The sequence below is a fragment of the Euleptes europaea genome, chromosome 1 (genome assembly GCF_029931775.1).
Source record: "Euleptes europaea isolate rEulEur1 chromosome 1, rEulEur1.hap1, whole genome shotgun sequence".
NCBI lineage: Eukaryota > Metazoa > Chordata > Lepidosauria > Squamata > Sphaerodactylidae > Euleptes > Euleptes europaea.
The window spans coordinates 17,597,060-17,740,536 of record NC_079312.1 but is presented as its reverse complement, the minus strand read 5'-3'; the positions used below and the strand labels follow the sequence as shown (position 1 = coordinate 17,740,536).

The 143,477-nt window shown below is 47.9% G+C and overlaps 1 protein-coding gene across 1 annotated transcript; it reads left to right on the top strand.

The window, feature by feature from the left end:
• Positions 1-42,064: 42,064 nt before the first annotated feature.
• TNXB (tenascin XB) lies at positions 42,065-141,613 on the top strand. Its single transcript, XM_056844146.1, has 45 exons — positions 42,065-42,515; positions 44,200-44,874; positions 47,291-47,403; positions 48,473-48,626; positions 50,024-50,305; positions 52,550-53,242; positions 57,372-57,698; positions 58,763-59,053; positions 59,585-59,875; positions 61,468-61,761; positions 62,721-63,020; positions 65,800-66,102; positions 67,640-67,948; positions 70,641-70,940; positions 72,723-73,010; positions 75,544-75,831; positions 88,111-88,398; positions 89,866-90,153; positions 94,581-94,882; positions 94,981-95,008; positions 95,182-95,469; positions 96,494-96,781; positions 98,435-98,722; positions 100,030-100,314; positions 102,188-102,493; positions 103,468-103,731; positions 105,761-106,054; positions 108,187-108,513; positions 109,934-110,233; positions 112,900-113,193; positions 113,462-113,746; positions 114,977-115,270; positions 116,504-116,788; positions 121,549-121,866; positions 124,545-124,667; positions 124,830-124,973; positions 125,603-125,722; positions 126,803-126,946; positions 127,345-127,475; positions 131,903-132,035; positions 134,429-134,580; positions 137,482-137,578; positions 139,167-139,328; positions 139,750-139,913; positions 141,495-141,613. Exons 1-45 carry the CDS (start codon positions 42,065-42,067, stop codon positions 141,591-141,593), a joined length of 11,850 nt encoding a protein of 3,949 aa, XP_056700124.1. The 3' UTR covers positions 141,594-141,613.
• Positions 141,614-143,477: the final 1,864 nt, after the last annotated feature.

Sequence of the window (143,477 nt, the reverse complement as noted above, 5' to 3'; positions counted from 1 at the left end):
GGGGCCTGAGGAGAGTGGGGTTTGGAGAGGGGAGGGGCTTCAGTAGGGTATAATGCCACAGAGTCCACTTTCCAAATAAGCCATTTTCTCTGGATGAACTTTTTATGAAGGGATAGGATACCCACATTTAGTGCACGTGTTACCATGTTTCCGCTTCCTTGCGTCTACTGTTGCAATTCCATTGTCTGCATTATTTATGGTATATCCTGTTTTAGACTGGGTTTTTCAGACAGATTGGCCTGCACTGGCTTCTAATTTTGTAATCCTAGTCCGGTTGCATTCGCTGGAGGCCTTATGCTGCCAGATCGCATCATTTTCATACTTTATGTTCTGTCAGCAAGAAAGCCAGGCTCTAAGTGAGCCCAGTTTGAATGGGAATGAGGATGGGTTATAAATCTGAAAAATAAATTAATAACAATAACAATAACAATAATAACAACAACAACAGTAGTAGTAGTAGTAGTAGTAGTAGTAGTAGTAGTAGTAGTAGTAGTAGTAGTAGTAAAATAGGCATGACAGAATGGGCCCCCTAACCCTCAAGGCAAACCAGAGATGGATTTCCCCCACAATAAGTCACTGCTTTTCAATGGTCTGAGACTTACATAAGAATGTTTGTGAATATTCCATGATATCACGGCACAGTTAGGAGGGACGGTAACAGGGTGGCTGACAAGCTCTGCATGAACATAGCCCATTTTTAACCTATTACATAGCCCGCTGGCTCAGAGGAGTATCCGGGAAATCGCTCCACAGACTTTCTCTCCTCAAGGAAATCTCTGGCTCTGATCTTCGTCCCATAACGAAAATTTGTTCCTTTCTTGTGAAAAGAATGTAACGGGTCTTGTAGTAATAAAGCAATGGAATGAATCAGGAAGGGATCGCATGATAGAAGACACTGGCTTCCCTCCATTCTGCTGCTGAGCATTGTCTTTACTCTCCATCCAAACCTTCCTTCCCTCCCGGTTGTCTCTCGCTTTCCAATACGTGACCTCATCTTTTTCTCCAGGAAGAAAAAACACACACACGACAAACACCATCGGGGGCGGCAGGGTGGGACAGTCTGGGGGGAAAGGGGCCAAGGTTGAGTAAAGGGAAGATTTTGGGGGTGGACTCACAGTGTCTGAAACAAGTTGGAGTGATAGGCAGGAATGAGGTCCACCGAAGCTTTGGGAGAGGGGCGGAAAGGTTAGGAAAGAATGACCAGGTTAGTGATGAGTGGGTTAGACATGGGAGACCCAACTTCGAATCCCCACTAAGCCATGGAGTGCCCTGGATCACTTTGGGACAGTCCCTCTCTCAGCCTACTCCACAGGGTCTTTGTGAGAACAAAATGGTGAGGAACTGTACTCTCAGCTCCATGGAGGAGGAGGAGGAGGAGGAGGAGGAAGAAGAAGAAGAAGAAGAAGAAGAAGAAGAGTTGGTTTTTATATGCCGACTTTCTCTACCACTTAAGGAAGAATCAAACAGGCTTACAATCACCTTCCCTTCCCCTCCCCACAACAGACACCCTGTGAGGTAGGTGGGGCTGAGTTAGTGTGGAGGGACTCAGAGTAGAGCATCTGCCTGGCATGTAGAAGGTCCCAGGTTCAATCCCCGGTATCTCCAGTTAAAGGGACTAGGCAAGTAGATGATGTGAAAGACCTCTGCCTGAGACCCTGGAGCCGCTGCCGGTCTGAGTAGACAATACTGACTTTGATGGACCCAGGGTCTGATTCAGTATAAGGCAGCTTCATGTGTTCACGTGTTCAAGAAAAAGAAGAGTTGGTTTTTATATGCCGACTTTCTCTACCACTTAAGGAAGAATCAAACCGGCTTACAATCGCCTTCCCTTCCCCTCCCCACAACAGACACCCTGTGAGTTAGGTGGGGCTGAGAGAGTGTGACTAGCCCAAGGTGGTCACCCAGCTGGCTTCCTGTGGAGGAGTGGGGAAACCAACCCAGTTCACCAGATTAGCCTCCGCCGCTCATGTGGAGGAGTGGGGAATCAAATCCGGTTCTCCAGATCAGAGTCCACTGCTCCAAACCACCGCTCTTAACCACTACACCACAGTTGGAATAAATATGTGTTAGATTATAATAACAGAAACATGCAGCATTGAAGAAGTGTCTCTTCAGTGTGTGGTGATGGGGTGTGTGGTGTGGGGTGATGTCGGTATGGGATAGGGTCGCCAGGTCCATCTTCGCCACCGGCGGGAGGTTTTTGGGGCGGCGCCTGAGGAGGGTGGTGTTTGGGGAGGGGAGGGACTTCAGTGCCATAGAGCCCAATTGCCAGTGTCCATTTTCTCCGGGGGAACTGATCTCTATTGGCTGGAGATCAGTTGTAATAGCAGGAGATCTCCAGCTACTACCTGGAGGTTGGCAACCCTAGTATGGGAGCTGTGCTCTGCCGATGTGCCGGACTGGTCAATGGGCTCATCTGCTGTACCATCTTCTCCTCTTGTATTTTGGAGGATTCCCTTGCTATCCCAGAATTCACCAGGAACCAAGAACAGCAGGGATAGGCTTGTGGCTCAGTGGCAGAGCACCTGCTTGGCATATAGGAGGTCCCAGGTTCAATCCCTGGCATCTCCAGCTAAAACGACTGGGCCATGTAGTGCTGTGAAAGACCTCCTCCTGAAATTCTGGAGAGCCACGGCCAGTCGAAGCGTACAGTACTGGCCTTAATAAACCCAGGATCTGAGTCAGTATGAAGCCACATCTTGTGTGCAACGACAACATGGCCAGAAACAGTCACTCACTCCTATGCGTAATTCCATGACTCAAGATGATTCACACATTTCTGGTTTACCCCATTCTTAAGTTTCACACAAGGAACTCGGCATGTGCACAAATCTGTGTTTGGTGGCAGGTGACTTTAGCCATCGAGAAGAGCCACCTTGGCAAACTAACACACATGTTCAAAACTATCAATGTGCCCGTCCAGTGGCAGAGCAGGTGAGAGCACTGTGCATGCTTAAAGATGGAACCACAGGATGTGCTGATGGCTTCCAACTTGGAAGGCTATAAGAGGGGGGTGGACATGTTCATGGAGGACAGGGCTATCCATGGCTACTAGTTAAAATGGATACTAGTCATGCTGCATACCTATTCTCTCTAGTATCAGAGGAGCATGCCTATTGTTTTGGGTGCGGTGGAACACAGGCAGGATGGTGCTGCTGCAGTCGTCTTGTTTGTGGGCTTCCTAGAGGCCCCTGGTTGGCCATTGTGTGAACAGACTGCTGGACTTGATGGGCCTTGGTCTGATCCAGCAGGGCTTTTCTCATGTTCTTATGTATACATCTAGTACATGCCCATTAGAGGTATTGCATAGGGCACTTACATCATCTTGGAGGATTCAGTGCCCACTGCTATTTGTGGTGGTGGCTTCATAGGTAGTATCATGCACCAATGCAAAATCTCTAGGACACATGCAATCCACATCTGTGCCAAATTGTAGGCAGTGAGAACTGGGTAGTGTTAGACTTGGATGCAGATGACCTGAATTTGAATTCCCATTTGGGCTGCGGCACTTCCTGATGACCTTGGGGAAGATGCTTTCGCCTACCTTAAAGGACTGTTGTGAAGAGGAAAAATAGAATAACCCCCGTGTAAATATGCCATCCTGTTGATTGTATTGGCTCACTCTGTGTAATCTGCCTTGAGTCCAAGTGAGAAAAGCTGACTTTAAATGATATAAATAAATAAATAAATAATTTTAAATTCAAAATACAGATATTTGAAGAGCTTGGGAAATGCATTGGTTTTCCTGCAGAATATTGCTTCTAAATGTAGGTGTGAAGTCCATGTGCAAATGGTACTCCTATGCTTCAGAAGTCTACATATGAGCCAGTGCAGTATAATGGTTAGAGTATCCTTACTCACTTAGGTGATGTTAGATGAGTCACTCTCTCCCTCAGTCTAATTTACCCCATAGAGTTGCTGAGGGTAAATTGGGAAGAGGAGAATCAAGTGCACTTTAACCTCTTCACAGGAACAGCAAGATAAAAATATCGGTGCCAGAGATACACACGTATCTATTTTGTCAGATAGCTGAAAGCTTGCCTGTTATAAACCTTCCCCATTCATGATGAGAAACAGGGACTTCCTGGTTGTGGCACCAAGTCCCTAGAACATTCTTCCCCAGGAGACCTGGCAGGTTGAAGGCAAAGAGCTTTTTACTCAAACTAGTGTTTGGTTAAAAACTGCCATTTCCCTCCATTTGGGGATATGACATTCACTTCTATGGATTGTGCCGTGAGGCCAGGAAGCGACTGGTCCCAATCTCCCTTCCACTGGAGACTCATCCGTTGGCATGCCATATTTTTCTTTCTCTCTGATTTTCTCCATAACAATCTTATTCTACTTTACAGGAATGTTTTAAAGTCTATTATGGGAAACACTGAAAGCACTATACAAATGCTGGGGGTTGGGCATTGTAATGTGTGTGTGTGTGTGTGTGTGTGTGTATAGGTTCTTTATTATTATAGTCCACCACCAGTAGGTACATAAAGGAAACATTAAATACAGAAAGAATAAAATTTATATACAAATGATCTTGATAGACACAGGATAGTCCTAATAGACATCAGCTAAACATACACATATCTGTCATCAATGTAACACTTGGACATTCTCCTGGGCAAATGCTAGAGATTAAGTCATTTCCAGGGACTAAAATCTCTGCCACTCTTCAGGATTAAAGGCCTTTCTCAATTTTTCTATGATTACAGACCTGGGTGCAAAACCGGACAACCAGTCGTGTCATTTGGTGATTCTTAGATTCATAGAATCATTGAGTTGGAAGGGACCACCAGGGCATCTAGTCCAACCCCTTGCACAATGCCGGAAATTCACAACTACCTCCCCCACACAACCCCAGTGCCCAGAAGATGGCCAAGATGCCCCACCCCCCATGAACTGCCTAAGTTCATAGAATCAGGATTGCTGACAGATGGCCATCTCTGCTTAAAAACCTCCAGGGAAGGAGAGCTTACCACCTCTTATCTGACAGAAGATATTCAAGTCTAATTTGGTTGAATCTTCCGGAAAACCTTTCCAGCAACAGTCCAATAGTTTCACGTAATATCTATATATATATATATGTCTACTGCCCTGCGAGGTAGGCTCAGCTCTGAGAGAGAACCACGGGCCCAGGGTCACCCGAGTGGGTCTCATGACAGGTGGGGATTTGAACTCGGGTCTCCCCGGTCCTAGCCCAGCACTCAAACCACAGTGCTGGATGCTACCACAGCCTTATGAAGTAGATTTGGCTGTGAGTCTGTAGATCCCCCCCCCCAACTTTTAGTTTGATCCCTAGTTGTTCTTAGTGGCCATTTTTGCATGGTAATTAGCAGCCCATTCCAGGCTGAATTGCCCCACATATTTTTTTTTAGTTTTGCACGCTGAACCGTCATTCCGGAAGTGACTGCGAAGCCGGCGCATACCTGCTATGCATTAGTAAAGAGCCATTTAATGTGACCTGTGATGTTTGCCCCGAAGAACCCCCCTCAAGGAACTATGCAAAACAACAGAGGCCCGTTAGCTATGCACATGCTAATGGCTATGCAAACAGGAATAAAGGAGCAGGCGAGTGGGGGGTGGAATTTCTCCTTTTGCATAGGGTCCGTGAACAGGCATTTTTAAAGTCACATTTTAAAAAAGAGCTTTGAGCGAGCATCAAAATTGACCGTGCAAAAATGGCCAGTGACATCTTTCCCCCTCTCCAACCATTTGCAGCTGCTCAGATGAAACTGGGACTTGGAAAAAGTGGGATCAAATAATTTTAAATAAAGAATCCTTATTTTGCTGTGAGGATCCAGCTGCAACTGCGGGTGGCTATGAAGAACCCCATTCTGGAAAGGAGTTGGGTCACAGGGGACGCAGGATCCAGCCCTTGGTATCGCCGGTGAATCTCAGGTAGCAGATGCTAGGGCAGACCTTCCTCTGCCTGAGAACCTGGAGAGCTGCTGCCAATTGTAGGATACTGTGCTGGGCTAGAAAGACCAATAAGCAGCTTACTATTACGGGGCTCCCGCATTGCATGCAGAAGGTCCCAGGTTCAATCCTCGGCACCTCTAGCTCAAAGGGTCTCTGGAAGCAGGTAACAGGAGAGATTCTGGTCTGCCTGAGACCCTGGAGAGCTCCCGCCAGTCAGAGGAGATGGCCTCATATGTTCCCCTGATGACTGTTGCTTTGGAAGGGGCCGTAGCTCAGTGATAGAGCCTCTGCCTTGCATGCGGAGAGTCCCAGGTTCAATCCCCGCCTTCTCCGCTTACAGGCTCTCAGAGAAGCAGGTGTGGGAATGACCCTAGAGACCCCACTGCCAATCTTTAGCACAGTCCATAGGGAGAAAGGTGGACCAGTAGCCTGGCTTGGAATAAGTGAGATTCAGAGGAGAGCAGTTCTAAAACCAGCGGACTGTGGGTCAGTGGCAAGAGCACTCCCTTGGTATGAACCCATGAAGCCAGGGTGGAGTAGTGGTTAAGAGCGGTGGTTTGGAGCGGTGGACTCTGATCTGGAGAACCAGGTTTGATTCCCCCACTCCTCCACACGAGCAGCGGAGGCTAATCTGGTGAACTGAGTTTGTTTCCCTGCTCCTCCACATGAAGCCAGCTGAGTGACCTCGGGCTAGTCAGACTCTCTCAGCCCCACCTACCTCACAGGGTGTCTGTTGTGGGGAGGGGAAGGGAAGGTGATTGTAAGCCGGTTTGATTCTCCCTTACGTGGCAGAGAAAGTCGGCATATAAAAACCAACTCTTCTTCTTCTTCCTTATACTGAATCAGACCCTCGGTCCATCAAGGTCAGTATTGTCTACTCAGACCAGCAGCGGCTCTCCAGGGTCTCAGGCAAAGGTCTTTCACATCACCTACTTGCCTAGTCCCTTTAACAGGAGATGCCGGGGATTGAACCTGGGGCCTTCTGCATGCCAAGCAGATGCCCTACCACTGAGCCACAGCCCCTTCCCAGGAGGTCCCAGGTTCGATTCCCCCTTCCCCGGGAAGGGGCTCTAAGGCGCTGGGAAACCTGTGAGCCAGAGGGAGCAGACAATACTACATCAGACAACTCCAGCTGAGAGAAAGGTCCCGCAACTGTGTTCCAAGGGGTTACCGGCTAGGGGGATGCTCTGCCCCAGAGAGAAGAGGGGGGCAGCGGGCCAAAAGGGGGGGGGGAAGGCATGAGGGAGAGATTAAACAGCAAAGGGTTGTGTGGGGGGGGGAGGCTAGGGGGGGCAGTGCCAAGTTGGCTATCAGCGCTTCCCATTATGATCTCATGGTGTTTGTGTGTGTGTGCGCCTTGCTGCCAAAGCAGGGAGCAAAGGAGTGCATTTCTATGTGCGCGCTCGCCAGAGTGAGATGCGCACAGGCTTGCTCACACCCCAGAAGTGCTCGGAGCCAGGAGGTCCGACGGCCAAGGCGCTCTCCCCTCCTCTCTCCGGGGCAGGAGCCCGGAGGCGCTCACACGGCCAGGGAGCCCAGCAGCGAGAGGTGGGCGGCCAGTGGCTCCGCATCCCCCAACCTTTGCAGCGAGGGCACCCACTTTTGGCAAGTAAGGGGAGGCTGGCCTGGGCGGAGGGGAGGTGGGCTGGCCGGCGTCGGGCTCTTTGGGAGGAAACCCAAAGAAGGGGAAGGGGGATCGGAGCAGATGGAAGTCCCGGCAGGGGTGTTGTTTGATAGACGGCTGTATGGAGAAGGCGTTGGGCCGCTGGAGGATGAATGGGGAGGGGAAAGCCCGGGAGACCCCAAGGGGGGGGGGGAAAGAGAGTTTAAACGGGACGGCTCCCCTTTTTAAAGCGACTGGCTGTCGGTTCTCAGGGCAAAAAGACTGGCTGGAGGTCCTCGAGGCCAAAAAAAAAAAAAGAGCCTGCGGAACTCGCCGCCACAAGAAACAGACGGCCGCTCGCTTAGCTGGCTGGGAAAGGGGAAGGGGCGGCCGCGGAGGACGAGTCCCTTGAGGGCTGTTAGCGGCGGCAGCTGAGTGGAACCTCCGCGGGCGGGAGCAGTCTATCTCCGAATGCCGGTGGCCGGGGGGGGGGGTGAGCTGTTGCCCTCGGGCCTTACTGGGGAGGGTTTTTTAGAGGCGTCCGGCCGGCTGCTGTTGGAAAGAGGGCGTCGGGCTAGATGGGCGCTGGGGCCCCGATCCTGCCGGGCTCTTTCTACGTTTTTAAAGGAGAATGGCTTGAGATGGGCGGGGAGAGGGAGGGGGGGTGGGAATGCAAAAGGAAGAGAAGGCATGGTCGTGGTGGTGAGTGGATAGAGTACATAAGGAAAGCGAGATTAGAAAGGGGGGCTTGGGGCAAGTTTGGTTTAGGAAGGAAGGGGCAGGAGGGAGGGATGGGAGAAAGGGAGAAACTGGTCCTCCGGGGAGAGGGAAATCTACCTGCGGCGAAGGAAGATCCCTGGGGGAGAGAAAGAATGTAGGTGGGTGGAAGTCGGATCTATCAGCAAGGTAAATGACAGGTAATTAGATCGGGAAGATGAATGCGTGGGAAGTGATGAGCGGATCCTGCAGTGCAAGAGATCAGAGGGGCTCACAGTAAATAATCCGCAGGTGCCAGATTGGGATACATTCTTGACCCCCACCCACCCACCCTTTCTCCTTGGCGCTCAGGGCAAGGGTGGGGTCTCCCCTCTTCATCCTCACCATTCACCTATTTGGCCTTTTTGTTCTCCTCCCACCGAGGAGGCCTGGCACGGTTCTGTCCCCTGCTGCGCTGTACCCCCGCAACAACCCTGCGAGGTAGGTTGGGCTCTGAGAAAGAACCGCTGGCCCAAGGTCGCCCGAGTGGGTCTCATGGCAGGTGGGGATTTGAACTGGGGCCTCCCCGCTCCTAGCCCAGCGCGCGAACCGCTGTGCTGGCTGCTGCCACAGCCTTAGGAGGTAGATTTGTCTTATGTGGTAGCCTTGAGAGGTAGTTTAGGAGGCTGAACAGCAAATTAGGAAAAGGCAGAGTGGAGGTTTTTCGCCCAGATTCACTCCTACGCCAATTTTACATGCTAACCACTCCTCCACACTGTCCCTCTGTAGATTAAAAGGCTCTTCTGTCCAGAGGTGACCACATGCATCTCTAAGCCACATCAAATATGTAGAAATATTTAGGTGAAGACTGGTGAGAGGTGATGATGAATACATAATGAATGGATTTATTGAACACACCACCACCAGAGAAATCGCTCTGTACTTCTCCAGGGCACCTATAACTGCCACGGCCCTGGAGAATCTCAGACCCATTTTGTTACGGAGCGAGAGGGTCACGACAGCCGTGAATCCCCTCTGCTCTGCCAAAGACGGACAAGATAGCTTTCTTCATGTCACTGCACCCAATTGTTGGCCTGTGAAAAAAGCAGTGGGTATAGATGACAGGGGAGATTAGAAAATGCCCAGCTGCTCTCTTTCCCTTGCTCCCATTTGGGTGAAAAGTTGAGTTGAAGAGTTGGGTTTTTTTGTATGCCGACTTTCTCTGCCACTTAAGGAAGAATCAAACCGGCTTACAATCACCTTCCCTTTCCCCTCCCCACAACAGACACCCTGTGAGGTAGGTGAGGCTGAGAGAGCTGTGACTAGCCCAGGGTCACCCAGCTGGCTTCATGTGTAGGAGTGGGGAAGCAAATCCAGTTCACCAGATTAGCGTCTGCCCGTGCTGCTCTCTGTGTCTGTGACGGATCCAGCGCCCCGCTTGTCTCCAAGGGAAGGTTTAGGATGAATTTGGAGGCTTCTGGTCAGGAGAGACACGTGAGGGATTTCGGGAGTAGCAAAGAGAAGGTTTGGAGAAGGGCGGCGGGATATCCTGGGGGAGATTCCACACCTCTCTGGCAGTGAACAGGCTGATTCTATGACCTTAGGCAGTTCATGGGAGGGAGGGCATCTTGGCCATCTTTTGGGCATGGAGTAGGGGACACTGGGGGTGGTGGGGAGGTAGTTGTGAATTCCACGCATTGTGCAGGGGGTTGGACTAGGTGACCCTGGTGGTCCCTTCCAACTCTATGATTCTATGAAGGCAAATAATAATAATAATAGTAATGGCTTCGAGCTGGATGCCAGCAAGTGGTTCCTAAATAAATAAGAACATAAGAAAGGCCATGCTGGATCAGACCATCAAGTCCGGCCGTCTGTTCACACCATGGCCAACCAGGTGCCTCTAGGAAGCCCCCAAACAAGACAACTGCAGCAGCACCATCCTGCCTGTGTTCCACAGCACCTAAGATAACAGGCATGCTCCTCTGATTCTGGAGAGAGGAGGTGTGTATGTATTGTGTGTGTGTGTGTGTGTTAGTGGACCAGGTAGTTTGCCTTGGATGAGGCAGTGTCATAGAGAGCTATTGTCTTCATGATTGAGAGAGGGGGTGTGTGTCACCTTTATTTATTGTGGTTCTCTGGAGGCATCTGATTGGCTATTTGGAAGCAGGGCTGTGATAGGATCCAGAAATTCTCTTGCTTTGGAGGGGAGGTGTGTCAACAGCTGTGCTCGTGAAATAGAACCTCCAGGTTTAGAGACAGTGTACCTTTGAATACCAGAACAAACAACAGGGGAACGCTATAGATTTCGTGCCCAGTTAATGGGCTATCCTGCAGGTATCTGACTGGCCACTGTTGGAAACAGTGTGACAGGTTAGATGAAAACTTGGCTTGCCACATTTTACCCCCCCCCCAATCCGAGGAGCTTGGAGCAGTGAAGGGAAGGGGCTGTAGCTCAGTGATAGAGCCTTTCCTCGGCACACAGAAGGTCCCGGGTTCAATCCCCAGCATCTTCCACTAAAAGGATCAGGTAGGAGGTGTTGTGAAAAACCTCACCTGAGACACTGGAGAGCTGCTGCCAGTCTGAGCAGACAATACTGACCTTGATGGCCCGATGTGCTGATTTAGTATAAGGAGGCTTTATGTGTTCCGGCCACACACGACTCCTCTCCTTCATTTAGTTTTCGCAACAACCCTGTGAGGTAGGATACTTTAAAGGGTTGCTGAGTGAACTTCAGGACAAAAGGGAGGGGGAGGAGTTTAAATCTGGATCTCCCCAGCACTAATCCAACACTCTAGGCACCACTCTTTTCTAGTTGCCCAGCAGTACAGATCTCATGGAGGATCAGTTGGGTGTATTAGCTATGAAAACAAAATAGAGCCTCCCTGTAAAGAGGCAGTGTACCTTTAAACTCCAGTTGTTAAAGTCATAATGGGGGGAAAGGCACTAGACTTGCCTCAGCTGGAAAAGGATACTGAGTTGGTTGGTCTTATGCCAGCTGCTAGGGTGCAGGATTTTCACTGTTGGGAATCTTCTTTCAAGCCCCTGCTCAGCTATGAAGCTTCCTGGGTGACCCAGAACCCGTAGCTCAGTGTGGTGTAGTGGTTAAGAGAGGTGGTTTGGAGCGGTGGACTCTGATCTGGAGAACCGGGTTTGATTCCCCCACTCCTCCACATGAGTGGCAGAGGCTAATCGGGTGAAATGGATTTATTTCCCCCCACTCCTCCACATGAAGCCAGCTGGGTGACCTTGGGCTAGTCACAGCTCTCTTAGAGCTCTCTCCGCCCCACCCACCTCACAGGGTGTCTGTTGTGGGGAGGGGCAGGGAAGAAGATGGTAAGCCAGTTTGATTCTCCCTTAAGTGGTAGAAATATAAAAACCGACTCTTCTTCTTCTTCTGATCTTCTTCCCTTGATTGTTGTGAGCTAGAAGGGCAGACCCTCCAGCTCACAGTATCTATGAAACTGAAATAGAACATCCATGTTCAAAGGCAGTCTACTCCCTGGATAACAGCTGCTGGGGGGGGGGGCACAGCAAGGGGAAGGCTGTTCATGTCCTTGTGGGCTTCCATGAGACGTCTGGCTCGCTCCACCATGCTAGACAAACCGGCCTGATCCAATGGGGCTCATCTGACATTCTCCTGAATTCCACAGAGGGAAGATGGGATATGTTATAGGTGTGACTCATAACTAACAGGGAGTAGATCAATAGAGGCTTTTCAAGGGCATGCCGGATTGCCACTCCCTGAGGAGGGAAGGGAGGGTCCTTTCTGGTACAAGAGATCCTGTTTTATGGCTCAGCTCTGGAAGCAGGAACAGCATATTGAGATTGGCAAAAGTAAAGGAAGCTCTTGCCAAGTTTTGCCATCCAGTTTAAACAAGGATAAAGTAACTTAGGGATATGAGGATGAGCTTTCTAATTGGTTTTATTTTTTTATTATTTCTGCGTTTGGTATTCCTGATTTACACCCTGCCTTTCGCCCCAACGGGCCCCCCAAAACAGATTACGTTTTTTTTTCCATATCCTCCATTTTATTCACACAACTACCTTGTGAGGTAGGTTAGGATGAGAGTTTGTGACTGGCCAGAGGTCACTCACTGCACTTCCATGGCCGAGTGTGGATTTGAACCTGGATCTCTCTGGTCCTAGTCTCCCACTCGAACCACTGAGGGGAGTATAACTAAGGGACAAACTAGACAATATGGCAGCCCTAGGGATGCCCAGCCATTTTGTTTTTAGAGCTTGGAGAAGCAGGAGGAGAATTTTTTTTAAAGTTACATCAGTGACATCGCTATGTCACTTCTGGTGACATCACTATGTCACTTCCAGGGAAACCCAGAAGTGACGGAGGATAGCTCTAGGAATTGCCGGAAACAATATGGTTTTACCATAGAATTTCTGGTGCTTCCTAGAGCTACCTTCCATCACTTCTGGGTTTTTCCCAAAAGTGATGTTGCAACATTGCTTACATCATACCTCCATGTACCCCCAACACTATTTACCAGGCTCACCCTGGCAACCCTACTTCCCTCTGCACCCTTTTTATGACCTGAAACAGAGCTGGGGGGTGTTATTTGCCCGTACACCCCCTGATGTCATTTTAGTAAGACCAACATCACTGGGGGAAGGTAGGAGCTCCTCCTCCAGGGCTGTCAACCTCCATACCTGAATATTCCCCACTGTGGAATGGCCTGGCTAAGAAGGTCAGGAAGGCACCCATATTTTTATCGTTCTGCAGAATGGGTAAAATGGAATTGTTCAGGAGGGCGTTTTTGTCTTGTGAAATTTCAGGTGGTTTTTTTATTATATTATGGTGTTTTTCTTGCATGGTTCTTTAGTTTTATAACCTTGCTTTATGGGTATGTAGTGGTTGTAGCCAAAGGCTGTTATGATCAGTCACATAGACGTATGTGGGTACGTATTATACATTCCCCCCCCATGTGTTCCCTCATTTCGTTATCCAGTTTTTATCACTTTGTTGGTATGCTTGCTTTTAGAACACCGTTTGTCACATGCTGTTTCCGTTGACTTGCTTTTAATTGTGTGATCCCAACTGTAGGGCTGCCAACTCCAGGTCGGGAAATTCCTGGAGGATGGGACCCTGTGGAGGGAGGGGGTTGGGAAGGGGTGGGACCCCGAGGGGGGTTGGCCTACTGAGTTCACTTTGTCGTCCAAAACATCCATTTTCTCCAGGGAGGACTGGTCTCTGTGTCCTGGAGATCAGCTGTACTTCCAAGAGATCTCTGGGCCCCACCCAGAGGCTGGCAACCCAATGACCATCTTGAGCCTCCAGTGAGAAAGACAACCTACAAATGAAGTCAATAACTAAATAAATGTCGGAGCAGCTTAACTGACCAGGTTAACCATGTGGCCAGAGTCCGCTCCTGTGCCTTACTCTCAACTCACACTGTTACCGCACTAGGTATCCCCAGCGATGTATTAAGAGTTTGAAAATGTTATAAAAAATACTGTTTGCACTTTCTATGTATTCCCACCGATGTATTAAGAGTTTGAAACTGTTATAAAAAAATACTGTTCGCAGTTTGTTTGGCCCCTTTAGCTGTGAAGACGTCTTCCGACCAATTTTTAGCCATGGCATCCAAAAACCCTTTTAAAGCGCTGTTTTTTATAACATTTCCAAACTCTTGCTACATCGCTGGGAATGCCTAGTGCGGTAACAGTTTCAGTCTCCAGAGACAAGGAGGAATCTTGTGGCATCTTAAAAACTTAACAGATTTATTGTACTGGAAGCTTCCTTTGGGTGAGAGCCTAGAAGTCAGCAGTGATACCTTTCCCTGGCTCAGAGATCACCATGATCACTTGCTAAAATGGCTACAGATCTAGGTGCCCATAGGAGAAGGGTCGGGTGAAAAGGTTGGCTAGGAGCTAGTGGAGAATTTTTAATGTTTCACAAGGTGGTAGAATCAGAGCTGGCCTAGCCAAAGAAGCCACTGAGGGCTACCCATCTTCAAAGGGCATCTCCCTCTACCCTGTAAATGGCTCCTACTGGAGAGAGGGTTGCAGCCTGCACATTTAGGAGCCTGTCAGCTGTGTGACATTACAGTCCTTTGCCATCCAGGGTGTGGAAACTCTTGTAAAAGGAAGGGAATGTAGAAGTGACGGGCATTAAAAATGATACTCGGTATCCTGGGAATTCTTCATCATCTGATGTACCATTGTTTGGTTTCCTAGCGTATGGTAGACACAGGGTGGGGGGCGAAGACTGGAAAATTGTAATTCCTGAAGCAAGGACTTGTTTCAGTGGCTTTTTGGCCTAGAAGGTGTTTTCAAAACAGGGAGGTTATTTATTCATCGAACTACTGTTACCCTGTGTTTCTCTCCAACGGCGATCCAAAGCAGCTTACCAAAATACATTTTAAAAAAAGTACAATCAACTACATCCTGAACTGGAGTAGGAAAGTATTAGCAAACAAGAGAGTGCCTCTGAGCACATGCAGAGGGTGTTGTCCTGGCAGCCTGCCTCCAGGCATCTGAGATTAGGGTTGCCAACCTCCAGGTGAGGCATGGAGCTCTCCCAGAATTACAACTGATCGCCAGACTACACAGATCAGTTCCACTGCAGAAGGTGGCTGCTTTGGAGGGTGGACTCTATGGCATTATACCCTGATCGCTGAGCTCCCCCACCCCACCAGCCCCAAATCCTGCCCTGCCCAGACTCCAGCTCTAAAATCCCCAGGAATTTCCCAACACAGAGTGGGTCTTTCTTTTTCTCTCTTTGTTTTGCCATCTGACTTATGGCGACCCCAGAGCTGACTTATGGCGACCCCATAGGGTTTTCAAGGTGAGACGTTCAGAAGTTGTTTGCCATTGCCTGCCTTCGCATCACAATCCTGGTATTCCTTGGAGGCTTCCCATCCAAATACTAGCCAGGGCCAACTCTGCTTAGCTTCCGAGATCTGCCGAGATCAGGTTACCCTGGTCATATGAAATACCCAGGATCCATAACTGGTAGGGTTGCCATGTCCCTCTTTGCTACCGGCGGGAGGTTTTTGGGGTGGAGCCTGAAGAGGGTGAGGTTTGGGGATGGGAGGGACTTCAATGCCATAGAGCCCAATTGCCAAAGCGTCCATTTTCTCCAGGTGAACTGATCTCTATCGGCTGGAGATCAGTTGTAATAGCGGGAGATCTCCAACTAGTACCTGGAGGTTGGCAACCCTAATAACTGGTTCTCCACTTGTCCGTTTTAGAAGCAGAAAGCAGGCATGGAGAACCTGTTATGGACTGGGACTGCAGTAAGCTGGGGTCAGGGGCTGTGGCTCAGTGGTAGAGCATCTGTTTGGCATGCAGAAGTCTTCCAGTTAAAGGGACTAGGCAAGCAGGTGATGTGAAAGACCTCTGCCTGAGACCCTGGAGAGCCACTGCCAGTCTGAGTAGACAATACTGACTTTGATGGACCAAGGATCTGATTCAGTATAAGGCAGCTTCATGTGTTCATGTGTACTAGGGAAAGGGTGGCAGGATAACTCTCCCCCCCCCCTCCGTGCTGTTTTCCTAATTGGAAATGCCGACCTATTGGCGTACTATAAGCCCCGGAAGTGAAAAAAGACAGTTGCCCACACAGAAAATTGCCTATTTTGGGCCCTGCAGGGGAAACCTTCCTGAAACAAGTTAGTTTTCCTGAGAAGGTTAAAGTAGCTTGCGGGGGGATTGATTTTCATCCATCAAAGAGGGTGAAGGGTTAATTATTATAGCTAGGCTTGCCAACCTCCAGGTCCTCGCTGGAGATCTCCTGCTATTACAACTGCTCTCCAGCTGAAAGAGATCAGTTCACCTGGAGAAAATGGCCACTTTGGCAATTGGACTCTACGGCACTGAAGTCCGTCTCCTCCCACAAACCCCGCCCTCCTCAGGCTCCGGCCCAAAAACCTCCCGCGGGTGGTGAAGAGGGACCTGGCAACCCTAACCGGAGCCCCTCCCTTTCCAGTGCTGATTTCCCCCCACCCCTGGAGCTGAAACCTCAGTGGCTGCATTACATAGCATTTGAAAAGTCAGTCTAGAGCACTGGTTCCCAACCAGGGGTCCATGGACCCCCAGGGGTCCGCGAGAACTAAATTAAGGTCCGCGAAACAAAGTTATAAACCCATAATAAATTAATATTTTCAATTAAAAGTTCTCTATTATAAAAATATATATTCAAATATTATTCTAAGTTTAATGTTTAACTAACAGTTATGATTAAAGTTTATTTTCAAATTCTCTGAATTTTTATTTTGAACCTTGGGGTCCCTGCACCGAACAAAAAAGTCCTAGTGGTCCCTGGTCAAAAAAAGGTTGGGAACCACTGGTCTAGAGGGATCATTGAACCGTCCGTAGAAGGCAGTTCTATCCTTAGCGGTCCTGAGCGCCACCACCGTCCGCACCAGCTGCCTGTTTGTTTCCAGGCACCACCCAAAGCTCCCTTTCTCTCTTTTGGTCACTGGGCCAAAACATTTCTTTTCACTGAGGCTTGTAACTGCAGATTTCCAACTTTTTAAAAGCTCGTTTTATGGCCCGGCTTCTAGCCTGAGGAATGTTTTATGGGTATGATTTTAGGCTGCTGGCTGTTGTTTTATGCCCCTAGCTTGTTTTATGATAGATCGTTCTTGTGCTCTGTTTTTTTTTTAAAGAGTTTATTATATTGCCTTTACTTTGTAAGCCACATCCAATAAGTTTCTAGAGAGGCAGCATGTAAATCTTCTAAATGAAAAGTATTTACCATAAAGGAAGACAGTTCCCCCAAAAAAGTTACACACACAAGTGTTTTGTTTTTTTTAAATCACTGTACATAACTGTGACTTGTTGGCAAATTCAAGATAGCCCCCTCTTTTTTTTGATTTCACCTGTGGGAAGAAGGCCTAGTCTTTCTTTCAAGTAACTAGGGTAATAGGTAGTGTTGCCAACCTCCAGAAGCTTAGGAAATAATCAGCACCCAAACTCAATGAAATTCACAATACTCCTACTTTTATAGGTTCCACAACTTAACACACAGTATAAATACTATATTCCACTATCAATTAAATATCCACATCTACAAAAATATCTCTCAACTGTGGCAATGTCCGTGAGATCAAAGAGACCGCGAGTGTCAGTTCCAAAGCAGGTTGATATTAAGAGTTCAAAGAGGACGCTGGAGACAAATGCGCTCTCGTCGATGAAGATCCCGGCAGCGTCCTGCAAGTGCCTCAAGGCTGCTGGTACTCTTCACCTCCTGCAGGAGGAGGAGTCGGGAGACCGGGAGGTCCCGGCGCGGCCGAAACAAACACAGGGAACGTTCTATCCGGAAACGCTTTCGCCCGTCGGCTTCATCAGCCCAGCGTCAATGTTGTTTTCTGCAGACCTTAATGGCTGGAGAATTCGTTGTGAAACCTGCCATAGAAACCTAGGTATAGGTCTGCAGAAAATAACATTTGAACTCTTTGAGTTTGGGTGCTGTTTATTTCCTAACTACCGATATCACCGCACTTGGGTGTACTTTGATTGGTTGTAACCTCCAGGAGCTGGCTGGAGATCTCCCGCGATTACAACTGATCTCCAGGTGACAGCGATCCGTTCCCCGGGAGAAAATGGCCGCGTTGGCAATTGGACTCTATGGCATTGAAGCCCTTCCCCTCTTCAAACCCTGCCCTCCTCAGGCTCCACCCCCCCCCCAAAATCTCCAGGTATTTCCCAACCCAGAGCTGGCAACCTTGTATTAGGTGGGGGCATAGGGGTTGTCAATTGCCTGCTCACCATTCTGCTACTGACTGATTTGACAATGGGAGTAACAAATGGGGGGTGGCAGCAGGGTTACCAGGTCCCTCTTGGCAACCGGTGGGAGGTTTTAGTTGTGGCGCCTGATGAGGGCAGGGTTTGGGGAGGGGAGGTGGTGGTGCTGGTGCCACTGTGTCATTTTCGAGAGAAAACCCAGAGAGAAAACCCATTTTCGAGAGAAAACCCATAGCACATTGAAGTGCTCAAGGAACTCTACTGATCTCTATGGGTTTTTTTTTTTTTTTACCATAGATATTTGTGGGATTCCTAGATTGTTGTCGCAGGCTATGATATCACTTCCAGGTTCCTTCCTGGAAATGACATAACATCAGTGATGCTGTATTGCTAGGTCTCTGCCCAGACAAAAGCTCCAGGGGGTTGGTGGCCAATGAACTGGCTCTCTGGCTTTCCCCCGATCCTTATACCCAAGATTTCTTTTCAGCAGAGATGCCATACTTCAAAACGGAGACCTTTTATTTTGCCGGGCCATTCCAGAGCTCTACCATGGAGCTATGGCCCTAGTGACAGGCTAAAATCCTAGTGCAGTTTGTGCGTGCGTCTCACAGTTACACATGTACGGTTTTGAATTCCACGATGCATTGATATGGCTCGACCCCAGGCCATCTGACTTCTATTTGTAATTTGGGGATGGTCCCCGCAGACTACTGCAGAAGCCGCCAATTATTGTCGGTTGAATGTGTTTCCAAGCGCCAACTGGAACCTAAGGGCATATCGAAGCGATGCTGAGAGTAGTGGGACTTGGCTTCCGAGCAAACGCATATGGCGTCATGCGCAACTGGTTTCAGTCGTTCCTCTCTCCGAAGGAACTCCGTAGCCGTTGGCGGGGAGCAAGCAGAGAGGGAACGAGACAGAGAAAACTCTCCTCCGTGTCCTGGCCAAACTACAGTTCCCATTATTCTTTGGGGAAATCTATGGACCGGCTACAGAACTGTTATTAAGAAAGAACTGATTCGGAGAAGATGTGCTCTCTTGGCGTGGCCGTTCCACTTTCCACTTTCAGTGCTATGTACGGAAACCATTCAAGGTGCCCCGCGCAATTTGGCACAAATGGATTTTACAGTATTAGTTAACGAGTTATAGAAACTAGTTTTAATAATTTTACATTTTTGTGTTATTAAGGATAATAAATACTGTTTAGACACTTCTTCGGCAGTCGGGTGAAGGGTCACTTTCTTAGGTGGGTGGAGGGGAAGGGGTATCTCTTTGAATTATATAATCAAGCAAATATGAATGTAATACTTAAGATATACAGATACTCTTCTGTGTTTTTCTTTTTCTTTTTGTATTTTTTATGTTAATTTCATTGTATTTGATTTTTTTATGTTCTGTTATAAAAATTAATAAAAATTTTAAAAAAGGTGCCCCGCACAGACATATTTTTGATTCTGCACAAAAACCAACGTAGGGTTGCCAACCTCCGGGTACTAGCTGGAGATCTCCTGCTATTACAACTGATCTCCAGCTGATAGAGATCAGTTCACATGGAGAAAATGGCCGCTTTGGCAATTGGACACTATGGTATCGAAGTCCCTCCCCTCCCCAAACCGCACCCTCCTTAGGCTCCACCCCCAAAACCTCCCGCCGTTGGCAAAGAGGGACCTGACAACCCTAAGCCAACATGTTCCAGACAGTCTATAGAAGGGGAAAAAATAAACATGACTGGGGGAAAGGGAGAGCGCAGAGTCCTGTATTTTAATTCTCCCTGAGGCAGGGCATCACTGTGAGACCCACGTGGCTTCCTAAACTCCTCTGAGACATTTGTAGGGTTGCCAAGTCCCTCTTCGCCACCAGCGGGAGGTTTTTGGGATGGAGCCTGAGGAGGGCAGGGTTTGGGAGGGGAGGGACTTCAATGCCATAGAGTCCAATTGCCAAAGCTGCTATTTTCTCCAGGGGAACTGATCTCTATCACAACTGGAGATCAGTTGTAATAGCAGGAGATCTCCAGCTACTACCTGGAGGTTGGCAACCCTAATGACTGGGGGGAAGGGGGTGCGCAGAGTCCTGTATTCTAATTCTCCCTGGGGCAGGGCATCACTGTAAGACCCATGTGGCTTCCTAAACCCCTCTGAGACATTTGGGGTTCAGACAGGGACCAATTTTGAAAAAAAATGGGATCTAGATTTTGAGTGCGAGCCAGAACAGAGGGGAAGGAACTGAGCCGACGGGGAGGGTGATGGGACATAAGAGGCCCCTTGTGTGCGCCTTCGGTTCAGGGCATCGGTCCGACCCCTTCACTTCCCTCGGAAACGCGGCCTGAAAGAGCCTTTCTCTGCAGGGATTGCTATGTTTGGAACTCCTTCTCCGCTGGCCAGGGAAACCGCTTTGAAGGAGGGGTGTAATTACAGGGGAGGTTTGGGTGGGGGAAGAAGATACCTTCTCAGTATCAGAAGGCCAGGCCAGGGCACGGGCATGTCCATGTGCTTCAAGTGAATGAAGGCTCGATGTTGTTTTCAACGCCACGTTTCCGATCCCACCTCCCGAGAAGTGAAGCAATTCAAAAAGTGCGCATAAGCATATAGACAGAGGAGTTTTGCTTCATAATATGAGTTATTGTGGTGGATCAGACCAAGGAGACGTCTAGTGCTTAGGGTTGCCAGCTACGGGTTGGGAAATACCTGGATATTTTGGGGGGTGGAGTCTGAGGAGGGCGGGGTTTGGAGAGGGGAGGGACTACAATGCCATAGAGTCCAATTGCCAAAGCAGCCATTATCTCCAGGGGAACTGATTTACATCGCCTGGAGATCAATTGTAATAGCGGGAGATCTCCAGCCACCACCTGGAGGTTTAAATAATTGGGTTATTTAAATCTATACTAATGTAACCGTTTTGGAAAATCCAGCTATCCTATTGCCTTTGGGAGGGGGGCTTTCACTTCTCAGAAAATTACCTACCTTACAGGGTTGTTGTAGGAAGGGAGAATGTTGTTCTCTGCCCTGAGCATCTTAAAGGAAAGTTGGGATAAAAATGTAAATAAAAATGAGTAAAAATAAATGGATGGAGGGGAACTGACTGTGAATACAGTTACCAGGTGCCACGACCCATTTTTCAAACTGCCCCTGTAGCTGTGCCCTTAGATACAGATATTTACAGATCACATTTACCTCCATCCCATGATGACTAGCTTTACCAGTGGATTTCTGCACATCACATTCAAATAGGGTTGCCAACTTCCAGGTACTAGCTGGAGATCTCCTGCTATTACAGCTGATCTCCAGCCGATAGAGATCAGTTCCCCTGGAGAAAATGGCCACTTTGGCAATTGGACTCTCTGGCATTGAAGTCCCTCCCCTCCCCAAACCCCACCCTCCTCAGGCTCCACCCCAAAAACCTCCCGCCAGTGGCGAAGTTGTTCCTTGGAGTTCTGCACAAGTTTTCCGTCCATTAGAAATGACCTCGCAGCCAACCCTCGCAATGTCCGGGTCTTCTCATTCCTCTGTTAACCCGACTCTTCCCTCTCCCCTGAGCTCAGCCCGGCTGAAATCTCCGTGCAGAAGGCAAAGCACTGGACACAGGAGCTTGCTTTCTCTCACAGCCAATCACAAAGCAGTGGGTAATGAGGCGGGGATTCAAATACTTCTTGCTTCCTACTTCCTCGGAGCTCTTTCTGAACAAAAGAAAGGCTTTTTAAAACCGAGGCTTGGATTTCTCCCCCCTTCCTTTCAGATTGCTCCGTTTTTGGGGTTTTGTTGTTAAAATGCTTTTTTATGCAGCAATTGGGTTTGGGGGGGATTTTTTTGTCACGGTAAGCACTACAAGTAAGCCAATTACAAAGCAGCTTTTAAAGGGGCGGGGCCTTGATTTGAGCTTGGAGACTGCTGGTGCAGAGATTCCCAACAGGAAAGTGTGGACACAGCCAGCAACGAACCTCAGGTAAATGACCTTGGAAAGGGCCTTCCAATAAGATGCATTGGTTTTTCACGGTTATACCATTTAGGCCTTGATGTATGGGGGAGGGACACTTTGAAAGTCCCATATTGAAAAGACAACCGGGATAAAAGTATGTACAGACTGAGTAACCTCCAGAAAACCACACTGCTTCCAAAACGGGAAAAAAACAACGTTCCTAATACCTGACCAATCCCTTTGTCAGCCGTAGCCCCCATGAACCGCAAACTTTCCGCACGCAACCATCTGTGCCCCATCTTGACTTTAGGGGTGTCTCCATTACCCCCTACACTTCACCATCTCCACTTTGCGCTCCAAAAAACCATCCGACGTTTGCATAAACATGCTTGACCTTTGCGCAAAAAGGGGGAATCCCAGATCCAAATTAAACAAGCACAGTCTTAAGTCTCCTGTAAGCAGTTCTTTGGCTCGTTAAACAGAGTCCTCTTAACGAATGGCTCGTAAACAGCCGGCGCTAACGATAGCCTTCACAACTTCCAGGTACTAGCTGGAGATCTCCTGCTATTACAACTGATCTCCAGCCGACAGAGATCAGTTCACCTGGAGAAAACGGCTGCTTTGGCAATTAGACTCTATGGCATTGAAGAACACCCGCCCTTCCCCAAACCCCGCCCTCCTCAGGCCCCGCCCCAAAAACCTGCCATCAGTGGAGAAGAGGGACCAGGCAACCCTACAGTCAAACCCTGCTTAATGCGGAAATCAGTAGTGAGGCTTAATGGCGAGTAAACCCTTTCTAGGCTCTGCGTTTTCAATTTTCACAGAAAGGCAAAGCTTGGCCAGCGGCGGCCTGCTGCCGTCCCTATGCGTCTGTAATGGAAAAATGAAATAAAAGAATAACAGCCAGGGTGAAATTGTCGATGCGAAACACTGCTTAAGGGTAGAGGAGCAGAGGAGGCCTCTTGAAATCTGGCCGTTGTGTTAGAATCAGTTTGGGTTTGCGGAGGGTGGGGGTGTCCACTTATGGGTCCATCATTAACTTAGCAGATTCCAAATAGGAGACGGTGCCCCCCCGCCCACTCCAGGTAGGGAACCGGACCCCCAAATCCTATTCCCTTGTGCGTCTTCCTCTCCCTGCCCGCCCCCCTCCTACCCCCAGTTCGAGCCTGCAGCCGGCAACCCACTGGCGTGGAAAGGGTCTGGACCCAGTTCTCTATGTCGGCCGCCTTCCCCGCAGAGCGCTACGGCTTTGGGTGGGGGCTTTGTCCTTTTGCAAAAGAATTTAAAGCACAGTAAACACCGTTCAGAAGGGGATGAAGCTGGACTGTGCTGGAAGCCACTGGGAGGACAGCCAAACCACGGCCCAGGACCAGAGGCCTTCGTGCCCCTCCCCCCCGCCGTGCACTGTAGAATAGACCCCAAAATAAGGTTCTTTATTGTCCATCTGTAGTTACTTTCCAAAGACAAAGACAATCCCCTCCAGTTCTAGCCCTGCTTTTGTTTTTCAGCTTCAGATGGTTTTTTCCCCTGTTACTCTAATAACATAACTAGGGTTGCCAACCTCCAGGTGGCGGCTGGAGATCCCCTGCTATTACAACTGATCTCTAGTCGATAGAGATCAGCTGACCTGGAGAAAATGGCCGCTCTGGCAATCGGACTCTATGGCATTGAAGTCCCTCCCCTCTCCTAGCCCCGCCCTCCTCAGGCTCCGTCCCAAAAAACCTCCCGCCAAGGGGCAAACCTAAATATAACACAGGAACAGAAGAAAGATCCTGCTGGTTCAGAGGTTGCCAGATATGGGCTAGCAACCGGCAGGTGATATGGGTGGCGGGGACTTATGGAGGAGCAGGCGAGCAGCATCCCTCACACGATGAAGCCACTTCCAGAGCGACCTAGAAGTGATGTAATTGTCCTGGTTGAACCACACAGTTTGGGGCAGTTACTAGAGCATCAACGCACACAATGATGCCACTGCCCGGTTGCACCAGAAATAACATCATGGCACTGAGGATACTGATCACCCGCCCCTCCCAATTGTTCCTTCCATTTTCCTACTGCCACCCATTTACTCCAGGTGAACTGATCTCTGTCATCTGGAGATCAGTTGTTTTGGGAGATCTCTAGGCCCCATCTGGAGAGTCGCAACCCTAGTATGGTTCATAGCCATCTATGGGCTTATCCTCCATGGTTTTGCCTTGTTGTCATTTAATGTATTGAACTTTGTTTAGTTGCCCATTGTACGACTCCATTCGTTTTAAATTAACCCAGCATATCCCAGATGTATTAGATACAGTAGAGAGCCGAGTTAGATTTTTAATGGCAGACGTTAACTCTAAGATCACGCTTAGTGTGGCCTTTTTTTTATCATGTTAGCGTCTAAGCTAAGGAAGAAATTTGTTGAAAATTAGGCTCCGAAGCTGCCACAGAAAGAATATTTTAGGGGAACTATAGCATTTAAATCAGCAACAATATGCATATACACGATTGTAACATTTTAAAAAATTTATTCATGTAATTCTGGGTGCTGTGGGTTATATATTTTGTATGGTTTTAATCTGAACATTGTTAAGGTCTGTGACTAAAACATTAATAAAATTGAATTGTAGTTAGATACAGTTGAGGGCCGAGTTAGACTTTTAATGGCAGACATTAACTCTAAGATCATGCTTTGTGTGGCTTTTTTTTAATCATGTTAGTGTCTAAGTTAAGGAAGAAATTTGTTGAAAATTAGGCTCCAAAGTTGCCATAGAAAGAAAATTTTAGGGGAAGTATAAATCAGCAACAATATATATATACCCACTGTCTGTAACATTTAAAAAATTTTACTCGTGTAATTCTGGGTGTTGTGGGTATTGTGCTTTGAAAACGTGGCGGTGAATAGTCCAGAGACCTGTTTGAGGCAGTTACTGAACATTAATCATTTAACATTAAACATTTAACATTAAAACAATGCAAAACATTGCATTAAAACAATGCAAAACATCTTAATCCATCAATAATAAAAGCATTGGCAAAACTAGCAAATAAGAGCACCACAAAAGAGTCACAAAAAACAGCATTTCAGCAGGAATCATAAGACAGTGATGATAAAACCCAGGAGAGCAGACAGCTAAACTCAATGGGATAAAACTTCATGGAAAAGCCTGGGGGGAAAGAAATGTTTTAGCCTGGCATGAATGCAATCCCCCTTCCGGTCAAGTCACAGCTGACTCAATAGTGACCCAGTAGGGTTTCCAAGGCAAGAGATGTTCAGAGGTGGTTTGCCATTGCTTGACACCAGGTCACAACCCTGGTATTCCTTGGTGGTCTCCCATCCAAATACTAGCGAGGGCCAACTCTGCTTAGCTTCCGAGATCTGATGAGATCAGGCAAGCCTGGGGCTATTGTTGTGACCCCAATTGTCATAGAGTCCAATGAAGACAATAAGGAGGAGGTTGGATAAACTACAGCTCTTTATTTTGGCCCAAGCAATAGAACCGGGTGCACAGACTCCAAACCACAACAGAGTCAGGAGACTGCCACACCCGAGCAAGGGGCAAACAGTATGTTTTATACCATGAAGGCGGTTACATTCCATTAAAAGATACATCCAACCAAACAAGTCTTCAGCAGCATCACTGAGCATTAAGGGTACAAAGTCAGCACTTTCTCTTGCGCAGGCTCCTCTAATGAGTCCTTCGCTCTATCGAAGAACAAAGCAATCTATAGGAATCAGAGAGTTCTTCGTGTGCACGAACGGGGAAGGAGGAAGTCTCTGTCCTTGAGCAAAGGCAGTCTAATCGGGCTGTGTGTGTGTCTGTAATGTCTACGCTTCCACACAACAGAATGTGAGTGTGTGGGTACTGTGTCTGTTTCCAGACAGTGGAGTGTGTGTGTGTGTGTGTGTGCTTATGATTTCCACGGACACAACACTATCCAGGGCATGAAAGCAATAGGAGTCATTTAAACGCATGGCCATTACTACATCCCCTGGCAGTGAGTTCCGTAAGTTATTTAGGCCTTTAAAAAAAAGTGCTTTCTTTCACCCACTCTCAATCAATTTCACTGGCTTAGTTGTAGTAGTGTAAGAGAGTGAGGGGAAAAAAACCCTCTGTCAACTCTCCTCTCCCCAACCATCATGTTATAATTAATTTTATTAAATTTTTGGGTCCGTTTTGATTGCGCCAGAGATATCTCCTTGAAACCATATGGTTTTGCAGGCCTGACCTACGCGGACAACTCCGGACACATGTGCGGAACTGCACAGAGAGGCAAGTGCATGGTTCAGGTTCCTGGCACCGGTCACTGCCAGGGAAACATGTGGCGGGCACGTTAGGCTGGGCAGGGGATGGTGACTCAGATTTTCCAGGGCTTCTTTCTGCCGCTGCTGCTAACACCAGCAGCTGGTCCGCAAGATGAAAAATAATAACCAGACAAAAAGTAATATGCACAACAAGGGCTTTGTGGCGGCCGTTAGAAGAGGTAACTTGTAAAGAACAGACAGTGGGCCTTGGCGGATGCCCAGTTATGCCAATCCCTGACGCCGGGTCCTCGTTCACCTGGCTGGCCACTGGGTGAGCAGACTGGTGGACTTGATGGGCCTTGGTCTGATCCAGCGCGGCTCTTCTTATGTTCGTATGTTCATGCATGGTCTTCCTGGACAGGCTTGTCGGGCCTCGCCATCACATTGTGCGAAGCGAGACTGAACCTTAGGTCGTGCATAACCACATGCTGCTGTACACTGCAGGGGTAACTGTGATCTACCAATAGGGTTGCCAGGTTCCTCTTCGCTACTGGCGGGAGGTTTTGGGGGCAGAGCCTGAGGAGAGCGGGGTTTGGAGCGGGGAGGGACTTCAATGCCAGAGAGTCCAATTGCCAAAGCGGCCCAATTCTCCAAGTGAACTGATCTCTATCGGCTGGAGATCAGTTGTAATAGCAGATCTCGAGCTAGTACCTGGAGGTTAGGAAATCAGTACAGGGGCGACAAAAATGTACAATAACAATTACTATTAAGTGTAACCAATGTTTATCCTATGGTGTCTAAATACAACTATACATATAAACATACAGTGTTATATACAAGCATACAAAAATAACAAGCACAACCAAACAAGTCCACATAGATGGTGACACAGACACTAACAAAATTCACAAAAAAATGCAAGGTCTTTGGCAAGATGCTGCATTCTTCTATAAGTCCCATGCAGGTAAGTGTGCAAATCTAGCAGAAATACCAATTTTAGAGGAGTAACTTGATGGAGGATACGGCCGTTTCAAATTCTTATGGGTAGAATTCTTCATCAGTCCTTCATATAGATTCCTCTAATATTGCACATCTTAAAGATTAAATTTCAAAATACTGGATGCATGTTAGTTCCCATGAAGGGTAGTTATCATTAAGGCTGGAGATCAGTTGTAATAGCAGATCTCCAGCTAGTACCTGGAGGTTGGCAACCCTATCTACCAATCTTTGAGGGACGCTTACCTGTCATTACCATTTTTCTGATGGAAGAATCTCGAATAAGCTCCTGAGAGACCCTGTGGTTCTTTGGCACGTGGTGTCCTATTGGCTTACATTGGCCGTTGTAGAACAAGCTCCTTGTCCGTGAGAACATAAGAGCCCAATTGGTCCCGCTAAGGACATCTGGTGTCTTTAGCCAAAGGGCTGTGAGGCTGGAGGGTTGTGGGGTTGAGGGGAGAGGTTCTAAATTTAGATTGGGGTTGAGGGAGTGTGAAACAGGGAGAGGAGGAGGGCGAGGGAGATGCGGCTGGGTCCCAAAGCTGAGTCTGAGCCGATGTGAAGGCTATCGTTAGCGCTGGCTGTTTACGAGCCATTCGTTAAGAGGACTCTGTTTTCCGAGCCAAAGAACTGCTTACAGGAGACTTAAGACTGTGCTTGTTTAATTTGGATCTGGGATTCCCCCTTTTTGCTCAAAGGTCAAGCATGTTTATGCAAACATCGGATGGTTTTTTGGAACGCAAAGTGGAGATGGCGAAGTGTAGGGGGTAATGGAGACCCCCCTAAAGTCAAGATGGGGCACAGATGGTTGCGTGCGGAAAGTTTGCGGTTCATGGGGGCTACGGCTGACAAAGGGATTGGTCAGGTATTAGGAACGTTGTTTTTTTTCCGTTTTGGAAGCAGTGTGGTTTTCTGGAGGTTACTCAGTCTGTACATACTTTTATCCAGGTTGTCTTTTCAATATGGGCCTTTCAAAGTGTCCCTCCCCCATACATCAAGGCCTAAATGGTATAACCGTGAAAAACCAATGCATCTTATTGGAAGGCCCTTTCCAAGGTCATTTACCTGAGGTTCGTTGCTGGCTGTATCCAGACTTTCCTGTTGGGAATCTCTGCACCAGCAGTCTCCAAGCTCAAATCAAGGCCCCGCCCCTTTAAATGCTGCTTTGTAATTGGCTTACTTGTAGTGCTTACCCTGAGAGAAAATCCCCCCCAAGCCCAATTGCTGCATAAAAAAGCATTTTAACAACAAAACCCAAAAAACGGAGCAATCTGAAAGGAAGGGGGGAGAAATCCAAGCCTCGGTTTTAAAAAGCCTTTCTTTTGTTCAGAAAGAGCTCCGAGGAAGTAGGAAGCAAGAAGTATTTGGATCCCCGCCTCATTACCCACTGCTTTGTGATTGGCTGTGAGAAAAAGCAAGCTTCTGTGTCCAGTGCTTTGCCTTCTGCATGGAGATTTCATCCGGGCTGAGCTCAGGTTAAAGGGAAGAGTCGGGTTAACAGAGGAATGAGAAGACCCAGACATTGCGAGGGCTGGCCGCGAGGTCATTTCTAATGGACGGAAAACTTGTGCAGAACTCCAAGGAACAACTTCGCCACTGGCGGGAGGTTTTTGGGGTGGAGCCTGAGAAGGGGCGGGGTTTGGGTAGGGATCTTCAATGCCAGAGAGTCCAATTGCCAAAGTGGCCATTTTCTCCAGGGGAACTGATCTCTATCGGCTGAAGATCAGTAGTAACAGCAGGAGATCTCCAGCTACTACCTGGAGGTTGGCAACCCTAGGAACAACTAAGTCAGACAAGGGGTGAACATTAGTCCAAGTACCCATGCAGAAATGACCCAAGAGTCCCATTTGTGGGGTAGAGAGGTATCACCCCCCTGAATGTTTCAGACCAAATTGAGTTTTCCTGGGCACGTGCTGGTTCTATAGTCAGAGGTCCAAAGAAGAACAGTGGGACCCACATTCATACACATGCTTCCAGCATGTGATCCGCTGGACAAGGGACAAGAGGGGCTAGGGTTGCCAACCTCCATGTGGTGGCTGGAGATCTCCTGCTATTATGACTGATCTCCAGCCAATAGAGATCGGTTCCCATTGTGGCCATTGGACTCTGTGGCATTGAAGTCCCTCCGCTCCCCAAACCCTGCCCTCCTCAGGCTCCCCCCCAAAAAAAAAAACCTCCCGCCAGTGGCGAAGAGGGACTTGGCAACCCTAAGTGGGGCTTGGAGATCTATGAAAAAAATTAAACAATGTATAGATGTTTTTATTAGAAACAGGAATCAGTTATGTTCACTTCGATCAATTTTATACATATGGTAAAGGGTTATAAAGTACAAACAAAAAAACTCTGCAGGTAGTCATGTTTAATGTGCTGTTAAGAAAGAAAGTTGGATACTCAAGAAAGTGGGAAGCTAGATGTTGGAGTGTAGTGAAATAAGTAATGCTATAGTTTATAAGACAGTATAAAGGGACCTAAAAATCTTATACAACGGATCTTTTGTGTCTGATACCTTTATTATCCTAGCAGATATAGAAGATAGGTAATGGACAGTTCCTTTTGGAAGATTTGATATACTGTATGTATGTTGCGTAAGCATGTTGTGTTTGATTTTGTAATTTCTTTTCTCTTTAACAAATTTTAAATAAAAAAAACCAAAAAAATAAAAAAATGAGGGTCCCACAGGTTAAAGTCGGAGAATCACTCTCCCAATTTTGTTCAGTGTTACAAAGCACCTACTCCCAATCCTTGCTGGGATTTAGACCTTACCTGTGTTTTTCTGCTGATACTTAACTCCCCCACTTCCAGGATTTGCTGGAGGGGGAAAAGGACACGTTCAAAAGGAACTCGGCCGGGCCCCCATTCTTCAGAATGCTGGGTTATTGAGCAAAAGGGGTCAGGCCACCTTCTACAGAAATAGCTACCTTACAGTGGCCAAGTTTAAGGGCTCATTTAATTAGTATATGCAAACTAACCCAAAGAAACCCATGACACATAGGTTCCAGATGTGATCCCACAGCCTACCGTGCCTGGTTTTCATAACTTGCCTGGAAATTATACCGGAAGACTGGGAAGCCCCTTTCATCCCAGAACTGTCGATGGGTTGGCCCTCGTGCGAATTCTGACCAGAGCTCATCCAGAAAGGAAATCCACGGTGAGGATACAAGGCCTTTTATGCACGGCTGTTTCCCTCTCTGTCACCCCTCTGACGACTTTGGGTCTTGGTTTTGATTAAGCATACCGTTTATGACCATCAGGGGTCGCCCCTCTCCCCTGCCTCCCCCTGCGTTTTACCTGTGTTTTCAGAGACCTGTTTTAACTCGAATTTGAACACGTGGGCAAAATGCGGGGAAACTCGGGGGGAGAGCGAGGTGACCTCTGACGGTCAGAAACGGCATGCATAATCAATGCAAAGAGCCAAAGTTGGCAGAGGGGTGGCAGAGAGGGAAACGGCCATGCAGAAAAGGCCTACGTGATAGGGTTGCCAACCTCCAGGTAGCAACTGGAGATCTGCTATTACAACTGATCTCCAGCTGATAAAGATCAGTTTTCCTGGAGAAAATGGCCGCTTTGGCCATTGGACTCTATGGCGTTGAAGTCCCTCCCCTCCCCAAACCCCGCCGTCCTCAGGCTCCACCCCAGAAACCTTCCGCCGGTGGCGAAGAAGGACCTGGCAACCCTAAGTGACCCCTTCCCTCTGCCCCAGAGCTTCTGTCTTTTTTCTCCTGCAGAGAGAACTGAAGCTCAGGTGGAAGAGGATTTATTTTGGGGAAACAGAGAACAAACACCCTTTCTTCCCAGTTGCCAGAAGCAGACAATTAATTTTAAAAAATGGGTGGTGGCGGGGAGAGGGGGACTCTGCAACCTACCCAAAAAGCCAGAAGAAATGTTGAGGCATATATGAGATGGTTGTAGAGGGTTGCCATGGTGGTCTGTAGTAGAATTGCTAGATTGGGCTCCAGCTGCACCTTACAGGCCAACAATATTTTTGAGGTATAAGCTTTCACTTTAACTCTCGAAAGCTTATACCCCCCCCCCCAAGTCTTATTGGAATTAAAGGAGCTACTGGACTTGAATCTAACTCTCATAGGGGAGTTTTATACGTTAGAATTATTTTGTTATGCTTGCTGTATACTCATTAAAGAGTGTTTATTTAGTTAGTTTAGAATTTATTGGATTTACAATAATTTATTACATATTTACCTCAACGTTTTCTTGTTTTCTGACTTAATTAGCAACCCCACCCCCCAAAACTATGTGAGTTCCTGCTCACAGATTTCCCACATACTGTCGTGATGAGCTCTGAGCTGGTCCAAAATTCATTCCCCTCCCTATCGGAGAATTATGACAGCTCATCTTCCACACATCGGTGATTACAGAGACATATTTTCTCAATCTGACTGTACAACTTCCAGGGAGTCTACAAGAATTTGGCAGTGGGCAGCCAGGGAGGGCACATCTGGAATCCATGTGGTATGGATTTATTTAGTTGCATATGTTTATTTGTTTCCAAGTGTCCTAAATATAGCCACCACCAGTCAGCTTCTGAGCTCTAGGAGGATTGGAGGAGTGGTCGTAGAATCATAGAGTTGGAAGGGACCACCAGGGCCATCAAGTCCAACCCTTTGCACAATGCAGGAAATTCACAACTACCTCCCCACCCCACCCCTAGTGACCAGAAGATGGTAAAGATGCCCTCCTCATGCGGTGGGACCCTCCGGATGGTCACGAACACTTAGGCCTTTTATGCAGGGACGTTTCCCCGCGGCCACCCCCGCCGACTGCTTCCTTTTGATTAGGCATGCCTTTTTGTCCCGTCAGAGTTCGCCTCACTCTCCCCACGCATTTTGCCCGTGTTTTCCAGATGCTGTTTTAGTAGGGTTGCCAACCTCCAGGTACTTCAACACAAAGAGTACAGCGCTAAGCTCATACACACAGTGTATTATGCAATTCAAAACAAACAACAAGGAACAAAAGGCGCTGTCAGAACACCAAACAAATCATAGCGTTGGAAGGGGCCATGCAGGTCATCTAGTCCAACCCCTTGCTCAACGCAGGATTGTTAAGCCTGTCTTATTGTATCAATACCCAATAACAATAAAACAGTAGGAGGTTGAAGATTCAAAGCAGTTTGTTTTATTGGCCAATACACAAAACGCCTGGTGAAAATTGCCCAAAGCGCAGGACAATTCGCACACACATCAGAGGACTGCAAGCATGAATATAGACTTCGATAATGGGTGGTTACAGAGGCGTAATACACACGTAAGAACCCAAATGCCCAATACTCGGGACCCCCAAATTAGCATAACCTATTACAGAATTGAAGGCGGTTACAGAGAAAGTGATGGTCTCATGCTCACTAATAAGCAAGAAGACCCTTCAGTGTCAGGTGCTGCTCTGTTTGATCCTAAGTTACTGCAGTTCTTCTTATCTTGGACCCTGGCAGCTAAGGGAGTTTTCCTAGCTGGCCCTTATGAGTGGGGAGCCAGCTTATGAAAGCATACTAAGATCGTCTATAGCTTTTCTAATTAACTTCTACTAGAGGGTAAAATGTGGCCCCTTTAGGTTTGAGGCCTGCTAACATCTATAGGTGCTTGGTGTGACTTTATAATAGATGCCAACTCTTATACACTGAGTATGGCATATTCATAAGTGCAGATTATACTTTATTGATTACAAAGAATATATTTCAAATCAAAGAATACATATATAATGATATAGCATATAATGATTCAGGCATTTCAGGATCAGCCTACAGCATCCCTGACAAGTGTTTGTCCAGCCGCTGCTTGAAGACTGCCAGTGAGGGGGGAGCTCACCACCTTCCTAGGTAGCCGGTTCCACTGTCGAACAACTCTTTCTGTAAAAAATTTTTTCCTAATATCCAGCTGGTACCTTTCTGCCCTCAATTTAAACCCATTATTGCGAGTCCTGTCCTCTGCTGCCAACAGGGACAGCTCCCTGCCCTCCTCTAAGTGACAGCCCTTCAGATACTTAAAGAGAGCCATCATGTCCCCCCTCAACCTCCTCTTCTCCAGACTGAGCATTCCCAAGTCTCTCCGCCTTTCCTCGTAGGGCTTGGTCTCCAGGCCCCTGATCATCCTCACCCTAACGGTGAGGTGAAGCCACTTGATGGGAAAGGATTCCTTTCTAGTAAAAGCAAAGATTCTGTCCTTTCTGTCACCTCATTGTGATGTCATGCTACTTCCTGACACATGCTTGCAACTTGGGGGTACATATACAGCCACCTGGGAGAGAGTTAAATGTGTCTGGCAAAGATGAGGAGATGCAGAGAATAGGATTTAGCACAACTCCCTCCCTATGAAACGTGGCCGTCCAAATCCACTGTTGGGAGCTGTGTTTTTTCCTCAGAGACTCTCCCCGGCCATGTGCAAGATTTGGTTCCAGTACTTCCAAGGGTGTTTCCTTTCAGTGTCCCAGTGACCCTCTCTAGCTCCTAGTATCTATGGACTTCCACAACGCTTTATTTCTTTATATTTCTTTACCCGTTGTTTATATATACCTAAACTCTGCACGGGAGTCTGAATCTCTAGATCAGACAATACGTTCTCTGCACATGGTGGGGAGTGAGAGGGGAGAAAGATAACGTTTGCGCTCCCCGCCTCACCCAGTGATGCTGCCCCACCTCTAAACATCCACACTGAGTTGTAACAGAAGAACTGGGATATTTGTGCATAAAACCTAATATGTGTACCACCCATCCCATATGGTCTGATAAAACCCAGCAATCAGCCATGAAATCAGGGTCTCACGCATATTAGATTGTGCATGCACATTTCCACAGGAAACATTATACCTTCGTGTTGGATGCTTAGAACTGGTGCAACTGAGCAACCTCTCTCCCCCCGCCCCCATGTTCCCCACATCACACATAGGAGAATGATTTTCAGATTATATCTTTCTGGAGCTATGAGTGGAACCTACGCGCGACACATGGTTCTCCCAATACACACAATCACCATTTGTTCCTAATGGGGCAGCGTGTGGATTTTCTGCTTTGGTACACTCATACCAGACACCACATTAATCTTGGGTCTGGTACGTGCGTTCCAAAGCCAGAATAGATGTATGATTCTCCCATACATATGGTCAAATGTAATGACTGGGGAGGTGCTTCGGCTGAGTGGTAGAGTGTCTGCTTGGCATGCACAATATCCTAGGTGCAATCCCCGTAGGATCCCTCTTCGCCACCAGCAGGAGGTTTTTGGGGTGGAACCTGAAGAGGGCAGGGTTTGGGGAGGAGAGGGACTTTAATGCCATAGAGTCCAATTGCCAAAGTGGCCATTTTCTCCAGGTGAAGTGATCTCTATTGGCTGGAGATCAGTTCTGATAGCAGGAGATCTCCAGCTAGTACCTGGAGGTTGGCAACTAGACGGACCAGCAATCCGACTCAGTATAACAAGGCTGATCCACATGCCCCTACAGGAGCCCCATCTTCCTTGTGACTAGCTAATCAAATTATTTTTACAATAAGAGCTTCCTTAAGGTTGCCTAGCGTGTCCATGAATTTTGATTCAAGGGCTTTATAATTTGCCGCTCACTCCCTTAGGGTGAAGACAGATCTAATGTTTTCAGTGTGGTAGAAATGATTTGAAAGCACTTTTCAAGGCATTTGTATATGTGTGTGATTTTTTTTTCAAGAAGGCGAAGTCCTGTCTTCACCCTTAACCATGATGCTAATGGACTGGATGGTTACAAAGCCATATTGGAATAATATCCATACCAGGCCTTCCGAACGCAAATTCAGCCAAGGGACAATAACTAACTCCAGAATCAGGCACAGTCTTTGTTGGCTTTAGGCCCCAGATTAGGGTTGCCAACCTCCAGGTACTAAAGGGAATGAAAAGAAACACCAATGCTGCAAAATGTGTGTCACAACCCAAGAAGCAGCACAAGACCCCAATATTCAAAACTACAAAAATAATGGAATACTGTACCAATTTCCAAATGTATTGTTGAATAACAATATAAGCATTAATACATGCACTTCTACAAATTCAATATGACAATAAATATTCCAATGTCTAATACAATAAATGTTACTATCCTAAGCCACTAATTCAAACAACTTATTATAGATGACTAAGGTGGTATTATCTGCAACCCACACAAACAATTAATGTCTCCCATCAAAAATAAGTGGCTGCCAAGAATAATATTGTGCTCGCAATGTGCAAAGCTAATGTCCCTTGAAAAAAGCTCTCGTGCCCTATTAGGCTCTTTACCTTCATTCAATAGAAACGGCACGCACGGTGCACACTTAACTGTGAGAAGGAGTCTGTTGCGTTGTAACTAATCAGTGCATGTATTAATGCTTATATTGTTATTCAACAATACATTTGGAAATTGGTTTAGTATTCCATTATTTTTGTAGTTTTGAATATTGGGGTCTTGTGCTGCTTCTTGTAACCTCCAGGTACTAGCTGAAGATCTCCTGCTATTACAGCTGATCTCCCGCCGATAGAGATCAGATCACCTGGAGAAAATGGCTACTTTGGCAATTGGACTCCATGGCACTGACGTCCCTCCCCTCCCCAAACCCCGCCCTCCTCAGGCTCCACCCCAAAAACCTGCCGGTGGCGAAGAGAAACCTGGCAACCCTAGTGGCAACTAGAGACGGGGCCTTTTCTGTGGTGGCGCATCAGTTGTGATATCCTCTCTGCCCCGCTCTCCCTGGTGCCTTACTGCTAAGCTTTAGGTGCCAAACAAAAAACCTCTTTATTTGCTCAGGCACTCTTTCAATTGTTTGAAAGAGTGACTTTGAGTTAGTGTGCAGAGAATTCTACCTTGTGCTGAATTGTTTTCCCTTTTTTTTTTAATCTTGCTGGTTGCAATTTTGTGTCCTCGTGTAGAAAAAAGGAGAATGGAGTTTATTGCATCTTTTTTTAAAAAATCCAGCTGTTTTTAACTTCAATACTTACCTTTTTATTAGTCATTCGACGGCACCGTCTTTCTTCCGAGGATTGCTGTTCACGAGGCGATGCAAACGTTTCCGGGGAATGTGGCTGACGAGTTCTCTGCGTGGGAGAAAATGCCTCAGAGCACATGCAGAGTGCATTTCCCCTGCCTGCCGAGAAACCGCAGCCCTTGGAAGAGTCTCCTGGCACTGAGGACTTCCCGGCTGTTCTGTCCCAGCTCGAAAAGAGTCCCCTGGCACTGAGGCCTTCCCGGCTGTTCTGTCCCAGCTCGAAACACCACACTTAATCCCGTTTCGGGCTGGGCGTGTGGTAAGGCGACAGAATTGGCTACTGACAGGAATGCCGGGCTGATGAATCAGCCGGGGCACTCCTGTTTCCTCATGGGAAGGAAGGGGAGAGGAAGAATGTGTGCATTTCACTTATTAGGCGTACCTATCAATCAAAATCTGCGGTTTTTAGCAAAGGTAGCTGTTAAACACCAAGCAGCTATGGGAGGGGTGGGAAACGGGGGTCCCCGTCTGCCGAAGCATCTTGCGAGGGATTGGGGCCGGGCTGGTGGGTCACAGGTGGTGAGGAGAGAGGATAGGGTCGCCAGGTCCCTCTTTGCCACCGGCAGGAGGTTTTGGGGGTGGAGCCTGGGGAGGGCGGGGGTTTGGGGAGGGGAGGGGCTTCAATGCCATAGAGTCCAACGGCCAAAGCGGCCATTTTCTCCAGGGGAGCCGATCTCGATCGGCTGGGGAACCGATCTCGATCGGCTGGAGATCAGTTGTAATAGCAGGCGATCTCCAATAAGATTTCTTGCTACTTTTGTACTGAAGACTCCGTTGCAGATTTTCTAACCATTGGTACTGGCATGGAGGTGCCTATTTTGTATAGTACCTGGAGGTTGGCAACCCTAAGAGAGGAGGAGGCATCGTTCCTGGTTCTCTGAGAGCCTTATTTATATAGCATGGGGATAACAAGCGTTTTATTTGCTCCCCGTAAGTAATGGAGCAGCCTCTGGAGGAAACGAAGGGAAGTCCAGAAAGTTTATTGGGGGGGTGGAATTGGAGCACTTCAGGCCGGCAGCTGCAATAATAATGAATTTGTGCAGGCTTCCTCCAGAGCCTCAGATGTTTAAATCTCCAAGATTCCAGCAGTGCATTGACCTGAATTTTCTGTGCGTGTGTGTGTGTGGTGGGGAATAGGTTCCCTAAGGATACAGCAAGGTTAATTCAGGCTACGTTTTGTTCCCCCCCCCCTTATTGGGGCTCCTGTTCCTTTAATAGCCAGACAATAGGCAGAAATTCAACCAATAAAGCTCTTCCCCCCTCCCCATGGGACAGAGAAAACTTCAGTGCTGTCTCCCCACCAGTCCTCCTTAGATAGCTGTTCAAGTTATATAGGAGCCAGGCTCCTGACTTCTAGGAAAGTGAATAGGCGCTTCATTCCTTCAGCAAACCAGGATCCTCATTCATCTGGGGTGGCCACGTTTCCCACTCCTGCGGGACACCTCCAACCTCGGACACAGCTGTTCCCGCTGCTGTTTGGTGGAGCGGTGGGAGCAAAATTTGAGGGGAAATCGGGTTTCGGGCGGATGCTAGAGTTAGGGTTGCCGACCTCCAGGTACTAACTGGAGGTCTCCTGCTATTACAGCTGATCTCCAGCCGATAGAGATCAGTTCCCCTGGAGAAAACGGCCGCTTTGGCAGTTGGACTCTATGGCATTGAAGTCCCTCCCCAAACCCTGCCCTTCTCAGGCTCCGCCCCAAAAATCTCCCGCCGGTGGCGAAGAGGAACCTGACAACCTCACCTAGAGTGTCACCCAGATGAAGTGGCATCACTTCTGGGCGCAGTGGCGATAATAAGGACTCTGCCCCGCTGCCTCTGCTGGGTGTTGCCAACAGTGGGTTGGCAACTAGGGTTGTCAGGTCCCTCTTTGACACCGGCGGGAGGTTTTTGGGGTGGAGCCTGAGGAGGGCGGGGTTTGGGGAGGGACTTCAATGCCATAGAGTCCAATTGGCAAAGCAGCCATTTTCTCCAGGTGAACTGATCTCTGTCGGCTGGAGATCACTCGAAACAGCAGGAGATCTACAGCTAGTACCTGCAAGTTGGCAACCCTATTGGCAGCCCTGCGTGATACTCAGGCTTGGTTCACAACACATGCAGGGAAATGAAGTGGTTGACCTGCATCTCTTCAGACTGCAGGAGACGACCACCATTCTGGAAAGCTTCCTTATGTGAAATGCTCCCGACAAGTAGAAAAGTAGCACAGCTAGCAAATAACGGGGGGGTGAAACTCTTTCGTCCTGATGTTTTAGTTTTATATGTACAAGGAGTTCTTTTTAGGCAAAGGGACATTCAAAGCCACAATGCTCCTGCTGCAGTTTTAAGTGCCAGTGTGGTATAGCGGTTAGGAGTGGTAGACCCTAATCTGGAGAACCAGGTTTGATTCCCCACTCCTCCACATGAGTGGCGGACTCTAATCTGGTGAACCGCCTCGCTTACGGTTTATATTGTGTGGAGAGGAGGGGAAGGAGGTTGTAAACCAGTTTGATTCTCCTTAAAAGGTAGAGAAAATCGGCATACAAAACCCAACTCTTCTTCTTCTTCTAAGCAGCTAAGCTTATGCAAACGCCTTCCTGTGTGTACCAGGCCTGGCTAAAATTCTTGGCCTCCCTAATCTGGCCTGGCATTGTATGGTTAATCCATCAATGGCTTGCAGGCTGGGAAAAATCTTTGCTGGCTTTGCTTCCTGAGATCTTTGTAACTGGAGATTGAACCCTCTAGAGCAGTGGTTCCCAAAGTGGGCAGTACTACCCCCTGGGGGGCAGTGGGATTACCTAGGGGGGCACTAAGAGGCAAGGGGGCAGCAGGGGGCGCTAGAGGGAGGGCCCTTCAACTGTGTCGTTCACTAATTTACAATAGATCAAGCTATGGCACCATGCTGGCAAATCTGGTGGAAATTATCAGAATTTCCCCCCCGAATTCGAAGAGCTGGTACCACTGGATCAAGTTCATCAGTTTTCTTCAACTAAAAAGTTTAAATTTGATTTAATTTTTGAAATTTTATTGTTATTATCTTCTTTCGTGCGTCATGCAAACCCCTGTTTTGAATAATGCTTTTTATAGGGTAGGGTAGCGGGCACTGGGGTTGAGTCTGTGGAGCCAAAGGGGCGGTGGCCCAAAACGTTTTGGAACCACTGCTCGAGAGAGGGAACCCTCTTGCCTGCAAAGTAGGGATGCCAGCCTCCAGGTTGGACCTGGGAATCCCCCAGAATTACATCTCTTCTCTAGACTACGGAGATCAGTTCCCCTGGAGAAAACAGATGTCCTCCTCATGCTTTATCCCCAAATCTCCAAGGGTTTCCCAAACTATATCTGGCAACCCTCTTCCCATCCTCTAATGCTGCATGATGTGAAGTACCTTTTGGACGTCTTATAGTAACCTGATTTATACTTACCCTATGAGGGATATGAAAATGATTGTGTATGACTATACACTCTTTAGAAGCAATTCTCTGAAGGACTGAAGAAGGATTCTACACTATTGTGAATTTGAAACGGCCGTATCATATTGAAGATTGTGGCTTCTTATTCATCTGAAAATCGAACTTGAAGTTATACATTCTTGGTACTCTGCTGAGACCTTTGAAAGATTTTTTGCTCCTTTATTGTATATTTTGTACATACTATGTGTTGGTTATAGTGCGGTTACTTGTATTTGTACATTGTATGTTTATAGGGATCTCAGTAGCTTATATAAAAATTGCACCTTGTTTGTAAATGTTTTTCGCTCCTATACTGTTTTCCTAGCCTCCAGGTACTAGCTGGAGATCTCCTGCTATTACAAATGATCTCCAGCCGATAGAGGTGAGTTCACCTGGACAAATGGCCGCTTTGCCAATTGGACTCTTATTAGGGCTGCCAACCCTCCCCAAACCCCGTCCTCCTCAGGCTCCGCCCCAAAAGCCTCCGGTGGCAAAGAGGGACCTGGCAACCCTACTGGCAACCCTAATTATCTGCTGAAAGTTATAAGGACACGTTTGTGCTTCCTTTGGCCCGCTCTTATCTAATCCGTTTCCCCTTCTCTGCCAGCTGCCTCCTCAGCCTCTGACTCTCAGCCAGGGTTTCGGAGCGCCCTGCGGCTTTCTTTTCCGCTGCCGTTACTGTTTCCCAACCGCCTAGCCGCGGGGCGTGTTGTGGGATCACTCTCAGGCCTCTGTTTACATTCCTACTGTCCACATCAATGCGATAGGCGATCTCCTCATTGTGCATAATAATTCCCTCGGTGAAGTGTTGCAAAAGCGGGCTCGAAAACCAGATCATGGATCTGGTGCCCGTCCAGCCATGATGCATTAAGGAAGCCTCCGGGCGAATGTGTGAAATCAGAGAAAAGAGAGGTGAATTAACCAGGCCTGGATTTGGATGTGTCTGAACCTAGGGTTGCCAGGTCCCTCTTCCCCACCGGCGGGAGGTTTTTGGGACGGAGCCTGAGGAGGGTGGGGTTTGGGGAGGGGAGGGACTTCAATGCCATAGAGGCCAATTGCCCAAGCGGCCCTTTTCTCCAGGGGAACTGATCTCTATCGGCTGGGGATCAGTTGTAATAGCGGGAGATCTCCAAACACAACCTGGAGGTTGGCAACCCTATCGATAGCCTGGGCTAGCCCGATCTCACCAGAACTCGGAAGCTGAGCAGGGTCGGCCTTGGTTAGTATTTAGGTGGGAGACCACCAAGGAAGTCCAAGGTTGCTACACAGAGGCAAGCAATGGGGTAGAAGCAGATTATAAGATTGACAAAAAAGAAATAATCCACCTCCATGCATCTCTTGCAATGAAAACCTTACCAGGCTGCCATAAATTGGGTGTGACATGACCTCGCTTTCCATTCCAACCCCAGTCTTTCTTCTCCCCATAGCCATCTTGTTTCTAAACTAACAAGCACTTCAAAGTCCTAGCCCGGGGGTGTCAAACATAAAGACTGGGAGCCGGATGCATAGGGTTGCCAGGTCCCTCTTTGCTACCGGTGGGAGGTTTTTGGGGCGGAGCCTGAGGAGGGCGGGGTTTGGGGAGGGGAGGGACTTCAATGCCATAGAGTCCAACTGCCAAAGAGGCCATTTTCTCAAGGGGAACTGATCTCGATCGGCTGGAGATCAGTGGTAATAGCAGGAGATCTCCAGCTAGTACCTGGAGGTTGGCAACCCTATGGATGTAACCCTTTGAGAGCTCTAATCTGGCCTGCAAGCCAGCCTAGGCACCACCTCCCCAGTCCTGATCAGGGTTGGTAAGGCAGTCCAGTCTGCCCAAGTGACATTTATAGGGTTGCCAACCTCCAGGTAGTAGCTGGAGATCTCCTGCTGTTACTACTGATCTCCAGCCAATAGAGATCAGTTCACCTGGAGAAAATGACTGCTTTGGCAATTGGACTCTGTGGCATTGAAGTCCCTCCCTTCCCCAAACCCCACCCTCGTAGAATCATAGAGTTGGAAGGGACCACTAGGGTCATCAAGTCCAACCCCCTGCACAATGCAGGAAATTCACAACTACCTCCCTCCTGCACCTAGTGACCAGAAGATGGCCAAGATGCCCTCCCTCTCATCATCTGCCTAAGGCTCTCATCATCTCCTCAGGCTCCAACCCCAAAATCTCCCACTGGTGGCGAAGACGGACCTGGCAACACTAGACATTTATGTCATAGCCGGCCCTTGTAGGGTTGCCAACCTCCAGGTACTAGCTGGCGATCTCCTACTATTACAACTGATCTCCAGCCGATAGAGATCAGTTCACCTGGAGAAAATGGCCACTTTGGCAATTGGACTCTATGGCATTGACGTACCTCCCCAAACCACGCCCTCTTCAGGCTCCACCCCAAAAACCTCCTGCCGGTGGCAAAGAGGGACCTGGCAACCCTAGGCCCTTGTAATAAATGAGTTCGACGCCCCCGTTCTAGCCTTTTCTCTCAAGGAAAATGCTCAGATCCCTTGATCATTTTGGTTTCCCTTCCCCGCCTTTTCGTTGTTGTGCCCATGTTTCGAGCCACTGCTGCCTGCAACACTGACCTCCCCCCCGTCCCGTTTTTGTCCCCTGCTGCACAGGTCCTTGACCATGGGGAGGCCACCGAAAGCGATTTTGTTCCAGTTGCTCGTCCTCTGGCTGGCAGTCTCGTGGGAGGCTCGTGTGCCTCCTCCGGCGGCCATCCCTGCCAACGCCACCGTTTTCTCTCACATCTACACCATAAAGCTGGCAGGGGACAGCATGGAGGGTGAGGATGAGGATGCCGCCCGTGCGCCGCAGGAGGCCCGGGGTCCCCCTGGCTCCTCGCAAGGAGGCAGTCTCTACGAGCACACCCTGGAAGGGCCGGATCAGGAGCATGTGGTTTTCACCCACCGCATCAACCTGCCCCCGCAGGCTTGCGGGTGCCCAGCGGGCACGGAGGATACCCAGGAACTGCGGAGACGGCTGGAGGCCCTGGAGAATGAAGTGCGAGAACTTCGCGATACCTGCCAAGCCGGAGGCGGCTGCTGTTCGGCACCGGCTAGCATCCAGGCGAGCACAGGTAAGACCTTGGGGGCGGAAGAAAAGACATGCATACCTGATAGAGTTGTCAGGTCCCTCTTTGCCACCGGCGGGAGGTTTTTGGGGCGGAGCCTGAGGAGGGCGGGGTTTGGGCAGGGGAGGGACTTCAATGCCATAGAATCCAATTGCCAAAGCGGCCATTTTCTCCAGGGGACCTGATCTCTATCATCTGGAGATCAGTTGTAATAGCAGGAGATCTCCTGCCACTACCTGGAGGTTTATCAAAACAATTCACAGTGTGATGCTAATAGGCTATGCAAAAACAATCCACACAAGGCTCAGTTCTATGTGTGTGTTAAGTGCCGTCAAGTTGCTTCCGACTCATGGCGACTCTATGAATGAAAGTCCTCCAAAATGTCCTATCTTTGACAGTTCTATACATATATTCAAAAGGAGATAGTCAATAAAAAACGTGGTGCAAGCAATATCTATAGGTGAGCGACAGTCAAACAAGAGAACATTATACAAAAATATCAAAAGACAAGTCAAAGAACAATATATACAACAAATCTATGTCTAATGTTTCTCTTTGAGTCTTAAAGACTTGCCAGTATAATTTCAGTCTTTGTAAGAGCTGGTCCTGAAAGTAGAAAGAATTCCTACAGATTTTCCAAGAGTCCAAGTGGGGAATCAGATTTTTATATCCACTGGCTATGTGCTGCAGGTGTTTCAAACGGAGACCAAGCTGGCACTTATAGTAGAATGGAAACGTCTTCCAGGTAATAGGCACTTTCACCAATGATGGCTTCTTCAGCCTTGTTGTTTTCTTAATGCTACATAGTAGTCTGGTGGTTGAAGTTTGCCTGTGTAGTGGTAGCTTACGCTTTTCTGAGTTTTTCCCTGTGGGGGAGTTCTGCTCCTAGGATTGCTATGAATGGTGAAATCTGTGAATATTTATTATTTAAAACATTTTTATGCCGCCTTTCCACCCGATCAGGGTCTCCAAGGCTGTGAACCTTGAAAAACAGAAAACATCCGAAAAACAAAAAACAACATTTAAAATGATACAGTAATTCAATAAAAGCAAAGCACATAAGTATACAGCACCTAGGATCAAGGAAGAGGCCAATAACCATTATTGGGGTTATGCCCAATGAAACCTCTTTGAAAGTCTTCACCTACGGGCAGAAGACACCGATATAGGGAGACAGACGAATTCCAAAATTTTGGCGCCGCAGCCGAGAAACCGTTTTCTCAGATGGCAGGGGCGATTGAAGCAGGACTTCCAAAGGTGACCAGAGTGAAGGGTAGGGTTGCCAGCTCCAGACTGGGATATACCTGGAGATTTGGGGGGAAGAGCCTGAGGGGGTTTGAGGAGAGGAGGGATTTAAAAGGGTTATAATGCCACACAGTCTGCCTTCCAAAGCAGGTAACCTCCAGGTGGTGGCCGGAGATCTCCTGCTATTACAACTGATCTCCAGGCGACAGAAATCAGTTCCCCTGGAGAAAATGGCCACTTTGGCAATTGGACTCTATGGCATTGAAGTTCCTCCCCTCCTCAAACCCCGCCCTCCTCAGGCTCCGCCCCCAAAATCTCCAGGTATTTCCCAACCTGCACCTGGCAACAAACAATGCTTGGTTGAGAAGGGAAAGCTGACCCTGTGTTTCATCCTCCTCTTCCTTCTTTTCTCGCTTTTCCCCATTTCTCTCGTTCCCTCGCCCAGGTCAGACGGACACGCGCACCTTGTGTTCGCACCACGGCTCTTTCGATCTCTCTCGCTGCCTCTGCGAATGTGAACCGGGCTGGGGCGGCCCCACGTGTGCCCAGCCGGCTTGCCCGGGAGGGTGTGGTGGCATGCAGCGGGGCAAGTGCGTGGATGGGCGTTGCCAGTGCCGCCCTGGCTACTCCGGAGACCGATGCGAAGAGCCATCTCCCTGCCCGGACGACTGCAACGACCAAGGCCGCTGCGTGGATGGACGCTGCTCCTGCTTTCCGGGATACGTCGGCCCTTCGTGTGCCGATCCAGCCTGCCCCCAAGGCTGCCAGGGTCACGGACAATGCGTGTCAGGACGGTGCGTGTGTGACCCCGGCTACTCCGGGCCAGACTGTGGGACCCGCGCCTGCCCGAGCAACTGCAACCGACGTGGAGAGTGCCGGGATGGGCGCTGCGTGTGCGAAGCGGGCTTCACGGGCCCGGCCTGCGGCACCAAGTCTTGCCCCAAAGACTGTAACCACAGAGGGCGCTGCTTGAAGGGTGGGGTGTGCTCCTGCCACAAGGGGTACACTGGGCCAGACTGTGGGCAGTTGGCATGTCCAGAGGACTGCAGCGGGCACGGCGAGTGCCAGCAAGGGGTTTGCCAGTGCCATGACGGTTATTCTGGAGACGACTGCTCCATAGGTAAGCAGAGACATCTGTCACTGTGTGTGTTGTGTGTTAAGTGCCGTCAAGTCGTTTCCGACTCATGGCGACCCTATGAATCAATGTCCTCCAAAGTGTCCTATCTTTGACAGCCTTGCTCAGATCTTGCAAATTGAGGGCCGTGGCTTCCTTCATAGAATCAATCCATCTCTTGTTGGGTCTTCCTCTTTTCCTGCTGCCTTCAACTTTTCCTAGCATGATTGTCTTTTCCAGTGACTCTTGTCTTCTCATAATGTGTCCAAAGTACGACAGCCTCAGTTTAGTCATCTTAGCTTCTAGGGTCAGTTCAGGCTTGATTTGATCGAAAACCCACTGATTTGTTTTTTTGGCGGTCCAGGGTCATTACATCTGTCACTACATCTTCTGAAATCAATGTAGTCTAGCGGTTGACTGTTGTAATAAGACCCTAGAACAGGAGTCCCCAATATGATGCCTGTGGTTGCCATGGAGCCTGCCATCGCCTTTCCTGGTGTCCCCCAAGTAGGGCTGCCAACCTCCCGGTACTGGCTGGAGATCTCCCACTATTACAGCTGATCTCCAGGCGACAGTTCACATATACCCCAGTGAAGTTCCTCCCCAAACCTGGCCTCCTCAGGTCCCACCCCCAAAATCTCCAGGTATTCCCCAACCTGGAGCTGGCAACCCTACCTCCAAGTGCTTTTAGAAAATGGGCTGGGGCAAATGGGTCTTTTGATTGGCTGTGCAGATTAAAAGGCATTTTGCTAAACAGCAATAGAAAAGAGCAAGAGTCCAGTAACCCCTTAAAGACTAACAAAATTTCTGGCAGGTTATGAGCTTCCGTGAGCCACAGCTCTTTGTGTTTGTTCATCTCACTCAGAGCGGTCAGAGGACAGCTCCCAGGTTAAGGCAAAGAGAGGGGCATCCCGTTCACGAAGATAAAACTTATACACACTTAGAAGGATGTCGCGCCTGGCATGCTGAATCGCTCACTCCGACGCTAACTAGGGTTGCCAGCTGGCAACCAGCGTAAGCCTTTGAGAGACGGGTAGCAACAGCGTGCAAAGTTGTGACATAACTTCTGGTTTGTACTCAGAAGTGATGTCATGACAGTCTGGGAATTCATTCATCTCTGTGGGGGTTTTTTTTGTTTGTTTTTTGTTAACCACAGAATGGTCAAAATTCCTAGAGCGTTGTGACTTCCTTTCTAGGTACAAACCAGGAGTGACAACATGATGTTGCTCCCCGTTTCCACTGAAGTGAAGAGGACTGGTGGGGCCTGGAACCTGGGGTGCGGGGGGCTTGCCTATTGCCCCCAGGATGATGGCAACCCTACTCATAAAATGTAGCGGGCCATCAGGCTTGTTTAAATAAACCCTTCTCCACACCTCTTTCTCTCATATGGTAGCATGTGTAAAATAGAGGGGGGCGCTGCTGTAAGGTAAATTTTGTCGTGTGATAGTAGGACAATACAATCTCTGTAGCAAGATTTAAAAAGAATTAAAAGGAAGAACAAAGATGGTTTATTAAGTGTTACAGAAGTTAACTGCTTTAGCAGGCACAGGCTTCCAAACTCAGTCGAGGAATGGCCTGGCTGAGGCACTTATTCCCTAGTTACAGCTTCAGATTGGAATTTAAATTCACAATAATGTATGAGATTGCAGACTTTAAGCCTGAAGCCTCCATGAATGATATTCTGCCTGCTTTCTGGCTTCTTGGCCTGAGATTGAACTCCCTGCCCTTAAGCTTCAGTGCAGACCGGCATAAGAAGTGGTGACCTTAAATGAGAGGAAACCTCATTCTGATAAGGAAATGGGGGGAGAAGGGAGTGGGGGCTGATTATATCCTGGTGGATTTCTAGCCTTCTCTTTCAGCGATAAAAGCAACATGGCTTTTCTTCAGGAATTTGCTGTCTTTTGTTCACAGAATCATAGAGTTGGAAGGGACCACCAGGGTCATCTAGTCCAACCCCCCTGCACAATGCAGGAAATTCACAATTGGCTTCAGCTCAAGGAAAAGAAAAAAGAGGCATGTTGTCAGTCAGGTCTGACCTGACCATGAGGTTCTCTTGTACCAAAGTTCTGTCATCTGGAAACCAGTTGTAATTCCAGGACATCTCCTGGCCCCACCTGGAGGTTGGCAACCCTGGAGATTCCCAAATATATCTTTTCCACTCCAGATTGGACCCATGGTAGTTAGTATGAGAAGGAGGTTCAGCCTTTCCACCCCTTGTGTTATTACCCCAAACAGAAACGCTCAGAGGAGAAGCAATTTGGCCCATTCAGAAGACCAGTGGTGCCGCCTTAAATCTCAGGGTGGATCCGTGATCCTGCGAACTTCGTCTTGTGCTAACAGACCTCCTGACTAAGTGGATGCCAAAGAGGCACAAGGAAGTTTTCATTTCTAACTTTGACCTACCTGTTGTCGTCGTACACAGAAATCCCGTCCATTGGTGTCCGTGTGTCCAGTCGAGATGAAACCTCTTTCCGCCTAGAGTGGAGCCGCCCGGAGATATCTGTGGATGGATACGAGATTCATGTGGCACCCAAGGTAACTATACCTTTGGTTCTTGTGGGTTATCCGGGCTGTGTAACCATGGTCTTCCAAGACCACGGTTACACAGCCCAGATAACCCACAAGAACCAATGAACTCTGACCGTGAAAGCCTTCGACAATATTTTTAACTATACCTTGTTTGGAACAATGCGCTTCTGGTGGCAGGACGTGTGTGTGTGTGTGTGCATGGGCGTGGAGGTGTTTTGGGTCTCTTTGCTTCTCCTTCATCCAGTTGTCTCCTAGACAACAGTGCAGTTGCTTAAATCTATACGAGGCCTGAACTTTGGAACTCAGTGCTCAGTTCTGTCAAGGTTGTCATCGGGTGAAGGGAAGTAACATACCCTCCAATGCCCCCCTCCAAACTGTATCACCACCTAATTCTACCGCAGCAGGGTCTCTGCCAGAAAGGCTGAAGGGAGCCACAGAGAATTGTTTTTCTGCTCCATCTGTCCACCGTGTTGGGAAATTCCTGGAGGTTTGGGGGTGGAACCTGGGAAGGGCAGGGTCTGAGGAGGGACCTCAGTGGAGCATAATGCCACCAAGTCTATCCTCCAAAGTGGCCATTTTCTCTAGGGGAACTGATCTCTGTTGCTGGAGATCAGTTATGCATGCCTTTTCCAACCGTCGCTCTCCCCGCGCACCTTGCCCACATTTTCCAGATTCTGGGTAAAACAGCATCCAGAAAACATGGGGAAAACGTGCGGGGAGAGCGAGGCGACCTCTGACGGTTGGAAAAGGCATTCATAATCAAAAGGAAGCCCCGAAGCAGTTGGCAGGTTGACTGAGGGAAAAGCCCTACGTAAAAGGCCTCTCTCCTCTCCAAGTTAAAAATACCACTTGCTTCAACCTTTCCTTAATTCTGAGCCTCCCCCCCCCAACTATCTTCATTGCCATTGTCTGACATATTCTTTGCTGTAAAGTTGTGGACTCTCCATGTTCAGAGGCAGTATATTTTTAGACATGGGGAACCACAATTTGATGAAGAGTTTATTGTATGTGAGGTGGGTGTTTCCCATCTGTTCTGTGAATTCACACCAGCCTCCTGCTTCTGCCGTACACACAGGAGGATAACCGGGCAGGGGAATCTGTACGCTTGTCCAGCACTGAGACCACCTTTGAACGCACAGGATTGGAACCAGGAGAGGAGTACAATGTCACCATCCGGGCCGAGAAAGGGCAGCGCTACGGGCCCCCTGTCAGCCAGACCGTGCATACGCGTAGGTAGCCTGAATGCTGTGTGTGTCCTTGTTTGGGGTTTCCACTCTTGTCTTTCCTCTTTTCTCATGCATCAGGAAACGGGCTTCTTACAGGTGTGTACATACATAGTGATTTGGGGGGTGGTACTGTAGCTTGATACACCACCTGACTTCTTTATGGGTGGTCAGACGTAGGGTTGCCATGTCCCTCTTCTCCACCGATGGGAGGTTTTTGGGGTGGAGCCTGAGGAGGGCGGGGTTTGGGGAGGGACTTCAGTGCCATAGAGTCCAATTGCCAAAGCGGCCATTTTCTCCAGGGGAACTGATCTCTATTGGCTGGAGAAAAGGCACTGCCGTTGACTGCCCAGGCCCAGCCCCCTCAAAGGAGGGAGGGAAGGAGGGAGGGAGAAGCAGCCAGCCAGTTCCACACCTTGCGCTACTCGGTTGGGCATAGGTTTGGCAAGCTCCAGGTCCTAGCTGGAGATCTCTTGCTATTGCGACTGATCTCTAGCTGCTAGAGATCAGTTCCCCTGGAGAAAATGGCCACTTGGGCAATTGGACTCTATGGCATTGACATCCCTCCCCTCCGCAAACCCGGCCCTCCCCAGGCTCCACCCCCAAAACCTCACACTGGTGGAAAAGAGGGACCTGGCAACCCTAGTTGGGCGCCTCCCACAGACCTTCTAGGCCTGGGTGGAACCATCTGCATGCTGGGCCAGGCTTGCCTGGGCCAGGAGCAGCCGTCCCTGAACTGAGTGCAGCGCTTTCTCTCTGGGCTGGACTTGCCCCAAAGGGAGGGGGGAGGCCATCAGCCCACTGGAAATTCCCCAGTGGCTACAGTGGCCAGTCTGCCCCTGCTGCTGACCCCTGTGAAGCTTCTAAGCAACCCCAGAGGACCTCAGAAATGTAGGCATAAGGAGCACACCCTTCAGTGGTAGGGTTGCCAGGTCCCTCTTTGCCACCGGTGGGAGGTTTTTGGGGTGTAGCCCGAGGAGCGCGGGGTTAGGGGAGGGGAGGGACTTCAATGCCATAGAGTCCAATTGCCAAAGCAGACATTTTCTCCAGGTCAACTGATCTCTATTGGCTGGAGATCAGTTGTAGTAGCAGGAGATCTCCAGCTACTACCTGGAGGCTGGCAGCCCTATTCAATGGTTCAGCTTGAAGTTTTGGTAGTTCAAACAGAAGGATGAAATTAGGGAGAGGGGGCTGTAGCTCAGTGGGTAGAGCACCTGCTTTGAACGCTGAAGGTCCCAGGTTTAAAGCTTCCCTTCTTCCATTAAAAGGACCTGAGAATTGATTCTGTCTAAGACCGCCACCTGAGACCCTGGAGAGCCACTGCAAACCAGATCCAAAAACACTGGCCTTTGTAGACCCCATTTCCATGCTTCTTTCTATATACGTCTCTCCCTTTCTTCCAGGGGTGGCCCCTCCTCGAGGCTTGCACCCAACGGGGGCCACAGCAGACACTCTGACCTTGCATTGGGATCCGCCCACCAAGACCCCCGATAGCTACATCTTAACGTATGTGCCTCTGGTTGCCATCCGGCCCTCTCAGCCTCCAAGACGCCTGGAGCTACCAGCAGCGCCAGATAGCGTCACCTTGGAAGACCTGGAGAGTCGCACCCGATATCGCATCACCCTGATCGCCCGCCAAGGTGGCGAGAACAGCCGGTCCGTCACCGTCACCGCCAGCACTACTGGTAGGGAATTGGAAGGGGGTGTTAAGTTTGGAAGCTGATGTGATTGCCTCTCTCGATACTGGGAATGACAAGGGAATGGGCACTGGATCCCAAGAGAGGCACAACTGATGCCCAGTTTCGAACAACGTGGTGGATTGGGCAGGCTTTAACGATTTTCTTTTGGCTCTAGGAACCACACCAAAAAAACTTGGAGCAAGACTAGTTTTTCTGCCTTTGGGGAATTCATATTTTAACTACCACATTTTCTAAATATTGCTACCATAAAACCTAATCCTAAAGTCCTCGCGGTTTCTCATAATTTTATTAGAGCAAAAATGTTGTCGTACATAAATAAATATAGGGGTAACGACTGTTATCATCACAAAAAGCTAACCCTTAACCTACTTTCTCCCCAATTTCTTGTAATTTCATTATTGCTTTAAAAGCTCCTTTTACTTGAATATTGGGGCCAGTGTAGAAAGCAACTGGTTAAGAAATGAACTCCTCCACCACCATCGAATGGTATAAAGCAAACATATAAACAAGCAATGACAGAAACTTCACACATGTACATTGTTATTTCATACAATGATAATTAAGCTTTGGGCTTCTACAGAAAATTGTCAAGGGACACTACAATAAAGTTGTTTCTGAAAAGACTAGGTTCCACAATGAAACTTCTAGATCCCGTGGCTACCTTGGGCCTGGGATTTGTTGAGCCCTGGCGTGGGGTTGGTTTTTAGGGACAATGGAAAGTTAAGGTGATGGGAAGAGGATTGTGCACAAGTGTACGGCAAAAATGTCATATGCCTTCCCTATACAAACTTATCTTCCCAGAGTGGTTCCTAAGCATTGTTATTTCAGACAATATGGAGTTAAGGGAATTTGCAGCCTCCTCATAAAAACCACAGTTCCCAGAATCCTTTGGGAGGGATGCCATGACAATTTGGTTTAAAACTGTACAGCATTTATTGTTTTGGTTAGTAGATGAGAAGGGTCTTTGACAGGAAGCTGAAACCACGTGTCCATGAGATAAGTGGGAATGAACAAGTGTGGAAAGATTTCTGGAAAAAGAACATGAGAAAGCACACACCATTATCTCTTGGAGTCCTTCTAAGTGTTATTTCCCCCTCCTTTTCTCCCACAGATGATCTCATTCTTTTCTTTTTCCAGTGACATTGGCTTGGCATCTTAAGATGGTGGACTTTTTTCCTTTTCATTAATCATTCAGCCCTTCTCTTACCAGCCCACAGGTGTTTCAAGACCAGATGCAGAAGGTGGAGGGAGGGCCCAAGAGGATTATGTGTGAAAGGGTGGGATGGGAAGCACAGATTAACTCAATTTATTTTATTGCAGCTGATGTGAATGCTCCTGAGAGGCCCCAAAGATCAGGGCACTGAGGGTCGTCCCTTCTGTGGGGTGTCAACTCCAATACAACAGGTTGAGCATCCCTTATCCGGAAATTCAATATCCAAAATCCTCCAAAATCCAAAACTTTCTGAGCGCCCACAAAGGGTAATAACATGGTATGTGTGCAGGCGGGTCACGCCAATGGCAGGTTCCCCACGATGCCCACATGCACAAAATTATTTAAAAATATTGTATAAAATTACCTTCAGGCTATGTGTATAAGATGTATACAATCATAAAATCAGAGAGTCAGAAGGGACCACCAGGGTCATCTAGTCCAACCCCCTGCACAATGCAGGAAATTCACAACTACCTCCCCCCTATACCCCCAGTGACCCCTACTCCACGCCCAGAAGATGGCTGAGATGCCTTCCCTCTCATGACCTGTTTAAGATCTTAGAATCAGCTTTGCTGACAGATGACCATCTAACCTCTTCTTAAAAACCTCCAGGGAAGGAGAGCTTACCAGCTCCCGAGGAAGCCTGTTCTACTGAGGAACCGCTCTGTTAGAAAATTCTTCCTAATGTCTAGACGGAAACTCTCTATATAAAAACATAAATGAATTTCATGTTTAGACTTGGGTCCCATCCCCAGGATGCTTCATTACGTATATGCAAATATTCCAAAATACGGAAAGATCTGAAATACAGAATACTTCTGATCCCAAGCATTTCGGATAAGGGATACTCAACCTGTAATGGGTTTGGAGAGGTTGGGGAAACCGGAAAGTTGTATCACACAGGGCTTTAGTTCTGAAGGAGTTTCTACTTCCCAGGCACCCCACCTCTGTTACCACCATCACTTCCTTTCCATTCAGTTCTTTGCCGTAACCGCCTCCGTTTTTAATCCCACCAGCGCCTGCATCGAGCAGAGTAATCCACCCGTATGCAACTCCGTCCCCGCCTTCCCAGCTGAAGCCTGGCACTGTCTCCTCTGGTCCTGAGGCCAGGAAGCCAGGCCACAAGCCGCACCCCTTGCCCAGTGCCACCACATTGTCCAATGATTTCTCCCTGAACACAATGGTGCAAAACATCTCAGCCACGCTTTCCTCCTTCAACGGGACTCTCCTCGAACGCCTGGAGAGCTACGTCCGCACCATTAAGTACCCCCTCCGAAGCAATCAGACTGTAGAGAGCGTGGCCAAAGCCATCTACATCTACCTAATCCATCGGAAGCCAGTGGAGTTCCAAGATATGGTCTATGGGCGCCTTGGTGAAGGGGCCAACACTCCCACCCTGTCAAACGGCCTCCGGGGTCAAAGTGTCTTCTCAAACGGATACACCCATACAGAGCACACCAAGCCGACCGTGGTAGTCAGCTCCCCAGAGAGCATCGAAGTGTCCTTAGATGGTGTGACGAGGCTCTCGGACGAAGTGTTTATCCACTACCACAAGACGGGGAGTCGAGAGCGTCAGGAGTTAGTGGTGCCCGGAGGCACGCCGACGGCTGTCATCACCGGATTGACCCCGGGCACAACCTACTATGTGGAGATTCACGGGGTGGTGAAAGGACGCTCTTCTAAGTCATACTCCTTTGTAACCAACACAGGTACCAGGGTTGGTAGGATGGCCAGTCTCCCAGGGGTGTCTCGCTCTCTTCTTTTCGCCTGCAACTGTCCCATCACATGCCTTGTCGCCACCAAACGTCGAGTTTGTTTTGTGCCTACCCGTGGCTTGGGAGCTTAAATCATATGCGGCTTTAACGTTCGCCAGAAAGTTGTCCCGACAGCAGCTTGCTAACTATTTTCTCTCTCTTTTTTTTTACACTGTAGCCAGGATCTTCGTCGTTCTTGTTACCTGTATCGTCCGTTACGTGATTGTTACAGCATCTTCCTGCTAATCATTTCCTTTCTTCCTTCTAGCCAAACGGTGCCGTCACTCGCAGTTCCAAAGTTTGTTCATTCGTTTTTTTGTTGTTGCTGCACAATGCTTCCTGCCGCCAATTTGTTCACATCCAGTCTGTTTCTATGTTGTCGAAATTCTGGAGGGGTAGCCGAATTAGCCTGTTACAGTGTATGTGAGGAATATCAATAAATCCCCAGCCACAGTGTCTTGTGTAAGATTTATTGTGGCAGAAGCTTTTTTTTTGTGGACTGAAGCCCACATTTGTGAGATTCATGATGTGTTATTCTTCCTCAGTGACGTCTGCACATGGGTACAGACCAAAAACATTGTCAACAGTTGGGGCCAAAAGGCTGTGAAATGTGACGCGGCCCCGCAAAGAGCAATTATAGACAAGATAAGCACTGCACAGTGGCCCAGTCGCAACAGCTTGTCGACTGTGCTGTTACCAAGTGCTGACTTTATACATGGTCATGTTTTGTTACCCTGCACGTGAGCTTTGCATAGAAATGTCATAGGTCATAGGTCCTATTTTGCGAAAGCAGGACGTCACTAGATGAAGGGGAAGTTTTCCTCCTAAACCCTTCTACTGTGGCTTCTAGCGTGGTGTAGTGGTTAACAGCGGTGGACTCTAATCCGGAGAACCGGGTTTGATTCCCCACTCTTCCACACTAGCGGCGGACTCTAATCTGGTGAACTGTGTTGGTTTCCCCACTCATAAGAACATAAGAAAGGCCCTGCTGGATCAGACCCAGGCCCATCAAGTCCAGCAGTCTGTTCACACAGTGGCCAACCAGGTGCCTCTAGGAAGCCACAAACAAGACGAGTGCAGCAGCACCATCCTGCCTGTGCTCCACCGCACCCAAAATAACAGGCATGCTCCTCTGATACTAGAGAGAATAGGTATGCAGCATGACCAGTATCCATTCTAAGTAATAGCCATGAATACCCCTCTCCTCCATGAATATGTCCACTCCCCTCTTAAAGCCCTCCAAGCTGGCAGCCATCACCACATCCTGGGGCAGGGAGTTCCACAATTTAACTATGCGTTGTGTCAAAAAATACTTCCTTTTATCTGTTTTGAATCTCTCACCCTCCAGCTTTAGCAGATGACCCCGTGTTCTAGTATTATGGGAGAGGGAGAAAAACATCTCCCTGTCCACTCTCTCCAAACCATGCATAATTTTATAGACCTCTATCATGTCTCCCCTCAGCCGCCTCCTTTCCAAGCTAAACAACCCTAAGCGTCTTAACCGCTCCCCATAGGACACTCCTCCACATGCAGCCTGCTGGGTGACCTTGGGCCAGTCACAGTTCGAACTTACTTAGCCCCATCTACCTCACAAGGTGTTGTGGGGAGGGGAAGGCGATTGTATGCTGGTTTGATTCTCCTTAAAAGGTAGAGAAAGTCGGCATGTAAAAACCAGCTCTTCTTCTCTTAAAATTGTACTCCCAGGGTTCAGGGGCAGTTCCCCCAAAACTGAGTTTACAGAGCTTGAGAGGCTGTGGACCCCAGACCGAAATGTTGAATTCCATCACAAAGAGATGTGACTTGTATGGTCTCCTCTGCTCCTCGCATGTACCATTCTTGCTCCAGTTAGGACTTTGCTGAAGAAGCAAAGTTACCTTTGCCCGTTACCCTGAACAGACACAGTCCAGGGAAGGAGCTGTTTCGTCCATCTCATGGAAATGGAGCCTCAGTGACCCCCGGAAATAGTGGGGGGGGGCACAGTCATGGGGGCTCACTGAAAACCTTTCCCCCTTCTGCAAGTTGAAGTTGCTTGTGCAAGTGGAATAGGAAGCTAGAATCCCTGCCACAGTCTGGAAGTGTAGATCCCTCCCCGTATACAATTGTTTTCTCTGTACTTGTGTGTGGGTTGCATCTGATGAAGTGGGGTGTGTCCAGGGCTGAAGTGAATAGGGGTACAGGAGGGAGGGATTAAAAGAAATAGATCCCTCTAAAAAGAATTTTTTGAAAATGGCCAGATTCAAATTTTGAAATCTCGCTGGCTTCTGAATTTGTGTGAAATGTCGTGTTGCTGCTAATTGTTACGTGTGATCTGATCCATTCCTCTCCCCCCACCCACACACACATTTTTACCGACAGCTATGTTGTTTTCTTGGTCAAGAGTGTCAGGACGGCTCTGTGTTTAACTGCTTCATTTGCCCCCTAGGTAAAAAGTGGCGTTTCCGTCTGTTGCCTTCCTGCTGCTTCTGAGTGGTTTCATTTTATTCACTGTTTCTGTTTCCAGCAGTGTCGGCTTCTGCCGCGTGCCCATCAAGTCGGCTCGCTCACCCCCGCTACATCCTTTAGTTCAGTCTTTAAATACTTGCCTTGGATTTAGCTGAGACGTATTTGGGGAGGGGGGGCTTTCCTCAAGGAAGCAATGTCTTTGTTCGCGGGGTGGGGGGGGAGGCTGACTTCCCAAAACTTGACCTTTTATCCTTCAGAGGGAGTCAGCTTTGATATGGGTTTGGGGCTGGCATACCTCTCAGTTGCCCCCAATTTGAATTCAGATTTATAAGTCACCTTGTACTTGCAGCATTTCTAATTTTTAGGAATGTTCTAGTCTCCCCTATGTTTGGGGAGGAAGAGCAAATTCTCTAGCAAATCGTTCTAGCTCAGAATTCCTTGCAAAAGACATGTGTGTTTATATCAAGGCAGAGCTGACATGCGGAAAGGTGGTTTCACTTGTCACAAATACTTTTATCCCACTTTGAAAAGCATCCGCGTTTAATTGATGGGTTTAGGAAGGGCTGAGAAGGGCATAGATGTCTTTGTGCCTTCAATGTCAATCCAGGAAGCATTGCCCTCACTCTGAATTGACTTTATTTACCCTTGGTGATATCGTGATTGTGTAGACAAATCTGAGAGACGGTGTGATGATGTCACTATTCCCAGGAATGGGAAGACTGAGTTAAGGGGAAAGACATTACACTGAAGCCGCGGCCAATGAAGGCATAAACAGGCTACATACAAGACAAGATAGGGGAAGGTTTTTTGGGGGGTGGATTTTTGCTGTCTGTAGAAAATTATATTTACCCTGAAAATGTTTGTGCACAAATATTAAATGCAACCTTTAATTTAATTTTTTAAATTTAGTTCTCCCCCTCAACATTCTCAGTCATGGATGCGATGAGCTTTGCTTTAAGAAAATATGAAACTGTAAAGTGGGATTGTAGAAAACTATTTTAGAAACCATTTGCTTTTGCATTTTAAAATGCAACGTGACTCGCTTGGTTCCAGTCTTAGAAGAACTTTATTACAGGATTTTTTTAGTGATACGTTTTGCAGAAGTTACATCCCAAATCCATCTAGGTGATCTATGAGTACAGAAGCTGAGAGGATATAACAGGGTGATCCTGAGCATATTTTGTAGATAAAAATTGTGTACAGATTGATTAAATAAGTAAGCAAATAAATAAACAGCACGTTAATCAGTCCTAAAAACCTAAGCAGAGATTGGGCTGGGGGAATCTGATATTCAATAGTCAACTTAGAAAATTTTGAAAAAGAAGTGTTCAAAATTTTCCCCCCAGATTTGGATCGCCTGCTAAATTTCATTGCATTTTCAGTGCAGAGGCTGGAGTACACGTGAGAGCAGCTCTCAGTACAAAATGTGGCCACCAACATTGCTATCTGAATAATTCGGATAGCATTCAAGGGGGAGCCCTGTGTGGGACCCATAACAGTAGTCAAGAGGCCTTTTGTTTTTTTTCATTGTAAAGCCAGGGAACAGAGAGGTATGCTGGCTGGCTTACAGCTGGGAAGGAGGAGGGGGAAGCATCCAAAAAGAGCATTCTTGAACCCTCATTCCACATCTGTCTTCCTTCAGCTCCAGGTCCATCTGCGTCCAAGGTCCAAAGCACATCGGGGTCCGCCACAGCTCCTGGGGTGCCACCAAGCAGCCTCAATGTGACTGACGTCTCTCCAAACAGTCTCCGAGTGACTTGGTCTGCCCCGCCCAGTACCTTCCACGCTTTTTCCCTTCAGTATAGGGATCCCAAATCCAGTACAACCCCAGGGGAAATCAGAGTACCCGGGACTGAGAGGAGTGTCAACCTGATGGGTTTGAACCCCAGCACTGAATATGACCTGGAGTTACGTGGAGAAACACCTAGTGGGACCCACAGTGCTCCAGTAACAACAAAGGCATCTACAGGTACCTCAGAGCACTTTGGGACATCGTGGATCTGTAGTCAGATCCGTCCTGAGTAGGGTTGCCATCTCGGGGTTGGGAAATACCTGGAGGAGGGTGGGGTTTGGGGAAGGGAGGGACTTTGATGCCATAGAGTTCACCTTCCAAACTGGCCATTTTCTCCAGGGGAACTGATCTCTATCACCTGATCAGTTGTACTAGAGAGAGATCTCCAGCCACCACCTGGAGGTTGGCAACCCTAATCCTGAGACATGTCATTTACATGTAGAAAGCAACAACAGATTGGCCTCAGTACAGACTAGGGCTGTAGCTAGGGTTGCCAACCTCCACCAACCAGATTGTCTGCCCTGGTGGAAAACAAAAAACCTCTCAGGAAATATGTTTAGCCTGGAGAGGAGACAACTGAGAGGTGATACGGTAACCCTCTTCAAGTATTGGAAGGGCTGTCATTTAAAGGGTGATGCCGAGCTGTTTTCTGTTGCCCCAGAAGGTCGGACGGGAACCAACGGGTTGAAATTAAATCAAAAGAGTTTCCGGCTAAACATTAGGAAGAACTTCCTGACAATTAGAGTGGCTCCTCAGTGGAACAGGCTTCCTCGGGAGGTGGTGAGCTCTCCTTCCCGGGAGGTTTTTAAGCAGAGGCTAGATGGCCATCTGTCAGCAATGCTGATTCTGTGACCTTAGGCAGATCATAAGAGGGAGGGCAGGAAGGTTTGCATCCGTGTTTGGCTCTTGTGGCCCTTTCTTGCATGCCCAGGGTAGTTCCGACCGCCACTATGGGGTCAGGAAGCAATTTTCCTCCAGGCCAGATTGGCCAGGGATCCTGCAGGTGGTTTTCTTCTTCTTCTTTTTTTGCTCTCTTCTGGGCAAGGAGTAGGGGGTCACTGGGGGTGTGGGGGGGAGGTAGTTGTGAATTTCCTGTATTGTGCAAGGGGTTGGACTAGATGACCCTGGTGGCACCTTCCAACTCTATGATTCTATGCTTCTAACATTCCTACATTTTCTCCACCAGCTTACTTCTCTCCTTAGCAGCCATCATCATCCTCTCTTCCTCTTATTTGTTTTAGCCCCCTCAGCAGTGCTGCCAGAAAGGGAAAAGCCCAGCCTGGGAACACTCTCTGTTTCAGAAGTCACTGACAGCTCTGCCCGCCTATTGTGGGACAGTCCCGCGGGGACCTTCGACTCCTTTTTGATCCAGTATAAAGATGCAGAGAGCAAGCCAAAGGCACTGCCCATGGACGCCAGCTCCCGGGAGGCCGCTATCACCGATTTGGCACCCTCCCAAAAATACAAGTTTAATCTCTATGGACTCATAGGCCGCAAGCGACTCGGTCCGGTCTCCGCAGAGATAGTCACAGGTGAGCCACGGACCCCAGAACATATGTGAGTTTCTCAGTCTGAGGACCAAACTAGACAAGTCTGTGGGTACCCATGACTGGATCCCTCCCCCAACATGCAATTGAAAGCAACTGTGATGGAAGGGATTTGGATTTTAAAAAAAAATCCTTTCTTGAACTGCAGCTGACTTTCTGTTCACAAACCAGTTCTAGAAAAAAGACACGAAGATAAAATGGGTGCCTCCCTAAAGATCAAAAGGGAGGTGGCAGGCGCACGACCCTGGAAAGGTTGTTCTGTAATCATGGGGCTGCCACTGAAAAGGCCCTCTTTCGTGTAACCACCAAACCAGCGTCTCTGATAGATGGGACAGTCAGGAGGGCCTCTCCCTGCGGTCTTAATTCCCAGGTTGGAACATATGGCAGAAGACGGTCCATAGGATACCCCGGTCCCAAGCCATGTAGGGCTTTAAGTTCAGAAAATAACTTCCAGTTAAGTTCCAGCTCCAACATTACTGTTCCTCCTCCCTTCTGCCCTAGCCCCAGTGCCGTCAGTACAGGTGAAAAAGGTGGAATTGATGGGACCCCCCAGCCTGGGAGAACTTGTTGCCTCAGAAATCACAAGCGATTCTGTCCGTTTGTCGTGGAGTGTCCCTTCGGGGAGCTTCGATTCCTTTGTGGTCCAGTTCAAGGACGCCGAAGGCAGACCCCATTCTTTGCCAGTGGAGGGGGTCCTCCACGAAGTCGTCGTACCTGGCTTGGCTCCTTCCCGCAAATACAGGTTCAATCTCTATGGCATCACCAATCGCAAACGTCTTGGCCCCGTCACGAAAGATGTCACCACAGGTCAGCAGGAAAGCTAATGCGACTTTATTTCTCCCCAGGAAGCCGTTTTCTCTCCCTCCTGTAATGTCTTGATTTATTCAAGGGAATAGCACTTGGGATGTGGAGAGGGCAACTTTCACCTCCTGAATTTCTGCTTCCTTCCACATACAGTGGGATGGGGGAACTCCTGAAGAAACGCTTCCGAAATATTCTGCAGAGATCTTTTTCCCCCCTTTCTTTTCTAGTCACCTGAGTATTAGCGATTTTATGACAGGCAGGAAATCAACACGTGAAGCATTCTCAGTGCAATTCAGTGCTGAGGAACATTTCGGCTGCCAAATTTCTGCCAAGCATGCTGCTGTTTAAAGAAAACGGAAGGCCTTTTCAGGCTTTACATGTCTGGTGCTTCTATCTTGCGTATCAGGAGAAATCAAATCAAATCAAATGTATTTGGCATAAAGCGTATCAGGACAATACGGTACACACAATCCTCTCAGCACACAACATTGCCATTTTCTGTGAAAATGTATTTTGCAGCTTTGGGAAGCACAAACGTAGGAGGCCCTTGAAAATCAGAGTTTTGCCTAGTGTGCACCAGGCAGAAAAATACACATGCTGCCGTTTTCAAACAAAATGGCTGTCATGTGTACTGAGAGAATCAGGCTGAGGCTCACAAGACAGGAACACCAGGACTATAATGCCCGAAAAGAGCTAGAGCCATACTAGGGGGGAAAAAACCTCTGTAATAGTAATCTCCTCTGATTACTCTTACTGACATCTGTAGCTGTATGTCTGTCCTGACCCCTCTTCTCCCACCCTTCCATTGTTTTCCTTTATTAACCTGAGGCCAAGACACAGAAGTGCTAAACTCTTACATGAAGTATCACAAATAGCACTTCTGAGCTTGGACAGAGTGCTTCTCCTTCACCACTGAATAATCATAGGCAGCCTTTCTCCTTTTCGGAACTGGGCTGATTGTAAGCCGGTTTGATTCTTCCTTAAGTGGTAGAGAAAGTCGGCATGCAAAAACCAACTCTTCTTCTTCTTCCCAGCCAAGCTCTGATGCTGGAAATCATCTCAGCTGTGAGAAATTTGCTTTTGGGAAGAGTTTATTGGGAATAGGAGCAGCCCCTGCCCCACTCTCTCCCCTTTTTGATTCAAAACTTGGAATCCGCCTCTTCTCCCTTATACATAGAACTCCTAAGAGTTCTATGTATAAATGCACAACATTGCCAGTGTAACATTTAGTTTGGCCCTTAGGCTGTGGACAGTCAATAGCTTCCTAGAGTCATGGAAGCAGTATTGTCACCAGGATCCACAGTACACATGATCTTAAAAAAAAATCAGATCCTACTGCAATGTTCTGTACCACCAGTTTACAGGTGTTGACAGCTTCGGGTTGTACTCTGAAAAAACCAAACTGAGCCCTCACAGGTATGCCAAGCAACGCTTGTGATAGATGGACCCCATAGACTTGGGTACAGCTGTCAAGAGCGACTCTTGAACAATGTCCATAATCATAATACTTGGAGGGTTTTGTTTTCCAGTAGCTGTGGTTGTGGAATGATTGATTGCACTGGGTCATCTTTGTTTTATTCCCCCCCTTGCAACAGCATCCCGGGAGGAAGAGCCCCTACCGGTCCCTGAACCCGTCCTTGGTGACCTCTCGGTCTCAGATGCCACCACCAACTCCGTCCGTCTTTTGTGGAGTGTCCCGGCAGGCAGTTTTGACTCCTTCTTGATCCAGTACCAAGACCCCGAGGGCAACAGCCAAGCCCTGCCTGTGGGCCGAGATTCCCTTGAGGTCACCATTCCCGACTTGGTCCCTTCCCAAAGGTACAGGTTCAACCTCTACGGCATCTCTGGGTCACAGCGTGTTGGACCTTCCTCCGCAGATGCCACCACAGGTCAGCAGTTTTTTTTACAGAGCAACCCTGCACTGGAATAGTATAGCACTTCTCCTCTATCTCTCTCTCTGTTTCGGAAATGATGGGAAAATCATGAAAAGGGGATCGTCAGACATTTTAATACTCCTCGTGTGCTTCTGGTGTTTCCAGAGCAAAAGGTCTGTCGAGTGAATATTTCTCAGAGTGTGTCCACACACTGCAAAGCTGCAAGCTTGATTTACAGAATCGGAATTGATGTGATTGTGTAGCCGCTGGCTGGTCAAAACAATACCAAAAGGAAAAGAGAAGGAAAAAAGCTCTGGGCAAAAAAGCAACCCTGGTAAACAGTGTTATGATCAACTAGTGTTCATGTTGGTTTGCAATATACATCAAACCGGAGTAAAATAACAGAAGTTATTTTCCCAACTTGCTGATGTGTATAATCTTGATGATGGTGGAGGAAAATGCCGTCAAGTTTTGGCCAACTTACAGTGACCCCATCAGGTTTTCAAAGCAAGAGACGTTCAGAGGTGGTTTGCCATTGCCTTCCTCTGCGTAGCAACCCTGGACTTCCTTGGTGGTCTCCCATCCAAGTACTAACCAGGGCCAACTTTGCTTAGTATCCAAGATCTGGCAAGATCGGGCTAGCCTGGGCCATCCAGGTCAGGGCATTCCTGATAGTACATTTATTCATTGGCTTGCTCTTCCTCTCGGGAGCTCACAGCAGTATAAGTGATCTTTGAAGGGGTTTGGAGATCTCTGAAAAAGAACCTCTCCTCCTCCACTAAAATACCAATCTCATTATTTTTTACTTGGGGAGTCCACAGCAGCTAAACCCATCTTTCTTTTTTTCCTTTGGTCCAGTTCTCATCTTTGTTATTGCTTTCTAGGGAGCATTTAGTAAACGAGGAGAGGTGGACCAGCCTCAATATTTCTGAGTGTTGATCACTTGAATTCTTCTTGTTTCCTGACCCTCATAGTGCCATCTCGAGAGAGGCCAGATAAGGCAAGAGTGGATCAGCTCAGCCTGGGGGAGCTCTCGGCCTCTGATGCTACCAGCAATTCTGTACGTCTCTCCTGGACCGTCCTCAGTGGGAGATTCGACTCCTTTCAGGTCCAGTTCAAGGATGCTGAGGGCAAACCCCAGGCACTGCCCATGGAAGGAGACTCCCGCGAGGTCATCGTCCCAAACCTCTCTCCTTCTCACAGATACAAGTTTACCCTCTATGGGTTCTCTGGACAAAAGCGCTATGGCCCGATTTCCACCTTGGCATTGACAGGTCAGCAGCTAAGTGTCAGCTTGGCTGGAGGTTTATCACATATCTGTTGTGTGTGTGTGTGTAAAGTGCCGTCAAGTTGCATCCGACTTATGGTAACCCAGTAGGGTTTTCAAGGCAAGAGACTAACAGAGGTGATTTACCATTGGCCATATTTGCATGGTGATTAGCAGCCCGTTCCAGGCTGAATTGCCCCGCATATTTTTTTGAATTTTGCACGCTGAACCATGACCGCAAAGCCAGCGCATACCTGCTTTGCATTACTAAAGAGCCCATTTAACGCGACCTTTGGTGTTTGCCGCAAAGAATCTCCCTCAAGGAACAATGTAAAACAACAGAGGCACGTTAGCTATGCATATGCTAATGGATATGCAAACAGGAACAAAGGAGCAGGCGAGTGGGGGGAGGCATTTTTAAAGTCGCATTTTAAAAAGAGCTTTGAGTGAGCATGCAAAAATGGCTATTGCCTTCCTCTGCATAGTAACCCTGTTGTTCTTTGGTGGTCTCTTGTCCAAATGCTAACCAAGACTGACCCTGCTTAGCTTCTGAGATCTGATGAGATCAGGCTAGCTTGGGCCATTCAGGTCTGTACTTCTCATTTAACCTCTTGGTTTCCCAAGATGGTGCTGGTGTCAGAAGTGGTATCCTTTGACACTTAAATTTCTTATTTTTACAGTAGTTGCTGCGGAACAAACCTTCTCCAATGGTCCCTCTGTTCCTTCCCTCTCCTATATTTTGGTGTTTCCCGTCTCCATTTTTTCCCCTGCATCCAGGTCGGGATCTGCTTGCATGAATGCTCCATTGGTGGTGAAGTGTTTCCCTTTCTGCTTAGATTGTCAAAGGGCCTATTCAGCCAATCAGAGTCACTGTTGCTGCCCATGTTTTGCATGGCATCTAGCCGAGATCATTCATGGAAGTCGAGTGTGTTTGGAGCATGCTGTATTTTTCCAGTGCTCAAACAGTGAAGAATATTTGTTGATTTTGAGAAATACACAAACTTGAACAGGAAAAATTTGGTGCAAGGAAAGAGAATATGGCATAAAAACAAAAGCAATCAGGAATCAGATGTGTGCAAAGGAGAGATTTTCCCATTAAAACAGATAGCTGCAAAATTTGAAATCGTCCCAAGCTAGCGATGGTCTGAAAATCCTTTTAAATCCACATTTAAAAAATCCTTTTACATTTGCATTTCTGAGTTATGGAGAAATTACTTCCTTGTAACATGGCTCATGGTACTTAGGATTCGAGCCACTTATTCCACTCTACATTATTAATGTGCACATGCACATTGATCAAACACTCCCCCCCTCCCAAAAAAAAAGCTTGATAGGTTTACATGTTGGTGGGGGAAAGTGCCATCAGGTTGCATCCGACTTATGGTGACCCCATATTCCTGTGCAGACAACATCCAGGTAATTACCCCCTGCGCACACATCTGATTTCTGATTTTCTGGTTGGGAACTTCCTAGAGATTTGAGGGTGAAGCCTGAGGAAAAACCTCAGCAGGGTATCATGCCAGAGTTCACTCCCTAAAGCAGTGGTTCTCAACCTGGGGCCATATGGGCCCCCCCAGGGGCCCCCAGGATATCCCAATAGGGATGAAACCAAAGGTCCCCCTTTTTTCCTCAATATCTCTTCCTTGTACCTAAATATGTCTTCATTTATCCTCAATAGCTCTTTTTTTAACCTCAATGTCTCTTCCTTTCTCTTCACTCGTCTTGTTAGTGGCTTCCTAGAGGCCCCTGGTTGGCCACTGTGTGAACAGACTGCTGGACTTGATGGGCCTTGGTCTGATCCAGCAGGGCCTTTCTTATGTTCTTATGTTCCAAGGGGGGCACATGTGAAAATTGCTGTGTGCATTTTGTGTGTCTGTTTATGCTTCTTTGTTCCTTGGCTATTTACAAACAAAACATTTAAATAGCTACCTTTCTACCGGTAGGACAGGGGGGCCACAGGAAGGAAACAAGGTTGGAAGGGGGCTACGGTCGGAAAAAGGTTGAGAACCACTGCTCTAAAGCAACCATATTTCCAGGGGAACTGATCTCTGTCTTCTGGAGATCAGTTGTAATTCCAAGAGATCTCCAGGCGCCACCTGGAGGTTAGCAACGCTAGACTGGGAGCATTTGATTTGCGCTTTCTGCACCTTTGGGTACCCTACAAAAATATCGGGTAAAGATAGAGACACGTGTTCAGTTTACATGCATACAGACTCTTCAGAAGAGCAGATGAACATGTGGGCATTGAGAGGGGAAGGGTAGTGGGCCCATGCAGCACAATCCTACCCTCCTTTTGTAGATTGATTGTACACATGTGGAAGTCACCTGTGCAAGGCCACGGCTGCTGAGGGAGGATGCAGTTCTGGATTGCATCCATTCATCTTTTGGGTGGTCAAGTCTACTTCCCAGCAGCCGGCTGAACTGCATTGCTTTTTGTGCCATTCACATCTATGATGTTTGTGCTTCCAGATATAATTATAAAATGAAGTCATGATGCTAAATTCAATGTGTCCAGTAAAATGGTGCTACAAACCTAGAGCATTTGGATGATCAGTAGCTCAAATTATCCCAAAGGTCCCTTTTTCCTCAATATCTCTTCCTTGTACCTAAATATCTCTTCATTTATCCTCAATAGCTCTTTTTTTAACCTCAATGTCTCTTCCTTTCTCTTCAAGCTTGTTGCCACAATGAGAAGTCTTTCCTGTTTTATTCCTTTTTTCTATCTAGCGTCATTTAGAAACTGGATCTCCAGGCTACATAAATTACTTCCTCTCTATCTGTTTTAGCCCATGCTGTGGATTCGCCGCCAGAGGAAAGGGTCCCTGTTCAGCCGACCTTGGGAGAGCTCTCAGTCTCTAATGTCACCCGTGACTCTGTCCTCCTCTCCTGGACAGTTCCTACTGGAAGCTTTGATTCCTTCCTGGTTCATTTCAAGGACGCAGAGGGCAAACCCCAGGCCTTGCCCGTGGAGGGTGACTTCCGCAAGGTCACTGTCCCCAACCTGGCTCCCTCCCGCAGATACAAGTTCAACCTCTATGGTGTCTCTGGCCGCAAGCGGTCAGGTCCAGTTTCCGCGGACGCCACCACAGGTCAGCAGCAGCGAAAGCAGGAATTGCCTTGAGCAGAATCAACCACACACCCCTTTTAACTTGGTTTGCTTCCTTAAAGGGAACAGCTATAACATCAATTGTCATTTCAGCACTGGCTGGTTTCCCAAGGAGTAGGCTCCAAAACTTTGAATAACTGATGTCATCCTTGGCGGTGGTCCCTGCTTAATGTTCTGGGTTTAATTTATCCCCCAGTGTTCCTCTGGACAGCATTACAAAGGACACTGTTGCCCTATCCTTCAAGGGTTTCCTCACCTTAGCTCAGTGTTGTAGCACCAGTTTTTGGTCAACCTCTGACAGCTCCAGTTAAAGGATTTCATGTTATAGATGGTGGGGAAAATCTCAGCTTGAGACCCTGGAAATCCATTGCTGGTCAGAGTAGACAGGGAAGGACAAGATGAGTCACTGGTTTGGCTCAATATAAGGTAGTTTTGAATGTCCATTCAGAACTTGAGAATAGTCCAGGGGGGTCCTTAACCTGGTTGAACCTGTGAATGTTTGGGGAAGTTTGTGAACAGGTGATGGGCGCCACAACAAAATGGCTGCCATGGATGGGAGCAGTCACAAAATGGCTGCCACAGAAGCTGGGCCCAATAACAAAATACTGGGAGGTTCAACAAAATGTTAAGATGCTCCAAACCAAACATCCCCCTGTGACAGAAGCAGCAGTTTTCAGATGGGTGCTCCCTGTAGACATAAAGGTGATGCATCTTGGGTTCTTCTGAAGCACTTCCTGATCCAGTGAGTTACAGAAAGCCATGATTGGCTCTTGGCCAAAAAAATAAAAAAATAAAAGGTCCTATGGGAAAAATGAAAGATGTGCTGGGAAACATGCTGGGGGGTGCCCATGTCTTAGTCTATCTACCCAACATCCTGCAACCTGTTTCTCTTAGTAACCAAGTAGATGTTTACTTAAAGTCCATAAAGAGGATGTGGTAGCCTCCTCTAAGTTCTAGGAACATGCTGGAAGAAGCAAAATTTCCACCCATTCATATTGCTCATGATTTTATAAACCTCAATCACGTCCTCTCTGCTTTGTCGTTCTAAACTAAAAGCAACCTTGCTAGCAGTTAAGATAAGATGGAGGACCTGCCAGCTTATAAATGTATGGCGAGTTAGCTTGAACTGTGGTGCAGGTATAAGGTTGCCAGCACATCCTTTGCAAATGCTAGGAGATTTTGAGGGGAGTACCAGGGAGGGTGGAATTTGAGGATGATGTGATGTCACTTCTGGGTGACACTCTAGGCATTTCCTGTCATCTTTACCATAGAGACATGGGGAAATTCCTAGAGGGCCACTATGGGGGCCATTTCTGGTCATTTTTGCCCTTCCACTTAAGAGTGGGGATTGGGGCTGAAGGCAGGGATTTACCTGCCACAGAGAGGCGAATGACAAGCCTGTGCAGGCATCCCCACTGAGTAGGAAAACAAGGCCCATTCCCACAATCCCTGCCCTCCCTTTCCCCCCATCCCCCAAGTTTCAACTCACTCCAGTGGATTCCAATTAATCTCTCTTTTAGCTGCGACAGCAACATCGCCAAAGGTGACTACAGCGCTGGTTCCTGTTCAGCCTAGTCTGGAGCAACTTGCAGTGGCTGGCATCACCAGTGACTCCATCCATCTCTCCTGGATTGTCCGCACCGGGAATTTTGATTCCTTCTTAGTCCTTTACAAAGACCCAGAAGGGAAGTCTCAGTTGTTGCCTGTGGAGGGAGCTTCCCGCACACTTTCCATCCCAAACTTGGAGCCCTCCCAGAAATATAAGTTCAACCTCTACGGCATTTTGGGCAACAAGCGCCTTGGCCCTCTCTCCGCGGATGTTGTTACAGGTCAGCAGTGGCTGAACTGACTGATAGCGGTTGTGAATATTTCCGAGCATTCTTTGTGTCCCACTCACAGATCTTTTTCTCAGGGTGCAACTGCGATATCCAACGATATGACACGTCATAACATGTGATGTTCCCAGTATCTTCCAGGCCTCCGTTTGGATCCCTGGCCCTTTTTGATGGAGGGTTGTGTCTCTGATTATTATGTTTGATTATTATTTGCTATTATAATGCTGTCAATTTGTAACAACCAGAAAAAAAAAAACCCTGTTTCAAGAAATGTTACCTTTAAAATTTGGGACAGGGAAGATAAAGGTCATTTATGCATGGTCGCTGTAGCCTCCTTTATTCCCCATTTCAGCCAGGATCAAAGTAACCCGGGTTGGGGGAAACTATGCATTGGCTGGAATGATCAGGGACAAAACTGTGTGCTAATGGAGGCATGAATACAGAAAAGCAGTCTCCCAAAGCAAGTCCCACCCCTTTAAATGCTGCTCTGTAATTGGCTTACCTTGCGAGAGAAGATTTCATTCTCTCCAAACCCAACTGCCACATAAAAAAGCATTTTAAGAACAAAATAACAAAGCAATCTGAAAGGGGGGGCGGGAGAAATCCAAGCATCGTTTTAAAAAAAGCCTTTCTTTTCCTCAGAAAGAGCTCCGAGGTAGCAGGAAGCAGGAAGCACTTGAATCCCTGCCTCTTTACACACTGCTTTGTGATTGGCTGTGAGAGAAGCCAATCTTCTGTGCTTCCCCTGTTTGGCTATATGCATGCTGCCTTGAAGAAGGGTTTGGGAAAGGGTGGGGCGAAGCTCAACCCAAGAAAGTTGTACGCTCGCTCAGTGATTCTGGAATGAGCCGGGATGAACGGTTTAATTCGGGCCACAAGAGTGTTGAGTTAATCAAGGCCCAATGGATCGTGATTGTGGTTAGAAAGAATCAAGTCGAGCACACAATAAAACAGAGTCAAAGACTTTTCTCTTAATCAAACAAAAATCCTTTACTTTCCTAAATAGGGAGGGTTACATGGAGTAAAAACAAATAACAATCTTTCTATCTAGTTCCCTATAAATCTTGCTAGAAATGCTAGCAGGTACTAAGGCTTAAATCCCTTTTGTCTGTGTCCCAGCTCAGGAGAGCTGAGAACAGGCATCTTGCTTCTGTGAGATTGAAAAAGCAACTGGCACATCCTGCCCCAAAGTTTCACACCTTTAACAAAGGAACCGGGTAATAAACAATTCTGACTCCGTGCCTTTCTGCACGTTTGCAATGGCGATTCCCTAGCCACCTTGAGACTATCTAAACTGTTGATGTAAACAAGTAAACTCTTTAACTGCCCTGACAGAAATGGAACTCGCATTGAATCCTCAACAAAGAGGAATGGGAAATGCCAGGTTCATTTTGCGTTGAACCAGGGTTGAGCCAACAAGGAATGAGGTAACGTGCGTTCAGAAAATTTGATCGTGGCTGAAACAGGGAATAAAGGAGGCTACAGCAACCATGCGTAAATGACCAAAGAGAGAGGAGGGAGGTGGGGATAAATGGGATGAATCAGGGTTCATTCCTGTTACTGTTGCTTCCATCTTTAGGACCCATTTACAAGTTACGATGTGTGTGTGTGTGAGTGTGTGTGTGTGTGTGTGTGTGTGTGAGTGTCCTGCATGTCCACATTGGGCCCTGACAACAGATGTGCTGTGAGAGTTTCATGCTCAGAACTCATTTCGCAGGTGCACTTGGACCTGATTTGGATTAGGACCATGACATGGGGTTGAAGTGTTCAAGATCCATGTTATCACATGGTCAGCAGACCTTTTTCAGTAATGCAATAGTGGTAGTGAAAAGTGCCATCAAGTCGCAGCCCACTTACAGCGACCTTGTAAGGTTTTTCAAGGCAAGACAATGGTTGCTTATGCATGGGAGTTTTACCCGGGGTTCGATGCTTGCAGGACCCACACTTTTCTGTAGCAATTCCAAAATTTGCTATGCACCAGCAAAGTCACCAAGCTCCAATCTGGAAGCGTCTCCCTGCCCCTTGAAAACGCTGCTTTGTAATTGGCTGAAGTGCTTGCTGTGAGAAAAACACCCAGTTCCCATTCCCCAAACTCAAGTGCTGGTTTACAAATCAATTTGAAAAACCAGTGCTCTTGTTAAAGGAAGGGGGCGGGGGAGAAACCCAAGCGTTGCTTTAAAACCCTTTTGCTTTTGTCTGCTCAGAAAGAACTCCGGTTGGAGACAAAAATCAGGAAGCATTTGTGTCCCTGCCCCTTTAAACACTGTTTTGTAATTGGCTGTACTGCTTACTGTGAGAAAAACGTCAAACCCCCCCCCCCCAACTCCCCTGTCTTGGGTTTTGGCTTATGCATGGTGATTTCACTTGGGCTGATCTCAGGAGAGATAAAAGAATCAGGTTATTAGAGGAACAAGAAGGCCCGGGGGGCTGGTTGAGAGGGCTGGCCACGAGGTCATCTCTAATGGACGGAAATCTCATTCATAACTCCAAGGAACAACTGAGACAGACCGGGGGGGATGTGAGTGAAAGTACCCATGCATAAATGACCAATGAGTTTATCATGGGCACTATGACGGCATTATCTTTTCTTGCCTGTGTAGCGCTTTTCTAATCATGGTTAGATTATGACTGGAGCAGAACCCCCTGCAGACACAATATCCTTCACTCCCCCTTTTCTTTCTTGTAGCCCCTGTGCCAGCACCCCCAGAAGAACCATTGACTCTGAAGCCTAGCCTGGGGGAACTCTCAGCCTTGGATGTGACTACCGATTCACTCCGCCTCTCCTGGGGCGTCTCAACCGGGAGCTTTGATTCCTTCCTGGTTCAGTACAAGGATGCAGAAGGCAGACCTCAGTCTCTTCCTGTGGATGGAGGCTCCCGCGAGGTCTTCCTCTCCAACCTCGCGCCTTCTCACAGATACAAATTCAATCTTTACGGCATCTCCGATCGCAGGAAAGTGGGTCCGGTTTCCATTGACGTTTTCACAGGTCAGCTGCGGATCCACGATAGTCATAACTTTTCCTCTGAACATCATTCTCTCCCTTTCTAGCTGGGCTTGCAGAGGTCTCCGGAGAGGCAGAATATACATTTTCTACATAAGATAAATACAGCTCAGACTCCGAGTGCACACATCACCACATTCTTCTAAAACGCATCTCATCCTTTTCTAAAATGAGGTCAGGGGGGGGGAAAGGGGTTTGCATTAGAAAACAGCTGTGGAAAGGGTTGATTGGCAGCTTCCCTGACCTATCGTGAAGCCTCCTCCCTGGATAGGGTTGCCAACCTCCAGGTGGTGGCTGGAGATTTCCTGCTTTACAACTGAGATCAGTTCAGATCTCAGTTGTAAAGATGGAGAAAATGGCCGCTGTGGCAATTGGACTCTATGGCATTGAAGTCCATCCCTTCTCCAAACCCCACCCTCCTCAGGCTCTGCCCTGAAAATCTCCAGGTATTTCCCAACTCGAAGGTGGCCACCTATCCCTGGAGCAGTTTTGCAGCATTCAAAAATAAAGAAGGGCCGTTGAAGAAATTGTTCCTGAGGCCTTGGACTGCTGCCAATTGGAGCAGACCGAACCTGGTTAGATAGACCAGTGATCTGACTCAGTAAGAACCTTATAACATAAGAAGAGCCCTGCTGTATCAGACCTGTGGTCATAGAATCAGACAGTTGGAAGGGGCCGTACACGGCCTTATTTATTGATTAACATCTTTTAAAAAAGACATTAATCAATAAATAAGGCAGTGAATGGATGGTTGACTGCTCAGACATCTAAGTGGCAGGTTTTTTTTAAGGGCAGAAATGGGTAGGGACAAAACTAACGACAGACGATTGGATCCAGATTGAATTTTCTGCCAACAGAAGGGTCGTTTCCAACAAGTCTCCCTTTCTGTGGGAGACCTCCAGTTTGCCTCATACTGGTCCTGGGGGTACCCTGTTCCCCACCCCCCAGGAGTAGCATTTTTGGGAGGTCAGTGGGCTGCAGTGAGAGGGGAGAGGCAGGAATGTTCTGTTCCAGCAACAGAAGTGCCTCGCACGGAGCGGAAAATTTAGTGTGAATCCAACCTAGAATCCCAAGTTGAAATATTGTTTGTGTGTCAGGGGTCTAGCGAGCGCTGGGGAGAGCTGGCCCAGCAGCACACTAAGGAAAAACAGGGCAGCTGTTTTAAAATTTAAAATAATCCAGTAGTCCATCAGCTTTATGGATATACACTTCATTATGGTGTGTGTGTGGGGGGGAATTCAGCCTCACAAGCCATACAGAATTGTCGTTTTTCAGAATTTATGTTTGTTTAATGGTTGTTCCTAGGGAATCCTGGGAACTGTCTCATTCACCCAGCCAGCGTGGTGTAGTGGTTAAGAGCGGTGGTTTGGAGTGGTGGACTCTGACCTGGAGAGCCGGGTTTGATTCCCCACTCCTCCACATGAGCGGCGGAGGCTAATCTGGGGAACTGGATTTCTTTCCCCCGCTCCGACACACAAAGCCACCTGTGTGACCTTGGGCTAGTCACAGCTCCCTTAAAGCTCTCTCAGCCCCACCTGCCTCACAGGGTGTCTGTTGTGGGGAGGGGAAGGGAAGGTAATTGTATGCTGGTTTGATTCTCCCTTAAGTGGTAGAGAAAGTCGGCATATAAAAACCAACTCTTCTTTTTCTTTTTCTTCACAACTCACGTCCTACACTGCGCCGGCTTGCATTCACACCTTCACCTCCTCTCTGTCCTCTGTGGAAAGTGGTTTTCCCTCATTCTTTCCCTGCTTGTTTTTGTTCCAGCTTCACAGATGGTGAAACCTACGCCGCCGCTCAGACTAGGGGAGCTGTCGGTGGGCAACATCATGCCAAGTTCCCTTGACCTGTCCTGGGATGTTGAGGCGGGGAACTTTGATTCTTTTATCATTCAGTACCGAGACACTGAGGACCGACCCCAAGCCCTCCCCATCGACGGGGTCCTACGCTCTTTCCACGTCCACGACTTGGCTCCTTCTCACAGATACAAATTCAACCTCTATGGCATTTCAGGTCGGAAGCGTCTGGGCCCTGCCTCCATCGAAGCCACCACAGGTCAGCAACGGCTGCTCTAGGTGAAGGGGGGCATCTCTCTATGGCATTTTCTTTCCTATCTAGGGTTCAGGACCCACATAACCAGATGTAACTGGCTTCCTCCACTTGTGCCTCTCTCCTTTCTTCAGCTTGGTCTTTCCATAGGGGAGGGGCCGTGGCTCAGCGGTAGAGCATCTGCTTGGCATGCAGAAGGTCCCAGGTTCAATCCCTGGCATCTTCAGTTAAAAGGACTAGGCAAGTAGGGGATGTGAAAGACCTCTAAGACCCTGGAGAGCTGCTGCTGGTCGGAGTAGACAATATTGACTTTGATGGGCCAAGGGTCTGATTCAGTATAAGGCAGCTTCATGTGTTCCTTCGCCATTTTTCATTTCCAGATCTCTAGTGTAGAAAGTGCTTATAGCCCCTTATGTTGGGTCTGCATCCGAATTCTGGTATCCCAAACCACCAAGGAAAACGGGGATGTTTCAGTGCTTGCTATTAAATCTAGAATTGCCATCAAGTTTTCCACTCAGTTTCAACGAAGAATCCAGGTGGTACCATTGGCAGTCTATTGCATTCCACTCTTTTCTGTGTTGTTTTTCTGACTTCCCTCCCCCAAGACCCTACTTATGATGATTTCTAAAAATGCAAATGCAGCATCAGCCTTTTTAGTGGACAGTAAAGACAAAATTTCTCAGGGAAACTGTCCCCTTAAATGCTCTCTCTCTCTCCTCCTTCTAACTTAGTTATTTCCTGTTTCTCATGGCCAGGTGGTTCTCTCACAGTATTCATAAATCAATAGTACATTATCGGTTCTTGTTCCCATGGGAGGCAAAGTGATTTAATTGCTTCTTTTCACTTTGCATCCAGCCAAAGTCATTGCTCACTTTTTAAAATTGGGCTACAGCTGGACAATCAAGAAAGCTGACAGGAAGAAAGTAGATTCCTTTGAAATGTGGTGTTGGAGGAGAGTGTTTCGGATACCGTGGACTGCCAAAAAAACAAATCAGTGGGTTATAGATCAAATCAAGCCTGAACTGATCCTAGAAGCTAAAGTGACTAAACTGAGGCTGTGGTACTTTGGTCACATTATGAGAAGACAGGGGTCACTGGAGAAGACAGTCATGCTAGGAAAAGTCGAAGGCAGCAGGAAAAGAGGAAGACCCAACAAGAGATGGATGGACTCTATAAAGGAAGCCATGGCCCTCAATTTGCAAGATCTGAGCAAGGCTGTCAAAGATAGGACATTTTGGAGGACACTGATTCATATGGTCACCATGAGTCAGAAGCGACTTGACGGCACTTATGACAACACACACAGCTAAAAATAATAAGTGATATCATTGGTGGGATGCACGGTGAAAATCAATGTTAAAGTGTGACCTCCCCCTCAAGGAAATGAGAACTGATAATAAGCCATTGATTCATAAATACCACAAAAGAACCAACTAATCCTCAGAGAGTGGGGGTGGGTATTACTGGGATGAAAAAGAAGGACGGGGGAGCAACCTTTCAAGGAAAAGCAGAATTTGTGTTGAATGGGACTTACTTCTGAGTAGTTTATGGTCATTATGGTTATGAACATAGGCTTGAAAGTGGGAATGCCTGATGAAAGAGATGGGATCTTCAGTAGCCAAATGCTGGTGTAGCTTCTTTCCCAACCCCAACACTAGAGAAAGGAGAAATATATTCTATCTTTCCTTCCCCCTCTCCCAGACCCTACTTGTGATGATTTTTAAAAATTCAAGTGCAGCATCAGCCTTTTTAGTGGACAGTTCAAAAAGGATGTGGACAGAATGGAGTGGATCCAGAGGAGAGCGACAAGGATGATCAAGCCCTGTGAGGACCAAGCCCTACGAGAAAAGGCTGAGAGAGTTGGGAATATTTAGTCTGGAGAAGAGGAGGTTGAGGGGGGACATGATGGCTCTCTTTAAGTATTTGAAGGGCTGTCACTTAGAGGAGGGCAGAGAGCTGTTCCTGTTGGCAGCAGAGGATAGGATTCACAATAATGATTTAAATTGCAGGCAGAGAGATAACAGCTGGATATTAGGAAAATATTTTTTACAGTAAGAGTTGTTCGACAATGGAATCGGCTACCTAGGGAGGTGGTGAGCTCCCCCTCACTGGCAGTCTTCAAGCAGAGGCTGGACAAACACTTGTCAGGGATGCTCTAAGCTGATCCTGCGTTGAGCAAGGGGTTGGACTAGATGGCTTGTATGGCCCCTTCCAACTTTATGATTTTATGATTTTACATACAAAAAAATTAAAAATAATTTACATTGTCTGCCAAGCTTTTCTTGGAGCTAAGCAAAATCCTAGCCATTCTTGACAGATGTTGCATGGAGAATTTTTTTTACTAACGCATCAAACTTTGAGAAGAAGCAACCATTTAATGAGCTCTGCATTATGACCAGCCAGATACCGCAGAAGGATGATCTGGTGCCAAAGACAACCGTTTCCAACATTTCTCCTTCATTCTTCATTTCTCTGCCTTCTTGTTGAGTTCCTCCATCCAATAATTGCATTTTTTTTTGGTTCCTTGTTTGTTTTTCAGCCCCCTTACCAACAGCAGCCCCAGCCCAGCCCAGCCTAGGGGAGCTGTTGGTCTCCGACATCACCAGTGACTCTGCCCGCCTCTCCTGGACTGTCCCCACGGGAACCTTTGACTCCTTCACGATCCAGTACAAGGATGCTGATGGCAAACCCCAGGCCTTGCCCGTGGAGGGGGTCTTCCGTGAGGTCACCGTCTCTGGCCTGGCTCCTTCCCGCAGATTCAAGTTCAACCTCTACGGGGTCTCCGGGCGCAAGCGTCTTGGCCCTGTTTCTGCCGATGCAGTTACAGGTCAGCGAGGGGTGATTCTGAAAACCTTTTGTAAGCTTTAAAAAAAAATTTAAGTGTCGATGGCTCCTGATTCACAGGCACAAAATACGATATTTTACTAAATGTGGCATTTTTGGTAAAACAACATGTTTTGCTAAATATATTGTTGGCAACATCCAAGCATGCAGTCAGAAATATAGATACTACAGATAGATCTTTGTTTTTGTGCCTGGTACCAATAATCTTGGGAGGGAAGGCAGCATGGTATGGCCTGATCTGACTTGGGGGAAGGGCTGTAGCTCAGTTTTAGAGCATCTGCCTGGCATGCAGAAGGTCCCAGGTTCAATCCCCGGCATCTCCAGTTAAAAGGACTAGGCAAGTAGGTGATGTGAAAGACTTCTGTCTGAGACCCTGGAGAGCTGCTGCCAGTCTGGGTAGACAATACTGACTTTGATGGACCAAGGGTCTGATTCAGTATAAGGCAGCTTTGTGTGTTCACATGTGTGTGATCTTGTCAGATCTTGGAAGCTAGGCAGGGTCGGTGCTTGGAAGGGAGACAACCAAGGAAGGCTCTGCAGAGGAAGACAATGGCAAAGCACCTCCGCTTCTCATATGTCTCGGACACCACTTTGAGTTCCATGGGGGATGAAAGATGGGTTCTAGACGCCATCACGCAATTGTTAGCCGAATTGCTCTTTAATTGGGGAAATTAGCTTAGCAATCGGTAACTATGTATTTTTATAGCGAGATCGCACTCAACTCTACCAGAATCCGTTTAATGAGACCTTGAATAAAGACAGAGACTAGGAAGTCCAAATTAAATAGTGTTTATATATTCAAGCATTCAGTTATGCATACACACATACAGAGAATCTAGGAAATAAACAGAGGAATAAAAGAGACTTTCGCCATGTGACAGGCCGAGGAGGAAATATACTGCACCTCTCTTGCAGATTAGTTGTCCGTCCTGAATTCCATGCAGCTTTGGGGGATAAAAAGGGGACAGGGGGGGCTAGGTGTCCAAGCATGAACACCCCCTCTGGCAGAGTGCCAGGCAGTATGGAGGGGAAGGCCCAAGGGAGAGAGAGCGAATGGGCTCAGAGCACCCCAATTATACTGTTTTTCTGGGGGCGGGGAGAACTCCTCCTAGGTTCCCAGGTGGCAAAAAGGTGACAAAGGATTAAGCTGTGGGGTAGTGAGAATTTGGAAATCTATTATAATTCCAATGGCTTTTGCAATCCCAGGAGAAGTCAGGAGTCTCACTGATTGGCTTAATGGCTTGAAACAAAAGGTGCGATCACTGCTAATGTCTGGAGATCGTTGCTGAAGAGCGAGTCATTGTTATCTTAATGTCTGCTGAATGGCTTTGCTGAACTAGTCCGATGTTGCAAGAGGGGGGGGGGTGCTGGTGCAGGCTACATGCCTGGACATATTCCCTATAATATGGCTTTCACTAGAGCAGGATACACAGGAACATGGTTGCCCTCTGGTTTGCTGGAGGGACTGCTTTGGCTGCTGCTCTTTGACTGCTGGTTTCGAGGGATGAAGAGAAGTCCTTTCCATGGCGGCACAGGCTTGCCACTTGGTCTGGAGAGGCTGCTGCACACATCTGCCAGGGTTGCCATGACCAGTCCAGGAGATTGGCAACCCGTTAGGCTACAATTCCCCCCCTTGTTGACGTCGACACTTCTAGTGGAGATGTCAACACAACTGGAGAAGACGACCTGGATACCTGCTTGAAGACCTTGATTGAAGATGCATAAACCTGAGATGCACAAGCCAAAGGGGTCTGGGAACCATTTGACTAATCTAAAACCAGGCCAGGTTAAAAGGGGACTGCCTATGGAACTCAGTACACTTTAGAGAGGAATATGAATTCTTGAATTTGCAAGCATATTTAAAACAACTACATTGGATGGCTCAATGCAGCACGTTCAATCTTCAATACATTCAATACAGATAAACAGCAAATAAAGCAATGCTCTTACTAAACTCAAATTACATTTCTAAACTATGAAACTAAAATACTGAGATAGACCGCTGGTGATTTGCTGAAGGTGCCTTGGAAAAGGAAAGAACAAACCAAAACATCACCCCCCCTGGAGTCCAAAAAGAGCTCAAAGTTCTACAGTCAGGGAAGGGTTAAACAAAATCTTAATGGTTGCTTTCAGCCAGCTGGAATTGGTTCTTCTTCTCGAGACAGATTGGCTCAGGCATTGCACATTTCATTCTTGATCATATGCTTTGCAAGAAAATGATTTTATTTGGAAAAAATAAAGACTTAACCCTCAAAAGAAAATTCACACAGAAAGTGCATGTCTCTAGTTGTAGGGGACTAGGGCCTTATGCTTGAAAGGTCTGGGGGTTACTACACAATGATATTAAAACATATGGGAGGTTCACAGACTTAAACTAGGCAAAACAAACATAGTGGCTCCAAGGGGCAGTCCCTTGCAGCCTGTATTGTACACATTGAAGAATACACATATGAAATCACCCCTCTCCCTCCTTGGCGAGAGCAATCAAAGCAGTGGCCGCTGGATCTTGGATGTTTTCTTTGGGGCATGTCCAGGTCTGTCCAGGAGGTTGGCACAAGAGAGAACCCTGGATATTAATATCAGCGCAGGGTCCCATTTGAACCAGTTACAGCAATGCATAGATACGAGGGTTACACAGAAACTGACTGCTACATGGGAGGGGGAGACACTTGGTTTTAAAGCAGAGATCCAGTTTTTAATTATGCCCTGTCAGCAAGGAAAGATTTCGTAGTTGTTCCCTTCCCTGTGCATTCTCGCAAGCCCATTGTTGACTACCCTCCCTCCTTTGGCGACCTTTGGGGCACCTTGCCCGCAGGCTGGCTGCAGCAGGATTGTTGCTGATCAGGAGTCTCCTGCCTGGAGGTGGCATAGAGGAACAAAGGAGGAGCATACAGCAGGGAGTTCCAGTAGTAGTGGTGGGTGCTCGGGAGCAGAGGCTTGCATACTTAACAATATTACTTAGACACATTGATGGATTGGGGGGTGCTTTGCACTAGCATTGCACCTTACAGCAAGGCAAACAATAAAAATAATAATAAAAAAAATCATTGGGGCGGAGAGAGCTGAATGCAGTCAGCTCTTCCGGTAGAAGGGGCCCTTGCAGGGAGAAATCTAGTCAAAAGGGGCTAGCAGGCATCCATACAGTATCCAGCAGCTGCTGCTGAGAGGAGTGTTGCAAAGCTAAAATAGAGCATGAAGACAGTTTGTTCCTCTTTCCCTTGTTTCCCAAGGGGAGGGAGTACCTGGTTGCTTATTAAGTTCTTACAAAGCAGGCAACTATTCATATGATAGAGACGTGTTATGATCAAGTTAGAAAATATCAGGGAGCAGCCTTCTGTAGGCTGCCATTAATAACCAAAGACAGTACACACATTGTAGTATGCATAAAACATTGAGATTTCTTAAAGGAGAGAAAGTTGAACACTGTAAACAGAACAAAATTGGTGGGGGGTTACTCTTCTTCCCGGTTCTCCTGGTTGGTTGGCATGGATCAGAAAACAAGACTGTTAATGAATACAATGCAATGTGTATCACAAGATCACAAGAGGGGAAGGAAGAGACCCTTCCAGTGGCGGTTTGCTTCTCCACCCCCCCTTCATATCCCAGATAGCCTTGTTAGCATGCCAGGGAATGAAGGAGCTAGGTTGAAGCAAACAAAAATCAGGGCTTTTCAAAATTCTCAAAAATAACTTAAAAACAGAAAAAAGATCAAAATCATACAACAATTCAAAAGAAAATGAACCCAGCTCAAAATCTGATATTTCTCTCTTCAAAAAAAAGGTCCAAATTTTAAAAACTTCAAATCAACTTCAAATCGAGTAAAAACTTCAACTCAACTTCAAATCAGGCATAAAAACTTCAAAGACTTCTCAACTTTATAATAAAAAATTGATTATATTTCTTTCCTTTAAAGAGTTCCAAGTTCAAAAAAAATAACAGTGGTTCAAAAATAAAAAGTAGATTGTATATCTTCTCCCCCCCTCCTTTCCTCTGAATGCATGAGGAGGAAAGGATTGTTTCCGTGAGGTGCACCCCGTGCCAGAAGGCTGTGTGGCACCACTGGGCATATGCAGAGTGCACTTTGGAAGCCGGGGTGGGTTCCAGTTTATCTAAAGAGCGAGAGGAGGGAGAGCAATGCGGCTTCCCCTGTTCCTAATGAGATTTTGGTGAGTCTTGATACTCAGGGGTTATCCACACAAAAATCAAATTCAAAACTGTTTACCAAATTAAAGCAAAAATCCATCTTTTAAAAATAGAGCACCTGGGTTTCACGTTTAGTGAGGTCCTGGTGTGAGTTTACTGAAACTGAGCAAATCACAAGGTTCTTACAGGAGGAGGAATCCAAAAAGGGACACAAGGCAATGGTGCCTTGGTGCTTGTGCAGAGTGCACTATGTACATTGAGCTGCATTAATGGGATTTGCCATGACAGGCAAGAACCAAAACTTGCAACTAAAATGAGAGCTTGGGGGTTGCTTCAGGGGGCTAGAGAGCCCGGGTTGCTGTTTTCCTGAAACAACCCTAACATTTTGGAGGATTACAGATTATTACCATGTTGGATGAACTCATTCAGCTGCTGCATCACTTAGGATTGCAGCCCCACCTTATTTTTAGTTACCACTCTCGAGACCATCTTATTCAAGTACACTTCAAAACTTTTCACTGACCTTCTTATAACAATACAATCCTTTTTGGCCGCTGCTTATGGGCTGCAGTCCCAAAGCATTAGCCATCCTTTTATCTATTATATTCTAAACACCTTCTTTCCTCACACCATGTCAACATACTTTCACCTTCATGTTTCTTCAACACAGTAATAATAGCTATAAAACCGAATGAAGTGGGGCTGGGAGCTGTGGGGGGAGGGGCGGAGCACGTGGGGCTCACCCCCCTTCATTATTCACTTTTCACATATTTACAAAAGGAAGAATCTAGGTTTACAAATATACTACCATTTACTAAACAAAAGATTTTTACTGCGCAGTAAAATTAACCTTATATTTATAACTTATCCTATGTGTACACTGAAATGGTTTCCTTGCCTTTTCCCAGGTACCGTGGGAAGGGGCATTGACACACACACATACTAGTTTCACTTGCAAACATACAGGCACTTGGGGGAGCGCACTCCCTTGAATATTTCCATTTGGTGCCCCATGCCAATTTTGCGCAAACCGCATTGTACTTTTGGGGAACCAAGGCAGATGTTTCTGTGAGATTGGCCGGATCTTCACAAAAGCATGTACCCTAAATATCGATTTATCATATTTACCACATACACAACTCTGTTTCCTGTAGGAGAAAAACAAGTTACATAACTATCCTTTTCCTGTGCCAGATAGACTTCTCTGACCCAGGGAGGTTTCATTACAACTGCACATCATGACATACAAGAAAACTGCAAAATCTTCAAATAGAAAAATCATTAAACTAAAGGTGATCACCATGGGGTACCGGATTATAAGAAATATCTGCAGATTGCTAGCAATAACACAACTAGATCGATTAGGTCAAGATAACACAGTCACACTTTCAAGAAAGGTACACACTTAAGAAAGAAACACAAAATTAGAGAAACCAAGAAGCTGTTCCACTAGGGTGCTTGTTTAGAACAGCTCTATAAATTTGTTTGCTGCAAAACAAAGTTGAAAACATTTGAACTATCAACAATAACTTAGAATGAATTTAAAACGTTAGACTCAAAGTAAAAGGATTAAAGCAACCTACAACACATGAGGTATTAGCTCTATCCGAACATCTATATATATAAGGACCATAAAATCATGACACACAAACTATATTCCTAATGAGGTGGCACCTCTGTGCATATACAGAGTTCCTTTTAGAAGACAGGCAGAGGAGCCTGTGTATATCCAAGTGAATTCTGTAAAGCAAGGGTTAAATAAAACACAAATTCAAGACTTTGCCATGTTTGTGGTGGCTTCTTCCACCAGGGCTGTGGTCCTTTCCATGTATTGAGTGGGTCCAGTAAGAAAAAAGGTGTGTTCTGGACCCGTGCTTTCCAGCCTTTCTCTTGCACTAAGGGTGAATAGCTCTCCCAAATATGCTGCTTCAGTCCTGGGAGGCTCTGAGGCATAGTTTTTGTGTTGGTCCTTGAAGGTTCCACTTTGCATCCTCTCCCATTTAGGCTTGTAAGGTTGGGAAGAGGAAGAGGCTGACTTGAGTCAGAATTCTGGTCTGACTGAATGGCTGGTTTGCACTTAATTTTCTTTTCCAGGGCACTTGGAAGTGAGGAGCCTGCCTGAGATTTGCCAGGCAGTCCTTTTTCTTGCACGACTACCCCTGCCACTGGAAATCCTGCTTTTGCTTTGCAACCTTGTAACATATTTGACTCCATTTCTAAGTAGGATTTCTCTAGAGTTTTTAATTTGACTTCTGTGGTTCTATGACACTCCAGCACACTTTGCAGTTGTGATTTTAAATTTTCAGTTTCCACTCGGTTCCTTTCTAGTTGGAGGTTCATTTTGTCAAAGTCAGTCTGGAGTTGCTTGGTTTTAAGAGCAGCTTCTGATTCCTGATTTTTCTTGGGGAGACTCTCAGTCTCCAAATCTCGTTCCTTGGTAAACTTTGTTAATTCCTGGATTTTATTTTCCCTATGGGCTAGTTCCAATTTAAGAGCCTTGTTCACTTCCGTTAAGGTTTTTAGCTGGTTCTGGGTTCGAATTAGTCTTTTGATTCTGTCCATTCCCTTAAGGGGAAGACCTTTAGTGGTATGGTCAGTGGTTGGAGCGGGGCTGTCTAGATCAGCAAGAGCGCGGAGTAAGACCGCTGTGGGCTGCATGCAAAAGCTCTCCATGTTTGCCCCTCTGCTTTGCAAGCGACCCCATGCCATTGATCGAAGGGGATCCTGACCTGCAGCGGAGGAGGGCTTATACACAGAAGACCTGCGTTGCTGTGGGAATTCTGCTTTGTGCCCTGTCTCTGCAGGCAAGGGGGGAGCGTTTGGAAGGGAGTTGGCTGAGCAAGAGTCACCTGTGGGGTAGGGTTTCCGAGAATGGAAGGAAGAAGGCTGCGAGTGTTTAAAACGCGAGCCTCTTTCTCTCCAGCCTTGGCTTGCCTCTTTTTCCTGAAATTGGTTCCAACCTCTCCTTCGTGAACTCTGCAGAGCCTGATGTGGGCTGAATTGAGAGTGGGGGCTGTCATTGGAATAGGTGACTACCTGGATTTGTTCTGGAGGGTGCTTTTCTCTCTCGGCACTTCGGGCTTGTTTTATTCTAAGAAGTCTAGCAGCCTCCCAAATTTTCCGTTTTACTCCTTCCCAGGGCGTGTCGCCCACAGATATCAGGCCGGCAATAACTCTGGTGTCGGGGTCCAAATTGTCTACTAACGCCACTGTGAAGTTTTTATCATTGTAGTCTGGCTCCCCGTGTTGATTGTTAATGACAATTTTAGCTAAGCGTGCCAGCAGCTGTTTGCGCATTACATATGCCTCAGGTTCCTCTTCTGGGTCTTGGTACTCCTTCCAAAAGAGGGCTGGGAGTGATTCTCCGGGTTTAATGAATTCCAGCACTTCCCTCATCCAGACCAGCACTGGTTTGTTGCGCAATCCACGGAGGGCAATGAATGAGAAGAGCCGTGCCTGCTCCTGGAGAGGGGTGCATTGTAGAGCTAACGCTGTTAAGTCGGCCTCATCAGCCGTGGGGTATGAGGCAGAGACTATCGTGAACCAGGAGACTGCTGTATCTTGGTTAAAGGGGCCCACATAGGAGGCTATGGTTTCTAGCTCCTCCTTGGTCCACTGTCTTGTTTCCTTAACCTGCTTTTGGACATGCTTTTCCTCTCTGGTGGTGACTTGGACCACTCGGGACCTGATTGGGTTAACAGGGAGGGGACCCTCTATGGTGGCTTCTTGTGGGGCGTGCGCTAGAGTTTCCTGTGTCCCTGCCTCGTGGATGATAGAGTGCATGGGAAGAGCTTTCAGTATTTGGGGGTGCACCGTGCTGATCAGTGAATGTTGGAGCTCCAGCTTTTGTTTTAGAGCGTGAATCTCCTTCTGGCATGCTTCATGGGAAGCAGCCTCAAAATTTTGGTTGGCTTGTTCTGCCAGGTACTTTGCGGCCTGGGCGGCACGGGCGTGCTTGTTTTTAATTTCTTCTACCTGGTTCTCCAACTCCCTAATTTGCGATATTAGAGCATCTTTTTCCTTGATGCGTTCTAACATGGCTGCAGCTACTGTTTGGTTCTCAGTGGCTAATCTCTGGATTTTATCTTCTTTTTTCTGCAAGAGGACATCCTTTTGTTGTACTTGGGCAAAAACCTTCCTGGTTTCGTTTAACATGGATATGCAGTCTTGGAGGGCTGTGTACAGTCCCCAAGCTATATATTTATCTTTCTGTGAAGAGGACGGCTTGTCCTTCTCGCAGAAGGCATTGATCGCATTATGCAAGGTTGCAATTGGGTTCTCGGTGCAAAAGCTACTTTCTTCCCACGGACAATCACCCTTCTTAGCAAGCCACCTTGCCACACGTGGGAGGCTACTCTGCTGTTTGAACATCTTGTTCACTAGTTACTTTCTTCCCCGGGCGGAAGTGGCGTGAAAAGTTCAATCCTCTCCTTTCTTCACCCTTTAGGAGCTCTACTCCGGGTGGAGATGGTTCAAAAACAGTTCAGTCCCTTCCTCCTAACCCTTGACGGGGCTTAAAAATGCTCCCCGGGCGGAAATGGCGTAAAAAACCTAAGTCTCTCCTGGCTTTACCCTTAAGGAGCTCTACTCCAGGCGGAGAGTTTCAGGCAGTTTAATCCTTTCCTCCTAACCCTTGGCGGGGCTTAATTTCAAAAATGCACCTTCTGGAAAGCTGAGCCCTCGCTCGCCGGCTATACCCGTCACTTTCCAAGAAGAGGGGGGGGGAGGAATCAGGTGACTCGCTTCTCCTGTCCTCGGCCGCAGTCAGGACTCTCCTGTCCGTCTGCTATTTAATTTCCCTTTCTGAGTCAGTGAGCGCAGGCAGTCTAGGTCGCCTGACCCCTCACGTCTTTGGGGAAGTTGGGGCGGTGAGCGCAGGCAGTCTAGGTCGCCTGACCCCTCACGTTTCTGGGGAAGTTGGGGTGGTGAGCGCAGGCAGTCTAGGTCGCCTGACCCCTCACGTTTCTGGGGAAGTTTGCTTTACTCACTCTCTGGAAAATCTTGCCACCCACCAGGATTCCTACCTGTGTCGGGCAAGGCTATTTTAGTTGGGGGGGGGCATAAGCTATGTCCTTTGCTTAGCCCCTTACGCAAAGTCTCTGCAAGGGGTTCTGAGTTATATCCTTGGCTCAGCCCTAGAGACTATTTCCTTGGCACCTGGCCAGCACAAAACAGAACAACTACTACTCAGGCTCTCTGGCAGTTTAAAAGGGGTAGCCTTGCCTATCTCCTTCAGCTAAGGGTCCCTGACAATTCAAACTGCTCTCCTGGCTCTCCTGGCCAGTTTGAAATGGACTCCTGCTTTATTTACTAAGCAGGCTTCCACTGGGCAGATTCTGCAGTGTTTAGAATCTGGGCTCTCCTGGCCGCTTAAAAGAAACTGGGGCAGGTATTTTAACCCTAGCAAAATGGGGAGGGGGAGGCTTTTCCTATTGAGCAATCTTCCAGGAAGGGGATATTATATTTGCCTACGTGTAGGTGCAGGATGTCTACGTGCAAAACCTACTCTGCAGTAACCCATCCCAGATAGCCATTCAAAATGGGGAATCTCAAGAAAGAGATGCGGTTCCCAGGGCGACACACACCCGTCTCCCTGGCATTGCCGGGAAGGTGGCCCGGCGGGCGGCTGAGACGAGTGGTGGGCAGAGATGAAGGGGGGAAAAGCCAACCCACAAAATAGTGCTCTCTAGAGCCACACACACATACACACACACACTGTCATTTTACGTGACAATTGGTTTTTGGTGGAAAACTGGTCAAAATTCAAAGCGTCTCAAAAACTTTTTCCTACGTCTACACGCTAAATACACACGTGTCGACTCATGTGCACTCAGACGTGTAGGAGTGCCCGCATTCCTCCACCAGTAATCTGTTAGCCGAATTGCTCTTTAATTGGGGAAATTAGCTTAGCAATCGGTAACTATGTATTTTTATAGCGAGATCGCACTCAACTCTACCAGAATCCGTTTAATGAGACCTTGAATAAAGACAGAGACTAGGAAGTCCAAATTAAATAGTGTTTATATATTCAAGCATTCAGTTATGCATACACACATACAGAGAATCTAGGAAATAAACAGAGGAATAAAAGAGACTTTCGCCATGTGACAGGCCGAGGAGGAAATATACTGCACCTCTCTTGCAGATTAGTTGTCCGTCCTGAATTCCATGCAGCTTTGGGGGATAAAAAGGGGACAGGGGGGGCTAGGTGTCCAAGCATGAACACCCCCTCTGGCAGAGTGCCAGGCAGTATGGAGGGGAAGGCCCAAGGAAGAGAGAGCGAATGGGCTCAGAGCACCCCAATTATACTGTTTTTCTGGGGGCGGGGAGAACTCCTCCTAGGTTCCCAGGTGGCAAAAAGGTGACAAAGGATTAAGCTGTGGGGTAGTGAGAATTTGGAAATCTATTATAATTCCAATGGCTTTTGCAATCCCAGGAGAAGTCAGGAGTCTCACTGATTGGCTTAATGGCTTGAAACAAAAGGTGCGATCACTGCTAATGTCTGGAGATCGTTGCTGAAGAGCGAGTCATTGTTATCTTAATGTCTGCTGAATGGCTTTGCTGAACTAGTCCGATGTTGCAAGAGGGGGGGGGGTGCTGGTGCAGGCTACATGCCTGGACATATTCCCTATAATATGGCTTTCACTAGAGCAGGATACACAGGAACATGGTTGCCCTCTGGTTTGCTGGAGGGACTGCTTTGGCTGCTGCTCTTTGACTGCTGGTTTCGAGGGATGAAGAGAAGTCCTTTCCATGGCGGCACAGGCTTGCCACTTGGTCTGGAGAGGCTGCTGCACACATCTGCCAGGGTTGCCATGACCAGTCCAGGAGATTGGCAACCCGTTAGGCTACACAATAGTTCTCAGTTACACAGTTGTGTGCTTCAGATGGTTCAAAGCTGTTCTTACGACGCAAAAAGGGGACGTGATTTCGGCGTCCTGCGTAGGTTCTTCCCCGTCCCCAAGCCGGGGAGGAAAGAGAAGAAGCTCTGCCAAACAAACCCATGGACGCAAATTTGCTTTGAATGATATGATTGACGCAGGTTGCCGAGCTGTTCTTGGCGCTTGGCTTTACTCGACAGATGTTGCATGGAGGTTGTTTTTATTAGGACATCAGATTTGGAGTGGCAGCAGCCGTTTAGAGCGCTTTGCCTTATTTATTTATGTATTTGAAAATACTTCGGCAAAGCCCTAGGCAACTTGGATCGTTTATCCTGTGGAGGGTCCCCCCCTTCTATTAAAACAACAGATCTGAAGGGGGAGCAACTTGTTAGCAGGGATTATAGCTCAGTGGAGGAACATCTGTTTGGCATGCTGAAGGTCCCAAGTTCAATTTGCGGAATCTCCGGTTAAGGATGAGGCAGTAGGTGATATGAAAGACCTCCACCTGAGGCTCTGCAGAGTCGCTGCTAGTCTAAATAGACAATATTGACCTTGATGGACTGATGGTCTGATTCAATGTAAAGCAACTTCATGTGGACTTCATAGTGTAGTTTTAATTTAGAGAGCTACCATGGTGTGATGGTTAAGAGTGGTGGTTTGGAGTGGTGGACTCTAATCTGGAGAACCTACTCCTCCACATGAGTGGCAGACGTTAATCTGGTGAACTGGGTTGGTTTCCCCACTCCAACACATGAAGCCAGCTGGGTGACCTTGGGCAAGTCAAAGCTGTGTTAGAGCTCTCTCAGCCTCACCTACCTCACAGGGTGTCTGTTGTGGGGAGGGGAAAGGAAGGTAAGCCGGTTTGATTCTTCCTCAAGTGGTAGAGAAAGTCAGCATATAAAAACCAACTCCTCCTCCTCCTCCTCTTCCTCCTCCTCCTCCTCTTCTTCTTTTTCTTCTGTTTTAATTGTGGTTTTAATTATGTTAACATTGCTTGTCTGAGTCTGACCTGGTCAGGATAGGGTGGCATAAAAGTCCAATCAATCAATCAATCAATCAATCAATCAATCAATGCTTCTTAGGGCCAGCAAGGTACTGGAGAGGTCATCAGAATGGCTTGATCACCGTCTTTGACCTCTTGCAACTTTCTCTCTTTCATTCTGCCTTTTCTCGTGATTGTGTGATTTTTTCCTCCAGTGATAGCTGTATCTTTGCTTTGTTCCTTGTCTGTTTTTCAGCCCCCTTACCAACAGAACCCCCAGCCCAGCCCAGCCTTGGGGAACTCTTGGTCTCTGAAGTCACCAGCGATTCTGCCCGTCTCTCCTGGACCGTCCCCATGGGAACCTTCGACTCCTTCACTGTCCACTACAGAGATGCAGAGGGCCAAGCTCAGACCTTGCCCGTGGACGGGGATGCCCGTGAGGTCACCGTCCCCAGCTTGGCTCCTTCCCGCAGATACAAGTTCAACCTTTACGGAGTCTCTGGTCGCAAGCGCTTCGGCCCCGTTTCTGCTGATGCTGTCACAGGTCAGCAGGGGAAGGCTGTAACATTCTGTGGACCTTAAAAATGGGGGGGGAATGCATATGGAGCATAGCTAATTCACAATTTTCACAATGGGTAGCCATGTTAGTCTGTCATTAGCAGTAGAAAAGTCTAGGAGTCCAGTAGCACCTTAAAGACTAACAATATCTTTGGCAGGGTATGAGCTTTCGTGACCCACAGCTCACTTCTTCAGATACATGCTCTAGCTGTATCTGAAGAAGTGAGCTGTGGCTCACAAAAGCTCATACCCTGCCAGAAATGTTGTTAGTCTTTCTGGTGCAACTGGACTCCTACTCTTTTCTATCACAATTTTCCCTCAGAACATGCCATCTGTTATAATGAAGGTGACACATTGGATACAACACAATAAACATCAGATTAGATGAACTGAAACATACAAGCGTACAAACGATAAGGGCGTAAGAAGAGCCCTGCTGGATCAGACCAGTGGTCCATCCAGTCCAGCATCCTGTCTCACACAGTGGCCAACCAGTCCCTCTGGAGGCCCAACAACAGGGCACAGAGGCCGAGGCCTTCCCCTGATATTGCCTACTGCCACTAATATTCAGAGGTTGACTGCCTCTGAATGTAGAAGATCCCTTTAGTCACCATGGCTGGTGGCTGCTGATAGACCTCTCCTCCAGTAATATATATGCATACACTAAAGGTAAATCCCATTTCCTGCACATCTTTCATCAGGTCCCAATGGAGGATGTTAATATCCACACTGCTTGAAGTTAGTGGTGAGCGCTACTACACAACAAAGGCTTCAGTGTAAGCTAAGCTAAGATATTGGGTAATTGGATGGCATCCGTCTAGGTTTTTGTCCTGGACTTTAAATGCTATTTCAGGCTTCAGGGCTGGTCAGATACCACAGAGTTCATGAGAAAAGCCTGATGGCATCATGCAACCTCTTCCTACTTCCCATCCTTCATCCTGCCTTTCTTTCTCTTCTGGTTTGAGTCCTTCTAACAATAACAGTAGCTCAGATTTGTATGGTTGCCAACCTCCAGGTAGAGCCTGGAGATCTTCTGGAATTACACCTGTTCTCCAGACGACAGACATCAGCTGCCCTGAAGAGAATGGCTGCTTAGGAGGGTAGCTAATAACATCTTAGAAACCAACAAGATTTTCATTTGTGGACGCCTTCAAGCGTCACAGAGCTCCCTTTGTCAGGCTGGCGAAGGGACCTTGGACTCTCAAGAGCGTCTACCTTGAAAATCTTGTTGGTCTCTAAAGTGCTACTGGATTCAAATCCAGTTGTTCTATCGAAGACCAACACGGCTACTCTCTGAAACTGCTTTGGAGGGTGAACTCCATGGCGTTACACCCTGCTGAGGCCCCTACTCTCCACAAACCCTGTCCACCCGCAGCCTCTACCCCCAAATCTCCAGGAATTTCCCAACCTGGGGTTGGCAGCCCTACTGATTTGTTCCTCGTTTGTTTTTCAGCCCCCTTACCAACGGCAGCCCCAGCCCAGCCCAGCCTAGGGGAGCTCTCGGTTTCCGACGTCACCAGTGACTCTGCCCGCCTCTCCTGGACCGTCCCCACGGGAAGCTTCGACTCCTTCACCATCCAGTACAAGGACGCTGATGGCAAACCCCAGGCCTTGCCCGTGGAGGGGGTCTTTCGCGAGGTCACTGTCTCCGGCCTGGCTCCTTCCCGCAGATACAAGTTCAACCTCTACGGGGTCTCTGGGCGCAAGCGTCTCGGCCCCATTTCCGCCGACACAGTTACAGGTAGGGTTGCCAGGTGCCTCTTCGCCAGAGGTGGGAGGTTTTGGAGGCAGAGCCTGGGGAGGGCGGGGTTCGGGGAGGGATCTTCAATGCCATAGAGTCCAATTGCCAAAGCGGCCATTTCCTCCAGGGGAACTGATCTCTATCGGCTGGAGATCAGCTGTCACAGCAGGAGATCTCCAGCCACCACCTGGAGGTTGGCGACCCTAGTTACAGGTCAGCGAGGGTGGAGCGGGGTGGGTTTGTAAATCGTCGGTAGGTTCCTGTGTGATTCCCACCCACACACACACACATATTTTGCAACTGCGTAGCCAGTATTCATGCCAGTTTTAAGAATCAACTGTTGAATTTGTCGGGGCTGCCGCTGAGGGCAGAACTAAATGCTGTGCTTATCTTGGAAACGGCTTCCCCCGGTCTTCCCCTTGCCTCATCACATTCAGGCATGCTTCAGCGCTGCCGTCATGTTACTTCATTTTGTCCGCCCCCACACCACATTTTTGGCTGCTGCTGAGAAGGGCAGGGAAGCCCACCATTGTTCTCTCACCCCCCCCTCCCTGCCCCCTTTTCCTCAGCTGTTGCGGCAAAGAAGTCTTTGTTATTTCTGGCTTTCCTTCTCTGATATTTATTTATTGAGATCCTTTATTCAAAATGGTCCCCAGCACTGCACAATAAACCCAAACCAGCACAAAAATTTTTTAAAATTAATGTACATAATTCCTAGGGTTGCCAGGTGGGTGATTTACTATCAAAAACAAAGCAACCCAGGCAAATTCAACGATGTATAGATTTTCATTAGAATTAAACAACCATAATGTGTGTGTGTTAAGTGCCGTCAAGTCGCTTCCGACTCATGGCGACCCTATGAATGAAAGTCCTCCAAAATGTCCTATCTTTGACAGCCTTGCTCAGATCTTGCAAATTGAAGGTTGTGGCTTCCTTTATTGAGTCAATCCATCAAACAACCATAATACTATGAATAATATAATGATACCAAGAACATAAATTTGACAACAATGTCACATGTGACACAATAGTATGCATCCACTTAGGGCGTGTCACCACAGAGGTAATTCAATTCCATGCAGTGTCAAGTAAGTATCCAGTTATTTAATATACCCTTCAGGTGGGTGACTTAGTGGGCAAATGCCTGCCAATGCACCGAGCTGCTCCGGAGTGGGAACCGCACATGCGCGCGGCTGCGCACGACGCAATTACATCACTTCTGGGTTTACCCTGCCAACTTTTGGGGGGCTTGAGTGCTAAAGCGGCCGCGGTGATTCAGCGCTTCCGGGGGGGGTTAACCCAGAAGTGATGTAATTGCGTCACGTGCAGCTGCACGCACGTGCGATTGCCCCAGCCCCGCCCCCAAAACCTCCCGCCGATGGAGAGGGTGGATTTGACAACCCTAATAAATCCACAACCCCATACACCAAAACCACCTATCTGTTAAGTTTCTCTCAGCAGGAGTAGAAGCAGCTTTGGGGTGACTTTTTCCAGTGAGAAAAAGACAGGGGGGGGGGAGTTCAAGTTTCCCTCCCAGCCCAGGAGTTCTCCTCATCGTCCAAGCAATCCTGGAAGCCAGGTTTACAAAAGGAAATATAAGTTATTTAAAGTAAAACACTTACATATAGTTAAATCCTGCGCAGAAATTCGAACGTAAGTCTCCCCTAACTAGGTACTCTAACTACTACATATATTTCCCCCACTACTTTTACAATCTGGATATCCCTATCCTCCGTAGAGCATTCTCTCTTGCTAGGGTCAATGCCTTTCCATCAAGGATGCTGTATGGAAGGTACCACCAAATCCCAATGCAGGAACGGATTTGTCCCTGTGGTTCCAACTCCCTGGATACAATTGAACACATACTGTTTGACTGTTCTCTATACAAAACATCCCGTGGGAAATGGTTAAAAACTTGGTTATATTCAAAACATCACCTGTCTAATAAAGTAAAATGTCATTTTTTATTGAATGATTCAGTACCGGAGATTACTGAGGGTGTTGCCAATTTTCTAGTGGATGTGATGAAAGTGCAAAAACTTGCAAGCTATGATACTACATATATATTTTTATTGATGTAGCATAGGGGTATACAACCTTTTAGAGCCTGTGAACACCTTTGCAATTCTGACACAGCATGGTGGGTGCGGTAACAAAATGGCTGCCGCAGGAGGTGGAGCCAGCCACAAAATGGCAGCTGCAGCTCCCCTTCACTCAGTGAAGATCCTTGTGCTGTGGTGGCAGCTGCTGCCGAAGCAATATTTTTTAAAAATCTGCAAAGCCAATCAAATCTCCAATGGCCAATTAGAAGCCTTGCTGGGAAAAAGCCCCACCCCCTGGCTCCACTCACTTTCTGAAAATACTGGGCAGGCCCCAGAGAAGGTGGAGCCTGAGGTGGATGGGGTTTGGAGAGAGGAGGGACTTCAGTTAGGGTTGCCAGGTCCCTCTTCGCCACCAGTGGGAAGTTTTTGGGGCGGAGCCTGAGAGGGCAGGGTTTGGGGAAGGGAGGGGTTTCAATGCCATACAGTCCAATTGCCAAAGCGGCCATTTTCTCCAGGTGAACTCATCTCTGTCACCTGGAGATCAGTTGTAATACCTGGAGGTTGGCAACCCTAACTTCAATGCCACAGAGTCCAATTGCCAAAGCGGCCATTTTCTCTAGGGGAACTCATCTCTGTCACCTGGAGATCAGTTGTAATAGCGGGAAGGTCTCCAGCCACCACCCATGGTTCTCCTTCCTGATGATGTTGCTGGGAGCTCTGCATGTTTTCTGAGATTCAGCAGGCACAATCTCTGAAGCCTTCTGGCATAGTTAGGGCTGCCAGGTCCCTCTTCACTACCGGCGGGAGGTTTTTGGGGCACAGCCTGAGGAGGGCTGGGTTTGGGGAGAGGAGGGACTTCAATGCCATAGAGTTCAATTGCCAAAGCGGCCATTTTCTCCAGGTGAACTCATCTCTGTCGGCTGGAGATCAGTTGTAATGGTGGGAGATCTCCAGCTAGTACCTGGAGGTTGGCAACCCTAGGCATAGTCATGAGGACTACAAACTTGCTGTTTAAAAACCAAACTGTGAAAGTCAGGGGGCTGTAAACTGCTCATTTGCCCAATTCATCATTCTACTTGGCTTTGATCTCGCTTCCTGAACTATGAGTTTAACTATTGTTCTTAGAAAAGTGCTGTTTTTCCTTCCTTCCGTTACTTCTTGCTTCTTTTTATGAGATCTCCCTCCCCAACAATTATTTACTCCTTCCAATATCTGCCTCAGAAGTGTTACCTTCTTGTTTGTGTATCATGCTTATCTGTTTAGCTTAATGAGACTAACTACTGGTAATAAACGACTTGATACCAGGATCAGGTTGCGCATAACAAGACACTGAGAATCTCATAACATTTGCAAAGAGCATAAACTGTGCCAAAACTAGCATACAAATGGCTGCTACTGAACAAACAGACAATACTGAACCACAGTATAATATAGCTTAAATACACTATAACTGTAGGAACACCTGAACACAGAATGATAGAAAATATAATGAAATTGCCACCCTCTAGCAGTCAGAAATACCGTTGACCAAAATCCAAAGAAGCAGTTGGTCGAGAAAAAGGTAGTGCTGTCTTGTGAGCATAAATTCCTTTGTTGCACAACAACGTTTGAAAACTCTAATCGGAGCATGATATGTGCAAATCACCCAAATGTTGGTCTGGTTCAGCAGACTTTTTGGACATTTCATCTTCAGCGGAAAAAAGACGCTTACTGGGGAGGCATAATAGCACACTTCCCAAGAGCTATACAAAACAGCAGGTACAGTGATCTCCAGCCACCACCTGGAGGTTTGGCAACCGGCTAAGGAATTATTCAGTACGCAACCACCAATACACTTAATTCTTTACTTCTAAGAGAAAACCTGCAAGTGTCCAAATATGTACTACTTTACAAGATAAACCATCATGTACTTTTTATACAATATGTTAGGTGTTATGTTCTATATACAGGGAAACGTATATACACAGATATATCACTGTTCTTATAATCTCAGTGGAACAATGTCCCATATTAAATTCTATATATAAACCAAACTTGTCAAAACATCCCGACGTCCCATTGTGGGTGCGTGGATCCTGCGCACCACACAGAAAATGCACTTGCTTCCGAGTCATCTGGTTTGATTAATCCAATTAGAGCATCGCTCCTTCCAAGCCTGTGTTATGCAGCTCGTGCCTTCAATGATGTATTTTTCTTTGTAAACTTGACTCAGGCTAATGCCTTGATGCCCAAAATCAGGGTCAATGTCCCAATAATGGAAAATGACAAGATTCCGGCTATATCGTTTCGTAGGCTTCCTCAGAATATTAATTTCATTTATCCGGCTGCAATCTTGCAGCTCCTGGAATGTGATTCTTAGTCCATTGTTCCTCGCTTGTTTTTCAGCCCCCTTACCAACGGCACCCCCAGCCCAGCCCAGCCTAGGAGAACTCTCGGTCTCCGACGTCACCAGTGACTCCGCCCGCCTCTCCTGGACCGTCCCCACGGGAACCTTTGACTCCTTCACGATCCAGTACAAGGACACTGATGGCAAACCCCAGGCTTTGCCCGTGGAGGGGGTCTTCCGCGAGGTCACTGTCTCCGGCCTGGCTCCTTCCCACAGATACAAGTTCAACCTCTACGGGGTCTCCGGGCGCAAGCGGCTCGGCCCCATTTCTGCTGATACCATCACAGGTCAGCAACAAGAGGTTCTAAAGAACATTTCTAGACGGCCTTCATAATATGCTACTAGATTTTTATAATTTATGAGTCAATATTCCTCAGTTTTAAGACTCTGATAATGAAGTTGGATCTGCTGGCCACCAAGGGCAGAAGTAGATCTTCGAGTCCCATTTATCTTGAGAAGAGCAGGGTACAAATATTTTCAGTAGATAAATGACTATTGTCATGTTGCTGCTGATCCTTAATTCTGCCTTTCTCTTTCTTTTGTGATTCTTTTGTTCAGTAATAGCTGTAACTTTTGGTGTTTTCCTTTTTTGTTTTCCAGCTCCGTTACCAACAGCACCCCCGGCCCAGCCCACCCTGGAGGAGTTCAGAGTCTCTGACATCACCAGTGATTCTGCACGTCTCTCCTGGATCATCCCCGCAGGAAGTTTTGACTCCTTCCAGATCCAGTACAAGGATGCAGAAGGCCAACCCCAGACATTTCCTGTGGAGGGGGGCTCCCGCGAGGTCACCGTCCCCAACTTGGCTCCTTCCCACAGATACAAGTTCAACCTCTACGGTGTCTCTGGCCGCAAGCGCCTTGGGCCCGTTTCTGCCGAAGCCACCACAGGTCAGCAAAAGGAGGTTCTCAGAACCTTTTGAAGGCCTTCATAGGTGGCTTTCATAGGAAGGTCATTCTTTCTAATATGCAAATATCCCTCATAGTTTTAAGACTAAGGCCTTTTATGCATGGCTGTTTCCCTCACAGCCACCCTTCCAACAACTTTGGGTCTTTGTTTGGATTATGCCTGCTGTTTCTGGCCATCAGAGGTCGCCTTGCTCTCCCCCTGTGTCTCCTCACATTTTGCCTGCGTTTTCAGGGACCTGTTTTATCTCAAATTTGAAAATGCGGGCAAAACACAGGGAAATGCAGGGGGGAGTGAGGCGACCTCTGACGGTCAGAAACAGAATGCAAAATCAAAACAAAGACCCGAAGTCATTGGAGGGGTGACCGCGAGGGAAACAGCCATGCCTAATAGTCCTTAGATAATTAAATTTGATCCACTTGCCACAAAGGGCAGAACTAGACATCTGAGTATCATTCATCAAGGGAAAAGTGGGATAACCAGATACCCCAGACTGCTTATGGAGACCTTGGTGGCAATAACAGGGCTTCTTGCAACCTCACTTCCTTCATTCTGCTTTTATCTTTTTTTATTCCTTTGTCCAATAACCCAGGGGGTCCCCAACCTTGTTCAGCCTTTAGGCACATTTGGAATTTTGAGAGAATAGAGTGGGCAGCACCACAAAATGGCTGCCGTGGGATATATAGCCAGCCACAAAATGGCTGCCATGAGGGCTGAGGCCAGTCACCAACTGTCGGAAGGTTCCATGGCGAGCGTTCTCCTAGGACAGAGACTCCTGTTTCATAATGGGTGCTGCCTGCAGAATCAAAGGCGATAATTTGCAGTTCTGCTGAAGTACTTCTTGCCCCAATGAGGTACAGGAAAGTCAAGATTGCTCTTTGCTTTGAGGGAGAAGGAAATGGCTGCCAGGAAACACACCAGAGCGTGCCGTGGTGCCCATGGGTGCCACAGTGTGGGGTCACTGCAATGACATCCATATCATGGATTTCTTCCTTGTCTGTTTTTCAGCCCCCTCGCCAACAACGCCACCTCCCCAACCCAGCCTAGGGGAGCTTTCGGTCTCTGACGTCGCCAGTGATTCTGCCCGTCTCTCCTGGACCGTCCCCACCGGACGTTTTGACTCCTTCCAGATCCAGTACAAGGACGCTGATGGCAGACCCCAGGCCTTGCCTGTGGAGGGGGTCTTCCGCGAGGTCACCGTCTCCGGCCTGGCTCCTTCCCACAGATACAAGTTCAACCTCTACGGTGTCTCTGGTCAGAAACGTCTTGGTCCTGTTTCCGCTGATGCTGTCACAGGTCAGCAAGGGCAGGTTCTAACATAGACCGATTCCTCAACAGTGGCAAGGGTCACATACATTTCTGTGAAGGCACTGGTTATTTAGTTTTTCATCCAACATAGTCTAAACCACAGACTGTAGAGAGCTAGAAACACAATACATGATTTCACAAAATATGCTAGAGCTCATTGGTTCTTGTAGGCTATCCAGGCTGTGTAACCGTGGTCTTGGAATTTTCTTTCCTGACGTTTCGCCAGCAACTGTGGCAGGCATCTTCAGAGGAGGAACACTGAAGGACAGAGACTCTGTCCTTCAGTGTTACTACTCTGAAGATGCCTGCCACAGTTGCTGGCGAAACGTCAGGAAAGAAAATTCCAAGACCACGGTTACACAGCCCGGATAGCCTACAAGAACCAATGAACTCTGACCGTGAAAGCCTTCGACAATATTATGCTAGAGCTGTTCTGACAAAGACAATCTTCTGGGTCATTTTTTTTCCAGTATTTTGATCTGGCTTCCATAGAGGCTATGACTGGCCATTAAATGTATCGCAGGGCTGCCAGTGAAAAGGGAAGCCCTGTGTCAAGTTGTCCCCCTTTCCCCCATAAAAACACAGGCACCTTAATCTGTGTCATGATGATGTCATACCATACGTTTTCTGCTCTTCCTTCACTGCTTTGGCTATTGCTGATGGAGATGGGGAAGTATGTAGTATGATGATAGCACAATACTAGTAAACATGCCCAAATATTACAGGAAAAGGGAGAACTTGAGCTGGGGCCGCCATTTTAGTCGGTAGCCTAGTGGCAGGGCCAAGCCAGACTTAACACTGGGAATCCCTGACTGTGTCCCTTAACATGTAGTTTGGTTTTTAAAAGCAGGTGCAGGGATTCTGATTGGTGCTGGGGAGAGGCAGGGCTTGACTTTCCACCCATGTTGCTTCCCTTATTGAAACCACCTCTTGGGCTGCTGTTAGCCTGATGGGGGGAAAAGACAGGCAGCACCCTCTCATTGCCTGTCTTTTCCCCCTGTCAGGAAGCAGCATTGGTGGAAAGTCAAGCCCTGCCTCTCCCCAGCACCATGGCTGCAATGCATGGTGGTGTAGTGGTTAAGAACGGCGAACTCTAATCTGGAAAACTGGGTTCAATTCCCCCCTCCTCCACATGAAGCCTGCTAGGTGACCCTGAGACAGTCACAGTTCCCTCAGAATTCTCTCAGCCCCACCCACCTCACAAAGCGGGGAGAGGAAGGGAAGGCGATTGTAAGCCGCTTTGAGACTCCTTAAAGGTAGAGAAAAGCTGGGTATACAAAACCAACTCTTCTTCAAATGAGAGGCCACTGTCCTGGATTACTCTGGTCAAACAGGATTCAGATATAGGCATGCACTGAAGAATTCCTAGGTTGTAGTTACCTTTCCTATATCACATCATTTAATTCCTGGCAAGAGATACACTCAACAACATTTTTGATTCAATATGGGTATAGTATACAAGTAGTATATGTGTGTGTGTGTTCAGTGCCTTCCGACTCATGGCGACCCTATGAATCAGTGTCCTCCAAAACATCCTATCGTTAACAGCCTTGCTCAGGTCTTGCAAACTGAGGGCCGTGGCTTCCTTTATTGAGTCCTTTATGCACTTAGCTGAACATCTCTGCCTGTTTGTCTTTCTAGCATCACCTCCACAAGAACCCCCAGTCCCCCCCAGCCTGGGTGGGCTGTCTGCTTCTGATATCACCAGCAACTCTCTACATCTCTCATGGACTGTCCTCACCGGTGGCTTTGACTCCTTCATGGTCCAGTACAAGGATGCAGAGGGCAAACCTCAGGCCCTTCCAGTGGAGGGAGCTGCCCGTGAGGTCACCGTCCTGAATCTCGTGCCTTCCCGCAGATACAAGTTCAACCTTTACGGACTCGCTGGCCGCAAGCGTCTTGGGCCCGTTTCTACCGACGCCGTCACAGGTCAGTGTCATGCTTTTGTTAGGACTCTTTTTGGTTATAGGGTTTAGAGTCCACTCAGATATCCCCCTGCCCTACTGAGTTTGAGACATTCCATATGGGTCTAACTGACCGTGCTAAAAAGACAGGGCCTGGAATGCAGCTGAGATATAAAAATATCAGTTATATAATTCTTATACACAGTTGATATACAATCAGTGTAAATGACGAATGTTAGACCAGATTCATTTTGGCCTGAATAGATGTAAACCCTTAACCCAAATCGTGGGTCTTGCCACATGGATAGGGTTGTCCCCAGCAATTCCCCCCTCTGCCCGCCAACCACCTGAGGGTCGGCAGGCAGACTTGCACGTACGCATGCATACCGCGCGTGCCACTTCTGGTTTAGAACAGTTCCGCCTCGCGAGGGGCCTTTTACCTCTTAGTTTGAGTGGTAAAGGGCTGCTTTACCACTCAAACTAAGAGGTAAAGGCCCTTTACGATGCGGTACTTCCGGTTCTAAACTGCAAGTGACGCTTGCGCATTAGCACACGTGCGCGCATGTGTGCACGCATACTTTACAAGAAGAGCCTCCTGCCGGAGGAGGGAAGGGTCCTGGCAACCCTACACGTGGACAGTTGCTCACACAATCTGGTACAGAATTAACAATGCTTCCGGATGTGTGTCCAACCCGTGATAAATCATGATTTGGTTAAGAGTTTACATCAAGCCATACAAAATATTAGATAAAAATATCTCATAAGGTTCATTTCTGGGTGTGTGTTTTTAAATAACTTTTCTATGTTTATGACCACTGAGGAAGGCCTATTCATGCCAAAATGCATCTGGTCAAGCATTCATTCTTTTGGAATGAAAATGTCAATGGTAATGCAAATCGATTTGCTATCTTTTCTTCATAATTTAACTGGCTGTATTTCCTTTGTTATAATGCAATTGATCTTTAAGGCCCTAATTTTGTTTCTTCTTTGTGGGAATCCAACTCGGAGATCTTTATTTTGGTACTCTTTTCCCATTACATTTTTTCCCCTTGAAAGATAAGGGTTTTTTTCCTATGTGATTTTGCTAACAAACCAGCATTTTGTGTAAATGGTGCCCGTTATATTTTAAATATTTGTTAAAGATCTGTCTGACATGTGTTCATAATAAAAAACAACAGCAAAAAAACGGAAATGACAAAAATACAAAGGGATGTGAAAAGAAATGAAAGAAGGAACATTCGCCCCTCCTTATTCTTTGGTGGTTTATGGGTGATACATAGAAGGTGTATTTATTGCTTATATGTGAATCACACTTTGCCTCTTGCTCTCTAGCTGCTCTGGAGGAAAATTCAGCTCCGCCCACCTTGGGGGATCTCTCAATCTCTGATGTCACCAGCAACTCCGCCCACCTCTCCTGGACTGTCCCCACGGGGAACTTTAACTCCTTCTTGGTCCAGTACAAGGATGCTGAAGGCAAACCTCAGACATTGCCCCTGGACGGAATCGCCCGTCAGACCACCGTCTCAGGCTTGTCTCCTTCCCGCCGATACAAATTCAACCTCTTTGGGATTTTTGGGCGCAAACGCCTCGGCCCCATCTCTGCTGATACAGTCACAGGTCAGCACAGGGAGGCACCAGTAAAACCGCATCAGGCTATCGCCCATGTTTCAGACAGAACTTTGCGAGTGATCCTGACGGGTACATTACACGTAACGTGCAAACATGATCGAGGATGCTCTGATGGCCACTTTGGGGAGTGTGCGTGTGGGATTTTGACTAGGGAAGCAGCAGTTGGAGGTGTCTTTAACCCTTTGCCTGTTGCCATTTTTCCAGCTCATTATCACCCTCCCCAATTCACTTCTGGCAAATTTGGATAAAGATATGTCTGGGGGAGATTGGAGGGAGTAATTTAAACTGGATAAACTGCAGGCATTGAAAGGGTATTCATCACACACCCCTTGTTCAAACACCCCCTCCCCATACTGTTTTTCTTTGAAAAACTAAACAGACATCGGGGCTACATTACATACTTGTGTATGTGACATGACATTTGCCCCATAGGATGTCCTGTCGACCATTTCAGAATGAGTGTACCTTTCGTGCTCAGCAAAGTGTGTGAACTGCCTGTTGAAAAGCACTGGAGATTAAATTTACGTCTTTATTTATTACATTTTTATGCCACTTTTCCTCCAAGGAGCTTGGGGCAGCGTATATAGGTCTTCCTCCTCCATTTAATCCTCACAACAACTCTGTAAGGTAGCAACAGAAAATAGCAAGAAACCAGCAGCACCTTGAAGACTAACAAAATGTCTGGCAAGTTTTTGATTGTTGTGGTTTCTGATGTCTGACTCACATTCTAGCTGTATCTGAAGAATTGAGCTGTGGCTCATGAAAGCTACATACCCTGCCAGAAATTTTGTTAGTCTTTAAGGTGCTACTGGGCTCTTGCTCTTTTCTACAGCTACAGACAGACGAACACAGCTACCCTTCGTGATCTGTAAGGCAGGTTAGGCTGAGGGAGAGAACCTGGCCCAAGGCCTCCCATCAAGCTTCCATGGCAGAGTCAGGATTTGAACCAGGGTCTCCCCGTTCCTAGTCCAACCACTATAGCAAGCTGGCACTAAATATATGTGAATGTTCTATATGTGGTGGTTGATCTACGACAACCCTCACTTGGTGCTGCAGGCCATCAGGTGATGGATGCCCATGTGGAATCAGCTCCAAGTCCTTCTGGAGGATCTGTGCTGCATGGGATCAATGCGTATTCACATGATCAAGTTCTGTGTTTGTTTTGTGCCCGTTGCAAGCATTGTAGCTTTTCCCAGATAATCCGCGGAATTGTTGTTAGTCAACGAAGCTGAGATTCCTCTTTTAGAGATCTCATGGGGCCAAATGAGACATGATGGCACAGGGATCCCAAAGCCATTTTAAACTGCTGGGATGGCCCAATCGCATAGCGCAGTGCTCTGTTTCCCCCTCCCCCACTGTACCTTTTCAAGTACTGAAAAGGTGGGGGAGGGCATTACGGGACTCAATAAGGCACAGGAGAGAAACCAGAGTGCCTCAGCCCATTGTGCTGCAGGCCCAATCAGGATTGGGTGCTTGTGGCATTTTTAAATCACTTTAAAATGGAATCCATGAGGACAGACATCTAGTTTGGCCCAAAGTCTCCCCTGCCCCCAGAACTACAGTTCCGAGGGCTCACAGGAGAACGGGAATAACAAACCGGTTTTTAAGGCTGTAAGGGGTCGCCATAAGTCAGCTGCGACTTGAAGGCACTTTACACACACACAACATGGATATAACCTCTCTGCAATGTTGCACCCAATCAACACAGTTTTGTCATTTGATTGCAACTGCTCGAATTCCTCTGGCACAGACAGAATTTGAATTCAGCTCCCTCAAATTCAAATCTCATTCACTAGTCTCTAAACCACTTCGTTCTTTGCAGACATGACTCTGACTTTCTCTTCCCCTGTTTCCCTCTTAGCCTCACTGGAGAGGGAAGATGCAATAAAGCCCAGTCTAGGAGAACTCTCTGTCTCTGACGTCACCAGCAATTCTGCCCTTCTTTCCTGGACTGTCCCCACCGGGAGCTTTGACTCGTTCCTGATCCAGTACAAGGATGCAGAGGGCCAACCCCTGGCGTTGCCTGTGGAGGGGGGCTCCCGCGAGGTCACCGTCCCCAACTTGGCTCCTTCCCACAGATACAAGTTCAACCTCTACGGAGTCTCGGGCCGCAAGCGCCTTGGCCCTGTTGCTGCCGAAGCGACCACAGGTCAGCAGAAGCCAGCGAAAGATTCTCTCCAATAACATCCTCATCTCTTCCAGGCTTGTGTCTGTACCAGCACACCTCAATCTCTAATTTTTTAGGGAGGAAGGGAGAAAGGAAGGGTGGAACAAAGGGAGAAGAAGGCAGGAAGCAAGGCAGGAAGAAAGGAGGCAGGCAGGCTGGAAGGAAGGAAGGCAGGCAGGAAAGAAGGAAGGCAAGCAGGAAGGAAGGCATGACGTAAGGAAGGAGGAAGGAAGGAAGGAAGGACATAAGGACGGAGGAAGAAAGATAGGAAGGAAGGAAGGCAGAAAGGAAGGCAAGCAGGCAGGAAATAAGGAAGGAGGGAGGAAGGCAGCCTGGCTGGCTGGAAAGCAGAAAGGAAGGCAGGCAGGAAGGCAGGACATAAGGATGAAGGAAGAATGACAGGAAGGAAGGAAGGCAGAAAGGAAGGCAAGCAGGCAGGAAATAAGGAAGGAGGGAGGAAGGCAGGCTGGATGGATGGAAAGCAGAAAGGAGGCAGGCAGGCAAGAAGGAAGGAAGGAACAAAGGGGAAAGTGACAGAGAACAGGAAAGGAGGGAGGGAGGAAAATAACAGAAAGGAAGCTTATTAATTTTCTGTTTTGTCATGCTTTTCTCTTCTTTTTGCCCCACCTGTTTATTTTTAAGAGGCCATCTACCTCTTTATGAAACCCCATGTGCCCAGCTTGCAGGAAAACTTGGTTCCTCAAACGTCTCACTTTAGAACTTCCAACCGATGCTTGGAGCGGCGCCACCACCCATCCCCTCCACTTGGGATGTCTTTGCCTTTTTCTGCCTTCTTCCCTTCTCCTTACAGCAACGCAACCTCTGTGGATTGTTGCTCACTGATGCAGGATCTCTTTCCCTTTATTTTATCCCCCAATTTTCCATTCTACCTACAGCCAATCAGGAGGAAGACAAGACTGAGCACAAGGGCGAGGAGGAGGAGGAGGAGGAGAACGGGGGAAATGGAGGGAGACGTCAGCCTAGTTTGGGAGAACTGTCGGTCTCGGAGACCACCAGCGATTCTGTCCGCCTTTCCTGGAGCATCCCAACTGGAAATTTCGACTCCTTCTTGGTTCAGTACAGAGATGCAGAGAATAACCTGCGGGACATCCCTGTGGAGGGTGGCTCTCTTGAGACCACAGTCCCCAACCTGGTTCCTTTGCACAAATACCAATTTGAGCTCTATGGCATTTTCGGTCAGGAACGACTTGGCCCCGTAGCCACTGAGGCTTCCACAGGTCAGCAGTCCTTCTTCATCTAGTACACTTTGATGTCTGAATACGGACGCCAGCCTCCAGGTGGGACCTGGGGATCCCCCCTGCTCATCTCCAGATTACAGAGATCAGTTCAGATACACTGGAGGGCAGACTCAATGGCATTGTACCCCACTAAGGTCCCTGTCCTCCCCCAGGCTCCACCCCCGGATCTCCAAGAGTTTCCCTTCTTGGATCTGGAAACCCTAGGGCTGAACACCAAAAAGACCCTTGGGTGCTTTAGTTATAAAGTGTTTGTGTATCAACACACACACACACCCAGCCCAGGCTATCTTCAAGATTCAAGGAAGAAGAAGAAGAAGAGTTGGTTTTTATATGCAGACTTTCTCTACCACTTAAGGGAGAATCAAACCGGCTTATAATCACCTTCCCTTCCCCTCCCCTCAACAGACACCCTGTGAGGTGGGGCTGAGAGAGTGTGACTAGCCCAAGGTCACCCAGATGGCTTCGTGTGTAGGAGTTGGGAAACCAACCTGGTTTACTAGACTAGCGTCTGCCGCTCATGTAGAGGAGTGGGGAATCAGACCTGGTTCTCCAGATTAGAGTCCACAGCTCCAAACCACCACTCTTAACCAGTTCACCACACTGGCAAAATTTAGAACATGTAAGGAATAATGACATATTATTTCCAGCCTGATGTGGAGCTTAGCTGACTCCTGAGTCCTTTCTTTTTTTCACCTTCAACCCTTTCTGCTGTAATCTGATTTTGCTGAGGGCCAATCTAGACATTGTGGCATCCACAGGTCCAACCTAGGGAGGCTGATGCCATTTTAGAGAAGAATGTGGTCCTTGAAAATGCCACGATGATCTAAATCCTGTTTGGGCCTATGGGACATAGGGTTGCTAGGTCCTTCTTCGCCACCTGCGAGAGGTTTTTGGGGTGGAGCCTGAGGAGGGCGTGGTTTGGGGAGGGGAGGGACTTCAATGCTATAGAGTCCAGTTGCCAAAGCGGCCATTTTCTCCAGGGGAACTGATCTCTTATCGGCTGGAGATCAGTTGTAATAGCAGGAGATCTCCAGCTAGTACCTGGAAGTTGGCAACCCTAATGGGACAACAGGATGCCACTTCTAAGGGACAACCGAGAGGACACTCTGGAAATGTCATGAAGGAATCTTCGTGAAGTGGCCATCTTCTGGTCACTAGGTGTGGGGGGGGAGGTAGTTGTGAATTTCCTGCATTGTGCAGGGGGTTGGACTAGATGACCCTGGTGGTCCCTTCCAACTCTATGATTCTATGTTTCGATTCTATGAGTCTGAAATTATTTATTAACATCACTGGAGGCCAGCACGGTGTTGTGGTAAAGGGTGGTGGTTTGGAGCAGTGGACTCTGATCTGGAGAACCAGGTTTGATTTCCCACTCCTCCACATGAGCGGCAGAGGATCATCTGGTGAAGTGGAATTCCCCCCCCCCCCACTCCTATACATGAAGCCAGCTGAGTGACCTTTCACTCTCTTAGAGCTCTCTCAGCCTCACCTACCTCACAGGGTGTCTGTTGTGGGGAGGGGAAGGGAAGGTGATTGTAAGCTGGTTTGATTCTCCCTTAAGTGGTAGAGGATATAAAAACCAATTCTTCTTCTTCTGTTCTGATGGCACTGTAGTTGACTTTCAAAGAAGATGAGGCAAATTCATGGAGGAGAGGCCCACCATAGGCTTTTAGACACCATGACTCATGGAACATTCATGCTCAGAGATTAGAAACCCTCAGAATACTGGTGGTGGTGGTGGTGGGAGCAGCATCAGAGGAGGGTTGAAGGTCTCCATGCCCATGCTTGTGTGCCTTCCAGGGGTACCTGTTTATCCTATGTGCGTAACAGGACACTGGAACAGACAGGCAAGCCTCAGACAGGTGTGATCAGGCAAGGCTGTTTTTACACATACCTTTCCCATGCCCCATAGCCAGGAAATATATTGATCGTGGACTCTGTGCTCCGACAGCCCATCAATTTATCTTGCTGTTGCTCTTTTTGACAGCTCCCTTGGCTCCAGCCCCAGTGGTGGGGGACAGGACAGCCACGCCGCAGCCGCAACCTGACCTGGGAGAGCTCTCTGTGTCCGATGTCACCAGCAACTCCGTCCGCCTGTTCTGGAGTGTCCCGCTTGGGATCTTTGATTCCTTCCTAGTGCAGTACAAGGATGCCAAGGGCAAGCCTCAGTCGCTGCCTGTGGGCAAGGAGATCAGTTCTATTGTGATGTACTATTTGGTGCCTTCTTACAGATACAAGTTCAGCCTCTATGGCATCTCCGGACGCAGGCGCTTCGGCCCAATCTCGGTCACTGTCGTCACAGGTCAGCGAATGACCCAAATTTGGGAGCTACGAAGAACTAATCAGACAGCTCTTTCTATAATTTTACCTTCTCCCCTAGGTGGCACGCAACTCTGGCTTGATCTTTCCCCCTTACCAACCTTTCCCCAGCCCTTTATTGTCAGCACTCCTTTGGGATGGATCCAGCATGAATTGCCTTGAATCAGCCTTTCTCCTTTGCAGGAATCAGACTGATCTTTGTTTCCTTGGATTAATCCAGGACAATGTGCATTTTGTAGGGCTTTGCCGAATATTCTCCCTCAAATGTTTTCATGGCAAGCCCGGAACTGCTTCTCCTTTCACTCAAAAACGAAAACTGCTGTTTTGACTGTGTGACAGCAGTCAATGGGGAAAACATGTAAACAGGATCAAACCTTTCGGAGTTCCTCTTTGCATGTCTGTTGCTGTGCTCACGGCTCGATAGGATATCAAAATAATAATGATGATGATGATGATGATGATGATAATAATAAGTGATTTTAATATTTATCCTTCCCATAATAATACAAAATGTAAAAAAACAGACCAATTTTACTACATCTTCCATACAGATGGTGCCATCAACTATTTTTTCTTGGGAAGGATGTTTCTACAGGTGGCCAAAGTCCCAGGGCTTTTATGCATGGCTGTTTCCCTCGCAGTCACCCCTCCGACAACTTCAGGTCTTTGTTTTGATTATGCATGCCATTTCCCACCATCATAGGACGCCTCGCTCTCCCCCTGCAGTTTTCCCGCAGTTTGCCCAGATTTTCAGGGACATGGTTTATCTCGAATTTGAAAATGTGGACAAAACGCGAGGAAACTCAGGGGGAGAATGAGGCAACCTCTGATGGTGGGAAGTGGCATGCATAATCAAAACAAAGACAAAGAAGTTGTTGGAGGGATGACTGCGAGGGAGCCATGCATAAAAGACCCCATATAACAGTAGGTGCACCAACAGTCCAGATTGATAAAGGAATGGAAAACTGATAAAGGATAAAGGAACAGAAAACACAAGGGAAAGAGAGGGGAAAGGAAGGGAAAATGAAGGACAAGGGAAAAGGAAGTCCCCTCAATTTATAGCATACTTCTAATCCTTATAGCAATTCAGGAATACTATATATATAAAAAAAGAACTTGGTGGGCTCTCAGAAGCCTGAGAGCACACAGTTTTGAATGCAATTGTGGCATTCAGAGTTATCAAAATCTGTGCAAGGGACATTGTGGGCAAGTTAATACCTCTTTATGGAGGTCTTGGCTTTTCCTTTGACCAAAGGGGCACCATCCTGAGAAGGTGCCAAGACTGCCAGCTGTTTCTGGTATCTCCTGGGATGAATCCTGGAGAGAACAGCTGGTGCAGCTGCACAGGCAAAGTGTCAGAGGTCCGCCCAAACCTTGTGTTTGTTTGGCCGGAAAAGGCCGATTTCTAGATAACTTGGCTTATAGTTTAGTCATTTGTTCACTTCAAAGGTTTCTATCCTACCTTCATGCCCTTTAGGCTTTTAAAGGCAACTTGCAACATCTGGATAGCAAGCATCAGGGAACAGGGCCAGGGGTACACCTGCCACATACTTCTTCCATACATCTGGTCTAATGACCTTCAGAAGTGGCACAAGAGGAGGGGATGATGGAATTGCCCTCCTCCCACCGTGACAAATGTCCTGGTTGTGTCAGTGTTGGTCACAGGACAAAAAAAAACCCTTTTTGTTTATTTTAAACATTACTCCTCCAATGCACTTGATCTTAAATTGCAGGTTTTTTTTCTCATGTGAGCAGACATCCAGAAAGAGCCTCTGCCACCTGCAGTCCAAGAATGGTACAGTCCATTCTGCTCCCCCCCCCCCAATAACCTCTGGGTTCTACCACCTCATCCTACTGCAATGCATAGACCAGGCTGACAGTATCCACTGGTATCCCAGGGAAGAGGGCCTGGCCCACAATTAATCTATTTGACGTGATATAATATGTACCCTCTTCCACATCCTCTCCCTTGATGTCCCCAATTTCTCTCTCTTACCTGTTATCATGTAATCTTGGATTTTACCCTCCTGACAGCAGGTACTGGTATGTAGAAGACGACAACATTCTCATGTCAGTTTCTTGTTCACAACTTCTTTGTTTTAACTCTCGCAACAGCAAAGCCGCAGAAAGAGGCTGAACTTGATCAACAGGGGGGAACGGAAGAAGTCGCCCCTGGAAGTGAGCTCCGCCTGGGCAACCTCTCTGTCTCTGAGGTCACCAGTACCACTGCCCATCTCTCATGGAGCGTCCCTTCAGGAAGCTTTGATTCCTTCTCTATCCAGTACAAGGATGCCGAGGGAAGACCCCAGGCTGTTCCCGTGGGCGGGGGATCTCACGAGGTCATTGTACCCAACTTGGTTCCCTCTCATAAGTACAGATTCAACCTCTATGGTATTTATGGACTCCAGCGCCTCGGGCCCGTTTCAGTTAGCGCTGTGACAGGTCAGCCTGGACCGCTCCCGGAGGAAAAACGTAATTCATTTCATTTTCTTGTTCTTTAACTAACAGCTTTTCCACTTGGTTGGGTTTTCAGGCGAACATCTCGTCTCTTAAACTGGTTTGAAGAATCACTGTATTGTTTGTTTCCATCATTACCTACCAGTGTCCTTCCCTTGAAAGGCAGGGCTGAGTGTATGATACAGAGCTGTGGGGATGCAAAAAAAAAAAAAAAAAGGAGCCTAGTATGGCAGGCACTGGATTCTGCTTCCTCAAATTCCCAGCTTTAATCTAAAACCACTCCAGTTTCTAGTCATGTTTCTGGGGCTTCAGATATCTAAATACTGTGACTGACATCATGGTGGAAGTTTGTGCCTCTTTACTGAAGAACTAACTTCCTTTCAACAAAACTCTGCACTGGAGCCCTAAGAGATCTGTTGGACTCTTGCTCAGAAACAACAAGTGTCGATTTCAATATTTAGAAGGGAAAGCAATTGCGATCAATGAACTTTATCCCTGGAGAAAGTGCTCCCATGAAGTTGACTGGGATGGACATTTTGAAATCATATATGGCTGGTTTGACTAAATTTGAGGCCAAGATTCAGCTGGGATCTGCCCGGGAATATTTGAAGTCAAAGGGACCCTTGAGCATACAGAGAGTGCTTTGCTTTCAATGCTATGCCTTCTTGAATCTCTGAAACCAGAAAGATGACTTAATATTCAGTGGGCAGGGGAATGACATTTGCTGAAAAGGAAAGCGAGCTAATAGCCCGTAAGGCTTTGAATAAAAATGTGTCAACAATAGCTGCTTGTACTTGAGGTCTGGCTGAAATACATTTCCAGGGGTTGGGGCAGGATTTTCAGTACCCTTCCAAGATTTTAATGAAAACCATGCCACTGTCCACTTACAGTACAGTCCTAAGCAGAGTTATGCCCTCGAAATCATTGGGCTTAGAATGGTGTAACTATATGTAGGATTGCACCATAGGTATCTGTTTCAACCACCTCTCTGACTACTACCCAGTGGAGCCAAAATGAATAAGTGTGGGGGGAACCCACAGAATAAATCACATTAATGAATAGAAAACTGTATCCATTTGATCCCTGTGCATAATTTATATAGGTAGTCGAATCCAGCTTTTCCTGGCATTTCTCGTTCCTGGACATAGTACTTCTTTTAATAGGGAGAACACGCAGCCATGTTGGTGGGGCTTGCCTGCACCAGCTAAAATGTGCCTGCTTCCCAAAGCTGTGTTCCCTTGATTTGTCTCTCAGGGTCATAGAATCATAGAGTTGGAAGGGACCACCAGGGCCATCAAGTCCAACCCCCTGCACAATGCAGGTCCTTCATTATCTTCCTCTTCCTCTTTATTTATTTATGTATTTATTTATTTATTGGCAGCCTCAACAACACCAGCCCAGGAAGTGGATGGGGGCCCGGAGCAACCAGCAGGAGAGGGTGTTCGGCCCCGCCTGGGAGACGTCACAGTCTCTGAGGTCACTCCAGATTCCCTGCTCCTTTCTTGGACCGTTCGGGAGGGTAATTTCGACTCTTTCCTCATCCAGTACAAGGATGCTGCCAGAAAGCTCCAGGTGCTGCCTGTGGACGGAGCCATGCGCTCTCTCCACCTCTACAACCTGACACCCTCACAGAGATACGAATTCATCATCTACGGAATCTCAGGCCACGAGCGCCTCGGGCCGGTCTCAATTGATACTATCACAGGTCAGCAGCAGCCTTCCAAGGGGTCTCCGTGGTTTCCCTTCTCTTGGGCTGCTACTTGTTTTCTCTGATTAATGCTAATATTTTTATTGTGGTCATAGACCAGAAAATATGTTCTGATATTTCTGTTTTCTTTGATGGCTTTGACAGTCTGCCCCACGTCCCTTGTCTCTCTTATTCCAGTTGATTAATAATTTATGTATTTAAACATTTATATCCCACCTTTCCTTGTGGTTCAAGGCAGCTTGCAATAATCATTGCAAACAATTTTAGTTGAAAGCAAAAAATACAATAGCAAACCCCAAATCTCTCTCCCACCCTTAACAGATGCCTGCCATTCAAACTCCCTCAAAAGCCCTGGCTGACAGGCAGTCCTTGCAGCACCTCCTGAAGATCTCCAAAGAGGGCCCTCACCTCTTCAGGGAGCCCCTTTCACAGAGCCAGAGCCATGATGGAAAAAACCCGGGCCCTGGTCAATGCCGGACAGGCCGCCCTAAACAGTGGGAGAGCCAATACTATAGATGGCTTCCTGACAACCATAATTGGCGCACTGTGACATATGGAAGGAGATGGTCCTTCAAATATCTGGGAACTTTCCTCAAATTAAATGCAGAACGGGAGCACACAAAGTTCGCCACAACTTCCATTTCTCCTTCACTTTATTTCTCTCCCCCCCACTTTGCATGACCAATGCATTCATCAACATTCATAAAATATCCTCCACAAAGTAATCTTGATGCAATTGTAGTCAGGATTGTGTTCCTGCTATGGTTTTAATGGCACGGTATATGGCTTAAGGGTGTCTTAGTTTTTTTTAAAGGTTGTTTAGTTTAAAGTGTTTATTGTGATCAGTGTTAAATTGTGTAAACTTGTGAGCCACTCTGAGCCCAACTTGGTCGGGAAGAGCAGCACAGAAATCTAATAAATAAGAGTAATAAAAAGCCCAGCTATAAAACTCTTCAGTAAGCAGTCTGGACTCTGCTGCTCTCAGTATCTCCCTAGTCTCCCTTAAGTATTCCCATTACTAAACTGGACAGCTTCTCGCCTGCTCCTTGCCTTGAACTTAACTGGACCTCTCCTTGGTTCTTCAGCCATTCCCAGATCTTTGTCATGCTGGATGTGTCCTGCCACTAAGACCAGATTTCCAAACCACTTGTCTCCTGTAGCACAAGAAAGGGGCATTTTATGTGTTGTGTTTTACTGAGGGGCACATACCCTACTGTACATAGTAAAACTGGACCAAAAAGAATATTAACATAACAACACGTACAATTGCATCGAGGTTGCTAATTTTGGGCAGTGCTTCATCAACGTAGACTTGCATATTAGTAAGCGGCAGTGAATCTTGCTTGCACCATGCTTTTGAAAGAGAAAACAGAATGATGGAGGACTCGTAATAACTGATTGCATGCATTAAAGGTGAAGCATGCTATCGAGTCTCAATTGACTCATGGTGACTCCCCCCCCCCGACCTCATGGGGTTTTCAAGGCAAGAGATGAGCAGAGGTGGTTTGCCATTGCCTTCCTCTGCAGAACAGCCCCAGTCTTCTGTGGTGGTCTCCCAGCCCAGGTACTGACTCTGCTTAGATGAAGCTGTTCTGGGCTGTTAATACGGTTGCCAGCTCCGGGTTGGGAACTACCTGGAGCTTTTGAGGGTGGAGCCTGAGGAGGGTGGGGTTTGGGGAGGAGAGGGACTTCAATAGAGTATAATGCCATAGAGTCCACTTTACAAAGCAGCCATTTTCTCCAGATGAACTGATCTTTTTCACCTGGAGATCACCTGTAACAGTGGGAGATCTCCAGCCGCCACCTGGAGGTTGGCAACCCTGGCTATTAAGGCTGCAATGAATACTGGCAGTAAGACCAGGCAATCTGAACTTCTAAAATCTGGGGAGCAATTTTGATGAGGAAGCACTGCCCTGCCAATCCAAAGACCCATAGACTCATAGGGTTACTGATCTTTGTACAGATATTTCTGTGTAGCCTTAACAAGTGCAGAGCATGACAGACATAAATGTAACCAGGGACATCCTTCAGGACAGAGGCAAAGAATGGTGGTGGTTTGCAAATGTACTTGACCTACAAACCACACAGTAACTTCCTGCAGCGCTCATCACCAAGGGAAAGGGGATAAGCAATCTGCCTTTCAGAGAGGCTTGTCCACAATTATTGATCTTCCCATCAAGGAACCCCTAAAAACCTTCCAAACAATCACAGGGCTCCTCAGAACACAGTTTGAAAACTACAGCTAGAAGGCCCCAAGCTCTTATCCATTAAAAGCCATCACAACCCTTCTCTCCCTCCAAACTCTCTCATCCAATCTCTGAAGTTGAGCAGGGTCAACCTTGATTATTACTTGGATGGGAGACCACCAAGGAACTCCAGGGTTGATATGGAGAGGCAGGCAATGGCAAACCACTTCTGTTCATTTCTTGCCTTGAAAACCCTATGGGGTCGCCGTACGTCGGCTGCAACTTGACGACTCTTTTTAACCACCACCATTTTTTCCCTCAGCTTCCTTTGCTGCCTTTTCTCTCCAGCAGGTTGCCTTTCTTCAGCAATCCCCCTCCCCCGCCCAGCTGAGATGTTTTTAATTTTGTAGGGTTCCCGCTCATGACGAGATCCTGCTTCTCTTTATTTTTCAATTCCATTTTCTTTTTTCCTTCTAGCTCCAGAGATAGCCCAGGGAGCCCCTGATGTCCAGCCCCGCCTAGAAGATCTCTCAGTTTCCAGTGTCACCAGCGATTCTGTCAGTCTGTCCTGGACTGTCCCTGCAGGGGAATTTGACTCTATCTTGGTCCAGTACAGAGATGCAAAGGGCAAGGCTCAGGTGCTGCCCTTAAACGGTGATTCCCGTCACGTTACGGTCCCCAACCTGGTTTCTTCTCGCACTTACAAGTTCAACCTTTATGGCATTTATGGCCGCAAGCGTCTTGGTCCCATCTCCATCGATGCAGTCACAGGTCAGAACCCCTTTGGAGGAAGGGTGGGATAAAAAATATGGTACACAGACTAGCCGTTCAGCTTGTGAGACATCTTTAAAAAGAAGAAAGTATTCCCCTCTCAGGAATCGTTTTTGTGTGTCTGTTACCAAATTAGGACCATCACGATTACTTTCCAGGTTACCTCATGAGAGCAAGAAGGGGTATCAGGAGCAAAGCATTATGTGTCAGTTACATTCCTTGAAATGTTTTTAGTACAGCAACCATCCCATCTTTGTTCCAGACTCAGGCACCCAATCGGAGGAACCCGTTCAGCTCAGGCTTGGAAAACTGTCAGCTGGCGACATCACTCCTGAATCAGTCCTCCTCTCCTGGACTGTCGAGGATGGACATTTTGATTCCTTTATCATCCAGTACTATGACGCCGAGGGCAAGGCCCATGCCTTGCCAGTGGATGGGGGATTACGCTCGCTGCGGCTCCACGACATGACACCCTCTCACAGATACAGGTTCAACCTCTATGGAGTCTCTGGCCGCAAGCGCTTTGGTCCGATCACCACAGAGGCCGTCACAGGTCAGCTGCGGCCCAGTGGTCGGCCAAACCAGTTTCTCATCACTGTAATGCTTTTCTTTCTGTACCAGAAGATCGTCCTTTTCTTTCTTTTTCCAGAATGTGAGACTGGGGACTTCTGTTGTTCGTCTCTGTTTTGGTTTCAGGTTGCCACTGGGCAAACACACCATGAGAGTGGGCCCAGCTATCATTGTGTTATTCCCTTCCTCATCCATAGGAAGTCCTACAACATCACATTTTCCTCTCCACATAGAGTTGCTGACCACCAAGCGGGGCCTGGAGAACCCCCAGAATTGCAGCTGATCTCCAGACTACAGAGGTCACCTCCCCTGGAAAAAAAATGGTGGCTTCAGAGAGCAGATTCCATGGCTTTATACCATGCTGAAGTCCTGCCCCTCCCCAAGCTCCACCCCCAAATCTCCAGAAATTCCTGAACCCAGAGCTGGCAACCTTACCTCCCCAGGCAATTTTATGACAGAATTCTCAGGGCCCTTCTTCTCTCTGCAACCAAACTGAAAAGAGCATAATCAAAACCTAAATCACAAGGTTTTGCGCCAGTAAAATGAAATTCAGTGGGATAGATCCAATCATCCTGCAAGTATAGAAGCAGGCTTCATGTGGAGGAGTGGGGAATCAAACCCTGTTCTCCAGATTAGAGTCCACAACTCTTAAACACTACACCATGCTGGCTCAGCAAACCAGTATGAGTCCTTTATTGTTAGGATCTCCATTCTCGTCAGGGTGGAGGAGAGATAGCATTCTAAACTAGCTAATTAAACTAGAATGGATGGAGATAGAGGGAAGCATGTCAAGACCCCATGGTTGCAAGGTGGAGAGAAAGGGAGAAGGTGGTAGCCATAAGGAAGGAAGGTTCCCTGAGAGCAGCAATCTGCACATCGAAGGGACAGCATCAGAGCCGTAAAAAGGAAGGGATGCACAGGTCTTGACTTGTCTGTCACTCTGACTCTCTGTAGCCCCCCCCCTCTGTCATCTGAGTCTAAAAGACAGTGTCAAGTTGCTCCCACAAAAAAATGACCCACAGGTTGAAAAGCCCCAATGGTAACTGCAACTCATTTAAAACCCCTTTGCTTACAGATTAACCTGGTGCTTCTGTTTAATGGAGTGATTTATGGGGCTTTCTTCCCCCTGCCTCCCATCTCGTTAAGGAAATAACCCTATAATCAAAGTGTTGACTAAACCCGGATTAAACCCCACTGCCTCTTTCTTTCTCAGCTCCTGCAGCCTCTGGCCAGTTAGCCGTTCCGCGACCCAGTCTCGGTGAGATATCAGCCTCCGACGTCACCGGCACGTCCGTCCGCCTGTCCTGGAGCGTCACGTCGGGGAACTTTGACTCCTTTACTATCCAGTACCGAGATGCGGAGGGCAAAGCCCAGGCACTGCGTGTGGACGGCAGCTCCCGCGATGTCACTGTCTCCAACTTGGCACCTTCCCGCAGATACAAATTCAACCTTTACGGCCTTGCTGGGCGGAAGCGCCTGGGCCCCGTCTCCACTGAAGCTGTCACAGGTCAGAGGCCTCGGATTCCCTAGGAAGGTGCAAAGTCTCCCCGCCCCCCCGCTTCTTTACTAATTCATCCCTTTTTAAAAAACCCTACTTGAGAATGTCTTTGAAGCGGCCTCCACCCAGGGGCCTTTAATATATTTCTTTCTGAGAGCTCGAGGGATAGTTGCTTTACAAATGATAACTGCAGCCAGAATGGTCTTTGTTAGGCAGTGGAATCAGAAAGCCTCCCCTAAGATACATGATTGGACATCAAAAATAAGAGGTGTATATTTTAGTGACGTTAACTGCTTACCAAAATAATAATGATATTAATAGTGTAGACTTCTTAAGGACAAGAACGATTCAAAGAATAGAAATGTCCATTTTGTAATAAGATATAGTTCTAGTTAAGTGAGAAGGAGTTACTGATGTAGAGCTGTAAAGTGTTAAAACGTGATTTTATGTGATTATGCGACTATCTGTTTTTATTGGTTCTTGTAGGTTATCCGGGCTGGGTAACCGTGGTCTTGGTATTTTCTTTCCTGACGTTTCAATGACTCAGCTCAAACCCAACCCCCTTCTTACTATATATTACTCTTCCTGCACACTTGACACTGAGAGACACTGTCCTTCAGTGTTACTCCTCTGAAGATGCCTGCCACAGCTGCTGGCAAAACGTCAGGAAAGAAAATACCAAGACCACGGTTACAGAGCCCGGATAACCTACAGGAACCAATTAACTCTGACCGTGAAAGCCTTTGACAATATCTGTTTTTAGTTTATGTATAGATCTATTGTTGATTGTCCATTGAAAGTATATATATATATATATATATATATATATATATATATATATATATATATATATATATATATATATATATATATATATATATATATATGTGAGGTTTCCTTTAAAAAGGATCCAGAAGTATTTTATATCAAATTTTTAAGGCATGATCCCTGTAGACATTTTTTTTGTTTTGTTATGTTAAAAATAGTTGTCCTTAACTCCCCAAATAAATATCTGCAAGTCTTTACTTCCCATAATCATGCCAAGGGAAGGGAAAGGTTCACGACATGAAAGTTTTGCCCTCCTCCTCCACTGGTGAGCAGGAGTCGCACTTTAGAGGATCGGAACAAACCAGCTGCCCGTTCCCCCTCTCGGACCAGGACAATACACAATGGATGGGAAGGGATCCTTTTGCCCAGGACAACCTGATTCACAGCCATCTCTCCGTTCTCTGTCCGTCCCAGCTCGAATGTCGGAACCAGAAAAGCGTCCCAGACTGGGGGAACTCTCCATCTCCGAGGTGACCAAGGACTCCGTCCGCCTCTCGTGGACCATCGCTGTCGGGAAATTTGACTCTTTCCTCATCCAGTACAAGGATGACGAGGACAGGCCCCAAACGTTGCCTGTAGACGCTGGCTCCCGCTCGTTCGTCGTGTCAGGCCTTCTGCCTTCACAGAAATACAAGTTCAACCTCTATGGCTTTTCAGGGAGGAAGCAGATTGGACCCATTTCTACCGATGCGGTCACAGGTGAGTTCCCTGGATCTCCTGTGCCAAAATCCCCTGTTTTGGCTTCCTCTTACCCAGCTCTACAGAAGTGTCTGTGAATCACTTTTCTTCTCGTTCTATTTTGTATCTGTTTTTTCTTTGCCCATTACGAACCCTGACTTACGCTCAAATAGTGGCCTTTTATGCAGGGACGTTTCCCCACGATCATCCCCATTGACTGCTTTGGGGCTTGATTATGCATGCCTTTTCCACCCATCAGAGGTCGCCTCGCTCTCCTTGTGGGTTTTGCCCGTGTTTTCCAGATGCTATTTTAGCCAGAATCTGGAAAACGTGGGCAAAATGTGCGGGGAGAGCAAGGCAACCTCTGATGGCCGGAAAAGGCATGCATAATCAAAAGGAAGTCCCGGAGCAGTTGGTGGGGGTGACCATGGGGAAACATCCCTGCATGAAAGGCCAATGTCTAATGGGGGAGGAGTTAAAATGTTCCCAAGTGGGATCAGGTCCTAGTGATCTTGAAAAATCCCCCCCGTACAAAAGTGAGGTTAGGGAGGCTCTAGCTGCTACTAGATAGCTAAACCCCAAGAGTAGGCCATTTCCCAGGTTACCCCTAGGTCAGAGCCCCCACCTTGATAGGGTGAAGAGTGGGACAAATATAGAGCGTATATCTGGAGTGAGCTCCACAGCAGTGGGGCTAGCATGGAGCAATTTGATAAGCAGCACACCTCCCTCCTCCTCCTAGCCTCGCTCCAGTCTAAAAATTCCTCTAAGGTCTTTTATCCATGAGGCTGTTTCCCTCACGGTCACCCCTCCAACGACTTCGGGTCTTTGTTTCGATGATGCATGCCGTTTCCGACTGTCGCCTCGCTCTCCCCCTGCGTTCCCCTGCATTTTCAGGGACCTGTTTTATCTCGAATTTGAAAACACAGGCAAAATGCAGGGAAACACAGGGGGAGAGCGAGGCGACATCTGACGGTCGGAAATGGCATTACCCTTCTTCTCCACTGCACTTGGGGTTCCTCTGTGTATACGGATCTGCCTCCCATGGCAGCCATTTTATGGTTGTGTCCACCGTGCGCGCCCCCCCCAGCTCAAACAGGTCAGGGACCCCTGGAATTAAGTATACTGACTTTGATAGACCAACGGTTTGCCTCAGTATAAGGCAGGTTCATAGATGCCTTCCCATCACTGTATTTGGAAACACTTCTCTTCTTGTCTCGCCATTGAGTTATTAAAGGTTTCTACCATGAGGAAACTGGGTTCTTGGCTTGATCCGGACACAGTAGGGTTGCCAGATCCCTCTTCACCACCGGCGGGAGGTTTTTGGGGCAGAGCCTGCAGAGGGCAGGGTTTGGGGAGGTGAGGGACTTCAATGACATAGAGTCCAATGGCCAAAGTGGCCATTTTCTTCAGGTGAACTGATCTCTATCGGCTGGAGGTCAGTTGTAATAGCGGGAGATCTCCAGCTAGTACCTGGAGGTTGGCAACCCTAGGATACAGACTCAGCTATTTAAGGGAGGAAATCCAAATTGCCCCCTTTGTGCCATGGTGGAAATAGGGGTACCAACCTCCAGGTAGTAGCTGGAGATCTCCCACTATTACAACTGATCTCCAGCTGATAGAGATCAGTTCACCTGGAGAAAATGGTTGCTTTGGCAATGGGACTCTATGGCACTGAAGTCCCTCCCCTCCTCAAAACCCTGCCTTCCCTAGGCTCTGTCCCAAAAATCTCCAGGTATTTCCCAACCCAGAGCTGGCAACCCTAGGTGGAAAACATCTAATGATAAATGAAAGAACTGTCCATTTGCTGCCCTTTTAACAGTATCCCACAATCTAATGTATAAGGTAGGACTCTTTGTCCTACCCAGTGGTAAAGGTAAAGGTCCCCTGTGCAAGCACCTGGTCATTCCTGACCCATAGGGTGACGTCACATCCCGATGTTTACTAGGCAGACTTTGTTTGTGTGGTGGTTTGCCAGTGCCTTCCCTAGTCATCTTCTCTTTACCCCCAGCAAGCTGGGTCCTCATTTTACCGACCTCGGAAGGATGGAAGGCTTAGTCAACCTGGAGCTGGCTACCTGAAACCAGCTTCCGTTGGGATCGAACTCAGGTTGTGAGCAGAGCTTGGACTGCAGTACTGCAGCTTACCACTCTGCGCCACGGGGCTCCTACACCCAGTGGTAGACCCCATCATATTGGAGGTTTTAAAGTGAAGAAAAGCAAAAATCATTCTTTCCAAGGCCCTATTGTACCTCTCACACTTTGTGTCCACTCTGAGCAATTCCGTTTTGACACCTACCCCCATCCCTTATCATCCCTCTGTCCCTGGTGTTTTCCTTGTATCCTTGAGATGGAATGAGCAAGGCTGTTCCCTGACAAGACAGCCCAAGTTCGTCACAAGGGCCTTAAACAAATAATGGGGGAGGGGAGAGAAAAATCCAGCCTGGATCTTCTCTTCTGTCTTTAAGCCTGGCTTGGCCTGCAGAAACTCATTAAAGGCAAATGGAGCTGTGAGCCATGAAAACCCTCATTTCTCCCTGGAATGATTTGCTGTGAATGTTCAAGGAGAACCATCAGAAACTGCTTCTTACTGAGTCAGAACCTTGGTTACTCTAGTTGGGCATTGTCTGCTCTGACAGGCAGCAGATACCCTGCCACTAGGGTTGCCAACTTCCAGGTGGCAAAACAAAAATAAAGGCACCTCCGTGCCTATACCAAATAGGTTTGGAAATTAGCACGGGAAAGTGGTACACAAATGCACATAAACAGGTTGCAAAAAACACGTCTATAATGAGTAATGAAGATGGAAAGAACAAAACAAGTGTACAACATGAAAGCTTAGCAACAAAGTGATTGGTTTTTTGCAACCTGTTTATGTGCATTTGTGTACCACTTTCCCGTGCTAACTTCCAGGTGGCGGCTGGAGATCGGCTGCTATTACAACTGATCTTCAGCCGATAGAGATCAGTTCCCCGGGAGAACATGTCTGTTTATATGGCATTGAAGTCCCTGCCCTCCCCAAACCCTGCCCTCCTCAGGCTCCGCTCCCAAAATCAAACCCAGTTATCCAGATTAGATTCCACCGCTCTTAACCACTACACCACGCTGGCTCTCATAAAGCCATTGAGTCTACCCTCAAAAGCGGCCATTTTCTCCAGGGGAACTGATCTCTGTTGGCTGGAGATCAGTTGTAACAGCAGGAGATCTCCAGCTAGTACCTGGAGGTTGGCAACCCTGCCCCTAGATGAACAAGCCTCACTCAAAAACTGTGCATTTCACTGAGCAAGGAGGCATGGTTTTGGATTCAGCCGCCATGGTCTTGGCTCGAAACGGAAGGAGCTGCCTTGGAGCGACAGCCTGCCTCCATCAAAAGAAGCCGGGCCCACCAAGTGTAGAAAATGTATGGGGAGATTAATGGCTGAAGTCAGGCCGCTTACTAACGACCTGACAAGGAGCGAAAGGTTGTGTTTGGTAAACAGCTTGAAGGAAAATGTGCTGGCCGCACATGCAGTTGCTAAGGCACGTGTGTGAGAGAGAAAATGACTCCCTACGAAGTCTGTGAAGCGGCAGGAGGCGAAGGGTGTGAGGAGCAGCTGGAGAATCAGCCGCCACGTGCAGCATCAGGCGGGACTGTAGGCCTAAAGAAAAGAAGGAAGGGCAGCCATTCTGAGTGGGTTTGAATGCAGAACTACCCCAACCATTAGGGTTGCCAATCTCCAGGTACTTAGTACAGGAGCGAAACACTGCTTAAACAAAGTGCAAATACTTTATAAATAGCTACGTGCAATAACATACAATATAGGACAATATATACAATAGGACCTACATAGATGGTGTAAGGTAAAGGTGTCCCCTGTGCAAGCACCGGGTCATTCCTGACCCACGGGGTGACATCACATCCCGACATTTACAAGACAGACTGTGTTTATGGGATGATTTGCCAGTGCCTTCCCCAGTCATCTTCCCTTTACCCCCAGCAAGCTGGGTACTCATTTTACCGACCTCGGAAGGATGGAAGGCTGAGTTAACCTGTCAGAGGTTGCCTCGCCCTCCCTTCACATTTTGCCCATGTTTTCCACTTGCTGTTTTAGCCTGAATCTGAAAAATGCGGGCAAAATGTGTGGGGACAGCGAGGCGACCTTTGACGGGCAGAAAAGGCATGCATAATCAAAAGGAAGCCTGGAAGCAGCTGGCGGCGGTGACTGCGGAGAAACTTCCCTGCATAAAGGGGCAGGAAAACAGAACAATTTCCCCACATCCACTAGGAGAAAATGGCCACTTTGGCAATTGGACTCAATGGCATTGATAGGGTTGCCAACCTCCAGGTACTAGCTGGAGATCTCCCGCTAGTACAACTGATTTCCAGGTGATAGAGATCAATCCACCTGGAGAAAATGGCCACTTTGGCAATTGGACTCTATGGCATTGAAGCCCCTCCCCAAATACCGCCCTCCTCAGGCTGGAGATCAGCTGTAACAGTTGGAGATCTCCAGCCACCACTTGGAGGCTGGTGACCCTAATCTAGTCTAGCATTCTGTTTCCAACAGTGACCAATCAGTTGCCCCAAGGAATCTCACAGTCAGGGCAGATGTAGGAATTTTTTTTAACCTGAAGACAGAACTCTTAAGATTTTTCAACATTATGAGGGGAAAAGAAGTGTAATTTATCCTGAATGTATAATCTACTTTTCTGATCAACCTTATTTAACACATTTCTTTTTTCCTTTCCGTTCCGCCCCCCCAAACATCCTTTTCACTGCACACGTCTCCATTCTCTCTCGTGTAGCTTTCCCAGAAGCCATCAGCAAGCCGGTCACTCTGCTCACGAACCTGGTTGTCTCCGATGTCACCCCCACCTCCCTGCAGCTCGCGTGGGAAGCCCCCGAGGGACAGTGCGATTCCTTCCGGATCCAATACAAGGATTCCCTTGCGGGAAGCGGGAACAGCCCCTCGCCGCCCAAGGAAGCTGAAGTGCCGGGGTCCGAGCGCGTCACGGTGCTAAGGGGCCTGGCACCAAACAAAGAATACAGCCTCACGCTGTACGGCATCAAGAACGGAGTGGAAGTGGCCAATATCAACACTGCGGCACGGACAAGCGGGCTAGGTAATAACAGCGCGAGTGCGACGTCAGTGTCAGAATTATTATTATTTTCTGAGGCAGGAAAGTGGTCAGTCAAAAGCATTATCATGGCACTTGCGAATCACATAAATTAAATTCTTTCGTAGAAAAGGAGCAGAAGGACGAATTGAATTGGGGGGGTGGGAAAGGCTATGTGTGATTGGGAGAAGAGGAGTGGACGTCTGAGGAGACTCTACTGGCCAATACGCAAATTTCTGAGCAGTCAGGATGGGCATGCATCTGCCAAATTCTGTGCTCCATGGAAACTAGAGCCACTATAAAACTATTAGTCTTGAAAGTGCCTCTTTATTTTTTTTACAGGTTTTAAAGAAACTCTGCCGACTTATTTCCCTACCACAGGATTCCAAATTTTAAAAATACATTTACTCTACAAAAATACATCTAGCAAAAACAAAACAACCCCCCCCCCGTGCTAATGAAGGCGTTTTTTGGGTGTAAAGCATTCATAAAGCGCAAAGTCTGCACTTCCGCCCCCACCATCCAGCCAGCTGTGGCCATCCAATTCAACTGTACCAGTTAACTTGTGCTAAGGGGGCCATCCGGGGGTGAGCCGAGAAGCTGTGCGCTTAGGGAATCCGGGCTGATCCTTGGGACAAGCAGCGATCCGACAGCTGTGCTCCTGGCTCAGTCTGCAGGGCCAGGCTGGCTTCCAGATGTGGTTTCCTTTGCGAGACCCAAGGAATTAATCTCTGGTATTCTTCGGTTTCCTTTGTGGTTGGCCAATCTGGCCACAATTATTCCCTGGAGAAAAGGAGGAAGATGTCCAGTCAGGGAGGGTGGGCCTTAGCAAGAGAGGCACAAATGTGCAAATACCGGCGTTGTTTTGTACTCCCCCTTTCAATGAGTGGTAGGAAATTTGGAGGGGGAGGAGAGAGCAGAGAGACTTAAACTGAAATCACTCGTGCATTTTCCAGCGTCTCACTTGGGAATCTTCCCTGTCCCTTCTTCCAGCACTTCACATAATCGTTACCGTTAATTTTTTTCCCTCCTGCCTTAAATGTCATCCAGGAAGTCTAAGGAAAGTCTGTGGGCCTTGGTCCCCCTTGGAGCCACGGAGCTGGGCAGGTTGTGGGTCTGGTTTTCATGTAATGTTTGCTTTGGACATAGAATCATAGAGTTGGCAGGGGCCTCCAGGGTCATCTAGTCCAACCCTCTGCACAAAACAGGAAATTCGCATGGGCCCAGTGGGGATTTTTGTTTGGGAGCATGTGGAGGCTTCCAACAGCCCTGAACACCACACATCACCTTCAGGAGAAGACAGTCCACCATTTGTTCAAGACCATTTAGTGGTCCATTCTGCCTAGAAACTAGACTGGGGTGATCCTATCCAATTATGGTGCAGTTCATTACAGTCTGTAACCCCCTCCCCTGTCTGTGTTACCTGCCCACCCTCCATACCACCATTGCCTATGCCAGGTGTCCCCAACATGGTGTCCATGGGCACCATGGCACCCACCAACACCTTTCCTGGCACCCACCAAGTGCTTTAGATAGTGGGCAGGGCCCGATGCAGCTTTTGTCCAGCAGGGCTTCTGACCAGATTGGGAAATACCTGGAGATTTGGGGGGTGGAGCCTGAGGGGGCGGGGTTTGGGGAGGGGAGGGACTTCAATGCCAAAGAGCCCAATTGCCAAAGTGGCCCTTTTCTCCAGGTGAACTGATCTCTATCAGCTGGAGATCAGTTCTAATAGCAGGAGACCTCCAGTGAGAACCTGGAGGTTGGCAACCCTACTCGTGCCCCTAGGCCAACAAGCTTCATGCTTCTTTGCTAGAGGGAAGAACCAAGTTTGCCACCTGGAGCTCTTTGGGTGGGGGGAGGGGACTTTTCTGAGAGCTCGTTCAGTGTAACAATTAGAGTGTCAGGTTAGGGCTTGCAGTTCTGGGTTCAAATCCCTCCACAGCTCACCGAACCAGTCCCTTTCTCAGCTTGACCTGCCCCGCAGGGTTGTTGGAAGGATAAAACGGGTGAAGGGAGAACCATATATGCAGCACTGAACTTCTTGGCGGATAAAAAATTATGATAATGGTTTTTTTCCCCACCCTTGAGATTTTGACTATATAAAACCATACAGAGAGAAGGTGTCTATGTGGCTAATTTGCATGATTTTATTCAAAGAATCTACAGATGGACCAGAGTGAGTGATACAAATAATGCTGCTGCAGACGTCTTGTGTTGTGGGCTTGCCAGAGGCACCTGCTTGGCCACCGTGTGAACAGACTGCTGGACTTGATGGGCCTAGGTCTGATCCGGCAGGGCCTTTCTTATGCTCTTATGTTCAAAAGGCACACAGGCAGTGGAAGGAAAGAAGCTCATATTTTGATTCCTCTAACACGAGGCCAGGGCAGCTTCACCTTTTTCCATTTAAAAAAGCTACTCACCTTCCACATCATCAAGACCACAGCTGCCCTTTCTCTTTCCCAGCAGGAAACCTGCATGCCTTTAAAAACCACACAGCAGTTCTGAAATCCTCCAGGTGAAATTTCCTCTCATTGGGGTATGACGGGAGAAGCTTCGCCTGTTGCATTTCCTCCTGTTAGGCAGATGCTTAAAGGCACAGGAGACTGTCCAGATCAGCAAAGATATCAAGTTGCCCACCGACGGCGAGCAAAAAGATCCTAATCCAAGCCCTTCTCTTTCTCCAGAGCTGGACAGTCCCCGGGACCTACGGTTTAGTGACATCCGCGAGACCTCCGTCTTGACAAATTGGAGGGCACCCTCCTCCCGCATTGACCGCTACAAAATTTCCTTCCAGCCCTTGGATGGGGGTAGGTTTCTGGATCCTATGACCTCAGGCTTGGGGGTGGGGGGGAGAGAAGAGATAGAAAACAAGATCAAAGATTGGAGGAAACAGAAGAGGGGTTCAGGAGATAGAATTTAAAACTGCGGGGAGTACCGGAAAAGATTGGAGCTCAGGTCTTCTGTTGCAGGGGAGCCCAGAAGCATCTCTGTGGATGGATCCACGATCAAAACGATCATCAAAGGCCTGACCCCCGGGACCAGCTATGAGGTCAGCGTGATGTCGATCCGGGGCTTCGAAGAGAGCGAGCCTTTGGTGGGCTACGTCACCACAGGTAATCCTGAACGAAACCCCAAGAAGGGGATTGTTGTTTCTGGTGACTTAGATTTCAAGCGTAGGGCGATTGCCGCAGTAGGGTGTGCCGGGCTCTTGGCTCGTTTCTCCCGCTAAGACAGAAAGAAGGGGGTTCAACAGCCAGTAGAGAACCCTCCTAGGCATGGCTGTCTCTGAGCCATGTTGTGACCCGCTCTGAGCCCGGCTTGCTGGGAATGAGGGTGGGCTATAAATACGAAGAATAAATAAATAAGCGTGAAATGTCATCTGAACCTGTGCCCACTTCCTGCTTCTTCCCCAGCTAATACCCATTGCCCCCTCAGCTCCCTTGTAACTTCCATATCTTGTAAGACTAGAGGACATCTCTCCATCACCTGGCAGTGGGGCTGGAATTCAACTGCTATCATCCTCTGAGATGGACAGGGCCATGCCCCTGTTGCCACCACCACGAGGTGATCAGCTCTCGCCGTCACGTCTCCCCTTAGTTCGCTGTCTTTTACCGCGGTCTTGGGTCTGCAGCTTGCCCCCTGAACCACGTTTTTTCTGGGGAAAGAATCGAGGTTCTTCTGGAAGGGATAAAGGGGGTTGACGGGACTGGCACCCCGTGATGGCCCTTTTCTCACTGCACAGTCCCAGATGGTCCTTCCAACCTGCGAGCTGTCAATGTGTCCGATTCCTCCACCGTGCTGATCTGGCAGCCTGCTGTGGCCGAAATGAACAACTACATCGTCACCTACGGACCCGCTGGCGGTAAGTGCGGAACAAGGGCTCCTGTCTAAGTCACGCTGCCCACCAGGGGCCCTGCGAGTCTGAAAGTAGCTTCTCTTTAAACGGGTGACAGCCCTCATCCAGCTCTGCCCATTGTTCTGCAGTAAGGACGTTGGGGCGTAATTCAAATAAGTGCAAGAGAGGCTTAAAAATGCATGTAAAAAATCCCCCTCACGATTCACGAGATGGGATCACTTCCATCAGGCAGGCCTGGTGCAAAAGCCGTGTTGCTGCCTCAGGCAAAAATCCATTGTGTCGATTGCTGCCCCACCCTGTGTGTTATGTGTGCTAAGTGCCGTCAAGTTGCCTCTGACTCTTACAAATTGAGGGTCATGGTCACTCCATCTCTTGTTGGGTCTTCCTCTTTTCCTGCTGCCTTCAGCTTTTCCTAGCATGATTGTCTTTTCCAGTGACTCTTGTCTTCTCGTAATGTGACCAAAGTATGACAGCCTCAGTTTAGTAATTTTAGCTTCTAGGGTCAGTTTAGGCTTGATTGGATCTAGAACCCGCTGATTTGTTTTTTTGGGCAGCCCCTGCCCTGCACCCTGTTTTATGCAGAGGCCAGTGTGGGAAGGGTCCTGCTCCGGGGTCATTCCCTTTGCAATCCCACTTTCCTTGGTATGTAAGTGAACAGGGTTTCCTAAGATCGTTTCTGCTTTTAGTATCCGCAAAAAGGCACTGGGGGAAATTGTTGGTCTGTGCAGGGCACATCTTTCTCCTAGATCTCGTTGTTACCTTAAATCCTATTGTCCGGGGAATTATAGCAGGGATGGGACGTAGACCCTTCTGAATAGTAAGTGCTGTCAAGTCACAGCTGACTCATGGTGATCCCCGTAGGATTTTCAAGGCAAGAGGTGGCTTGCCGTTGCCTGCCTCTACATAGCAATCCTGGACTCCCTTGGTGGTCCCCCTTCCAAATGCTAACCAGGGCTTACCCTGCTGGGGGCTTCCTAGAGCACTTGGTTGGCCGCAGTGTAAACAGACTGCTGGACTTGATGGACCTTAGTCTGATCCAGCAGGGCCTCTCTTATGTTCTTATGTTCGTCTTATGTTCTCTTGCAGGCTCTAGAGTCTCTGAATCCGTGCCAGGGAATCGGGCCGAGCTGCAGCTGTCAGGGCTTCGACTGGACACAGAGTATCGGGCCAGTGTCTATGGGGAGAAGGAAGGAAACCGAAGCTCCCCAGTCAGCGCCACTTTCACCACTGGTACGTGGGTGGGACTGAGGAGGAGGTGGGGTGTGGGTGGAGGCTCTCACTCAGCAGGAAGGCAAAGGGCAGCAGTCGCTGGAGGATAGAGCTGAATGAATTTGTGAGGGGGAACTTCCTCCAGCAGATTCTCCAGCTTCAAATGTTTTGCAGAAATTTGGATTTTATGTCACTTGTTCATACTCCTCCCCCCTTTCCCAATAATAAGCCATTTTTAGAGATAAAGCACTGGATTTTGGTCTAATCCAGCAAAGTCAATTCATATATTCTCTGAGCTTACCATGCCAAAGGAGGCGAAGGCCCACCGCATTGGGAGGGAAAGAGTCCCAACCCCCTTTTCCCACTCTAGACCAGAAGTCCTTCCTTGGTTTAACTCTTTTATTATTCTTTCTTTCCAGGAGCTGATGGACCACGAAATCTCCAGGCTAGTGAAATCTCAGCCCGCAGCGCTCGCCTGACCTGGTTACCACCCCGGGCCCCTCCTGGCGGGTATCTGTTGAGCTATGAAACCCCATATGGACAAACGAAGGTATCTCACGACCTCACAAGGGTATTGTTATGCTCTGTTTCAGAGGGTAGCCGTGTTTGCAGTGTAGTAGAACAGCTAGATTTGAGTCCAGTAACACTTTAGAGACCCACAAGATTTTTGGGGTATGAGCTTTCGAGAGTCAGATCTCCCTTCATCAGATATTATGCACTTTCATTTCTAAGCGGTAAGGTGCACCAGAGGCATGCGCAAGGGTTTACCATCCTTTTGAAGAAGAGAGAACTCTGGAGATTCCTTGTGTCTTTGTAATATTTGTTCCATTTATCGATATACATGAAGAGCCTACTGGAAACAAATAAGTACTCTTAAAGCAGACAACAAATTGATTGAGGTTCTCAGTGAGAGTTCCTGTACCCAACAGTTCTTTGCTTTCCACCATTGATTTATTTGTCTGTTTATTTATTTTATTTCCCTTTTACCCCCACTCCCAGGCCAAAGACCGGGCTCAGGGTGGCTCACAAAACCAAAATACGATAAAAATAAAACATTAAAATGCAATTTAAAATAGCCCAGACGATTGTAATTTTAGGGCAATAATGCCCCCGATGGTGGTAAAATAAAAAAAAACCTGTCTGCAGCTGGGCAATTAGATATAAACATCTCCAAGGTGATGGTGGTGGTGGTGATGGAGGAAGAAGAAGAAGAAGAGGAGGATGGTTTTTATATGCCGACTTTCTCCATCACTTAAGGCAGAATCAAACTGGCTTACAATCACTTTTCCTTCCCCCTCCCCACAATAGACACCCTGTGAGGTAGGTGAGACTGACAGAGCTCTATCGGAACTGTGACTAGCCGAAGGTCACCCAGTTGGCTTCGTGTGTAGGAGTGGGGGAAACCAACCCAGTTCACCAGATTAGCCTCTGCCGCTCATGTGGAGGAGTGGGGAATCGAACCTGGTTCTCCAGATCAGAGTCCACCGCTCCAAGTGGGAGAGGGAGCTCAGCAGCAGGGGAGGAGGTGGGAATAGGGAGGCCAGTATTTGTAGGGAGAAAGCCCTGGCCCCGGTTGAGGTCAGCCGCACACTCCTTGGGTCAGGAATCACCTGTAGGTTGTTATTACCTGAACGCAAGTTTCTCTGGGGAGCCTACCAGGAGAGGCGGCCCTGTAGATCCAAAGGTCCCAGACTATGTAAGGTTTTAAAGGTCATAACCAGCAGCTCCAGCTCTGTCCATCTCCCAGATCAAACTTCAAAAGCTGGTCTGTTTCCTTCCCCCTTAGCTCTAAGGGGGTGTCACATGACAAAAACAAGGGAGAGAGAGAGAGAGAGAGAGATCTCCAGCCTGCGTGGTGTAGTGGTTAAGAGCGGTGGTTTGGAGCGGTGGACCCTGACCTGGAGAACCGGGTTTGGTTACCCACTCCTTGGGCTAGTCACACTCTCTCAGCCCCACCTACCTCACAGGGTGCCTGTTGTGGGGAGGGGAAGGGAAGGTGATTGTAAGCCAGTTTGATTTTCCCTTAAGTGGTAGAGAAAGTCGGCATATAAAAACCAACTCTCTCTATCAAGAGAGCACATTATTTCCCATCCATCAAACATCGCCCAATCATCCTTGACTATTAGCAGGCCATTAGTCAAACAAAGGATATTCTCCCAGCAGCCATAAAAGTCTTTGATGCCTAAGATGGCAGACAGCTGGGAAATCCCTCTCAGTATAACATTTATCCATCCTTGGCATGAGAAAAGGGGAGTTAGAAGTACATACTCACGCATGTGCCTATTTTTATCTGAGACATGTTGGAGCATATGGAAAGACTGACCGGAGAATCGACCCATGCCAGGCACATGAAGCCTCACAGTGTCTTGCGTGAGAGGCTGTTCTGGGCTCTGGATCAGAAGATACAATGACAATTTTTGGAATTCGGCACAATTTGGATGGGACAAGCCAAGTCTCATAAAACTAATTTCTGTAACATTTGCCATTAAATTCAGGGAAATGCAGAGCAGTGTCTGAGGCAAAGTGTGGTTTTATTAAAGTGACTTAACACTGACCAGATATACAGAGTGAGGCCTATCCAAATTGGCTTTGTTACCAAATTCAGCACCATGGAAACTGCACCATAAATAAAACCTGGGTTGGAGCTGCTCCAGATCCTTGTATTCTGGGACTAGAAGAAGAAGAGTTGGTTTTTATATGCTGACTTTCTCTACCACTTAAGGAAGACTCAAACCGGCCTACAATCACCTACCCTTCCCCTCCCCACAACAGACACCCTGTGAGGTAGGTGGGGCTAAGAGAGTGTGACTAGCCCAAGGTCACCCAGCTGGCTTCCTGTGCAGGAGTGGGGAAACAAATCCAGTTCATCAGATTAGCCTCTGCCGCTCATGTGGAGGAGTGGGGAATCAAACCTAGTTCTCCAGATCAGAGTCCACCGCTCCAAACCACCGCTCTTAAACTACTACACCACGCTGGCTCTACTAGAAAAGATGGACTAGACTATTGAAGATTTACAGGCCTCCTGGTTTTGCCTGTGTCTAGTGTCCAAAGGGCCAGTGCGAAGCCATGGAAAAAGTGTTGAACTAAGGCTTCAGAGACTTGGGTTCAAATCACCTCTTACCCAAGGGCCACTCACTGGCTTGTATCCAAAGACCCAATTCATAAGACTTATGGATACGTCCCCCTTCAGAAAAGACTTAGGAAGAAGAAGAGTTGGTTTTTATACCACACTTTTATCTACCTTTATGGAGTCTCATAGCAGCTTACAATCGCCTTCCTCTTCCCACAACAGGCCCCTTGTGGGGCAGGTGGTGTGAGGTAGGTGAGGTAGGTGGAGCCAAAGTGGGCATTTTCTCCAGGGGAACCTATCTCTATTGGCTGGAGATCAGTTGTAATAGCAGGAGATCTCCAGCTAGTACCTGGAGGTTGGCAACCCTATAGTCAGTGTCCCCAACCTTTTGGAACACGCAGCTTACTTTCAGTCACACCGTGAAGATCCTCATGCTGTGGTGGCAGCTGCTGCCCAAGGAACAGTTTTAAAGATCTGCACAGCCAATCCCTGACCTGGATGGCCCAGGCTATCCTGATCTCGTCAGATCTCAGAAGCTAAGCAGGGTCAGCCCTGGTTAGTATTTGGATGGGAGACCACCAAGGAATACCAGGGTTGTTGTGCAGAGGAAGGCACTGGCAAACCACCTCTGTTCGTCCCTTGCCATGAAAACCCCCCAAAAGGGGTCGCCATAAGTCGGCTGCGACTTGACGGCACTTTACACACACACACACATACACAGCCAATCAGATCTCCAGTGGCCAATCAGTGGCCTTGCTGGGCAAAGCCCCACCTGACCCTTCCCACTTTCTAAAACACTTGACAGGCACCCGGAAAGATGTCGGTAGGTCTTCCGCTTGTCCTGCTGCTTTCCACTTTTCCTAGCATCGTTGTCTTTCCCAGTGACTTTGGTCTTCTCATAATGTGACCAAAGTATGATGGAAATGCGATAGACAAGAGATCTCTGCCTAGCATATTGGAGAGCTGCTGCCAATCATGGCAGACAATGTAGGGCTGGATCGATCAATGGCCTGACTCTAGAGTATGAAAGAAATTTCATCTGAGTAAGAGGCAGACTGAATATGTTTGGGGGAAGGAAGGTGGCGGGGTATAGCCCGATGTCGTCAGATTTCAGAAGCTAAGCAGGGTTGGTACTTGGATGGGAGACCACCAAGGAAGACTCTGCGAGGAAGGCAATGGTTGTTTATGCATGGGAGTTTTACCCGAGGTTTGTTACTTGCTGGACACTTTCCTGTTGGGAACCTGTGCACCAGCAGTCTCCAAGCTCTAATCAAGAAGAATTTCAGTCCCTGCCCCTTGAAATGCTGCTTTGTAATTGGCTGTAGTGAGAGAAAAGTTCCCTCCACACACGACAGAAACCCAATTGCCACATAAAAAGGCATTTTAAGAACAAAAACCGGAGCTATTTGAAAGAAACGGGGCGGGGGGGGGGGGAAACAAGCCTAATTTTTAAAATCCTTTCTCCTGCTCAGAAAGAACTCAGAGGAAGCAGGAAGCATTTGAATCCCCACCCCTTGACACACTGCTTTGTAATTGGCTGTAGTGCTTGCTGTGAGAGAAACCAAGCTTCTGTGTCCCGCACTTTGCTTTATGCATGGGGATTTCAGCCAGGCTGAGCTCAGGGGAGAGAGAAGAATTGCGTTAACAGAGGAACGGGAAGTCCCAGGATTTATGAGGGTTGGCAGTGAGGTAATCTCTAATGGATGGAAAACTCATGCATAACTCCAAAGAACAACCCAGACACATCGGGGGGGGGGATGTGAGTGAAAGTACCCATGCATAAACAACCAATGGCAAACCCCTTCTGGGCCACCACCAGCCAGTTTTGACTTGACAGCACGCACGTCCATGTTTTTACAGATCATTTCTGGCTTGATTTGTATCCTCTCTTGTTTGCCCCTCCTTAGGAGATCACTGTGGAGGCTTCCGTCACCTCCTACGAACTCCAGGACCTGTTTCCTTCCAGCCGGTACCAGGTTCAAGTCCAGGCACTGAGGAAAGGCACGCCAACAGCCCCCACCTCTACCTCTTTCACCACTGGTAAGAAACTTACAGGCTTCCTGGGTTTTCATGTACTCAAGCTGCGAAGCCTGAGGGCGTTTTCATACGCAAGGGTTCAGTCAGCTTGTCAAACTGACACCAGTCCAGAAGGCTCATTGGTGCGACAAATTCCTCGTTTTCAATTCTGCATTAACACCAGCGAGCCGTCCCGCTGCAAACTGCACGCAAGAGGCTTAAGGGTGAGTCGATCCGCATCTGTGAGAGCAATGCTATTAAAAACTGGGAACGCACCGCTGGGTTTTCTGGAAGGAGAGGAAGCCTGGCGTGTTTGTTACTCTCAAGGCCCAGAAGATTGGATCCACACGTGGAACCTATTTTTGATCCAGCAAAGGAATGTTCCCAAAGCTTTTACTTCCCCTTGCTGGCAGGGAGACACACAAATATGATGTGCTCCAAGTTTTCTGGAAAGAGTCTGTGTATATAAGTTGGTCTCCTTTCAGTTCTTTAAGAACTCAGGGCCCCGGCCGGAGGAGGCACTTTCTCATCTGCGTTCAGACGTAGCTGTCAACTCCAGCAAAGGCTGCCTGACCATCAATGCACACAAGAACAGCCTCTCATAGTGGACAACCACTTCCTCTGGAGGGCCAACCACAGGACATAGAGGCCGAGGCTTCCACATCCGCTGTGCACACAGGTCACTCTTCCACTGGATGGCAGCTCCAGTTTTGTTAGTTTAAAGGCGGCTTCTGCATCTTTTTCTATTGGTGCTCTCTCTCCAGCGTGGGGTAGTGGTGTAGAGGCAGACCAGATTAGTCTCCACCGCTCATGTGGAGGAATCAGACCTGGTTCTCCAGTTCTCCAGAGATGTCATCATGTCGCTGGCAATGTGGGGAGACTCTGGTATTTGGGCAAAAGCTCTATGGTCGAAGTCATTTTTACCATAGAGTTTTGCCTTAGAGATATTTGCCCAAATACCAGAGTGTCTCCACATTCTATGATTCTATGGTCACGGTGATATGACGATGCCACTTCCGGTGCACACCGGAAGTGATGTCACAGCATTGCTGGTGACACTGGTCTAGGCCTCCCTTTGCTGCAGGTAAGTCCCTCCTGCTGGCCACCTGATTGGTGGTGGAGGGGAGGGGCCCTGGGGCAGGGGTCACCCCAGTGGGGGCCTGGTAACCCTACCTCCCCTATCCTAGTGTGGAGTTCGGGCATTGCCTTCATTGGTTTGGGGGGGCCAGGCATCACTTCCTTAGTGCAGTACAGGGCTTGAGTGAGCCAGGTGGAGCTTCTGTCCTCTGTCTCAAAGCGCCAGCTTTGTGTCAATCATGAAGCAACCCCTCCCCCTATTCTTAGACCTGCCAATGCATAGCACTGATTGGCTAGTGCTTGTGTTGGTCATGAAGCACCCTCCCCATCAGCCCTGCCTGTGCACAGCAGTGTTTGGCTAGCTCTGAGGTTATTAAGGAAGGCATTACCCCCTTCTGCTTTCAAAGTTTAAATACCAGAGGGTTAGCCATTTTAATATGCTGCAGCAAAACCAAACAAACAAAGGCTTGTCTCTCCCCACCCCCCCCCCCCCAAAAAAAAGATTTACTGGGGGAGAAGCTTTGGTGGATTAGAGCCCACTCCATCGGATGCATGAAGTGTTTGTTATTCTCAGTTGGCTGATATGCATATACACACAAATGGATATAGAGAAAAACCCTGTAAACATGAAAAGGCCACAAAATGCAAGAGGCGTAGTTTGTGACTTGGTCCTTTGGCCTTTTTTTGCTGTATTCCTTTGTATATCTATGTCAGCCAACTAAGGTCACACTTCATGCATCTGATGAAGCGGGCTCTGGTCCAGGGAAGCATCTGCCACAATAAATCTGTTAGTCTTTTCATATTTAAGTAAAAGGTGAAAAAAAGTGTTTTAAAGATTAGAAAACAAAACTCCAAATAAAAATTAGAGTTGATAAATCAGCCAGCTGTTTGATGTGGGGGGGGAGTCAAAGGGACCGCCGGCCCTGCCATGATATGTGCTGAACATGTGTCTGTTGAACATATGAACCTGCCTCATACTGAATCAGACCATCAAGGACACTATTGTCTACTCAGTGGCTCTCCAGAGTCTAAGGCAGATGACTCTCCCATCTCCTACCCCCTAGTAGATGCCGGGATTGAACCCTGGGATCTTCTGCATGCCAGGCAGACGCTCTGTCACTGAGCCACAGCCCGTTCCCCTGTTGGGGAGCCAAAGGGGGAGGCAGAAACAGCCTCGTAGCTAACCCGGTGCTTGCACAGGGAACCTTTACCTTTTTTAATTATATCCATAGGCTGTTGTATGTCCATAGGCTGTTGTATGTCCCCAGCATCTAGAATTCAAAGGTATACTACCCCTGATTACACAGGTTCTATTTTCATCTCTGATCTCTCCTCGGCAGGGCACCTGACATATCCTTTCCCTCAGAATTGTGCTGAGGAGAGTTGGAATGGACCAGGGCCATCTCGGGAAACGACCATTTATCTGGGGGGCAACCGGGACCGCGCCATTCAGGGGTACTGTGACATGGAGACCGATGGTGGAGGCTGGCTGGTAAGTGCAAAGGGCGCATCTGGACTAGGAGGAGGGACAGAAGATGTTGATTTACAAGTTTGATCATTAAAACAAATATCGAAGTATCATTCTGTATAAAACAAATCCTGACCCAGAGAGCCAGTGTGAAACAGGCTGTGGGGCACCCACTTCTAAAGCCGACTACCCTCGACCCAGGAGATCTCAATAATTATCGACCAAATGTTCCACTCTTGAGCACGGTGATTGAACGGGTGATGGCTGGACAACTCCAAGCTTTCCTGGATGAGGCAAATTGTTTAGATCAGGGTTCCATAACCTTTTTGAGCTAGAGGGCACCTTTGCAATCCTGACACAGCATGGTGGGCGCAGCCACAAATTGGCTGCCGCATCTTATTTTCAGTCACATCGGTCGTTTATGCATGGGAGTTTTACCTGAGGTTCGTTGCTCGCCGGACCCACACTTTCCTGTTGCGAGTCTATGCGCCAGCAGTCTCCAAGCTCCAATCAAGAAGCATTTGAGTCCCAGCCCCTTGAAACGCTGCTTTGTAATTAGCTGTAGTGCTTTCTGTGGGAGAAACGTCACTTCCCCAAGTTACTGTGTCCCGTGCTTTGCCTTATGCATGAGGATTTCCCCCAGGATGATCTCAGGACAGATCAAAGAATCAGGTTAATAGAGGAACAGGAAGTCCCGGGATTTGTGAGGGCTGGCTGCAAGGTCATCTCTAACGGATGGAAAACTCATGCATAATTCCAAGGAATAACCGAGACAGAGCAGGGGCGAACATGAGTGAAAGTACCCATGCATAAACGACAATCGTGAAGCTTCTGGTGGCAGCTGTTGCCAAAGCCTATCAAATCTCCAATGGGCAATCAGAAGCCTTGCTAAAGGAAAGCGCCACCTGGGTATAGGTCTGGTTATGAGACTTGGTTGCCCTGGTGGATGATTTGTGCTAGGAGATGGACAGAGGGAGTACAATTCGGTTGATTCTCCTAGACTTCTCGGCAGCTTTTGATACCATCAATCCTAATATCCTTCTGGATCATCTATCTGGGTTGGGACTGGGAAACACTGTACTGTGGTGGTTCTGGTCCTACCTGGAGGGTAGGTTTTAGAAAGGGGTGCTGGAGAACTGCTGCTCTGCCCCCCCTTGCTCTCTGGACTGTGAAGTTCCACTGGGTTCCATCTTGTCCCCCCACGCTCTATAACATCTACATGAAACCACTGGGTGAGGTCCTCCGGAGATTGGGGCTGGGTTGTCACTGATGAGCAGATGATGCTCTGCTCTAACTCACGCTTCCAGCTGATCCCAGGGGGGGCTGCAGAAATGCCAAACCAGGGCCTGGAGTGGATGCAAGCTGACAAAATTAAACTTAATCTCAACAAGACAGAAATGCTACTGGTGGGCAGAGGGTCTGACCCAGGATTTAAGGTGTCACCCATTCTGGATGGGGTTGCATTCCCTTTGAAGGATCAGGTCCCTAGTCTGGGGGTGCTCTTAGACCCAGACCTACTGCTGGATAAGCAAGTAGCAGCCTCAATGGTGTAACAGTTAAGGGCAGTGGTTTGGAGCAGTGGACTCTGATTTGGAGAACCGGGTTTGATTCCTCACTCCTCCACATGAGCGGTGGACGCTAATCTGGTGAACTGGATTTGTTTCCCCACTCCTACACATGAAGCCAGCTGGGTGACCTTGGGCTAGTCACAGCTCTGAAAGCATACGGGCCGCCTAAACTCCCGGACTGGACCTGGCAACCCGATATGCAGGCAAAAGGGTTGCAAAAGCCATTGCAAAAGCCATTGGAATCAGAATAGATTTCCAAATTCTCACAATCCCCACCCCGGTAGCCACAGATTAATCCTTTTGTCACCTTTTGTCACCTGGGAACCTAGGAGGAGTAAATCCCCCTCTCCCCGCCCCCAGAAAAACAGTATATCTGAGGTGCCCCCAGCCCATAGTGTTACCTTAGGTCTTTCCTGGCATCTTTGCCGTTACTCTGTTGGTATGGGTTTTGCGCAGCCTGACCACACTCCCTCCCACCTTGCTAGCCAAGTCTATGGGAACCCCTTGCCCCCGCCTTTGCTATTAATTTCTTCTGTCTTAGTCTACATGAACTTGGACAACACCTCTTCAAGAACGGTAAATATCACCCCATCAACGATCCCTGCCATGTTGGCATCTGTGCTTGTACTACTCTCTTTGAATTTCTTAGATTTCTCTGTATGTGTGTATGCATCACTGATTTGAAAGAAAACAACATAAAACACTCTTAATTCGGAATCCTTTGCTTCTGTCTTTATTTAAAGGTCACAGTTACCGGCTTTGGTATACAAAGGTTGCTCTCGCTATATAAATATTGTAGTTTGCCATCTTGCTTGCTAATTCCCCAAGTTAAAGAGTAATTTGGCTAACAGCTCCACCTATTGTGGGGAAGGGAAGGGAAGGTGATTGTAAGCCAGTTTGATTCTTCCTTAAAAAGCTAGGGAAAGTAGATAGTTGTAAATTTCCTGCATTGTGCAGGGGGTTGGACTTGATGGCCCTGGTGGTCCCTTCCAACTCTATGATTCTATGATTCTATGATTCCTTCTTCTTCTTCTTCCTCCTTTTTCCTTCTTCAGTTTGCTGCTGGGGGAGGGCCCCCAAAGCAGGGGATCCTCCATCCCCATCGGGGGACTGGGAACCCTAGTCAGGGGTGGGATATCAGTGCACTTTGCACCTCCTTATCTCTAGAAGAAACAGGATAAATCATATGACTCAAACATATGCAAGTGTTCTTCTAGGCCCTCAAACCTAACTAGACTTGGCACCGAAATTTGAGTCACCTTGATCATTCCTACACACAAACTGACAGCCCCAAGGTTGCCCGCTCGCGCACGCTTCGATTCACTCATACAGGGTTTCATTTTTTCCTCCACCTCAGGTCTTCCAGCGCCGGATGAATGGCAAGACTGATTTTTGGCGTGACTGGCAAGATTATGCCACTGGCTTTGGCAACCGCTCCCAGGAATTTTGGCTAGGTATGGACATTAGCGGCATCCTCCAGTCTTATAAGACTTTCACCCTTCATGCCTTCCTCTAGGCATAGCGCGGGGCTCACTGGGGGAGTGGTGGGGGGATAGTTGTGAATTTCCTGCATTGTACAGGAGGTTGGGCTAGATGATTCTAGACATTAGGAAGAAGAATTTTCTAACAGTTAGAGCAGTTTCTCAGTGGACAGCCTTCCCCAGGAGGTGGTAAGCTCTCCTTAAGAGGTAATGGTCCCCTGTGCAAGCACCGGGTCATTCCTGACCCATGGGGTGACGTCACATCCCGATGTTTACTAGGCAGACTTTGTTTTACGGGGTGGTTTTCCAATGCCTTCCCCAGTCATCTTCCCTTTACCCCCAGCAAGCTGGGTACTCATTTTACCGACCTCGGAAGGATGGAAGGCTGGGTCGACCTCGAACCGGCTACCTGAAACCTACTTCTGGCGGGATCAAACTCAGGTCATGAACAGAGCTTGGACTGCAGTACTGCAGCTTACCACTCTGCGCCACGGGGCTCTTAAGCTTACCTGGAGGTTTTAAAGAAGAGGCTAGATGGCCATCTGTCAGCAATGCTGATTCTATGACATTAGGCAGATCATGAGAGAGAGGGCATCTTGGGCATCTTCTGGGCATAGAGTAGGGGTCACTGGGTGTGTGGGTGGGGGAGGTAGTTGTGAATTTCCTGCATTGTGCAGGGGGTTGGACTGGATGACCCTGGTAGTCCCTTCCAACTCTATGGTTCTATGATTGGTTCTATGATTCTATGACCCTTTGGGTTCCTTCCAACTTTATGTTTCTGTGAATCAGGTGTGATTCTCTGTGTAAGGGACTGGAAAGGATTAGATTGTTATACATAGTAAATGATAAGAGAGGTGAGAGGAACTTTCCGTGGTGCGGTACCTGCTTTGCATGCATCTGGTCCTGGATTCAATCCCTGGAATCTCCAGTTTTAAGGGTCTGAAGTGGAAGGGCTGGGAAAGGCCCGTCTGTGCCTGAGACCATGAGAAGTCACTGTTAGGCTAAGAAGACAATACTGAGCTGGTGTGACTCAATCTAAGATATGTTCAGGTGCCCTGACAGAGCTTTGGGGAGGGGCTGTGGCTCAGTGGTAGAGCATCTGCTTGGCATGCAGAAGGTCCCAGGTTCAATCCCTGGCATTTCCAGTTAAGGGACTAGGCAAGTAGGTGATGGGAAAGACCTCTGCCTGAGACCCTGGAGAGCTTCGGCCGTCTGAGGAGACAGTACTGACTTTGATGGATCAAGGGTCTGATTCAGTAGAAGGCAGCTTTATGTGTTCATGTGTTCACACGGAATAGGCTAGGACTGTAATAACTGTGGGGCCACATCACTAATTCTAGACAAAATATCTAATGTGTAAGTATCCAAGGTCAGACCTTGATCAGCAGGACCTAAATGCAAGACTGTTGGTCTCCCCTAATTCCACACTAGCTCTGCATTTCCAGGAAGCCTCCACTTCCCTCTCCTCCAAAGCCCTACTCAGGCTTCCCCAGAATTCCTTGCAGGAACAAAGAAGAGGACTAAAAACACCGGACTCACCCGGACTTTGCTTTGCTCCCAGGGAATGACGCTCTGCACCAGTTGACCACCTCAGGGGACTACGAGCTGCGTGTGGATCTCCGTGCCGGCAACGAGTCTGTCTATGCCCTCTACAACAGCTTCCGTGTGGACTCCCCAACCGATTATTACCGCCTGCACCTGGGCAGCTACAGCGGCACTGCTGGTGAGCGAGGCAGTGGTAGACTTGGCCCTCCCTTGACCCTTCAACAGAGGTTTGCTGTACTGACCAGCTAGGATTGCCAACCTCCAGGTAGTAGCTGGAGATCTCCTGCTAATACCACTGATCTCCAGCCAATAGCGATCGATTCCCCTGGAGAAAATAGGCCATTTTAGGCTCTCACTGAGGAGTTAAGGTGGAGAATAAATGAAGTGAATAATTGTGAGCTTTAATTGTTTGAATGTCAGAAGCAGCTTGGCTGGATTAGGTTTCAGTGTTTGCTTCGGCCATGCTCTACTGCATGGGCAAATTTGCTTTGCGGAGTTTTGGCAGGAGATTATAGAAACCTTTGGGATAGGGTTGTAGTTTCAAAATGTACTGGGGAGAGCTGTTCCGGTTTTCACGCCCTGGTTTCTCGCTTCCACAGGTGATGCTTTCAGCTACCACTCTGGCAGTGTCTTCTCAACCCGCGACCGGGACCCCAACCGGGTCATTATTCCATGCGCCGTGTCGTACCGCGGGGCGTGGTGGTACCACAACTGCCATTATGCCAACCTCAATGGGCTCTACGCAAACAACCGTGACCACCAGGTACCTGCTAAATGAGGGAGGGGGGAAAGGGGAAAGAAGCCTGTCGGTCTGCCTTAGTGGACAGACTTTGGAGCGCTTTTCGCATTTGGATGACAGGCGGAATCCTGGCACGGGGATATAATGATGGGGAAAGCACAGACTCCCCCATTTCCACTGGCCTTGCAGCCAGCATGGTGTGGTGGTTAAGAGCAATGGTTTGGAGCGGTGGACTCTGATCTGGAGAACCGGGCTTGATTCCCCACTCCTCCACATGAGCGGTGGAGGCTAATCTGGTGAACTGGTTTGGTTTCCCCGCCCCTCCACATGCAGCCAGCTGGGTGACCTTGGGCAAGTTACAGTTCTATTAAGAGCTCTCTCGGCCCCACCTACCTCACAGGGTGTCTTGTGGGGATGGGAAAGGAAGGTGCTTGTAAGCCAGTTTAATTCTTCCTTAAATAGTGGAGAAAGTCAGCAGTTAAAAACCAACTCTTCTTCTTCTTCTGTCTTGGGCTGGGGGCTGCCTCATCTCCCACTATGGTAAGAGGCTCCCGCTGGTAGCCCTCTTTGTCCACTACTGCTCCAAGCAGTGGTGGGAGAAATTCCTTGTTTTTAAGTCGGTGTCATCTACACCACAATGCCCCTTCCTGGGAAAACCCGGAAGTGATATAGGGTAGCTCTACAAATCACCAGAAACTATGGTTTCACCATAGAATTTTGAGCATTTCCTACCTTACATCACTTCCTGGTTCCTCCCCTATGTACCCACCCCCATTCTGTTGTAAAGGGGTATGCTATGGTGAGATTCCAAGGCTGAGAGCAGGGCAGAGCATCTGCTTTGCATGCTGAAGCCCCGTGGAGATTAAAGGATCTCACATACCAGGCCTTGGGAAAGACCGCTCTCCACCTTGGAGGGCTGCCACCCATCAGAATAGCAATGGCCACAAAAATTACATATTAAGGAATGAAACATATATTTCCCAAAACAATTTGACACGAACATATGAGTTCATTTCTGTGATTGGAAGCCTGCGAGAATGCGGTTTATATAGAATTGTGGGCATACACTGCTTTTGGAGATTTCTGAAGAAGACACTGCGAAACAGGACGACTACTGGATCCCTGTTAAGCCATTTCAGTGGCTCTTTGAATTATTTCAGCGACTCTTCAGCGTTATTTAGGTGGATGTCGATACAGCCACTCCAGTGAGGCTCTATGGGCACACCAAGAATTTGACTTTTTGAAGAACTTTGCTTCTTAGCTGGTTTGTGGGTTACAGACTTTGTATGTAGTTTGATGTGGTCCACACACTATAGGTTACATTGTAGTCCTATACCCCCTTCTTTTGGAATTGCTTTGGGAAATATATGCTTCATTCCTTAACATGTAATTTTTGTGGCCATTGCTGCTGTGATTTCTCATGGCTTTCCCTGTACAGCACGTTATTTTGTTCATTTTTCTGCCCATCAGAATAGGGAATACTGAGCTGCCATCCATCAGAATAGAGAATCTTGATCCAAAGGCCTGACTCAATAAGACTGCTTCTTACTCACATGCAATCCTCTTACCACTCCCGTCTTTGTCTCCCCCTTCATCTTGTCCCAGGGCATCAACTGGTTTAACTGGAAAGGGTTTGAGTTCTCCATCCCCTTCACCGAGATGAAGCTCCGACCCCGCGGCTTCCGGTCCCTGCGGCGGGTCTAAGCGAAGAAGCAAGGTTGCCATACAATGACTGCCCATGGGGAGGGGGGACGACACAGGAGGCGGAAGAGGCAAGTAGGAAGATCTAGCGACTACCCCTCCCTGCCGCGATACCTCGCATCTTGCCTTAATTCCCCCCCACCCTGAGAAGATGGAGCACAACAAATGAAAGAAATGGCAAACCTTTACGAATGCACCTTGTATTGAGATTTCTTTTTTCTGCCACTGACCAGCCATGAATATCAGGGGCATAAGGCATCCGGAGGAATCGAGGGTAGTTAAGGGGATGGATTTGAATGCAGTTGTGAGATAGCTGTACAGCCCAGGTGAGCAACTAGTTTTCCTGGCAGGGGTTACTGAAGAAGGAATGGAAGCAGATGGGCCAGTACCCCCCACCCCCCAAAAAAACCTAAACTAGCAGTGAGGCCTTTTGCCTCCGGTGCCATTTCCCCCATAGTGCCTCTCATAGGCTAGTTGGTCATTTATGCATGGGAGTTTTACCTGAGCTTCATTGCTCGCTGGACCCACACTGTTGGGAATCTCTGCACCAGCAGTCTCCAAGCTCAAATCAAGTCCCTGCCCCTTTAAATGCTGCTTTGTAATTAGCTTACTTCACAGTGCTTACTGTGAAGAGAAAATCCCCCCCTAAAAAAACCCAGTAGCCACATAAAAAAGCATTTTAAGAACAACAGCAAAAAAATGGAGCCATCTGAAAGGGAGGAAGAAATCCAAGCCTCGGTTTTATAAAGATTTTCTTCTGCTCAGAACGAGCTCCGAGGAAGCAGGAAGTATTTCAATCCCCACCTCTAGACATGCTGCTTTGTAATTGGCTGTGAGTGAAACTAAGCTTGTGTGTCCCGCGCTTTGCCTTATGCATGGGGATTTCACCCGGGCTGAGCTCAGGGGAGATAGAAGAATCGGGATAATAGAGGAACAGGAAGTCCCAGGATTTGTGAGGGTTGGCAGTGAGGTCATCTCTAATGGACAGAAAACTCATGCATAACTCCAAGGAACAACCGAGACAGACCAGGGGCGAACGTGAGTGAAAGGGCCCATGCATAAACAACCAGAGATAGTTCCCCTGGATAAAATGGCTGCTTTGGAGGGTGAATGCTGTGGCATTCAACCTTGTTGAGGTCCTTCTCCTCCCCAAACCCTGCCCTCCCCCTAAATATTCAAGAATTTCCCAACCCAGAATTGGCAACCCTGTCCAGAGCAGTCTTGAATGTCCCAATTTTGACCTATTGCTTCTAGGCACAAAAATGTCTTAAGGCCAGAACCCCCAGATCAGACTAGATTCCAATTCAATGGATCAAAGATTCCAGGTGACAGAATGGATTCTGGTGGAGAGCCAAGATGGGAAATTCCAGTCAGAGGGCTAAGTGATATAATAGTGTTTTGTTTTGTTTTTAAAAAGGGAAGAAAGAATGAAATCAAGCCAACAAGAGCAAAACATTGAATGTATATACCACCAAGACATTTGGTTCCTCCCCCTGCAAAAAAAAAGCTAGTAGATGCAGATGGCTTACAAGGCAAATTAACGCACAAATAAATCAGCCTTCTGGTCCCCCTCCCCCAATATGGGAGAAGACAGAAGCTGGTCAACTAAGCTGCAAAATGTGACCCCCCCCCCGGGGGGGAAATAGATGGGAACCCAGATGTTGCCAGTGTCCCAAGTAAGATTTTATTTTCTTGGTCTCATTTCTTCGCTCCAAGCACAAACCACAGTTCAAAAAACCTTTGCACTGCCTGCCTAGTTTCCGTCTAACCTCCAGTATGATGGGGTGGGGGGATGCTTTGAATTGGGGGGAACAAAAAATGTTCCTGTTTGATCAGCACCTTTGTTATTCTCAAGCCTCCAAAGAAGAAGCCCTGGACGCTCAATAT

What these genes read in the sequence shown, in the direction of transcription:
- TNXB (XM_056844146.1), top strand. Translation starts at nt 42,065, where the DNA reads ATGGGGAGGCCACCGAAAGCGATTTTGTTCCAGTTGCTCGTCCTCTGG. An exon ending in TTCTGCTGATGCTGTCACAG is followed by an intron (nt 88,399 to 89,865) that starts GTCAGCAGGGGA and finishes TTTGTTTTTCAG; the next exon opens with CCCCCTTACCAACGGCAGCC. An exon ending in TTCAGTTAGCGCTGTGACAG is followed by an intron (nt 108,514 to 109,933) that starts GTCAGCCTGGAC and finishes CAGCCCAGGAAG; the next exon opens with TGGATGGGGGCCCGGAGCAA.